Here is a 144,179-nt window from a genome sequence, read left to right as displayed (position 1 = left end):
CACGTACCCATTCCAATCTACCTCGTCTAGGGTGTGGGCTGCTACATTATCCAGCACTGGCACACTAATTCGATGCATTAAGGAATTGTAACGCTGGCTAGAGAAGAGCACATGCACCAACTTGGCCTGCAGCCTGGCTTCTGTTCAGGGATGTCCTGGATGCTTATGCCGTCATTCGTGAGCACCTCTTCCTTCTTCATTTTCAGCATGGCATAAACATCCCTTTTTTGTCTCCTTTCTGTCTTTAGTACCAATCCCAAAGCCTTCTCCACCAAGGCTAGATCCAACTGGACTTGTACCTGCTTTGCACCCTCTCCTCGGCCCACTGTTACAATGCCACCTTCTTGGTCTGGGTTGTATGTTCTGAGGAATTCTACGCACTTTAGGTGATCCGGCTCCTACGAGAATTTTTCAATATACTTTGTGAGGTTGCACTATTCCACTACCCTCCTGGCTGCTTCCTCCTTGGCCACCATGACTTCTATGTTGTGGATGGTTCGGAACTTGAGCTGGCCGAAGCGCGGTTCTCTAGATGGATGTGATACTGCTCCCTTTCCTTATCTGTGAAGCAAGTCTCCCAAGAGCAAGGCATATTGCTCACTTCTGTTGCAAAGGGTTCCGCTAATAGACCCAAGTCCAAGCGGTCATAGCTGAGGGGTAGCGACACAAAGGTGGCATCGAGCCGTTTGATGCAGTCCACCACATCATCTCCGGTGTCCTCCGCAATGTCAGTGGGGCTAGCGCTAGACATGACTTCCGTTTATAGGAGGGCGTAAGGCCGACGAGTGGTTGAGGTTTGCTAGAACTAGAGGCTTTGACAGTACATAGTTGCGGTTGGGAGTTTGTACGGTGGGTGGGTTAGGGTCAGCCGCAACAGCTGGGCTGCTGTAGGCAGCTTTGCTGCGGAGAGTTAGGTTGACTTGGTTGGATGATGCCACCTATGACGGTGGCTGTTGCTTGGGTTGATAGGTTTGCGCGACTCTGTTGGGCCAAAGCGTAGATGAGTCGGATGGCTAGGGCTCTGGAGAGCACTGCAGCCTATGGTCTTGAGGTGTTGGGGGGCATGGGTTGATCAAGCTTGAGGGTGGCGTATGACTAGTGCCTTTGGCCGCGGGGGCCTTAGGGATCCACAGTGAGGCATTTCCGTCATAGTAGCCTTGCGCATGCAAGAGGGCTTTACGGACCCATCTTTGCTTAATCACGCGGCTCTTCCTGTGATTGCATCTTGCCCTTCTAGGTTTAGAGTTGTGGGTCTTATGCGGACAGGCGCGTCTAGTCCTAGGTGGTTCTCGAGGCTGTTTAGGCACCCATTGAAAGCGAGGCTGTTGGGCCCTTGCTTTGGTTACTGCAGTCTACCGTTTATGGAAATCGGGGAGTGGCAGACGCGCACTACCCCCTCCTAAATCTTGCCTACGAATGTTTCTATCGGTGGCCCTGCGGACGGTGATGGTGTTACGCAGCCCTTGCTGAAGGCTGTGACAATGCGCACATTGCCGATTGCTGGGTGGATGCGCTGTGACTCATAATCAACATTGCAGTGAGTCTGCTTTTTAAAGGTTCGCCTGAGCAGTGACTCCATGCATGCGTCCGTAGCACTCGGCAACATGTAAAACAGTTTTGGAACAGTCTCAGACTCGATAGAAACGGCGACCCTGCACTTGCCGAGAAGTGCGTAAGATTGAGCCCCATATGGGCTTAATTTGGCCGTTGTAGGTTGAAGTAGTGGTTTGCCAAGTTGGATCCAATGCTTGTGCTTTAAGACATTGAAGTCTGCTCCCTCATCGATCAAGGCGTTGAAAGCGCATGTTTGCTTGGCAGTGACCGTGATACGGAGGTAAGCGGGTTCTACAGCTTCCTTATCACCATCGTTGATTTCAGTGATTGTGGCTGCTCGTATTTTGACTGGCGGTTCTAGCATTGATGGCTCATCCAAAGGATGAGTGGGAGGGAAGTACTTCTTGACACGACTGCCATTGAAGAAGCCTATTCCTTCACCGTCTAGGGTCTCGAGCTCGACATTGCCAGTTCGGCTGATTTCCCGAACCTTGAAGGGTCCGAGACCTCTGAATTTCATCTTTTGCTTATGTCCTTTAACTAAGTAGAGGAGCACTAAGTCACCCTACTCAAACTCGCGCTGCTTGACATGCTTGTCAAACCAGCTTTTGCGTCGGGCTTTCTCGCAGATAAGCACGTGGGTGGCTAGAAGACGAGTCTCTGATAGGCGTTCCAGCTCAACCAGGCATTGCGTCCATGCTTCCTTCCCTTCCCATCGTTCTTGGAGTGCTATTCTCAGGCTAGGGATAAAGAATTCTAATGGTAGAATTGCTTCAGTCCCATAGGTCAGCCTAAAGGGGGTTTGGCCACCGTTTTATAAGCTGTGCGGTAGGCCCACAAGGCTGCCATCAACTTGTTGTCCCAGTCACTTCGTGAGGCTGAGACTACTTTAGTCAAGACATTGATAAGAATTTTGTTAGTTGATTTTGCCTGGCCATTAGCCTGAGGGTAGTATGGTGAGGATTTGCGATGGATGATAAGAAAGGTGGATAGAAGATGTGCTATCACTTCGTTGATGAAGTGTGTGCCTTGGTCGCTAACCAGTTCGATGGGACAATAGAAGCACGAGATCACTTGCTCCCATAAGAACTTGGCAGTCGTCCTAGCATCGTTTTTTCGTGTGGCTCTTGCCTTTGCCCATTTCCTGAGGTAATCCGTGGCCACCACGATGTACTTGGCTTGTGACTACTGCGCAGCAGGGCTGATGGGTCCTATGAAGTCAATTCCCCACTTTTCGAAGGGTTGGCGAGCAATAATTGGGGTTAACTTCATTTGATCCTTACGAATCGGGACTTTTGTCCATTGGCACTCGTCACAATGCTTGATGAATCGCTTAGCGTTGCGGAAAAGTGTGGGCCACCATAGTTGGGACTGCAGCACCTTCCGTGCTGTCGTGTCTCCGCTAAAGTGTCCTCCTGTAATGCCGTTGTGCGCCTCTGAGAGCACATCGTGCATCTCATGCTCACACACGCACCTACGCAGCAATCCATCTTGCCCCAGCCTATAGAGTTGGCCTGCAATCAACTGGTAGGGTTGGATCTTCAGAATCAAGCGCCTAAGTCATGCCTTTTCTATTGGTCACTCAGGTAGTCCGTGCTCGAGCACTTGGACTATGTCGTCTGCTCAGTATGGCGTTAGATCAGCCTTAAATAGATCTCTCTCACTGGACAGGTGGAATAAGTGGGCATCAGGTAACTCGTCAATGATGCCTTGTCCAACGGCTTCACCTGTGGGTATACGAGACATGTGATCAGCCATGTAATGCTATTTTCCCTTTCGTACCACCACGGAGAAATCGAACTCTAGGAGCAGGAGGAGCCATCGAGCAATGCGTCCTGTAGCACAAGGTTTGTTCACTAAATAGAGCAGGGCTTGGTGGTCCACGAAGAAGATGAAAGGTGTGACCAATAGATAATGCCGAAATTTCTTCACGGCGAACACCATGGCTAATCCCTCCCTTTCTGTTGTCGAATAATTCATCTCCATCTCAGTGAGTTGTCTGCTAGCAAAGCTCACTGGGTAATCTGAGTTATGCTCACCAGGTTGGCACAACACTGTCCCCACGGCAAACTTAGAAGCATCGATGTGTACGTGGAAGGTAGTGGTCCAATCTGGGGCTCGTAGAATTAGTGCTATTGTCAGAGCCTTTTTCAATTCTTCGTATGCCCATTGGCATGCCTTGGTCCATTCGAAGACAATCAGCAGCTTGTACAATGGCCTGGCGATCAGCGCATAATTTAGCACAAACCGCCGATAGTATCCTGTGTGACCTAAGAAGCATTGAACTCCCTTGTAATTAATTGGGGGTGGAAGGTCAACAATAACCCTGACCTTCGAGAAGTTAGTGGCGATGCCGTTCTTCGACACCACGTGTCCTAAAATGCATCTGTGCTTCACCCAAAACTTACACTTCAAGGGGTTCAAGGAGAGATGATATAAGTGGCACCATTCAAAGAGTGTGCGGAGTCTGTCTAAGTGTTCAATCCAAGTCGAATGGACACACGGATCATCAACAAAGACCTCTAACTCCTTGCGAAGCATGTCCTTAAAGATGGTGCACATGAGATGTTGAAAGGTGGCGGGGGCATTGATCAACCCGAAGGGCATGACTATGTATGCAAAGACACCCCACTCAGTGGCAAAGGCAGTCTTGTGCCTGTCTGCAGGATGCACTTGCACCTGGTTGTACCCTGAGAAGCCATCCAAAAAACTGTAGGCTTCCTTGCCTGCCAACCTCTCAAGCATGTACGGCAAGGGATAGTTGTCTCTCTTCGTAGCAGCGTTCACCTTCTTGTAATTGACGCACACTCGAATTTTGCCGTTCTTCTTCATCACAATGACTATGGGTGATACCCAGTCTGTGTGCTCAATTTCGTAAATGAATCCAGCTCTCATCAGCTTGTCAATTTCCTCTTTGACAGCATGAGCATGTTTTGGATTCATGGGGTACGGTCCCTGCTTGACCGACGTTGCATCCAACGTCATGGGTATGTTGTGAGTCACAACACTCGGATCTACCCCCCGTAGCTCTTCTAAGGACCAGGCAAATACGTCTATGTGCTCCCGCAAGAGAGCGACAAGACTCGACTCTTCTTTACCAGTCAAGTCATTGGCAATGAACATTGGTCGGGGTGTCTCCCTTTCCAGGGCTAGGTTTACCTCCTTGACCTTGGCTGGTCCTTCAATTGGTTCGCTCATCTGCCTTGACGATTGCCACCTAACAGAACCACTACCCTATCCCCTTTTTTGAATTTAGTGAAGCATTTAGGGAGGTCTTGCGGCTTTCGTTGTTCTTCTTATCGTGTATCCCTCGGGTGCTTTGCCTTATCTTGCCTTAATTGTCTGTGCCTTAGGTGGACGGGTAAATCCCCCTTGGTAGGTCTGGTCATGGGCGGCCTAGGGATCTCTGGGTCGCTATCCAAAGTAACTTCCGATTCACAATCAAAACCTCCACCTTCGCTAGAAGAGGTGGTCTCCCCTGGTGGCCGCAGTTCGAATGGCGTTTCGATTCTAAGTATTGATGTCGTTCCTGGTTGGGCTAGGCCTGCTTGCTCAAGGTCTATGGCTCCTATGCATTCCAACCACGCACGATCACATTTCATGTGCATGACTCCTTGCTCCAGTCTAAGGGCCTGCCTTTTCTGCGGCTTGGCGTCTGCTCGTATCTGCTTAATTTCTCGTCCGTCAGTGTCGCATTCTATGGTATCTACTTTACTCTCGCTCTCATCACTGAAGGATTGGCAGTCTTCGTATTCATCGCAGGAATCCTTGTCATTCGACTGCTCGTCGTCTCCTAGGGCTTGGTATGCCTCGTGTCATTGGTCAAGAACTAGGGCCCAGTTATACATGAGGTTCAACTCGTACACCTTGGTCCATTGCCACTTGGAATCCTCCAAGAGATCCCGGAGTGGTTTGAAGTTGGCAGCTGGGTTGCCAGCTAGCTGGTCCGTTAGGTATTCCAGTACCCCCTGGAGTTCCCTTTTGTTGGATGGCACTTGGAAGGGGACAGGCTTAGGCTTTCCACGGAGGCTTGCTGCCATCATGTAGACTGGTGTAGAGAGTGCTTCGTTGGTCTTGCCGATCATTTTGATGGCCTGCTCATACGCCTCATGGTCTGAGAATGGCAGGTCAATTGCAGTGAGGACGTGCATCCAATCCCGCTCATCCTCTGGGCATGGGATATACTTGGTCAAGGACCCATAGGGATTCTTGACCTGAGTGTTCCCCTTGAGCATAGCAGAGATGGCGTCTAGGTTGACTGGTGAGGTCTTCCAGGTGTCCATCTCTATTTTTACGGCGTCCGTTCTATTGCCAAGGAAGATCAAGCCATTACCCCAATCTTCGATGACCCTAGCATTACGCATCTAGGGTCGGCCTAATAGGACATCATAGTCCACTCCCTTCATGACTATAAAGTCGACAGAGAACTAAACACTTGCAATCTTCACTGGCCAATTCTTCAGTACCCCAAATGGCTTCACTCTCATACCGTTTGCTAGCGTGACGTTAAACCTAGCAGCTTCGACAGGCGGGTTTCCCCAAGTCTGCAGCACTACGTGGCTAAGCACACTAACCCCGGCTCCCGTGTCTACGATTCCCTTCCTTGTTGTGTCACCCAGGGCTAGGACCGACAGGACTGCGTGCATCTCAGAGCCTTCCCAAAAGGCGTTGACGTGCAAAGATTCAGGCACGAAGTGCAGCGTTAAACTTGGCAATTGTGTTTCTGCATCCTAGTCTCGAGGGTCTGTCGTGACCTGCTCTTGTGATCCCTCGATCCACTGCTTAAGGTCTTGCCATAGGGCAAGGTGCTACTTAAGCAAATCTCCCAGGCTAAGTGTTACCGGGGTGGTCACTAGCGTGGTCAGGAGATCGTTAGGTACTCGTCCTTCCTTTAGCCTAGACTGTACGGGCCAATGGTCGCAGCTGATCTGCGGCTCTGTTGCGCCTAGGCTTGGTCTCAGCAGCACTGCTTGTGGCACAGTTGCTTTGGCCGACTTAGGTTGAGGCGGTGACATTGGCGTGCTTCTGCTGGAGAGATCATCGATCTCATCCTCTATGATGGGTTCAGCATCTTTGAGATGTTGTTGAGCCTCCCTCACCCATTCCTTCACCTTTTCTATGGCCTCTAATTGTCGCTTCGAATGCGGGTATTCCCCTATCTTAGAGCTTCCCTTTTCAGCTGTCTTAGGGGCTGAAGTCTCTGCCTCCGCATATGAGACTTTCTTCCCTGTGGGTAGAGTCGTAGCACTCTCGATCTTTAATGCAACCTTAGCTTCCGATCTCTTCTTTTTCCGCTTGCGGCTTTTCTTTCCTATCGAGGCTGCGTCAATATTGCTAGGTCCTGGCAGAGAGGTGCCGGCCTGCTTCATTTGGGCTCGGGTCATAACTCGCAAGGGAATGGGTGTGGCCTCCCCATCGGGGTTTTCGACACCAAACAGCCCCGATGGGACGGATGGCAAATTGGCTGAGCTAGAGGACGGCTTCCTCTTTGGGCAGTCTATGAAAAGATGGGTGATACCGCACTTTGCGCACCTTTGGTCAGTCTTGTCCCTGTTTTTCTGCTCTCTTTCAGGGCAGCGTGATGAGATATGACCGGGGTGTCCACAAGTCCAACAAGTGACTAGATCCTGCGGCTGCCCTCCTAGGCCTCTACCTCGCCCTCGTCCTAACGCCATCACTGGCACGGGTTGATAATCCATGAGGACCGTGTTGCCCTCGTCGTCATGCGAGACGTAAGGGTATATGTAGGTCTCTTCATCATTCGGCTCCTCCACGTAGTGTACTGGAGCGTCGCTCGGTGGGTGGGTCACATAAGGACCATCCGGTCTAGGAATGCCTGTAGGATTTATGTCCATTCTAGGGACGGCTAGTTTTATATCGTTAGGCGCGGGTAGAGCCAATGGGGCTCCCCTTCTGAAGAATGGTTGCGACCTGTTAGCTAGATAAGGCTGGTCGTAGGGTTGAGAGTATGGAAGTCTTCTTGGTAGTCTGCAATGTGCAATATCGTGGCCGAACCTACTGCAATTAGCGCAAGGTCTTGACCTAGGGTCTTGACACTCGACCGGCAAGTGATTTCCGCCACAGTACACGCATTGGATGTGCGGGCGTGTTGGTCATCTCAACATGTCTTGTATCTTGGCTAATTCCATCTTAACCTCAACCAAGCCTTGGTCTGTCTCGGTGGCCTTCCCTTTATCTTGGGATGATGGGGTTGACCGCTCACTAGAGGTGACATTCTCTCTGAGCTTTGCGGGTTGGTCTCTTCTAGATTTGAGCTCCTAGAGCTCTGCTCTTTCAACTGGTCATCGACTCTGATGGCCTCCTCAAAAACTCTAGCCACCACATCCCGCTGCAAGCTTGAGTTACCTACCAATGCCTTACATAACTCCTCGTCTCGAATTTCGCTGATGAATACAGTTGAAAATGCTCTGTCAATCGGTCGCTCACCTAGAGGGATTCTCTTAAAGAGACTTCTCACATGGGTCACGTAGTCGCGGATGTCCTCCTTCTCTTTCTGCTTGACATTCATCAAGCATACTAGTAGGTTATCGAAGTATTCGGGCTCGGCGAACCTCTTGACAAAGAGATCCTTGAGATTATTGAAGTTGGCTCGTTCCGCGGCATCCAGGCTTGTATACCATGTCCTACCCTTGTCACCTAAGCAAAGCTCGAATGCTTGCGAACATTGAGTCTGGTCGTTGAGGCTGTTGGCTTCGTATACTTGCTCAAACTGCTCAACAAAGTTGTATGGATCGTCGTGCGGTTGGTACTTATCGAGTTGCTTGGCAACAATGGGTATTTTGGTCTGGCTCTTTGAGCCTTGGTTTGCCCCTAATCCTGCAAGCAGAGATATCGCTAATGCGGTGGCACTCTACTCCACTACGGTGTTATCGAGCAGCCGTTTCATGAGGAGCTTGCTCAATGTCAGGTCTCCTTCTAGCGCTCTCTCACGGTCTGTTCGGTTTCGGCCGGCCAAGTTCAGCACTCGCTGCACCTCATGTAGCTCCATGCTTTGCCTTTGGTTCCTAGCCTGTTGATCCCTATTATAATCAGTGATGCCCTGCAATGCCTTGCAGGCTAGCCTTCTCTCCTCCTCGAGGTCTGCAATGATTGTGTCCGTTGTCCTGCCGCGGTGCTCGTACCGGGCGTGCGCGTCTTAACTGCTCATCATCTGCTCATAAGCATTTGGGAATACACTCAAATCGAGCTCCTCATTAGACCGATGGTCTGAGCTTTCTTCCGTCATGGTTGAATTCTTGCGCCCCGCTGCGCTGTCGATCAAGCTGAATAGTCTTGACAGATCCTCGCCGTTGGTGCTCCTTGCTTGGTCCTACCCTGCACTTTAATTGTTTGTCTATGTCTTGGGTCCTCTCCTATTGGTGGGTTCCTTGAGTGATTTATCTGAGTGAGTTCCTTTGATTATTGAATACAAACCTCAATTTATGGTCACTCGATGAGTGTGTCGTTTCTCGTGCACTTGTGCCCAATCAGGCTTTTAGCTTTCTTAAGTGTGCTTCAAGTGCGGAAATTCAATGTGAGTGCCGCAAGCAATTCCTCGGCGTCTTACTCACTCTCGCTCGTTTCGGGCCTGATAGGCTTGTAGGTCCATTTTTCGGCCATTTAGTCAGGGTTTAGGGTTTCCTTGTATGTTGCCTTGTTCACTTCCGATCGATCAGGTTTTATGGTCCAACGGCTCGCGTCCAAGTCCTTGGGTCCCTCAACTGTCCAACTGCTAGCCGCTAAGCAGTTGTGTGCTACAATTTCTCTTATCACGTGTGCCAGAATCAAGTTCTGAGCACCCGAAGGGTTTCGACAAGTTGTGCTAATGCATATTTGCTGGGTCGGCGGGTCAAATTTCTGACAAATTTGACAAAAAGTTACACTCAGACCAACTGGGCCGAATTGCAGGGTCCGAGTAGGTCACTCGAACGGGCCGAGGCACGGGGTCGAGGGCCGAATTTTCAGATTTGACTCGGACGATTTTTATTCAGACGGGCCAAACGGTGCTTGGCCGAGGGCCGAATCCAGGGTGTGGCGGAGGGCCGAATTTGAGACTCAGACGGGTTGCTCGAACGGGCTGAGGCCGGATGTGCCACGTGGCAAAGGACTTTGACTCGGACGGCCGAGTGGGTTGTCTCGGACAGTTGCCTTGGACGGTTCGAGGGCCGGTCCGAGGGCATACTAGGGTTTGGCCAAGTGGGCCGAGGACCGATTCTGGGACTCGGCCCAGGAGAGGCCACTCGGATGGGCCGAACGCGGCGCACGTAACCTGCGCGAATGCAATTTCGATCGTTTCACCCAATGTAGGCCGGCGCCATGGTCATGCACTTTCAGATCCTATCTAGGAAAGTAGAGGGAGAGGTTTGTATACCTGAACAGGCTGGTAAGTGCGTCGATGATGCGATCGAATCAACACGGGCTGGAGCTCTCTCTCTCTCTCTCTCTCTCTCTCTCTCTCTCTCTCTCTCTCTCTCTCTCTCTCTCTCTCTCTCTCTCTCTCTCTCTCTCTCTCTCTCTCTCTCTCTCTCTCTCTCTCTCTCTCTCTCTCACTGAAATGGCACAAATGAGCTCTCTTTTGGCCTCCTGGCTCTTATATGCCTTCCCAAATGTGGCGTTGACGCCCCCAATCACTCACTTGCCGATCTTAGGCCTTATTAGCGAGCATTTTGCACATTTTGCACGATTTTTTCCCTGTTTTGAAATAGTAACCCCTACCCTTTTCCGGTTCGATTTCCTAACTCTAACCCACGCTAAATGCAACGAAGATCGAAGGCAAAAAACTGAAATAGATCCTCCATGCTTTCCAATCATCAAACAACCAAAATATCCCAAAATACTTACTTGTTTTGAAGATTAAAAACACCCAACTTCCTACCTATCCCAAGCTCCATTTCGGGGATGAGTACCCTACTTCGATGCTCGATATGAGGCGCGCAAGTGCTCAAGCTTGAATCCATTGGTCCCGGCAACGGAACCAAAATGTGAGAGCTTTTGCTCGACTGCCAAGACCCATGGACCGCTTATTGTTTCAAGCGTTCCAAGCGAGCTCTAATGGCTATCTCTCACCTAGTCGACGCGCCGTCGATCCTACGAGTGTAGTGAGCTTAAATTGATGCTCGATCGAGTACCCTCCCCTCTCTTGCACTCCTGTAGCTCCACGATTCTTGATGCTAGCTCAAGCATCCTCAAGCCTCCTCCATCTCCAAGCTCCATCCTCCATAGCCGCGCGCGCAAGAGAAGAGAAGGGAAGAGAAGAGAAGAAGAGAAGAGGAGATGGTGAAGAGCTTCACCCTCTTGATCCCTCACTCTCACACACACTCACTCCCTCACACTCTCACTCTCCCTCTCTCAAGAGCACACACAAGCAAGAAGGAGAGAAGAAGAGAGGAAGAAGAAGACTCTTTTTACCACACACCAAAGAATGAGCTTCTCATTCACTTTTCAACTTTATATACAAAGCCTTAAATCCTTTTTGGGCGGTCATCCCCTTTTCCCTCTTTTACATGGCCGGCCGTAGCCTAGGCCCTTTTTCCCATTTCCCACCATTCTAATTTATCCTATTCCCAACTAATACGTACACTTTGCATAGGAGCGAGCATGGCACTCTTTTATAAAGATTCGGGGGCGCTCCCGCATTTTAATGGTGCACCCATTTTCTTTTTTGTTGTCTCGGGCTGACACCGAAGCTTTCTGAGGGTCGTTCCCGAACATTTAAATTTTTCAGGGAGGACTGGTTATCGGTCAAGGCGCCTTTTTTTGCTTTTATCCTACGCCTTTTTTGCTATTTCCATTCTTTCCATTTTCCGCTCCTCTGTGCTGCGGAAACATGGTAACAGAGTTGGATGAGAGGTAGCATGTATAGCCATCCTAATTTTGACAAAATGATTGGTTTGTTGAATATTATAATTAAGTTTTTTTAAGGAAGAAAGTTTTAAGGAAGAACATCAATAAGCAACAATGTTAATTATCTCATAAAAATCAATCAATAGAGAGATTAACCACTCAAACTAGTATTGATTAATAGAAAGAGATTAACCTCTCAAATTAGCACCAGTTAGGAAAACAATAACCCTTTTTGCTAAGCAATTTTCTAGCAAGGTACCTTGATGGAATTGAAACAAAAAAAAGGAACTTTTGTTATAGTTAAATCTTTGGGCCTTCTAAAATAGATGTCCTCAATGCTCAAAATAGAGGCATTGTCTTGTTACCTAGATTAGGAATAACGTAGCTCAATGAAAAGAATCTCATCATTAAAATCTAAGTCCCAATCAAATCATGACTTAAATCAAGCAAAACCTATGCTTGTAAGCTTAAGTCTTAAGATGAGAACTCATACACAAATCTATTTTATCATACAACTTGTCACATTGAAATAAATGTTTGTATTGTTTGTGAATTATAAGAAATAATTTACCAAACACGTGTGAATTCTTGGATGCACACACGAGACCTCCCCAAGGTTAGTTCTGCTATATCTTCACCAAGGGAGTTGGATTACCACTCTGAATGCTAGGACTAACACCATACATGAGAGATCTCTCTCTAGGGACTTCTCATATACTAGGAGGTACCAACAAGCTGGGGGCTTTGGCCATAATTGCTTGGGCATGGTATGACTAGCTTACCCTCTATGAGCCCAAAGTGGTTCTCCCAAAAGGCCTTGATGGTAGTTGAGGATGGATTTGGTGGGTTTATTCTGACGTGTGGGAGGAGAAGCCTTGATATGGACTAAATAGTTATTTGAATAAAAATAAAGACAACAAATTTGAATAGGTATTCTTTTTTCAAAATGATTTTTTTCCTTGTATTCATATCTATGCTTACCTTATGTAACGAAACACTATCTAGTAGATTAACTAATGAGCTTGTTTTTACATATGGAACTAAATTGTATTAGAAAACTAAAAGTACTCCTTGAGAAAAGTGGGTGATTACATCCTTAACATGATGGATTTTTCCTATATGGCTGGCTAGTCTTGGTTAGCTGAGAAGCTTCCACAAAAATTCCAATGCTAAAAAGCTACCTAAGTAATAGAATACTTTAGTGCACATGATCAAGTGATCCTAAATGTGCACCTACATAAGTGAGTGGACTTGATTCTTTATGCACTGATGATTAGTCTACATATGGTTGATTGAATTTTGATGGACAAGAAGAGATGAATGGTAGGTGGTCAATGGACAAGAGGATAAGTGGATGAGTGGCAATTAGTGGACAAGGTGATAAGGAGTAGACAAGTGATGATAGGTGGATAAAACAATCAATGGATGAGAGAATAAGTATACAAGTGGTGGTCAGGGGAAGAGAGGATAAGTAGAAGAGTGCCAATCAACAGACTTGGTGATAGATGTGTTGTGCATGAGTGGGAGGCATTGTGGACAATCTCAGCCCACTACATGCACAAGTGCACTTTGGCTACTATGTGCACAAATGGATTGTAATCAAATTGCAAAATGTAGACAAGGCGGAACAAGTGGAAATCTCTCAGTTCACAACTGCCTATCCTTTGACATGCATTAATGCTGCCTATAAGGTACATGCACAACTATCTCATTCTTGAAGCACATGAGCACAATGATGATGTATATGACTATCTACTGGGTGGTGTATGAGTGTAGCTTAAGATCTATGCAAATGAGATGATGTGAGGTGGTGCACAAGTGGAACTACTAATAATCTACTCATTGAAAACACAAAACATATTAATTCCCCACCTATCCACCCGATACAATGTGACAAATGCTCTACACATACACCTACAACAAGTCAATAGACATCTTAAGAGCTAGGGACTAAAGAACAACTACCTTCAATTTATTTAAAATAAAACAAACAAATAGCATTAATGCACATGCAAGTGCTACCTCATGTGGTAAATTTGCTCTAAACCGATAAGCAAAAACCAAAAATATGAAACCCCAACATATAAAAACAAAAGGCAATCAATCTAGGATGCCTCATATGGAAAATCTGCACATCCAATAAAAATAAGGAACTATAAATTTTTCAAATACTACCCTCATGCAAAAAATCTATGTTTGACCTAGAACTTAACACGATTGTGATGTGAAAGTGTGCAACAAAAGAGGAAATGCACACATGCAAAGAGAAGTGAAGAGAAAGACTACAATCAAAGAGGAAAATGGAAAGAGAAAATTTGCACTCAATCAAATTAAAATTGAATATAAAATAGGGCTCATCAGGCTATGCATGCAGTGCAAGGTGTCAATGAGGCCACATAATTAGTCCGATGATGAATGGCAACATCGAAAGATGAAAAAGAGTCCGTGTACATTGGATTGTGCTAAAACTTGCAAAGAATGAATCTCTACATGACCAACCAACTCTAGGGGAGGGCTATAAATAGCCAATTCTGGCTAACCTACTCCAGCATGCTACACCTAAATCCAACTAAAAAAGAAATTCATGCTCTAGAATGAGATGCATCCTCTATCAAAACACATGACAGACTGAATGCTAGATCTCCTAATGTCCCCACCTAACTCAAACTAAGGCTATCAAGTAAGAGATGATTGTGCCAAACACTCACAATTACTAACACCCCCTCCTAGATCCTAGATGTGGCTAAAGGACAAAGAAAATGGAATGGATCCAAGCTGGCAAAAGAAGTACCAACACTAATTAAGAAGTCCACCAATGAAAAAGCTCCTCATAAGCATGTAAACCCCCCTCTCTAACATAAAGGGCCAAGGTTTCCACAACCACATCACCAATATTGTCCTCCTCTAAAAGGGATGGAAGATATGAGGGAACCATCAAATGAGATGGTGGGGGATGGGATGGAACCTATGGCATAAATGGTGCACAATCGGGAATGGGTGTGGCTATGGAAGACCACCTTGGAGGACCCTCTACAATGAAAGGGGAATGGAGCTTACAAAGCCCTCTCTCCTACCAACATATCGCTAAAAGGGCTCTTGAAGAAGAATCCTCAACAAAGATAACATTCTTGGTTAATATAACCACAAGTACCAAACCTAATAAGGCCATGAACTAAGAGGAGATGAAGGCCCTAGATCAACCTTTGTAATCGAGCTCAATGGATAGTTAGATAATAGAGGCAAAATGCCAATACCATTGATAGGCACCAATGAGATGTCACCAATATTGATTGTACGCTAAAATGGATGAAGATCACATAGAAAATCTCCTCAGGGACTCATATGACTTGAAGCACTGTTTTCAATGAGCCAAGGCCTTTCTAGAGCTGATGATGAAGGCCCTCCATCACATGGATGTGAAGGAACGTGGCCTCATGTGTAACAACTAGTGTAGAAGCAGAGGAGGGACCAAATGGTTTAGCTCCATCCTTCACTCCTAAACAAAGGTGAGGGTATTTTTTCCAACACTTCTCCTTGGATGAGAACCCTTCCCACAATGTGGGTATTTAGGCTTCTTTGAATCTATGTCAAAGCTTGGGAAAAGGCTTTGAATCAACCTACTTCTTTTTCTTGTTTTTGGCATTCTTGTCCTTCTTGTTGCCCTCTCCTAAATCTACAATAAAAGCCTTAGTAAGGTTGGATCCACTATTATCAATCTTTTTTAGTCTCTCTTTATGCTCCAAAACAAGTAGAGCTAGCTCTTCCCATAAAAGAACCTCCCAAACCCTTGAGGGAACCAAACCGGTATAGAAGGCATCATTCTTGGGAGATGGCAACTAAGTAATGAGAATTGTCACCATGTTCTCCAATGAGATTGTCCTGCCAAGGGATGCAAGCTCCTCCCACATGTCCTCCATCTTGTTGCTATGGTCATACTTAGAAAGGGAATCATCAACAAAAATCATTTGGAGTTTCTTATCTATGGTGATATAGTGAGCAAAGCTCTTTTGATGGTAGAGAGAAGAGAGCTTCATCCCCACATCTCCTATGGTCTGAAGTTTGCACACATACACAGGGATAGAACCATGGAGCCTCATAAAGAGAAAAGATCGTGCTCTAGAATTGAGTCATTCTGCTACTTGGTCCATCATATAACCAATACAAGAATTCTCCATTGGACAAAGCATCACGGTAGTAACAAACTCCCACAAGTCAAAGGTGTCAAGGATACACTCCAATTTGCAAGACCAAAGGAAGTAGTTCACACCATCAATTTAATCTTCTTTAGGGAGAGAATAAAGAAAAGGCACATGAATAAAAGGGGGATTTTATTCTTGTGAGCTTCCTTTTCATTCTTTTGTAATCAATCTTTTTTTTTCAGGCTTTTTCGTGGAATGTAGCCATTCTATATATATATATATATATATATATATCTACGCAGCATACCCCCATATGGAAATATCCTAGGTCATGCATGAATTTCATGCATAGATTCATAGCACGATAAAACAAAATAGAAAAGATCCTAGTTCACAATATTCATGTATACAAAAAGACATTAACAATTCTTCACTATTATTAAACAAGTATGTCACTTTGCATTTAGATCAAAGCTATTATTAAACATGGTATACTCTCAACATAACCAACCAAGTCACATGCCATAGTCATTAGAAAAAACTATTCTCACACAATGAAGTACATAATAAACATATAAGAGTAGCAACAAAATGAAATGTCTCAAGCCCAGGGTGGTCATCTTAACCACAGGAGAAAAGACTTCATCAAAGTCTACACCATGCTCCTGCTTAAAACCCTTTGCTACCAGTCTAGCCTTGTATGCCGGCTTGGGGTATCCAAGGGTACTTTTCAGCTTGTACACCCACTTGCATGGCAAAGCCTTCTTGCCCTTAGGCAAGGCAACCAAATCCCAAGTCTCATTCTTATGCAAGGAGTTGATCTCAGACTGCATAGCCCTCTCCCAGGAGTGACTGTCACCCCTGTGCATAGCCTCATCATAAGTGAAAGGCTCTCCTGCATCTGTAACCAAAACATAATGCATAGAGGGCTGAAATCTATCAGGTGGACGTCTGTCTCTAGCAGACCGTCTCACTGCAGGCTCTGTTGCCTGCCCAGCTGCCTGTCCAACACCCTGACCATGAGCATCTGCTGCAGTTGTAGACTGTCCAACTGGCTGTGAGGAGCTCTAGGCTCCTCCTGAAAGATCACTCTGCGGATCTCAACCACCTTCTCAGGCTGCCTGTGCATCTTGTCTTCATGGAAGACTACATCATGGCTGTGTACTATTTTTCACGCCTGCAGATCCCATAGGCGATAGCCCATCTCTCCTGAATCACCATAACCAAGAAAGATGCATTTAATGCTCTTTGGATCCAACTTACTCCTCTTGTCCTTGGGCACATGGCAGAATGCCTCACATCCAAAAACACGGAGATGCGCATAAGAGGGTGGCTTACCAGCCCAAACTTTCTCTACAACCTGGAAATCCAATCCACTAGAAGGCGATCGGTTTATGACATGCACTGCCGTACTAATTGCCTCAGCCCAAAAGCTCTGTGGTAGGCCTACATGGCTAAGCATAGAGCGGACACACTCCTGAATAGTCCTGTTCATGCGCTCAGCCAAACCATTCTGGGGTGGGGTGTAAGGGGCGGTCAACTAACGCTTAATACCCCTGTCATCACAAAACTGCTCAAAAGCATGTGAGACATATTCTCCCCCATTGTCAATCCTAAGGCATTTCAGCCTATACCCAGTCTGGTTCTCAACAAGAGCAAGCCAACGCTGAAAGACTGCCAAGACATCGAACTTTTGCTTTATGGGATAAGCCCACACTTTTCTAGAAAAATCATCAATGAAGGTAACAAAGTACTTCGCGCCGCCCATAAACATACACGGCATGGGCCCACAAACATCTAAATGCACCAAAGCCAAGGGCTCACTCATGCATGGTCTACCCGATTTCTTATGCGTAGACCTATTCTGCTTACCATAAAGACAATGATCACATGAGTCAAAACGTGCATAGTCCAAAGGCGGAAGATACTGCAAACCAGATAACATTTTCATTCCCTTCAAAGACATATGCCCCAAACGGGCATGCCAAAGTGATACATGTGGGATAGAACCCACTGCCAAAACATGGTCTACAGAAAACCCAGATACAACAAGAGGATAGAGGCTGCCAGCCTTGGCACCTCTAGCAAGCACAAGTCTGCCTCTGGTAATCTTCCAGGCAGAATCCCCAAAACAGACATGAAACCCTGCATCATCCAACTGTCCTGCAGACATAAGATTGCGCGTAAGCGCAGGTACATGACATACATCCTTGACCAAAAAGGAACTGCCAGTGGAAAACTGCAACTGAATATCTCCACATCCCACAATATCAAGAGACCTGTCATCTCCAAGTTTGACTGATCCAGATACAGTACGGTAAGAGTGAAACCACTCACGGTAAGGTGTCACATGGAAGGACGCACCTGAATCCAATAACCAGCACTGTGCATACATACTAGGTGTCTCAGTCAAGTGTGAGGCATCAGAAGAACTAGCTGCAAGTATGAACTCATCACCACCATCGAAATCCTCGGTCTGCGTGACATTAATTTCCTCAATCTTGACGCTGGACTTCGCAGGTACTATGCTGCGATCAGAGGACTTCTCCTTCACTTTCTTTTTCCCCTTATCCTTACGCTTCTCATTGCGCAACTCATGACACTGTGGTCTGATATGGCCTTTTTTCCCACAATGATGACAAGTGACATTAGTGTTGCGCCCAAGCGACTTTCCGCGAGATTTAGACCGACCCTTCTGCGAGTCACGGCCACGGCCATGACCACGATCATTCCTATCATTCCTGCCTCTAACTGTCAAAGCATGTGAAACAAGAGAGGCATCCAAGTTTTTGCGATTAACCTCTTCCTTCAGAAGAGCACTCTCAACATCATTCAGTTTCAGAGTAGCACTAGAGGCACATAGGGCAGTGCGGAATACATCCCATGACTCATTCAGAGTCCCAAGCAAGAAAAGAGGAGTTACTTCCTCTCCAAAGGTGATATCCTGTGAAGTCAGGTTCTTCAGTATAGCATGGAACTGGCTCAAGTGAGCAGACATAGTCGCATTATCCTTCATGCACAGATCCATAAGCTGCTTCAACCAGTACATCTGACTCGCCGGACTTTTCTTATCATAAAGAATCTTAATCTTATTCCATAGATCCCATGCACTCTGTGCTTCCTCAAATACATTATAATGTACGTGTTCAGTGAGAGACAATACAATCGTGGACTTGCATAGCTCATCAAGTTCAAGCCAGTTGTCATTGTCCATAGTTTCAGGCTGCTCCCCGCTCAACCGAAATGCACAGACAATGTAAAACTGATGGCTGTTTTACTACAAAAAATGCCCAAAATCCACTGAAATGAGCTCCAAATGGCGAGAAAAGTGTGCCAAAAGATGTTGCCCACTTAGTACTAGTGCGGTACACCAAATCAGGATATTTCAGCATAAAAAATATTGCTCAATCCACCAATAAATGCTTGCTATAATAAATTTCAGAATTGTAATAATGAGAGCAAACTGTCCCAAAACTGGATCTAATGTCAACTAAACAATGCTAGGTCCAAAGCTGGCATAGAGAGGACAAAGCAAAGCCAAATGACAGTGAAAATACATGAGCATAACACCGAGAGATGTCAAATAGCATCTGCCAGTAAGAGGCACACCCCCAGACAATCTAGGCAAAATGTACTTGCAACTACTAAAACCTGACACAAATAGGTGTCTGCTCAAAAGAAAGCGGATCCAAAACTGAGACTCAGCTCATAAGCATCCTGTGAACCAAGACATATACTCAATGCAACATCCAATTGTCGGAGTATAATCCCAAAGTCTCAATACATCTGTAATAACTGTTCAAGGTCAAGTAAGCATGCAAGATGCTCTCACTGGCACAAAAGGCGTACAAACGAGCTCAAGGGCTCAAGCAACCCAAGACAAAGTACCGGTGACAAGTGACCAAGTCAATACGTCATACGCATCCCAAGAGCATGACATACATGAAGTAACTGATGGAAGCAACCAACGAGCAATACATAATCCCAAAATAAGATCTTTGTCAACTCAATGACATCCGACAGCAACCAAGTAAATGATCAAACTAAGTCGGAAATGCTCAAATACCTCCAAGGCAAAGCTCCCAATGTCGGTAAAGCATAGACGAACCAAGCGGCATATATCACGAACCAAAGCATGTAATGTATGAAGCCTAACTGTCAAGCATAGACATGAGGCATAAGCGGTCCAAGAGCATGCCAAGTCGGTCCAAATGCTAGTGAATACCAACCAAGACGGAGCTTATGCGTAGCTCAAATACATCCCATAGACTCAAACATGAGCTCAAAGTCGTCCCCAAATGTCAGATACATGATGGCAAATCCCAAGGCATACATCCGGTACCAATAGGTAAGTGACAAAGCATCCAAAGTACCTTCAGCCCACTGTTATTACAGCCAAGTTTGACTATCAAAACTGAGAAATTTCAGCCAATATTTTAGGCCAAAATCATGGCATAATCATGTGCATACATTCCCAAGGCACTAGGCATCATGTAGGCCGCATACAGGCATCAAACAAGGTAACCGGAGTAGAGTATAAGCATCAAATGCCAATGCCAAGTGTGGCTGCCCTATTTCCAGCACTGTATAACAATAAATGACAGTCCCAAATCAGCCAATATTTCAGGCCAAAATCATGGCATAATCATGTGCATACATTCCCAAGGCACTAGGCATCATGTAGGCCACATACGGGCATCAAACAAGGTAACCGGAGTAGAGTATAAGCATCAAATGCCAATGCCAAGTGTGGCTGCCCTGTTTCCAGCACTGTATAACAGTAAATGACAGTCCCAAATTAGAGAATGTCAGCCCCAAAGCTTCAATGCCAAGCACAAGGCCTAAAGAGGCTTTCAAAGTAGCTCAAATGCCTTTTAGAAACCATTGTTTAAGTGCTCATTTAGGAGCCAAGGCATATAGGCTGAAAACTTGATGAGTAGGCAAACAGAAATCTGGCGCAAATTCAGCGCAGGCTATCCTAGGAAGTGGCTGCTCCATGTGGCAATGTTGGTGTGGATGGGAGGCTCAAAGAGGCCCCAAAGAGGGCATACAACAAATCCATGAATGCCCAAAGCAAAGGGCAAGGGAGATATGGAGCTTTGAAGCTTCAAATGATGGCTACCCCTCTTCTTCCACCTGTTTAAAACTGAGAACTAAAGTAAAACCCTTCAAACTCTAACGCAATACCTCAAGGGCAAGGCCCTGAAGAAGCCCAACAATGCCGGGAGGGAGCTCAGGAAGCCGGGGAGTGTCGGAAGCTCGGGAGATCAGCTATGGCTGCCGGGATGGAGACCCAATGCATGAAGGGAGTCGATGCGAAGGTAGAGAAGCACCGAGTCGAGCTCGAGCAAGCCAAGCTCTGATACCAATTGAAAGGTGAGAAGGATCGAAGCTTGCACGCGAGCTATGGCGGGAGAGCAAGAGCAAGAAAGAGAGAGACAAGAAATGGGAACTCCAACAGTCACAATGTGTGACCGGGCCTTCCTTTATTTACTAGTCACTAAAATGAATGTAAAGAATAAAGTGACGTGATGGGTGCCCGCCACCTATAGTGTGCAGTGGCGGGTACTGTCAGTGTAGTAATACACGGGGCGGCATGGCAGAGGCGCCTTTATCCCAACACACATTGGTAAGGGGTAAACAAAACAATTACCATATCATCTACTTGTACATTCTTCCCATGTTATGCCTCTCCTACTAGGGGCATTGTATACCACCCTATTCAAGAGTGGACTAAACACATCAAGCATGGACCATCACAACCCCATCAACTTCTAATAATTTTGTGCATGTTGTTATATCACATGATAAAGAACAATTTATTACTCTGATACCAAGAGACTAAACCCCACACATCTTCAACTTGTACATATTACACAACAAAGGTCATACAAGCATCAAGAGACACTACCAACCTTCACTATACCTTAACAATTGATCAACCACAAAATGAGAAATCATAAGAGAAAAAAGATATTAAGAGAGGCAAGAATACACAACAAGAGAATGGATACAATATCCCCCATGTATGAGTGAGCACTACCTAGCACATATTAAATGATTAGCGTCCTTTTAGGCTTTTTGCTTCTCTTGCTTAAAGAAACTACTTTTACTAATAATTTCTAAGACCTATCTAATTATTGATCAAGTTTAAAACATATTTATAATCTAGCAAAGATAATTATCTCACTATAAGACCATAACATAAGAATGATAATAATACTAAATTATCTTGCACATAGACATACAAATAAATACCTCCAACAATGGTGTCCAAAAATAATATTCTTGTGTATCAAAGGTGATTCACTAGTAAATTAAAAAATCATTGTATCTATATTATCCTAACTACTAATAATCTACTCATTAAAAACACAAAACATATTAATTCCCTACCTATTTGCCTGATACAATGTGACAAATGCTCTACAGATACACCTACAACAAGTCAACAGACATCTTAAGAGCTAGGGACTAAAGAACAACTACCTTCAATTTATTTAAAACAAAACAAACAAATAGCATTAATGCACATGCTAGTCTACCTCATGTGGTAAATCTGCTCTTAACCGATAAGCACAAACCAAAAATATGAAACCCCAACATATAAAAACAAAAGGCAATCAATATAGGATGCCTCATATGGAAAATTTGTGCATCCACTATAAAAATAAGGAACTATAAAGTTTTCAAAGACTACCCTCATGCAAAAAATCTATGTTTGACCTAGAACTTAACACGATTCAATTTGAATATAAAAGAGGACTGATCAGGCCATGCATGCAACGCAAGATGTCAATGAGGCCACCAAATTAGTCTGATGAAGAATGGCAACATCCAAAGATGAAAAAGAGTCCTTGTACATTGGACTGTGCTAAAACTTGCAAAGAACGAATCTCTACATGACTAGTCAAGTGTGGGGAAGGGCTATAAATAGCCAAATCTTGCTAACTTGCTCTAGCAAGCTACATCTAACTCCAACTAAACAAGAAATGCATGCTCTAGAATGAAATGCATCCTCTATCAAAACACATGACAGACTGAATGCTAGATCTCCTAATGTCCCCACCTAACTCAAACTAAGGCTATCAAGTAAGAGATGATTGTGCCAAACACTCACAATTACTAACACCCCCTCCTAGATCCTAGATGTGACTAAAGGCCAAAGAACATGAAATGGATCCAAGGCTAGAAAAAGAAGTACCAACACTAATCAAGAAGTCCACCAATGAAAAAGCTCCTCATAATCATGGGAACCCCCCTCTCAAACACAAGGGGCCAAGGAGTCCACAACCACATCACCAATATTGTCCCCCTCTAAAAGGGATGGAAGGTATGAGGGAACCACCAAATGAGATGGTGGGGATGGGATAGAACCTATGGGATAGATGGTGCACAATCGAGAATGGGTGTGGCTATGGAAGACTACCTTGGAGGAACCTATACAATGAAAGGGGAATGGAGCTTACAAAGCCCTCTCTCCTACCAACATATCGCTAAAAGGGCTCCTGAAGAAGAATCCCCAACAAAGAGAGCATGCTTGGTTAATATAACCCCCAGTACCAAACCTAGTAAGGCCATGAACTAAGAGGAGATGAAGGCCCTAGACCGACCTTTGTAACTGAGCTCGACGGATAGTTAGATAATAGAGGCAAAGTGCCAATACCACTGATAGGCACTAATGAGATGTCACCAACATTTATTGTATGCTAAAATGGATGAAGACCATATAGAAAATCTCCTCAAGGAGTCATATGACTCAAAGCACCATTTTCAACGAGCCAAGGCCTTTCTAGACCGGATGATGAAGGCCCTCCATCACATGGATGTGAAGGAACATGGACTTGTGTGCAACAACTAGTGTAGAAGCAAAGGAGGGATCAAATGGCTTAGTTCCATCCTTCACTCCTGAACAAAGGTGAGGGTATTTTTTCCAACACTTCTCCTTGGATGAGCACACTTCCCACAATGTTAGCATTTATGCTTATTTTAATCTATGTCAAAGCTTGAGAAAGGCTTTGAATCAACCTACTTCCTCTTCTTGTTCTTCGTATTCTTGTTCTTTATGTTGCCCTCTCCTAAATCTCCAATAAAAGCCTTAGTAAGGTTGGATCCACTATTACCAATCTTTTTGAGCCTCCCATACCCTCCTTGAGGGAGCCAAACTGGTATAGAAGGTATCATACTTGGGAGATAACAACTAAGTAATGAGAATCACCACCATGTTCTCCAATGAGATTGTCCTACCAAGGGATGCAAGATCTTCCCACTTGTCCTCCATCCTGTTGATATGGTCATACTTAGAAACGGAATCATCAACAAAAAGCATTCGGAGTTTCTTCTCTATGGTGATATAGTGAGCAAATCTCTTTTGATGGTAGAGAGAAGAGAGCTTCATCCACACATCCCCTATGGTCTGAAGTTTGCACACATGCACAAGGATAGAACCATGGAGACTCATCAAGAGAAAAGGTCGTGCTCTAGAATTGAGTCATTCCCAAAGGGCTACTTGGTCCATCATAGAACCAATACGAGGATCCTCCAGTGGACAAAACATCACAGTAGTAACAACCTCCCACAAGTCAAAGGTGCCAAGGATACACTCCAATTTGCAAGACCAAAGGGAGTAGTTCACACCATCAATTTAATCTGCTTTAGGGAGAGAACAAAGCAGAGGCACATGAATAAAAGGGGGATTTTATTCTTATGAGCTTTCCTTTTCATTCATTTGCAATCAATCATTTTTTTCGAGTTTTTTTGTGGAATGTAGCCATTCTATATATATATGCACCATACCCCCATATGGAAATATCCTAGGTCATGCATGAATTTCATGCATAGATTCATAGCACGATCAACCAAAATAGAAAAGATCCTAGCTCACGATATTCATGCATACAAAAAGAGATTAACAATTCTTCACTATTATTAAATGAGTATGACACTTTTCATTTAGATCGAAGCTATCCAAAAAACACTAAAACAAAACCATGGTATACTCTCAACATAACCAACCAATTTAGGGTAAAAGTATTTCTTGCTTGTGGCCAATACATGAAAACACATCAAGAAAACAAAACCGACATGGCATTTTTTCAATATAGCTACATAGTCACATGGCATAGTCACTAAAAAAAAACTATACTCACACAATGAAGTACATAATAAACATATAAGAGTAGCAACAAAATGAAATGTCTAAACAAGAAAAACACTCTCCTTCTCAGCATAGTACCGGTCCATGCACTATGGTGGACAAACACTCCCTATAGAGGGCATCATCTAGCTCTAGATACATGTAATGTCTCATCTCCTCTACATTGGCCCATGCCAAACCACCACACCCCATAAACAATAACAATCACCTATTAAAAAATAACAATCTCTCTGCATCAACCTCGGTAGGAATCCCATGCACCTCCGTAGGATAGACAAAGCCATCTAGAACATAGTTGCGCAATGAGCTAGAAAGTGAACTACATCAACGGCCTCACTAGCCTCCCAATTATAAAACAATACTCACTTACCCACCTTATACCACAAGAAAATGGTGAGGTCTAGCACTTGTTTAGCATTATGAAAAGTGCATGTGCATATATGCACCATAAAGAAACTCACAAAACCAAATAATACAAGTAAAGAAGTGCTCCATTAATGTTTTTGTGAAACTATCACAACTAGTCTTGTCTATTCAAAAGCACTTGATTTTCCATTCAAAAATTATATGTCAATAGAGTGTTTTAGTTCAAAGTACTAATAGTTGACCCTAAGATAGCATTGAGAAATTTTGTCATTTGTGCATTGCCTAGAACCTTCCAAGGGTAGCTATGTAAGACAAGACCTTAAACACAAACTCAATTAAGCATACAAGACTAAATACAGCCAAAGTCAAGAGAGACAATTAGAATGATCCCTGTAGCATAGTGACCCTTAGATACACTAGCCAAGAAGGGCAAGACAAAAAAGAAACACTAAGAGCCTGTAGGACCACAAGCAAACTCTCACAGAGCTAGAGGAAAAAATGACTCATCCCAAGTTGATGCACAAGAAAATAGGCAATACACATTAGGACTTCGAGTATTGAAGATCCCATAGTCTTCACTCAAGGTAACATATGTCTTCTTTGAGAGAGTAAATTTCCACTTCACTCCATGTAACAAATGTATTCCTTGAGAGAGTATAAACATGAGTAGAAGGGTAAGTGAAAATGGTTTTCATCAATGCTTGGTCAAAGTGGGGTCCTTAGATTCCAGTGTGTAAATAGGACAACAGGATGACAAATGTCTTCCTTGAGAGAGTATAAACATGAGTAGAAGGGTAAGTGAAAATTGTTTTCATCAATGCTTTGTCAAAGTGGGGTCCTCAGATTCCAGTGTGTGAATAGGACAAAAGGACTTGATTAACATCTACCCTAAGGTAGGGATGTGATGGAGGTAGCGGAGGGTCGCTACATGATGAGAAAGCTTTGGAAACTATGTGGTGAGGATGGAGTGATAGGGCAATAACATCAGCGATGGATGGGGGAGCCAATGAGGAGAAGAGAAAGAGGGGGTAGGTGGAAATATTGGAGATTAGGGAGTGTACAAAATATGCAACATAGATATGACAGAATGATAGAGATGAGTGACCACTACATAGAAGAATGGTGTTTTATTTTATTATCATTTTTCTTATTACAATGACAGAGTCATCACGATCAATGTTTCATTATATTTTCCTTACATGAATACAATTTTATATATTTAAATATATGCTATTCATTCTTGATATCAATAACAGGGACATGCCCTCTTAATCTAGGAAGCCAAATCTTCATTTTGCAACCATCCTAAAGCTCATAGTTTGATAGCTAAAGATTTAAGGATTGGAATTCATCATGACAATAAGATTTGCAAGTTTGAATGCCATGTTGCTTAATAATGTAAAAACTTAATCGAAAACCAATATATTTTATTAGCAACAAGAGCCTCTATCCCACATTGCATGAGCCCATACAAGTGGGGGCATGGAAGCTTGCTTAAGCCATACCAATAAAAATATCTAGCTCTAATGTGGCAATGAAGGACTATGTAGGGGATGTGAGTTCATGAAGAATACTTAGCACTACGATGTAGTAGAAGGCATTGAAGGCTCCGATAAAGCTAGCAAGGAGGATGATGAGCCTCACTCAACACACAAGACGACGTCAAACTATACTTGAAGGCAAATGCCCAAGTAGTTTCAAAAATCCTTCCAGTACAAAAATAGGGATAAGAGAATGGATGGCATAACCAAGTGAGTCACCTTGAATGAAAATAGGGTGAAACACAATGTATTGCACTTTATCATAAGAGTGTTAGTGGTTTTCTTTACTAGGAAAGCTTTGAAAGATCTTGACTTGGCTAGCTTATTGTCTCTTGGAATGCATTAATCACAAGGCATTCTCAACATGAGTAGTGTGGAAGAGCATTGGACTATTTTGATCAGACGCTATTAAAAAGAATATTTCCATATTCTTGCACATTTATTTGCAGTTTAGGGACATGTACCACAATGGAAGCCATAGCTAAGGGCCAAGAAATTCACATGCAGATAATTAAAGAAGGGTTTGATTTGGATCCTTTGGTTGTCAAAATGTAGTCACAAGATTTTGTATCTTAAAAGCTTGTGGCAGTGCTAGAGCATTAGGCAGAGGTTAAGATTTGCATGTTGATATTGTTAAGGATGTGTTTGAACAGCAAGAGTTGGTTGAAAATGCTTTGGTAAGTATGTATGCCAAATGTGGCTCACTCAGTTGATGCACACTTAATTTTTGATGATCTGTTAGTGTGAGATGTGGTATCATGGACTGTAGTTATCTCAGGATATGCTTGTCAAGGAGAGGCTATAGTAGTCTTGAAGTTGTTTGAAAGCATGAAACATGAAGGCATAAAACCTGATGGAATCATGTTTCTTAATGTGCTCTCAGTATATGTAGCCATGCTAGCCTTATAAAGCAAGGTTGGACATGCTTTGAGACTCTTTGTCAAAGCTATGGCTTTGCAAAATCTATTGAGCATTACAATTGTATGCTTCATCTCATGCGTCGAGTGGGCCAACTTAATGAAGCTTTTGCAACGCTGAAAAGTCTACACAAGTAACTTTTGAATCTGTTGCATGGAATATAATTTTAGGAGCTTGTCAAAAGTGGGGTGATGTGGATCTTGGTAAGCGAATTTTAATTTTGTAATGTTAGATATAGATGAGATTGATCCCATAGCTGCATATGTTTTTATCTCCAATGTTTATGCAAACTCAATCTTTTGGGAAGGTCATGTCCACATAGATTCATCAAAATAGTAATACAACACCAAAATTGTGCTTAGTAAATATTTGAAATATCAGTATGCCTACTGAGCACAAGACCAATGAGGACTTTGGTGCACGCCATGTGTTTGGGCTTAAAGTACAGCAATTAAGTATATCATACCACTAGCAAGTCTATAGTTAAAAGGTTTCAGTACACACATATGAGTATAAATGCACATGATCACTGCTAGAAGATTGCATCAACCTGGAAGAGTACTCCATTCCTTGTATATGTGATTGAGAATTGTGATCTAGTTGCTACAGGTCTGACTGTTAACAACTTTAAATTTTTCTAGTTTACAAGGATCCCATGCTATGTAAAGTACGCAAATAGCATGTAGTATTTTTGAGTACTCATAGAGAGTTCATCTTATGTTCACATTAAAGAGGATCCTAGTTGCACCTATCTTGATTTTCAGAAAAGAGAGAGTACATAAAAATACTTCATTGGTTGCAAACATATGTATTGTGTGTATGTGCACATTCTTGGTCTCAAACCAAAGGAGAATATGATCATACATTAGCCAATACTCACATCCACAAACATTGCCTTTGTGCTTGGACAACCACAAAAGATCCACCCAATTATGTGAGAATGTCAAATCTCCTTTTTTATGTTGGCACAGTAGCTATGTGTCAATTCTATGAAGTTACCATGGGAACTACTTATCTCTAGGAATAGATTTGTATTGGACCAACTTGGGTTCACATTTACTTTTTTGCACCCTTTGTATAGGAAAATTTTTGAAGCGCGATGGTTTTTGAGAGGTCATCCTAGATTTAGTACTGGTTTTCTTTTGTACTGATTATTTAGTAGCATTTATTTCTCTATTTTGAATATTGTATGTTTCATTGGGAGCTCCCAAACAGTGATACATGCATGATATATCATATATCTTCATGTTAAAAAAGAGTAGTAGTGTGATATGACCTTTATGTAGTGAACTATAATGTCAATGTCATTTGTAGAAAAAATCCAAGGTTGTTTCAAAAAGCTTGAAAAATCGGTTTCAATTACAAAAGCATGAAATCAAAAGCACACAAAAATAACACACTCGAACAAAAGGAGCCATCACAACTATATGAAGACTTGTAGCATTGTCCTTGTGAGAAATATTTGGGGCGGGCGGGGGCGGGGGGTGAGGGGGCGGTGGCAGTGGTGGTTTTTGATCTTCTCAACCTATCAAAGTGAGAATGAGGCTTTGAATATCAATCTTCGTGTCACTCTTCATGATGGTTTGATTGACGGAATTTCCTATTGGCAAAAGATTGAATGTCTCTATAATTGAATCAACAAACTTGTCAAAAAAGTAGTCCATAGCTCTTCAAAAGAACTTGCAAGCACACTAGGAAATTTATATTTTGGTGTCAACATGCCCAAACGAAGGGTAAATTGGCTACACCCTGCAAAAGGAAGTTGTAATTGCCCTATACACTTTATAGAAGGCTTGAATAAGGCAAAAAATCTATGTTTTGCAATAGATGTGCTCTAAATAGTAAGCTAATGTGGTCTTCTCTTCATAGAACATGTGACTTCTCACACAGGTAATGATACCATGTGAGACTTTACAATGGAAGAGAAAACATGAAAATGGAGAGAGAAGGGAAGAAAATGACGACAATGAAACAAGAGAATAGAAGGAAAAATGCTACACTAAACCAAATAAAAGCTAAACACAAAAGAGGATTGATCAATCCTTGCACGCAACCTAAGGTATCGATGGGGCACTAGATTAGGTAGGTAATGGACAGCAACACCTAAAGATAGAGAAGAGTCTCTCTACATTGGAGTGTATTGGAACCTTCAAAGAATGAACCTGTGAATGACCAACCAAGTGGGGGAGGGCTATAAATAGCCATAAACAGACAAATCTAGTCGACCTACTCTAGGAGGTCCAAAATACGCTAGCTGACTAGCATAAAAGCAATAAAATAATATTGGCAAAAATAAACAACATGATGCCCATAATAAATGCCAACTATCCACCCCATTGGCCATTGAAAAGAAATGCAAGATTGAAAATAAACCTCAACCTATATGAACACACCTAAATCCAACTTTTAAAAAATGCATACTCTAGAGAGAGTTGCCACCTCCATTAAAAGACAACAAATTAAACGTCAAAGCTCCAATGTCTCTATCTAACTTAGATTGAGGCTAACAAGCAAGAGATGACTGTGCCAAACACCCATGATTGCTAACATGCGAGTGGTATGTAGATATCAAATAATCTTAAGTTGGAGTAAGTGATGACTTTTGAATACACCAGGATTACTCAATAGAATGATATTTTGGATCAACCAAATAATTATAATACTTGTGCATACGCACATAGTAGTCTTGTCATGGTCAAGGATAACTTCATGTACTGAGATATTGATATTATCCTCAAGAAATGGAGAATCGTCTACGACTTGAATGACAAGTTGTGTTTCCTTGAAGGATTTTAATAACCTAATATGGAATGAATTATTTTCCAATAAAGCTAGATATCCAAGCGAAACGCATTATCATTAATCTTTTGTAGAATGTGAAACGATCCATAATATATGAGAGCGAATTTGATATTTGGATATCCTTCAATGGATTTTAATCTTCTCCTTTCAATAAGAAGCCATACTAAATCATTTTCTTTGAGTATCATAGACTTGTGTTTCTTGTCGGCTTGAGTATAGTGACCTCTTCTAGCATCTTAATACAAAATGTTACAAGAGCATCAAATTGCTAGACATTGGTAGTTATGGTCATCATGGGGTTTGAAATTTTCTTTTCATAGAATATCTCAAAAGGTGCCCTACCAATAATAAGATATGTTACTATAACTAGATTGTGGGATTTGTAAATGTTGGTACAAATTGGTTGGTTGGAATATAGTGCAGGATTTTAGGAGATCAAGGATAGCACTATTGGTTGCTTCAATCTAGCCATTGCTTTTTGGGTGAAAAGAAAAAGTGAAATCCATCTTAGATCATAGATTCTTAAATGGTTAAGTAGGCTTCTTTACTAAATCTATCTACTATAGATCATATCATTATAAGAGGGCATAGTAGATTTAAAAATAATGCAATCCATAGATATATATTCCCAAGGTCCATTAAGACCTTCACTATAACAATTAATCAACCACAAATTGAGAAATGACAAGAGAGCAAAGAAATAAGATATAAGAATGCACGTGTATACAATTTTTTTCCATGCATGAGTGAGCACATCCCTCATGCACATATTTAATTATTTGTATTTATTTGCTTTTTGTGCTCAAAAATCATAAAAAACATCATTTTGGACTTTTACTTTCCTTCCTCGAATAACTTGCTCTTGGTACCATAATGTCATAATATCAAGATTACAACTATAATCAATAATCCAATGCGTAAGCACACAAACAAATCTATGCATCAACAGCAAACGCAAAATGCATTGATTTCCCACTTGCCTATCTAGCATAATGTGACCAATGCTACACGTATACATGTGCAATAAGTCTGTAGTATTATACAATAAATAGAAATAATAATAATAATCCACAAAAGAAATAGACATCTTATTTTTATAGAAGTAAATATCATAACAAGAGAAACAAATACGTCGAGCATACCTTCGAATCATAAAGCCTAGATAGACTCACCCCTAAACCTAAGACTAAGAGCATGTCAAGCCAAGCCTCAATATAAGGATTAGTATCTAAAAGCATCGACCCACACTATCCTAGTATAAATGAGCAATCTATGGTCTTGAGATTAAGGGGAGTTATACACCAGGAGGAAACTTGCGCCCAACCGAAAAATTGAAGGGACTATAGGCATCGGTTTCACAAATCGCAGATACATTAGAACATGCAATACTCCCCATCCAACTTGCATCATGCATGCCCAACCCAATAAAGGCAAACATTCCATTCATTAAAAAGATTACTACATTCAATGGCAATTGAACTCCCATCACTTCAATGAAAGGTTATTTGCCATACCCCACTTTGTGAAAAACGACAAGCATTTCAATGTGTAAACATGGTCCACCAATTTTTGGGATTTTTAGCTTGTCTGGATGGGGAATTGGAAATGTGCAACCACCATAAGGTTATCTCACAAGAAATACAGCATGGATGAGCTATGAGTCCTATTTGTAGAATTCAACTATCCTAGCAAGCTAGGCTATGTTCACACTACAAGACTAATTAACCATCCTAACTTTTAAGACATGGTCACCCCTAACGACCAAATCCTCTACAATGAATAGCCAATCTTGTCAATACTCATCCAAGATATCCAAGGATATAATAGACATCTTCACTTTAAAACCACTCACAATATTAATTTCCAATGTCATCCATCACCAATAAAGGAAATGGGGAGAGGGTATTGAGGTGCATCAACCATGTGGGTTAATTAATGCTTATGTAATGGCACCATGGTAAGGCAATAGAAAATTGTGTGCATTTGATGCCACAACCCCATTGGCCTAATTACTAACTTTTGAATGAGGAGTGGCTCCATACAGCCAAACTTACAATGTAGTTCAAAAGCTGGCCAAATCATTAAATTCCACTTTTGGACAACTAAAACGACCATGTAAACCATTTTAAATGCAAGACTTTTGGCCAATACTGAATTCAGTCTAGGAAAAACATTGAGAAGATTTTTGACTCAGTTAGTTGCTTGAAATTGTCTATTTTGTTCAGGAAAATGCTACCACATCACAAGTGCACAACACCAACAAATATTCTAACTACATTAATATCCTGTATCTCCAGCCAGCCAGTACACGAGTAATTGGCCCAACCTATTGGTCCTATTTTATGCTTGTCACAGTGTACCACTTATTTTCGTAGACGACTTGCAATTGCACTAGCACTGGACAAACTAGGTTGCAGTTGTATCACAAGCCTTCGTTATTGAAGCATTCCCATGAAGTGTAATTCCTGTAGCATAGTCTGCAGATTAGCCACTACAAACATTTGGTAGCAGAGAGCAACAGAGAGAAAAGTAAAGCAAATGGTGAATCTACAGTCCCTTTAGTAATATGTTCCGTTAGTAGAGGGCAGTTCTGTAGCAAATGCAGCACCTCTGACTGGTAAAGTCTCTAGGAATAGCCACCACACCTGAATCCCTGACGAAGGCTAGTGGCAAGCGTTACCTTCCCAGACACCAGCTTAAAAGAGTTCAAAAGCACTGAAAGTATCTCAGAGTGCATTGTACAATAGCACCATTGCTCATCCTAATTGTCAGATGGAACTTCTACACCCACATGAAAATTCCAGCCAGCTGTGACGCTCAATTCACCTCTGACTGGTAAAGCTTCTAGGAATAGCCACTACACCTGAATCCCTGACGAAGGCTACTGCCAAGAGTTACCTTCCCAGACACCAGCTTAAAAGAGTTCAAAAAGATGAAAGTATCTAAGAGTGCATTGTACAATAGCATCATCACTCATCCTAATTATCAGATGGAACTTCTACACCCACATGAAAATTCCAGCCAGCTATGAGACTCTTTGGTTGATTTGTTGAGAATGATACATGTGGACAGATCTACAAAAGTGTCAGCAGTCATATCTTTCTCCATGTCCATCTCCTCATTGTGAGCCTCGTTCTCAGTCAGACAAGGACGTTTGGAGCTCTGGCACTGCTGGCTGTGGCCTGTTTGTACTGCCCAATTCTGTCCTCATCTGCTTAGCAGCAGGGAGCAGGCAGCTGCCCCACCCAATCAGCCAGCATTGCAGTACTCCATCTGCCCGTCAGGCCAACAATTTTTCAGGCAGCAATCAACCATTTACAGCTGACTGGTCCAACCTGCAGACCAGCCCCTTGGTTTGTGTCTATTTAGGCTTTTCTCTTTGCTTGGCTGTGCATTAGTTCATCCTGCTCAGCCAGTCTGCATTTTCTCTCTCCTCCCTCCTCATCTCAGCATTCTCTTTCCTGCTGCTCTAGTCTGGCACCCTCACTCACCTGCCCTTCTGGTATTTGTTCAAGGGCCAATTCTATCATTACTTGTTTATCAGTTCCATCATCTCTTTCAAAGCTTTCCAGTTCCCACACACACCTACACAAAATCCACCATTTTGCCCACCCCTGTCAGATGCTTGACTTCCTGTTCATAAACAAAACCCTCACATTCCCCTTAAGAAGGGCAAGTCCCCCAGTCAGACGCTTGTCTTCCTGTTCATAAACAAAACCATCACCATTCTCCGTAACAAGGGCCAGTAGAAATATGGACCTGCAGTAATGCCTTCTGTTCCGATGTATTAACACCACGTCCAATGAAGAAATAATCAACCCATGAGCTGCCACTTTTTTCAGAGGCATGTGTAGCACCAAACCAGTAAATCACTTCCACTGATTTGGTTTCATATGTTTGTAAATCAGTAAATCACCAGCTTTATGTGTTTGCAAACTGTCCAAGGCACCACAAGCTCTAGAGATCCCTTCCCACCAGCTTTATGTGTTTGCAAACTGTCCAAGGCACCAAAATCTCTAGAGGTCCCTTCCCACCAATTCCACTGAAACAGCTATGCCACCTGTAAGCTACCCACAAGCATAAGGTTGATTGAAAATTCACAAACTTCAAGGCCCCTTCCAACCAATTCCATTGAATCAGCTACACCACCTATAAACTACCACTTTCCATCAATTCCACTGAACCAGCTATGCTACCTGTAAGCTAACCACAAACATAACATTTATTGAAGATTCACAAACTTCATGATCACTTAGTCTGATGCTTGTGGGGGGACCTCTGTGTGTAAGCTACCCACAAGCATAAGGTTGTTTGAAAATTCACAAACTTCAAGGCCCCTTCCAACTAATTCCATTGAACCAGCTATGCCTCCTAAAAACTACCCCTTCCCATCAATTCTACTTAACCAGCTATGCTACCTCTAAGCTAACCACAAAAGCATAGCACTGATTGAAGATTCACGAACTTCACGATGTCCTAGTCTGATGATCATGGGAAACTCTGTGACAATGCTTTGCTCCAAAAGTTAATTCAAAGCGCTTCATGGTCTCTTCATCCAGACTAAATTTGAGAACTTCTAGTAATCATACTTATCTTGTGGTCTTCAATATTTGAGTGGCAATGCATGCATAAAGTTCAATAAAAATTCACTGTTTTCTAAACATGAAATATACTTTGTATTTCCTTATCTACTTGCTCCAATTCTGGATCTAAAGCAAATCAGCTTGGCCTTCCCTAGAATTCACATGTAATGCCAAGTCGGCAAGCAGTCACAAGACCCACCCTGCTATCAACAACAGCCCACTAAGCATAGGAACCACCTCACACTCCCTCCACCATATACATTGCCAATGTTGGCATAGGAAACACCTCACACTCCCTCCACCATATACATTGCCAAAGTTGGATATTTTTGAGAGTAGATTAGAACCACATCCAAAAGAATGTTGAACCACTCGTTGCATTGATTTCAACTTTGTTTTCAGAGTTATAGTTGCCTTTACCGTGGAGAATTTCCTGGGATGCACAAAGCTATTCTATTGGTCTCATAAGTCCATTCGGCCTCTAGTGTGTACAACAATACAACTATCACTTTAATTGCTTATTTCTGTGCTTAATTCTCTTTAAGTTATAACTCAGCAGCATTAATTTCGGCTTTTATTTGGGAGTTATAGTTGCCTTTACCATGAAGAATTCCATGGAATCCTTCTAAACTAGTTTCTTGGTATTGTAAGCCCATCCTGCCTCTAGTATGTACAGTACTTAACTATCACTTTAGTTGCTTACTAATGTACTTATTTCTTTCTAGTTCATGACTCAGAAGCTCGCATTAGAGCCAGCTTTCTGCACATGGTCAGGTCTAGTAAGCCTGCTATAAGATTGTCTATGAAACCCTGGAGGAATATAAGTGTCAGCTAAACCCTTTGAAGCAGGGAAACCTCCTTATGACACAGGTTTATCACAGGGTTAGCTAATATGTGTAGGCGACTTGAAGGTTGAGATAAAGCAAGAGACCTCTATTTGTATAGAATCCATCGCTGTGCATATTGCCGCACAGAACACACTGACCCCAAGTCACCTTGACACCATGAGACTTTTGTGCCCTAATTTAGTCCAAGGTCAAGTTAATTCTATGGGTACCAGCTTCCTGCATCTAAGTGCATGACAATGTCTTCAAGGATGTCTCCTGGTTAGGCTACCACTTCTAGTCATGTCTACCTAAAGTTCTTACCACCAAAACTTGGTAACCAGATAACATCCCTCCCTCCAGCCTTTTCCCTAAGGACCACGCAACATGTGCATGGCTAATGTCTGTGGCTGATATCATCATTAATGGCAGACTCTCTGCTCTTGGACCTTAATTTAGGTGACTTGTCACTTCTATAATGCACCCACTGTTGTCCGTATAATTTCAGTAATCTCAGACTTTTATCATCGAGTGTAACTGATTAAAACATGCAAGGGTTCAACACCAGAGCTTGATTTGGTTTTGGCATAGTCCAAATGCCTTGACTTTGACACAATAAATAAAAGGAAACGTTTAAAAATGACTCCAATATTACAGTGTTGAAGTCCATAAGATTGATGATTTCAGAGATTTATCAATCATGTCATTCGACTACACTAAAAGTTCGACCAACTGACTCGATCACATGCACGCTTAACAATCACTCTACAAGAAATTATACCACTCATAATTTTGAAGCATGTGGTTTCAGGTCCTTTAACCAGGTAGAAGAGAAGTCTCATGGCAACTGCAATCCATCGTTCGTGTAAGATGAAATCCTCTGATTCGGAGTGGTTCACTAAATGTTTCAAAAGCTTGAAAACCAAGAAAAATGTCTGTTCTTTGCTTTTCATGTGTTCCTCTTGATTTGACAAAGCCCTTGGTGAAAAGGATTGTCTCTTGTATGAGTGTCCCTTTCACATGTTATAGACAACTTATGTGTCATATGGGATTTGCATGTAAGACGCATCAGACAAAAATGGCACATCTGCATACATGCCATTCAATGCACATCTGATGCACTCCAAAACAATGAAAAAGAAGGCAAATGCCACAGCTAACCAATAATGTGCCCCAATCTTCCCCCAGTATACTGATGGAGGCACCCAATCATTCACTGTTCCTGCAACTTGAACTATAATTTCCAGCAGCATTCCTGTGACTACATGGAACCTGAAAAAGTGAGGCCAACGGTTGTTGCGAACTATGCCCAAGTATGCTCCAAAGAAGTAAGCCAGTAAAAACCACGAAGGAAGCTTTCCAATAAAGGTTAAAAATGGATAAGTGAAGAACTCGTAGTCCTCAAGAAATGCGTGCAAGCTGTAAGCGGTTTCTGCATACATCCAAGTCTCACTGAGTGGCATCAAGTATGGTATGCAAGCCAACACTCTCCACCACCACCGTGGTTTTTTTGTCATTGGAGGATAACCTTTGTAAGAAGGAACATCTTCTGTAGCCGCTCGTGAACCAGAAACCTTCTCGTTCGATCGACAACTTAAAGGCACAACTTGGCTATATAGTTCCCCCAACTCGCCCTCAAAAAATGATGAGGAAACCGTACTGAGCTTGAACCCTGGAAAAATGAACACCAAGGGATTTTCGGAATGAGCAGGGATTCAATAATCTTGGTGTGAGTATGTAAAGTTCCCAGGAGAAGCATATCAATCTCCATTAATTGACCAAAAAAAAAAACACATGAATCTCGATGAATAGACAAAAAGAGCACATCAATCTCCATTAATTGACCAAAAAAAAAAACACATGAATCTCGATGAATAGACAAAAAGAGCACATCAATCTCTAATTGCCTATCAATCTCCAGTAACGGACCAAAGGAAAAGAAACATATCGGTCTCTACATTTTCTGCATCTAGGACCAAAAAAGCATGAATTGGAAGAAGGAAGCACATCAATCTCTGCATTGCATATCAATATACATAATGGACGAAAAAAGCATATCTATCTCAACATTTTCTGCATCTACAGACAAGAAAGGCATATCAATCTCTACATTTTTCTGCGTCTACGCCAATCCAAGTAAAGAAGTTTAACCGAATGGAAAACAATCATATCAAAAATTCGAGAGCATAAGCACGGCTACCAGTCGAACCAAAGGGAATGCAGGCAGGGCAAGAGAAGAACGAAAAGGCACAAAAATTTAACAAATTTGGAAACCAGAACTCTCTCTGAGGCAGAAGAACAGCAGCAGCCAACGTACAAAAGCTAACCTGGTGCATCCATGGAGTTTCTACTGGATAAAGGAATGGTGAAGCGCCTTCTGGACGAAGCGATAGGAAGGAGGCCTCCGACAGGGCCATCTCTCACTGACAAAGCTTGCCTCTTAGAACACAGCGAGATCGAAGGACAGGCTGCCAAGGCAGCCATTAGAGCTCCGCTCTTCTTCCTCTGATAGCTTTGGGATGAGCTTAGGATTCTACAAGCGTGAGTTCACATACACGTTGGCTCTACAAGGGCCAGTTCACATACGCACATTGCTTCTTGGCTTCTTGTTTTTTAGCCCTAGGCCGGACAGGCATTTCCCTTCACCAGTCCTAGCAACCATAAGAGCACGACGATGCTACTTTCTAGCAGTTTATTAGATACTACCACAGTGCCCCATACGGTTAGAGCTAGTTTGTCCCAAGGAATTGAACCTAGCTTTTGACTCTACACACAGAGGCATGTCAGCGACAAGCAACTCGCTTAGATTGCGCAGCAAGTGTATGAGAACCTATTCCCACTAGCTTCTCAATTCACAACCAATGTCCACACTACTTCATGCTCAAGAAAAAGTTATTCTTATAACTGGAAATCAATTTTCATGTGTGCTAAATATTGAAATTACATGTCACATCATGGAGAATTTTCTCAAAGTTAATAAAAGAAGCAACATAGATGCTTTTAATAATTTTTTAGTGGTGAGGTGGCCTACAATTGCTCTGGACTGTGCCCTCACCCATGGCCCATTGTGGTTACAAGCTCAAAACTAGTTGTGAAACCAAAGACCATAAAAACTTGATAATTGGATCACCAGCTCCCATAAGAGTTGTATGAACCACACCATGGTAGGAATAGGTTCTTAGTAGCTCACACTTGCATAGGCAAATCCTTACACTTGATTGGCTCCAAGACTTATTATCCTCTCAAGGACATTTATAATGTGATAGGGTGCATTGCGAGCTTGATTCGTGTAGTAGTGAAAAATAACCTTGTTAAGAAATAAAGCCATGACACAAGCAACCTCCTCTTTAGCTAAAGCATTTATCAATAATCATGCATAGAATATGAATGCTTGCAATAGCAGTACTTGAGTGGTTATGAGGTAATTATAGAAAAGTATAGTCATGACTATGCCAAGATAGTTGTCCTCATGATAAGTAATCAACTTCATTGGAAAGATGAAAACTTTCATCAAGGAAAGAGGCATTGAGGACATCAACAATGCAATTCTATGAAAAACAACAATTCTTGCTACAACCCTATCTTGCAAAGTGTGGTTCCCAATTAACCTTTTGTGGTTGAGGTTGATGCTAGTGATAAGGCAATAGGTGCTATCTTGATAAAAAGAGAGCAATACAGTAGAGTGCGAGCATAACAAAAATTATTGCACGTGAAGAGTTTGTATGTAACTATTTATACCATGAAGAAGTGCCATCACTACATGCACGGTGCCAAGTAAGTTCAATTGGAGAGTGCTCAAATGTTGTCTAACTAATTAAATGTGAAAGGTAGATGAGCTTGTTGGACTCAAATTAAGCAAGAGGATGGTTAAGGTGGAGGAAGAGATGGTTTTTCCCTAACAAAATGCTTCTTATGTTCAAATAATGGAAGTCGTTCAAACTAACCTTCCTCCTTAGAGAGGGTGGTAATAACCTGATTAATCAATCATTACAACAAGCAATTAAAGCACATAAATTGAAATGCGCAATTTATCACTTAATCTTGAACAATGGACAGCATGTTGGCCCCAAAACTAGCGACCCTCACAATATTTCTTTATCTTGTTTTGCAAATGGGTGGCATACACTAAGATTATCTAATCTTGTCCACTAATCCAATTGCCCCTTACTGTCATAAATGGCCAGCAAGCCTTCAAACCAATCTACCCCTTGGTTTACTCAAGGATTGGCCTTCAATTATACTCCTTGGGTGGTTAATTTAGCACCAAATATTTGCTAGTTGAATGGCCACTTGAATCTCCTAAATTGCCCCAAATTTAGTGACTCAAGTTAAAGTCTCTATGCCTTCAATTTTTTAGCACACTTCCTAAGGTGGCTATAACACTTCCACCTATAATGACTAAATCTACTAGAAATTGCTGAGAAAGGATGAGAAAAGGCTAGGGGATGAGAGAGAATGCTATAGAGAGAGAAATTTTAGAGTTTCATCATGATAATCTCTTCAAAACAATTGATGTCGTATTTTCAAAGGGGCTTTTGCTAATGTAACCTCCTCCCTAGAGCCTAGAATATTGTCACCAATTGCTAAATATCCTTCTTCCTAGGTTGTCGCCTATTATTGTAGCCTCTTTTGGGCAGGTGCAAGCTCCTAGAGGGTCTCCTATTGGCTCGAAATGGCATGTCAATCGTTGTAGTAGCAATGGCAGCCTCCTCTGGCATGTCAACCATTGTAGTAGCAATGGTAGCCTCCTCTCTCTCTCTCTCTCTCTCTCTCTCTCTCTCTCTCTCTCTCTCTCTCTCTCTCTCTCTCTCTCTCTCTCTCTCTCTCTCTCTCTCTCTCTCTCTCTCTCTCTCTCTCTCTCTCTCTCTCTCTCTCTCTCTCTCTCTCTCTCTCTCTGTGCAAAAGGGTGAAATGACCCTCTCTCATCCTCCCACGGCCTTCTTCCCACTTGCATGGGCAAGTTTTGCCAGGTGGCAACCTTTCCAATCCAATTTTTGGCATTTCTTGCATTATTAAAAAAAATTGAATATTGATTCTAGAAATTAAAATAATAATTATTTATGATCCAAAAAATAATCTAATTGGCCAATAATTAAATTGGTTAGGCCAATTTATCAACCAAGTAACCTTGAGCACAGCACCTCAAGGCATTAACATAATATTCAAGCATAAGAATGGCATCCTAGAGACATCATATAAATAATAAACTCAATGTATATTGTCCCATAGGGTATATAGCAGACTTGTTTGTTTCCGTAGTCAATGGCTGAGTAAGATCTCTCCAACATGCCCAAGGGCAAGCCAAGCAATGCTAGGATGAATACCAAGTAGTTTTCCAAGTGCCAAGAGTAAGATAAGATCCACTCGACAACTAGAATAGGTGTTTCTAGCTAGGATAGGGTGCTATCCTAGCACCATGAATTGCATCAACAACCTTCTAGGCTTATGCATTAGCTATAAACCACAATAGGGCCTCAACCAATCTTTGTGAAGCCCTGGAACAAGCTTTGACAAGCCTGGCGCAAGAAGAGGCCTAGTGCATACCTCGGAAGGATGAAGGGTGGGCTGCCATGAAAGCTTGAAGCAAGCACTCTTCTCAAGCTGAAAAACAAAGACCAATGAAGATCCTTGAATGCCTACTCTAATACTAGTTGAAAGGTAGAGCAAAAGTGGAAGCACAAGCAGAAACAAGAAGAGATGCAAGAGTTATGAAGGTCAAGTAACAAGAGAGATAACAATATGTGGGAACTCCAGCAGTCTCACAATGTGTGACTTGCCTAAAAGAATAAAGAATAAAGTGATAGTGATGGACACCCACCACCTAAAGTATACAAGCATGCAGATACAATGTACAAGTAAATGTAGGTGTCTTGGTATATGCAGCTTTAACCCCCAATAGAAAATCTAAGAAAAAGCATCTAAGCTAATCAAAACATATGTTCACGTCCTCACAATTGCATTGAAGAAATGCTTGAGAAATGATAGTGTACTTTTCCCAAGCATGCTTTCTTTTGGTCCATTTTGTGCATTGAGCCAGTATCGACCAGCTGAGGTGGCAACTCAAACATGAGTAAGCCATTGTATGTAATCGGTAGTTCATCCACCATCTATGTTTCTTTGATAGACTAGTATGCAACATGAAGAGAAGGGACATGCTTAACTTGGAGATTATAAATACTCCTTTGTCTAACATCTAGCTTGAATCCTTTGCTACCATCTACTAGTCTCATTAATGGCATGGCCATGAAAACACATGGCTGGCCTATTGCTTGCTGCACCTCCAGATCAATATCATCATCAATTTTAAAGTGACTCTTAAGCTCTTCCAATGCCAATTCATAGAAGCACAAGTCATACCTTATTGATAAGGTTCTAAAACTACCATACCTAATTTTACATAGTGTTTGACATTGTTGCGAAAATGATAATAGTATTATCTACATGAACTACTTCCAAAGAAGCCATGAGTCACAATTAAAACTTCAATAAAGTTAAATAACAATTTCAACAAAGGGAATAAGAGAAGGTATGGTCTTTGAATGATTGTAATGAGATTTTATTTTAAAATTAGATCTTGTATTTCATTGCAACTTAGAGAGAGAGAGAGAGAGAGAGAGAGAGAGAGAGAGTTGTCCTCCTCCTTTCACCATATCCAAGCTCTTGGATGCTTTCTCCCTCTCATCCTCTTAAATTGTTTCCTATCTTTGTAGGTCTCTCTTTGTTACCTCATTTTAAAGTTTCCATGTTACTTAAGAGACAAAGATACAAGGATATTTCTACGTGTGCATTTCAAAACACATTCAAGATTTCGAGTACTGTAACAAAGTAAATGCAAATAAGAGACAATTAGATGGAGGTGAGAAAGTTCTAAAATACCCACTAGTAGCATGTGTTTCCTCTTAGATTGTTTCCCATCTTTGTAGGTCTCTCTTTGTTACTTCATTTTAAAGTTTGCATGTTACTTAAGAGACAAAGATACAAGGATATTTCTACGTGTGCATTTCAAAACACATTCAAGATTTTGAGTACTGTAACAAAGTAACTGTAAACAAGAAACTATTAGATGGAGGTGAGAAAGTTCTAAAATACCCACTAGTAGCATGAGTTTTAGAGGCCATGCAGTTTTCAAAGAGAGAGATGGAAAAATAGGTGTACATTCAAGAGCAAAGGGTTTGGGCCGTCTTCCTTTAGGTTCAATGGACGTTAAAATTCTATCATCAAGTCATGAGGGCTACCAAATGGTGCCTTATTGCTAGTTCCACAAGCAACTCATCTCTGAGATGTCGATTGGCTATCTTTTCTTAAAAGGAATCACACTACAGGTTTTATGTGTAGCATAGATGATTCCTATTATGTGCATTGGTTGTCCTTTTTGGTGATCTTCTATTTACTTTAAGCTTGATTCCTATGGTGAAACATAGATGATTTGTTCAACACCTTCACTTCTTAATTTAGTTTCATATTGTATGCTTTACAAATGTTCCATTTGCTATGCATTGATTATAAGTTTCTGTATGCCAAGCTACTAAGTGAAATGGTTCTATATAACAATCAATTAGACCTTAATTGTCTATTAGTCACATGAGATTCAGCCTTTTAAAATGCCAAACAATATGTCAATTGGTCAAACATCTTGATATACTTTCTGGTTAATAGAGTATATCTATATTTTGAGTTGTTAGCTTGGCAAATAACTCATTCAAAAATCTCAAACTTAATGCAAAGCCTTTGAAACTCAACCAGTATCTATGAAACATTATAATATGTGTGTTTTGAAATGCTTCAGTTGAGAGGAGAGAGAGGTGCTACTGCTCCACACTCTCATGTGCATTTTGAAATGATGGTGTTCTCACAAGTTTTGCTCCTCTCTCAAGTACATTTTGCAACTATTATGAATAGTTTTGTTTGTTTACAAGAAGTCACTTGCTACTCTTTGCATTTCATATGATGGCATTTCAACTCCTTTCATATAATGGCATTTCAAAGAGCTGCATTTCAAAATAAATTTATTGAAACTTACAAGATTGCTTGTGTTTCAAAATGCTATCAGAGCTCTAATCAAAGAGATGCATTGTAAAATTCATATGTTTCAAGCCTTGCATTTCAAAATGCATGTGTTTCAAGTCATGTTTCAAAATGCTACTGGATCTCTAATCTTATATCTCAAAGAGACGCATTTCAAAATGCATGTGCAAAGGCTCACAAGGTTACTTGTGTTTCAAAATGGTGCATTTCGAAACACTATTAATAGCTCGCCTTAAATTATTGCTATCAAGAGCATATTCATTATCATGAAAAATTAGGCCATTGCGAAATCCAATCAATAGCAATGTTGGCATAATTCCTAGGGCAAAAAGTAACATGTTTGGTAACTCATCTATGTAGCTTGGTATGTTTGGGACTCCTGGTGAAACCAGCCTTCTTCCTCATATAGGGTGGTAAATAACCTGATTTAGAGGACAATTTTGTGTCTCATGGGTAATCATGTAGTAAGTCCCCTGGTCATGTCCTATTTGATATATCATTATTATGGGCAGTTGGATCATATTAGGCTACAATGTCATAAAATGCACAATGAGAAAGGCAAGGAAAAAGTGTAGAAAAATGCAATGTCCACTGAGGTTATGCCTAAGTCCAGTGTGGAGATAGAGGACATAAATGCCTTGGAGTATAGTTCCAATGATTATATACTTGATGCTACTCAATTCTGTCTTCTTACTCTCAGTATTAGCTTCTTGGTTTGGGGGCTTCATTCCATATTACCTTGCATCATCATTGGTTTCATAGCTATTGTACTATTATGGATTTTGTTAGATTGGGATATGACATTGCATTGGATATCATTGACATGGGTGATGTTAGACAATAGTTTTGCACTAGTGCTTCTTTTGTACTTCATGATGTATGTCGTGTCCTAGCTTTCACTAAAAGCCTTATCTCAACTAACTAGTTGGATAATGACAAGAACCATGTATATTTTGGTGATTCTACATGGAAGACCACTCATGGTAGCCTTGTTTTTGCTAGAGGTGCCAAGGTTGGTAGCCTCTTTCCCTTACTTGTCTCTAGGTGAGTTGACCATTTTTTGGTTGCGACCAATCTTCCACATGTACCTTTATGGCATCGTTCCCTTGGCACATGTATTGTTCATTTTCTAGTATCTTCTACCTCTTGATTGCTCATGTTTTGATTCATGTGATCATTGTCTTTATGGAAAACATACACATAAATTTCATAAAAAGTTTGGCCCTATGCATGTGGGTGGGCCTTTGGCTCTAGTGCATTCAAATGTTTATGGTCCTATGCCCTATCAATCATTGGGTGGTGAAAAATACTTCGTTACATTCATAGATGATTATTCACATAAGGTTTGGACCTATCCTATTAAGTAGAAATCGCATGTTTTGCCTATGTTTTAGTGCTTTCTTACTATGGTTGCTAGGCATAGGCTGAAATACCTACGATCTAGCAATGGGAGTGAATATGTAATGAATATGTCTCAAATGCATTTGAGCAGCTTTGTGATGATGAGAGGGATATTAAGTGTCAGTTGACCGCCCCACACATCCCATCCCAAAATGTGATGATGCAGAGCACATGAATACAACTATTCATGAAAGAGTTTGCACTATGCTTAGTTAGGTAGGCTTATCACATCATTTTTGGGTTGAAGTAGTCACTACTAGTGTTCATCTCATTAATAGATCCCCATGCATTGCTCTTGTTAGTAGAGTTGAGGAGGAGGTATGATCTCGTAAACCTCCCTCATATGCACACTTGCAAGTCTTTAGATGCGAGGCTTCCTATCATATTCCTAAGACAAGCACAATAAGTTGGATGGAAAGTCTATTAAATGCATATTTCTTGGATATGGTGATGTAGGTGAGATGGGCTATTGCTTTTGAGATCCATAGGCTCAAAATGTTATCCATAGCCATGATATTATATTCCATGAGGAAAATATGCATATGAGACCAAAGCATGTGATTGTGGTATACATGGTGATCTTTTGGGAGGAGCCCCCTATTACAATACAACCAGCCCTAGTGTGATAGCGTGCTATAGGCTGTTGATGTTATAGTGGCCCAAGATTTGCCTATTGTATTGGATCATATTGTTGGATAGAGAGGACTTGCCATATACTGCCCCACATCTCATCTTGAGATGCTCCACTAGAGCTTCATATCCTCCTAATTGAGCCATCTATGGACTATGTCATGGTGATAGACTATGTTGAACCACTTACCTGTGAGGAGGCTATGCACGGAGGTGATTCTCATTCTTGGGAGAGGGCCATGTAGCCTAAGTTTGATTTGCTACAAAAAAATCATACATCGAACTTAGTTTCCTTGCCTAAAGAAAAGTGTGCATTGCCATGCAAGTGGCTGTACAAGTTGAAGAGTACCCCTAGTCACCCTAAGCTAGCATATAAGGCCAGATTGGTTACTAAGAATTTTAAGCAAGATAAGGGAGTTGACTTTAATGAGATTTTCTCCCCTATGGCCAAGATGACTACCCTATGCTTGGTATTGGCTTGGGTTTCTTGGTTGGATTTGGAACTTTATTAGATGGATCTTAATATAGCTTTTTTACACGAGGAGCTACATGGGGATATTTATATGCAATAGCCTAAGGGGGGCTAGATTTTTGAGAAAAGGTAAGGAATACCTAGTGAGCAATTTGAAGAAGAGTTTTTATGGGTTTAAGTAGCCACTTAGGGAATGGTACCATAAGTTTGATACTTTTATGCATTCACAAGGATATTTCCATAGTGATATGAATATGTGTCTATATAGAAAGAAGGCCCGTGATGATCACCTTATTATCTTGGTGCTCTATGTTGATGGTATGCCTATCACTAGGAGTGCTCATGTTGAGCTGGATGGTTTAAAGACTCAACTCAAGAAGAACTTTGAGATGAAGGACACGGGTTAGGCCTCACACATACTTCATATACATGTCACATGCAATCACTCTAATCTTCAAGCATATGTGTGCACAAACTATGTTCTCCATCATGAACCCATAGTATTATGAGCACTATAATGCCCATATATGTAGGTTTCAACTTCCTACTAGTGTTACATGGAATCATGGAGTCTTGGCATCGTCATCACGTAGAGCATGACTTTAGCACCTGTCTCAATCATCAATATTGGCTTACTGTGTAGTATGAGTCCCTAATCATACCAAAGTAGATTAATTATTGCATGAACTCAAAGCATAAGTCATTAAATGACTCTAATACGAATTAGAATTGGCAATACATCATGTCTACCTTCTATACCAATGGAGATAAATCAGATGTGTGTATGATTTGTATGTTTATGTGGATGTGGGTTGCATGTCTCAAATCATACATGGTGTGGCCATTGTCAAAAACATGCCTCAGTGTTTGTGAGGGCATGGTAGAATTAGTGCAAAGGATTTTCACCATTAGTACTACATTCAATAATACAATGAGAAAATGTACTAGTAATCAAAGCTGGCAATATAGATGCGATAGAGAGAGCACAACATTTTCATAGTGATCAATGGTACTATAAGAATTTTGCACAATTAATATCACACAATTCTTCACAAATGTAGTAACAAGGAGTCAATGGGAATGTGATTAATGGCAATGTCAACAAGTAGTTTGTGTTGTAGTTGGAACTATTCACCAACAATTTTGCAAAGGGGATGCATGTTCAACTCCACAAGGTGAGCCAATAGAAAGGCTATGATGAACATTGAACAAATCATTGTATTGGTTTAGGTAGCTTCATCTATAAGTACACAAAGCACATAGGATGCTTAGATAGGCCAATGGACCCACATCGGGAGAATCCCTCAATTTTGTGGCAGCAAGGGAGGGTGCGCCGCCACTCGAGATAAGGGCTTCATCTATTTACAAAGAGTGCAACTTGTACAAACACAAGAAAAATTTCATTGGAGCACACAATCTTAGCATTAAAGGTGTTGAAGTGCAAACTACTAGGCCCTAGCCTGTGCTTTACCTCAATGTAATTATCTTAAAAGCCAAACTTAGAGACACATTGAATTTGTGCTTCTAGACACAACGATCTCATAGGATAGCTAATACTAGTAGTCACCAAAAATCTTGAATGGGCTTGCACCCTACCAGTAGAATATAATTCCTATATTGCATATGTCTAAGGCTAAGGACCATAGTAATCATAAGATTACTACAGTATCCTTTCATATGTCACCCTATCTAGACGACTAAAGACTTGTAATTCCTTTTCCAAGTATTATGTGAGCTAACCTAGTATGTGTGAAAGATGACTAAGCATATGTTCAATGAATGACACTAAACCATACATGTTTGAAAGAGTCAAGAGAGTGAGTGCTAGTAGTGTATGTCCATGTAAGGGGCGTGTGCGTGTGTGCGTGTGTGCATGTGTGCGTGTGCATGTGTGTACATGTGACTATGTGAAAAATCTATCATTAGCTTATTGTCAACCCAAAAATATTGGCTCCTATGCCCAAAAGCAATGAGGTCTAGCATTAAATAATCTAAATCAATTCTAAATATATCACAATATTATCACCCCTATAGAGAATTAGTATGCCCACCAATATTGAGAGTCAAGGGTCCAAGATCTCATCATAGTCATGAATCTTGGCTCAAATGGAAACTCATATCATGGATGCCCAAACTTTTTAGGGTTATAAGGACCAAAACGTATGGGTGCATGTGTGTGTGTGTGTTTCGTTTTGTGCATTAAGGTTGTAAGAATCAAGAAAATGATATAAGTGTTGAGAGGGATGTTAAAGCTAGAAAGCAAGGCATCAAAAGACTAGCTCAACGAGTTACACATAGAGCCTTACACCTAATGACATCATAAACTAAGTCATAATGGTGTGTGTGTGTGTGTGTGTGTGTGTGTGTGTGTGTGTGTGTGTGTGTGTGTGTGTGTGTGTGTGTGTGTGTGTGTGTGTGTGTGTGTGTGTGTGTGTGTGTGTGTGTGTGTGTGTGTGTGTGTGTGTGTGTGTGTGTGTGTGTGTGTGTGTGTGTGTGTGTGTGTGTGTGTGTGTGTGTGTGTGTGTGTGTGTGTGTGTGTGTGTGTGTGTGTGTGTGTGTGCACGCGCGTGCGCACGAGGTGGTCTGTGAGTGAGAGAGAGTGTTTGGTTTTGTGCATTAAGGATGTAAGAATCGGGAAAATGATACAAGTGTTGAGAGGGATGTTAACGCTAGAAGACACTGCATCAAAAGACCAATTCAAGGAGTTACATGTAGACCCTTAAACCTAATCACATCATAAATCTTTCTTAATTACTAGAGGTCTTTTTAGTTAAAATATAGATAATAGTTGGTATTCAAACAATGTAATGGATAGTTTGTGTTTAGCGTCCAACTTTTGGAAAGGCTAGTTCTTAAATATTTGTAGAATCTCTAACTAATACACAAATTTATAAAAATTGAGGGCTACCTACATGTGCAACATGCATTTACAACATTGTTGTACATGCAATTGCATAAATGCAAAGTGTGCCTTTGTAGATCTGCATTTCTGTTTATCTTGCCATTGTCCATTCTATACTAAGGGAGGTCTTTTACATGGTACCATATTTAAACGAGGCTAAAATTTGTTCTTATGGTCATAATATATTGATCTAGATCTCTACTATAGTTAGACATCTAAATCTCCCAAAAACCATGTGTTATTTTTATGCTAGCATTTGAAATGTTACATCTTGGCTATGCATTGGAAGTTAGAAAGGTACTTAAAATAGATTGTGTAGCCATTAGTAGAGACATCCAAGGATTGCACTTTCAACATTCCTTTTTTAGTATATCATGTGCACATGGCTAGGTTGTTAACTTATAAGTTTTACTTTTTAGAGCTATTATGGTGGATAATATAAAGCATGTGCAAAGACTATGTACACGAGAGAGAGAGAGAGAGAGAGAGAGAGAGAGTGTGTGTGTGTGTGTGCGTGTGTGCGTGTGGCATGCATGCATGCGTATGTGAAGAAGCATTATTAGGTTATACCGAAGCACATGTGCATATAGAAGTTCTCCACAAGGTGTAAATTCTAGCGTATAAAGTATCTTTAAGTGCATGGGCCATAACAATAAATTATTATGTCTATTTTTGTAATGCCATGCTTTGCGCATCCTAAGCATAATGCCTACTCATCTTTATTAGAAAATCAACTTGATAACACCATGCATATAGTCATCTACAATGCAATTAAGCAGTTTTCAAGTACCAAAGCATTGGTTTGAACTTTAAAATTTATTAAGTCTATGAGGTGCAAAACACAAAACTATTTAATTTCACTGCATTCTCAATTCAATGTTTTCCTTTGCATAATAAAAGTATGACTCATGAAAGTAAGAGTACAACTAGTTTAATTAACAAGTTGATTTAGCACTAGTTAAATGTTGTTCAATCCAAAATCAATCTCTCTCACCTCATATTCTATGGCAAATCCAAATTGTAAATGAAAAAAGTGTGTTTAGAGTAAGCATGCACTCATCTACACTACAATTAAGATATTTTCAATTACTGAAGCATTGGCTTGAACTTTAAAAAATTTTAAGCTCGTTAAGTGCAAAACACAAAACTATTTGCTTTCACTACGTACTCAATTCAATGTTTTCCTTTGCATAACATAAGTATGTCTCATGAAATACAGTTCCAACTAGTTTGATTAACAAGTTGAGTTAGTGCTAGTTAAATGTTGTTTAATCCAAAATCAATCTCTCCCGCCTCATATTCTATGGGAAATCCAAATTGTAGATAGAAAAGTGTGTTTTGAGCACATCTTACAAAAGACATATCACTAATTCCCCGCATATGCTAGGTAATACAATAATATATGCATGCTAACATAATTATATGTGTGTGCCATGTATAGAATTATATATTCTTTGAGCAAAAAACAACAACCATCCTAAGCTAACAAGCCAAATGATATTCATTGGTGATATTTGAACACTTGGGAGTGCCATTAGCAAGTAAATCATTCAAATAAAAAACAAGAGCTCTATCTAACCTTGCTAAAATCTGTTGCAACTTTGATCTTTCTTGATCATTCTATATATAACTACATTTAATGATAGTGTCAAACATGAGAGGGCTATGCATGTATTTGAACACTTGGACATGCCATTAGCAAGTAAAACATTTTAATAAAAAACAAGAGCTCTATTTAATCTTACTAGAACTTGTTGCAACTTTGCTCTTTCTTAATCATTCTATTCTATATGCTAATGGAGTTTCCACTGGATAGCTTATGTCACTATACAAATGAATGTCTTTTGATAAATCTAAGGTAACATACTAAAACATATGAAGGGGCCATATAAGCTAATTTCTTATCTCACTACTATTGTAAAGGTCATATCAGAGCTCGATTAAAATAGCTGAGAGAGAGAGAGGATAATAAAGAGGCACACATAAAGAAAGAAAGAATATAATTAATGTGGCCTATAATATCATACTAGGCACTCCATGTTTTGATTCTCTTGGTACTTTACGCTAGTGTCATGGCGATGCATGTCCACATGCATAAACCATGGGAGACTTACCCCCTCATCGTATTTCAGTTTATTAGAGTGTGTCTTCGTGTTTTTATGTGTGCATGTGAGAATTTCTATGTCAACGGTGCATAAGAAAATAAACCGAGATCTTGAATATCAAAATTTTTCATGTGAGAGTATGTGGCATGGAGCCTAGGACATAATCTAAATTGTAAAATTGTGATGCCAGGAGGCATATTCCACGATGGATTCTTCATCAAGAGATTCTCTGAGGCAAGATACTCTAACAACCTCATCGTTAGGTTGATGAATGTTAGTTAAAAGGACAATAAAGATATCTAAGACTATGTCACCCATGTGTGGAGTCTCTTTAATAGAATCCCAGCCCCGCATAGAGCGACCTAGTGAACGAGCGGTCTCCATCGTGTTCTTAAGCAAAATTAGAAGTGAAGAGCTTTACAAGGCCTCGATGAGCAACTCAACCCTGCAAAGGGATGTGCTAGCTTGGGTCTTTGAAGAAGCAAAACGAGTGGATGGCCTACTTGAGGAGAGAAGCTCAAGACCCACATATTGAGATAGCATTGCCCCTAGAACCTCAGAAAGAGCTATGACCAATAGAGAAAGATGTAGCCAAAGCACCCAAGACAAGGGAAAGAGTATTGACCAAAGCCAAGAGTTGGTGGACGTGAAGCTAAGGCTGGCTAGGCTTCAAGAGATGATGAGAAGGCCCACATGATCTCATGTGCAATGCATGCATTACATAGAAAATCACCTTCACATAGAGTCAACGATTCAAAGCTAGATGTCCCTAGGATGGATATCAACCCCATATAGCTACCTAAACTAGTTGGATCCATCATGACCCATCCACCAAGCGATGCTCCAATACATTACGTATAGGAGTTGAACAAGGACGAAGCATATATGAACCATTACATCTCATACAACAAAGAGAGTAATCCCATCTTGATGGATTTTAGATAAGTGCCAGTGATGGTGTCAAGCAGGGGAGGAGGTAGAGGTCTAGGAGGATAGAACTAAGAACCCACACACGCATGTTGGACTTGTAGTCACCCAAGACACATCTCATCTTGATTCCCCGAAAGGCAGCAAGCCAATCAAGACAAGGTCGACCTAAGATGCCTTGAGTGCAAGATCACACACTTGTACGCCAATGCCCTAGGCAGAAAATTTCAACCAGTTCGGCCATCATACCATCCATACCATCGGGGCTATTCGGAGTTGAGATGCTTGATGGCAAAGCCACACCAATTCCACTGAATGTCATGACCCAAGCACATGAAAAGCGCAGGCCGTTATTTCATTACTAGGACTTAGCAACCTCAACGCAACTTCAATAGGGAATAAAAGCCGTAGAAGAAGGAAAAAGAGGGTTGAGACGAAGATTATACTTAAGATGGATAGTGCCACCACGTTAGCAAAGGGGAAGCAAGTCATGGATGTAGAAGCAAATACATCTGCTCCTAAGACAGTAGAAAAGGAAAGTGCCAAGATTGGAGAATATTTCAATCTAAGGTACCAATTAAAAGATCAAGGAGTGGGTGAGAAAAGGCCAAGGACACTGAAAGGATGTAGAACCCATTATCAAAGAGGAGAACTCAATTAAAATCAAGAGACACATCCTCACCCCACATAGCACCACATAGACAGAGCCTAGATACCACAGGTAGGCAGATTGGCCAAGATCATTGGCAAAAGAGCATAGAGCGTAACAAAAAGTAGGTAATTGGTGTCTTGCTCATGACATTGATATCGGCCCCTATGACTCTGCCTTTGGCAAAACTACTCAAGCAGAGTCCAACCTTATGGCAAGTGGTGAAGTGGTGGGTAGAAAGACCAAATGAGCTTGGAGCGACCATGACACATCCAAATAGATACCTGGCTTGACCCTAAACTTGGTGCCTAAGTTCTTTCACATGAATGCTTTTTGGGAAGGCACAAAAATACACACAGTCCTACCTATCATAGCATTAGGGGACATCACAAGAAAGGGGATCGTGGACACAGAAGCAGGAGTTAGTGTACTCAGCCCACGGAGTCTTGTAGGCTTGAGGTAACCCATCAATGGAGACTGCAAGGTTTAATGTCACATTGGCAATGGAATGAAAGTTAGGCCATTTGGGGTATTGAAAGATTGGACCCTGAAGATAGTGGGAGTCCAATTCTCAATGAACTTCATAGTCATGGAGGGAGTGGACTATGACATCTTGCTAGGCCGACCTTGGATGTGAAACACATGAGTGATAGAATATTGGGGCAATAGTCTCATATTCATGGGCAACAGATCAACGGTTGTAAGAGTCAAGATGGATACCTAGAATACCACATTGGTCAACCTAGATGGCATCTCTGCTATCTTAAAAGGAGACTCATAGGTTCTTACAGGCCATTAACAAAGTATATCCATTGCCCTAAGGATGAGTGGGATTGGACGTATGTGCTAGCCACCATCGACCTACCGTTCTCAGATGTTGAAGAGGATTATAAGCAGATTGCAAGGACAGCCAATGAGTCCCATGAAGCCACAACCTCTCAATTCCCAAGGGTAAGACTTTGCCATTAGTACCACTTTGCACGATGACTAGGAGCTCTGGTAGACAACCAACACCTATTCCTTTCCACATTCCATCTAACAAACTCAAGCTCCATGTGATCCTTGAATACTTGACAAGAGAGCTAACATGCAACCTAGCTGCCAATCTCAAACCCCTCTAGGATCTCATGGGCAAGCCGAAGTGGCGATGAACCAAAGTGCACAACTTGAACCTAATGTACAATTGGGCATTGATCACAGATGAGAAGAGGGTTGAGGACAAAAACCTAGGGGATGATGAGCAATGAAAAGGTAACAATTCAAATGACGAGTATGAAGATTGCTGCTCTCCAGATGAGGAAAGTGAGGAAGAGATCGAGACAATAGATTGTGGCATGGACAGCGGCTGAGTGATTGAATAGATACAAGTAGAATCCAAGCCACATGAAGCCAATGTCTTTAGGATTGAAGGAGGAGTTTCCAGGACAAGATACGACCATACTTGGTTGGAACACCTAGGAGTGATAGAAGCTGGATTAGTTCAACCAAGTACCACACCACTTCTCAAAATAGAATCAGCTTCAAAGTTACAACCATCGGGGGAAACTCATCCTTCTAGCGAAGGTTATGAGTTTGACTCTAAGTCAGAAGTGAGCTCTGAGAGTGACCCCAAAATACCCTGACCACCTAAGACCACATGCACCAAAGGGGGCCTGCTAGTCCACCTAAGGCGCAGGCGGTTGAAGAAGAAAAAGAGAAAGTAGCCAAAGGGAACAGAAGCCAAAGAACAACGGAAGCCCCAAGACCTACCTAAGCACTTCACGAAGTTCAAAAAGGGTGATAGGATAGTGATCTTGTTAGGAGCTACGAGGTAAGGACAGGAAAATGAACCAATAGAAGGGCCTATTAAGGTCAAGGAAGCCAACTTGGCAGGGGGAGGGGAAAAGCTTCAACTCATGTTCATAGTTGACAACCTAATTGAGCAAGAAGGTTGATCTTGTCACTCTCCTACAACAGTACATTGATGCATTCACTTGGTTCTTAGATGAACTCAAAGGAGTCGATCTGAGGGTCATGACCCATAACATCCTGATGACTCTTGATACAACACCAGTTAAATAGAGGCCATACCCAATGAATCCAAAGCACGCACACACACACACACACACACACACAGAGTCAAGGAGGAGATAAATAAGTTGTTGAAGGTTGGATTTATCTATGAAATCTAGCACACGGTTTGGGTATCACCCATAAGGATTGTCCTAAAGAAGAGCGAAAAAATTCAAGTGTATGTAAACTAATGCTGCAACAAAGAGAGATAACTATCCACTACCCTACACGGAGCACACGATCAAGAGAGAAGAAAGAAAAGAAACCTACAATTTCCTAGATAGCTTCTCAAGTTAGAATAGGTGCAGTTACACCCCGACGATAGGCATAAGATAGCATTTGCAATGAAATGGAGTGTGTTTTCCTACATAGTTATGTCATTTGGGTTGACAAATGCACCAGATACCTTTCAATGCCTCATGTGTGACATTTTCAAATACATGCTTACGTGAGAATCAGAGGTGTTTATTGATGATCTATGTGTTCACTCCACTTGGAGGGAACACCTAGATAAACTTCGCGCAATCTTTGAGCAGTGTAGGCTTTATAATCTCTCCTTGAACCCCTTGAAGTGCTAGTTCTGGGTAAGACACGGATATATCATAGGGCACGTGGTGTCTAAAAATGGCATTGCCATCGACTTTTCCTAAGTTAGAGTCATTGTCGATTTACCACGACCCACGAATTATAAGGGAGTTCCGTGCTTCCTAGGACACATAAGGTACTATTGGCGATTCGTGTTGAACTATGCATTGATCACTAGATCCCTTTACAAATTGCTAATCATATTCGAGTGGATCGAGAAATGACAATGCGCCTACGAGGAACTAAAAAAGTCTCTCATGATTGCACCAATTCTATGAGTCCTAGATTGGAACATAACATTCCATGTGCACATTGATGCCTTGAAGTTCGCCATGGGAGCTATTTTGTGCCGATCTGGTGAACATAATCTCAATTATCTTGTGGGCTTTGCTAGCAAACAATTCACGAATATGGAGATGAATTCCTCCACAATGGAGAGGAAAGGTCTAGCCATGGTATTCACTGTAAAGAAGTTTCGTCATTACCTTTTGGCTACGCCCTTTACCTTCTTTGTTGACTATCAAGCCTTGCTTTATCTAGTAAACAAACCTTGCGCTATTGGATACATAGCTAGATGGTTACTTCTACTTCTAGAATTTGACTTCTTTGTGGTGGTACACAAGGGTAAGCAACATTACATGGCAAAACTATATGTCCTACGTACCCAGAGAAGAAGAAGAAGCTACTAGATAGGGCATCATAGATGTCTTGCCTAATGCACACATGTTTAGCATGTCCAGTGAGAGAGACCTATTCAAGGCAGATTTAACATTGTATTGGGCAAATGACATAGTCCAAGTCCTAGAGCATGGATTGGCTGAGAGGCCTATAGAGAAGGCTAGGCTAAAGCACCTTATTCTGCCCAAAAGACACACCCCTTTGACACACTTATTAATGAGGGAGATGACTTTAATATCCTTATGCACGATCATTCAACCATCATTTGTCAACCCCAACAACTATATACTAATACTAAACTCCACCCATTTGGGGGACAGTCCTACTCATTGTTGGGAAAGTGCAAAATAGCAATCATAGAGACAATCTCTATCGAGACTAAAAGCCTACCTATGATCTTTCTATGTGTTGCCTAACACTAAGGCCATCGAAAAGGAATCACTACTATGACACGCATTTAAGAAACAAGCACATTGCAATGTTGACTATGACTCGTAGTGAATTCACCTCGCCATCGACAATGTTCAAATAGTGATGACTTTAAGGAAGGGCAGTGTGGCTCTATCAAAGCTTGTAGTGCCATTGATAAAAGAACCTAGTAGTGCAAGTTCTAAAGAGGGGGGGGGGGGGGGGGGTCATGACTTGTCCCACACCTGTAGGCAAACCTGTCGCAATAACCTAAAGGAGACACATCCAATACCATTAAGCAACAGCTCAAATGGGTACCCAGACAACAACCGCAACCCCCTAGCAGCCAAATTGCATGAACTCATAACCCCATAGAACCGCACAGCCTAGGCCTATGAGACAAAGCAGGTGCTACATAACCAAACAAACGGTCAAGCTGCAATGGGTGCCCAAATACCTATTGCATGCTCAAGGCTACTACGAAGGCAACAACAAGATTTGGTTGCCCATGTGTACAAGCAGCACGCACGCGTCTTCATCCAAGCCCTCCAGCCCATCTCCACAAAATGGTAAGCTAGCAAGGAATGAGAAACCAATTCACTCAAAAATCACCAAACCCATAAGAACCTCAATGAGTCTATGGACCAAAACTGTGACCAATTGCCCGTAGACCAACTCAACATGATGCTCCAAGTGTCCCAACTACTCCACAAGCAGAAAGTAATGCATCACTTGAGCCCTAAGACCAATCCATCGCACAAGTGGTCGGTAAACACCCCACTGACCAATCCACAAAGTAGGCATCAGTAGGCATCAGTTCCTAAGTTATCTAGTCTAACCTCCCACCAACACGCCTCAGACCCTCCTATGAGCATAGATCTATCCTTACCTTGGCCTTGGACCTAGCCACAAATACGAGAGATGACTTAGTCACATGCATTAGATGATTAGATGCCATCTTCACCACGCTAGCTAGGCACTATGAATGGTTGGACTTAGGCCTCCTAGACGAGCTATTAGCAATAGATATACACTCCTTGCAATGCACCTAGGAAGAATCTGAATTCATGTTTGTCAAGATTCCCATGGTAGCCGAGGAATTGATTGCCAGTGAGATCTCTCAAGAGCAAGCTCACAAACAATTATTGACCACATCCTAGCAGGAGCAAAGTCCCTACAACAAGCTAGGAGCTAGAAGAGCTAAAAAAGCTAGTCGGCTTTGACTCTTCTTTTATGTGTAAGTGGTACACTCTTCGTTTGCCAAATTATGACCAATACTGAGTAGAGACGGGTGATCAAAACCTTTGAGTACACTCCAACCTATGTGGCTCCTACCTTGTTTAGAGTGTTGGCCATCCGTCTCGCAATCGACAATTAGAGGATCACCTCATGGCTCACCCCTATTTCGATTAAATCCTAACCGAGGAAGAATTGCACATCGCTAGTAGGATGAACTTTGGTGATTTCCTCACTAATGTCTTGACCTACCTTACACATGTAAGCATTAGACCTCATGACATGGGCTATCATGCCCACTTGGAGTATAACCCAAACCTCTACGATTGACTCATGATAAAGTAAAGCACAACAAGCATGCGCTTAATGCCCTTAACCATTCATCCTCCAATACTAGGAAGGAATTTCATTACTCCCATGGGGGAGGGGGTAAGGTGGAAAAGAACACACGACTTGAACCTTAAACTAAAATTTAAAAAGCAAAAATGATAGATACAAGTCAATTTATACTTAAGGAAAATTTTCATGAAATTCTTGGTTGGACTATGTGGACTGCTTAAAGTAAGAATTTGCATTCTGTACTTGAGCACTTCATCTTTCCATAGCATATATTCATGATCCCCTCATCTTTTTGTAAAAAGTCATTTCAAGTGAACTAATAGTGAACTGTTGCATCATGGCAGGAACCTGACATGATCGGGCATGACTGGTGCACAGATCGGTCGCCGTATGCACGTGTAGTGAGCGTCAGAAGGTCCCCAAGAACAAACGAACTCTACTTTTTGCACACAAATCAATGTAGAAAGCTTGCACGACATGAAAAGAGACTAATTGGGTGCAATCTCTCCCCATGCCTTGTGTGAGCGCTCCACAAATCATGTATTTCATATATTATTCATCTTCAAGCTCAAATAATAGCCCAAATTACAAAATAGCATGCTTTAGCTTTTGAGTTTGCTTTTGTGCCAATAAAGAATTAAAGCTAATGGGCGCCCAAGAAGTCAGGCGTACCCAAATACAATGTCCAATACAAATATCTAAGTCATGCGCCCATGCGCATACAAAAATAATAAATAAATATCAAGTGCCTTGATAAATAAGCACAACAAATATAGGCGCCATGCTTAAGATACGCACCCATCAAAATATTGACGATAACTTGAATACACGCTATCCTCCAATGCTTCCCACTGCCACCGCTACTTGCTCTATACATCAACTGAAGCATTCACAATTGTTAGTAAAATAATACAATTAAACCGACAAAAGTGAATACCTAGTAGTCTTCAGCTACATAAATAAATTGGTTAGAAATCAATCCTAACCTTAATTTATCACGAGTACGCACTCTAAACTCACATTTATTAATTTAAATATGTATTTTGTGTAATCACCCGCTATGGAATCGCCCATGTACACACTAAATTAACAAAACGCCCGAAAAGGATAGGCGTCCCCATTAGCTTCTCACACAAAGAATCCACTTTGTGTATGATCCCCGGTAATAAAATCTTACGGAATCCACAGTAAAACCTCACGGAATCCACCGTGGAATATACCTCTTGGCATCATATCCCCAGGGTGGGATAGCAATTGTTCTCAATTGCTATTAGCTCAATGTGGAGCTAACAGAGTGGGGAAAGCATTTAAGTCTCTAGCGTGCATCCATTGGGCCTCTTCAATAGGATGGTTTTTAAACTTAACCAAATATCTAGAATATCTACGACCAGTTCTAGTGGTCATAAAGTCAATATCTATAATAGTTTCAGGCTCAAGGATTTCAGTCTCATCATCTAACAAAGGAGGATTTTCATAGACAGGGTGTACAAGTAATTGGCCTCTAAAAGGTCGTAATAAACTGATATGGAAGGTGTTGTGGATTTTCCAATGTTGTGGTAGTTCTAGTTTAAATGCATTGTCATTGATTTTGTGTATGATCTTAAATGGTCCATAGAATCTTAGTGCTAATTTCACAACTGGGTGTTAATCTACACTTTGTAATCTACGTTTTTCTATTCGTAACCAAACATAATCATCAACTTTAAAATTCATAGCATGTCTTTTCTTATTTGCTTGTTTTGTATATGATTGCTGGGCTTTGGCAATCATATCTTTAACTTCATAAAAAATAGTGGCATGCATGTTAGCAATATCATCAGCAGTTTGAATTTTGTTTGATAATGATGCAACAGGTGTAGACAATCTATATCCGTAAATAGCTTCAAATTGTACTTTCTTTGTAGCTGTATGTGGTGTATTATTATATACAAACTGAAGTAAATGTAGATGTGTATCCCATGTGTGTGGTTTTGAAATAGTGTAAGCACGTAAAAGATCTAAAATAGTACTGTTAGTAGCTTCTGTTTGACCATTTGCTTCAGGATGAAATGCAAATGAAAAATCAATCTTTGTTCCTAAGTTATCAAACAAAATAATCCAAAAATTATTATAGAATCTAGAATCATGATCAGAAATAATAACTTTTGGTAAACCATGATTAGTGAAAACAGTTTTAAAAAACAATTGAGCAGCTTGAGATGTAGTTAAAGTCTTCTTGCATGGAATAAAATATGCTTGTTTGCTAAACATGTCGACAACAGTCCAAATCATATCATGGTTAGCTTTAGTGTTAGGTAAACCAATGATAAAATCCATTGAAATATGTTCCCATGGTCGTGATAGAATAGATAGTGGCATTAGTAAACCATATTGTTTACCATGGTGTCTTTTAACGCGTTGACAAACTAAACATTCAAATACAAAGTTAGATACATCAGTGTCCATATGTGGCCAATAAAAATCTTCAGTCAATGTACGCAAAGTAGATATAATTCCTCTATGACCTTGATATGGAGGACAATGAATCTCATGCAAAACAAATGATCGAAATGGAACTGTCACACATAATCTCTTTTCATAAAACATGAATCCATATTGTAAGACAGTGAATCAATAGGAATCCAATTATTTGCAACTAATTTATTCCAATCAGCTTGAAAAGTAATATCCTGATGATAAGTATATTTCATAGGGATAAGGGAATCAAATGATATCACATAAATATTATGAATTGTCGGTCTTCTACTCAAAGCGTCAGCTACAACATTCTCTTTTCTTGGTTGATATTGTATAAGGGGATGAAAACTTTGAATAAAAGCTCCCCATTTAATGTGTTTGTCAGATATTTGTGGTTGACTAAGGAGATGTCTAATGCTTTGCTGGTCAGTTTTGATCATAAATTCAGATCCCATTAAATAATGTTTTCATTGACGTAAGGCTTGTACTATAGCTAGTAATTCCTTATCATATGTAGAATATTTAAGTTCAGATGGTTTAAGTTTACAGCTAGAGTAGGCTATGGGATGATTATCTTGCATAAGGACGGCTCCTATTCCAGATCCACTAGCGTCAGTAACTACTAAAAAAAATGGTCTATTGAAATTAGGTAGTTGTAATACATGAGCATGGGTTAATGCATGTTTCAATAAATCAAAATATTTTTGTTGATTGTCAGTTCAGTTATACACAATACCCTTCTTTAAAAGTTTAGTCAAAGGTAATGCAAGTAATGAGAAATTCCGCACAAACTTTCTGTAAAAACTAGTAAGACCTAAAAAAGAACGTAACTCATGCACATTTTTGGGTATGGACCATTTTAAAATTGATTCTATCTTTTTAGGGTCAACTTTAATACCTTCTGATGAAACAATATGTCCTAGATATTCAATTTCTGTTTGGAAGAATTCACTCTTTTTCGGATTAGCATACAATTGATTGCCTTTCAACAACTTAAAAACTAAAGACAAATGTTCATAATGCTCATTCTCATTTTTACTGAATACCAATATATCATCAAAGAATACTATGACACAATGCTAATGTTTCAAAAATATGCGATTCATCATATGACTAAATGTAGCTAGTGCATTAGTTAGACCAAAAGGCATAACTAGAAATTCATAGCGTCCAAATTGTGTTCTAAATGCAGTTTTGAATATATCAGATTTATCCAATCTTACTTGATGATAATCAGATTTAAGATCTATCTTACTGAATATGGCAGATCCTTGTAGCTTATCCATAAGATCATCTACCCTAGGAATCGGATATCTATTCTTAACAGTAATTTTATTTAGGGCACGATAATCAATGCACATGTGATAAGTATTATTTTTCTTCTTTACTAATAAAACATGTGCACCAAATGGAGAACTACTAGGTCTAATTAATCCTCTATTAAGCAATTCCTCTATTTGATTTTGAATTTCTTTCTATTCAATTTGGTTATGTATATATGGTGCTTTACATGGTGGTTGTGTTCCAAGAATTAAATCTATTTTGTGATCTTCAAGACGTGAAGGTGGTAGTCCAGGTGTAAATCAGTAGCAAAACAATCTTGAAATTGAGCAAGAAATTGTGTATGCCTAGGATGCATTTGTGTTTCTTTAGCTTGAAGTTCATTCACCCATATTAAATAAGATTTGCTACTTTTACGTAATGCACGTTTAGCCTGAGTATGAGTAAGCAGTGGAAAATTATTAGAAGCGTGCATACCATGCAATGTGATTTGTTTTCCTTGAAAATAAATTTTAATTGAATGCGTAGAATAATCTATGTCAGGATTATATTGATGACGCCAAGGCATTTCTAAGATAATGTCACTAGACTGCAAAGATACAACTAGAAAATTTATTCGTTCATTATATTCACCAATTTTAATTTATAAATTATGCACCTCTTGTGTTCCATTATATCTTGTACCTAGGAATGCAGCTTTAATGCGATAATGTGTAGAAATAGTTTGTAATTTCAATTCTTTCACTAACTTTGCAGAAATAAAATCATGTGTGCTCCCATCATCATATAAAATAGCCTTTTCTTTACCATGCACAAAACATTTCATTGTCAACAAAGAATGGGGAGTTAGCATACCTTGTAAAGTATCCGAAGTAGTACCAATGTCGTCATCATCTTTTGTAAAGTCAAGCATTTCCTCACGTTCTTCTTCTTCGATTGCTCCAAGATAATTGATATGGACAGTAGCTTTTTGGTTTGGCAATTGGCTACTAGATGTCCAGGTTGATGGCATTTGTAACAAACTATGGGTTTGGCTTTAGATACATTATTGGTAATGGCAGGAAGTTTAGGAATGTTGGGATTTGACCGTGAGGATGGTTTAGGGTTTGGATTGGTATTTGATGGCAAAGCAGGTGGTCGTGTCCAAGACTTACAGAATAAAGATGGAAGAAAATGACTTTGATTGAATCTTCGAAAATTTGAATTGAATTGTTTGGAACCATAGTTACCATTAGTTGAAAATTGTTGTGGTCGCTTGTCTCTTCCGCGAATCTTGTCTTCAGTGTCATGAGCCAAGGAAATTGCATCTTCAAGGGTTGTTGGCTTGAACATATTGACTTCAGCATAGTAATGTCCAAGTAGACCAGACATAAACTTGCGTTTGTGAGTCGCTTCAGGTACATCTTCGAGCATACGTCATTGTAGTAGGGCATTCCAGAAACGTTAAGTGTATTGGGAAATAGGTTCGTGATCTCTCTTTGTTTCTTTGCGGATGGATTGGGCTTCGAGTGTCGCATCGATGGTACGTCATATAAGATCTTTGGGTTGCGATCCATCTTGGTCGGTGGTAGATCGTTGCAAATTGGCCAATTGAACTTGCAAAGCTTATCGGGCTCTTCGTTCTTCTTTGAGCTCCATCATAATCAAATCCAACTTTTGCTTCATCGTTGGTTCGGGTAAATCACCTTCAGCCATAAAATCTTCCACGTGTTGTTCAGTCATCCTGTAAAATCCAAAAGATCTCACACTCTCAAAATCTTATTAGCGGGATGAGCGTAGCTCAAAGGCGGGTATACAAGGCTTATAAATTTTGTTTGGCTTTTATGGTTTTTGTCCTTTGCGATTGTGGTTTTCATTGTCACAACCGTCTTTGTAGAAACGGCGTATAATCTTTCGTATGACCTTCTGCGTTTGCTGAAACTGGTTCAACAAGTCTGCACGTGTGAACAGAGTCTACAGATAGCAATAGACTAGTTTGTAAGCTTCTGCGTGTGAACTGCCTTTATGGGAGTTGTTGAATAAGTCTTTTATGAACCTCTGTGACATAGGTGACTTGCAGGAATAAGGAGGCTTATTGGACTTGGGGGACTTAAGAGCTTAAGGCTCTTTGTGATCAAGCGTGGATTTTTAGGACATGAATATGTCCTCGACCGTTTTGACGCCGCCTAGATGATGTCGTTGCTGCCGTTCGTCAGATTCGTTGATTGAAGCTTTTATAAGCTTCTTATAAAGCTTACTATTAAGCTTAATAAGCTTTAAGCTAAAGCTTTAAAACTTTGAGTTATGGAGGTTACTGTTAACTCATGACTTGATAAAGGAGATGTCCACGTGGTCCTCCGCCTCCACAGGCTGGTCCTTCGCGATTAGAGAGTGTAGAAGGGGCTTCTTGACCGCCATGAACACACTGGTATCGATCGTTCGCGATGAAACTGACTGTAGAGCTCGATCATTCCAGGAGCTCCGCCTTCGCCCAAGATGGTAAGCGATTGGAAGCTCTCGATCTCAGCTTCGCTTTGATACCACTGGTGCACAGATCAGTCGATATATGCACGCGTAGTGAGCGTCAGAAGGTCCCCAAGAACAAACGACCTCTACTTTTGCACACAAATCAATGTAGAAAGCTTGCATGACATGAACAAGAGACCAATTGGGTGCAATCTCCCCCCATGCCTTGTGTGAGCGCTCCACAAATCATGTATTTCATATATTATTCATCTTCAAGCTCAAATAATAGCCCAAATTACAAAATAGCATGCTTTAGCTTTTGAGTTTGCTTTTGTGCCAATAAAGAATTAAAGCTAATGGGTGCCTAAAAAGTCAGGCATACCCAAATATAATGTCCAATACAAATATCTAAATCGTGCGCCCATGCGCATACAAAAATAATAAATAAATATCAAGCACCTTGATAAATAAGCGTGACAAAATATAGGCGCCATGCCTAAGATACGCGCCCATCAAAATATTGACGATAACTTGAATACACACTATCCTCCAATGCTTCCCAATGCCACCACTGCTTGCTCTACATATCAACTGAAGCATTCACAATTGTTAGTAAAATAATACAATTAAACCGACAAAAGTGAATACCTAGCAGTCTTCAGCTACATAAATAAATTGGTTAGAAATCAATCCTAACCTTAATTTATCACGAGTGCGCACTCTAAACTCATAAACGTTAATTAATTTAAATATGTATTTTGCGGAGTCACCCACTATGGAATCACCCATGTACATACTAAATTAACAAAACGCCCAAAAAGGATAGGCGTCCCTATAGACTTCTCGCATAAAGAATCCACTTTGTGTATGAGCCCCGGTAATAAAATCTTACGGAATCCACCGTAAAACCTCACGGAATCCACCGTGGAATATGCCTCCTGGCATCAATGACAAAGGCAACAAGCTTCCATAAAGGCAACAGAAGAAGAGTAGGCCATTTATAGCCTAATGATAGAAACAAGGGCTTTTAATCAGCTTAAGTTCAAAAGCATCCAAAACTTAGAAGACATAGCAATGAAAGAGCAAGTGGTAAAACATATTTTTAATAAGGGTAATCTTGGTACATATATGAAGAAGGTCGACCATTGACTACAACAAGTGGGTGGAGTTCCTACTAATTTTTTATGCGATCAGGAAAACCACGGCACTGTGACATTGAGATAAGGAGGAGAGACTCATAGAGTAGAAGTGGAGTTGAGCCTTGAAATGGTGGAAAGAGATGTTTACAATATGTTAGGGATGGACAAGGCCCCAAGCATACATGAATGATGGAGTTAGCTTAGCTGACATCCTCGACCCTGACATCAAGCTACAGGCAAAGACAATCCATGCTCTATTCTCTAGTCAAAGGTACAATGCATTGGTGAGTAGTATCGGAGTGCCACTGCTCGAGAGCCTCGCGGTTAAATCTCTAGATGGAATCAATTGGAATGACTATGTGTGTAAGACTATTGAATCTTTAGTGAAAGCACTAGCCATAGGAGCTAGAGCAGCAGGTAGGGAAGAAGCTAGCAACTAAGACCTCCAACATAGGTTTTAGAGGTGTGCTCACCGGCATCATCCATGAGGCTGTTGGAGACTTAGAAAGACAAGAAGTGGTGGAAGAAACCCCAGAGTGCTCACCATCCCATAGATCACCTGTGCAATCACCCAAAAAGAAGAAAGCTCTACTCCAAGTCTAGCAGCAACAAGAAGCTTCGAGTGAGAGAATAGTTAGTGGGGAAGGGAAGGAGGGCTTAGCCCCATCGAGCCACCAAGGCAAAAAAAGAAAAATCAAGTTGAACATCCCAGGGAAAAACAAGAAAACCATAGTAGAAGGAGACAAGGAATTAGAAGCTGCACAAAAGGAATCGAGGGAATTAGAAGATGAATGGAAAAAGAACCAGGAAGAAGAAGAGAAATGACTAAGAAGGGTGGAAGAGGAGTCTAGAAGGGTGAAAGAGGAACAAAAAAGGAATCAAATAAAGGATAAGGAAAGGTTGAAAAGAGAAGAAGATGAGCAAATGGCCCTAGCCTTGGGGAAAGAGGAACAAAAAAGGAAGCAAATAGAGGATAAGGAAATAGAGGATAAGGAAAGGTTGAAAAGAGAAGAACATGAGAAAATGGCCCTGGCCTTGGGGTTGTTGGTAGAGCAAGCCTCCCGCCTTGAAGAGCTCACAAGGAGAAGCCTAGGTGATGAACCAAGCTCCAGTGCTACAGTAGAAGAAAGAGCTCAAGGGCCTATTGTGCCAAGCAAGGGAAAGGCTCCCATGCACCTACCACCACTAGTCCTGATTGCCACGCCAACCACCACCCAAGAGACCTCAAATGAAGCACCTACCTGCTAAACTTGATGAAGCAGCTTGGTCTAGTGCCAAATGGGGCAGAGCCCTAGTAATAAGGACCAAGAGGCCTGCTGCCGTGGGACGCAAAATCTAGAAAGTACCCAAAGAAGTCCATGATCAAAGCATCAAAAATGTCCATGACATTGGCCATACTAGGAGCAACAACCAACTACGAGGAGTATGTGTAGGATCTCCTAGGCCAACTTGAAAATATGAAGGAGGACAAGAAGGCCACTACAACAGAGTTAGAGATTGAGAAGGACTTATAGCTAGAGAAGACAAAGCAAATAACCATCTATTAGAGGTAGGTGAATGACTTAAATAAGGAACTAGAAGCAAGGAAGAAAATGGAGGTGGAGAAGGAAGAAGATAGTGCAAAGGAGCTACGAGTGGAGAAGGTAGAGAGATAAATGGGGCTGGAAATGGACTTCTCAAGCCTCATACAGGGGCAAAAGGACATGGAAGAGCAATTTGAACAACTAAAGAGCCTTGGAGAGGAGCTTAGTGAGAGGAGCTGAAAAGGGTGAAGACATAGGCCCATGTGAAGTTCCATAAGGAGAGACAACAAAAGGAATGGTTGCTAAAGGAATTGCAAGAGATTAGAGCCTAGAAAGATAGGGAGTCAACTAAAAAGCTGCTAGAGATGGAAAACTGACTCCTTGGACTCTCCAAGAGTAGGAATGATTGAAAGAATAGTTGAATCATCATAACCAAGAAAAGGAAAAGATGTTGGCGATTTGGAAAGAATAAGAGGAGGTGATGACAATGCTATCACATGAGCGGAATCACTAGAGTTGGGGAAAGCTGAAGGAGAAGGCTAAGGCCTAGAAGGAGAGGAATCTTGGAAGGGTTAGAGACCTAGTTGAATGCCTTGCCCTAGTAGAAAGTGGGAGAATCATGGTGGAAGCAAAGGCCGAAGCAATGGAATTAGAACTAGAAGTCCAACAACACACTTTCCTGAGCACAGTGCTTCATGTAACTTAGGCTGGAGATGACAACTCCGTGGATGGGCTAAAGAGAAAGCTAGAGATCTCAAGGAGAGCCATAAGGTATGGGCTCTAGGAGCATATCCGCACTGGAATTGAACCATTGGGAGTAGTGGGAGAATGGGTGTAGACCATTTGAATTTGAATTATTTTACCATTCTACCCTCAATTGAGTGCTACCCCCATAAGTCGTTGAAGGAGTCATTTAGGTCTCGAAGAGGCTAGGGAAGTGGTGGCTAGATAAGAGGGTTAAAAACCCCACGTTATGGAGAAGAGAGCCTGCAAAGTACTGGGAGGATAAGGTCATGGAAAAGCTGAGAAAGGTCAAAGGCTATGAAGCCCAACCTAAATGGCACCAAAATATCAAGGATACCAATTTTGAGGCATGGATGGCTTTTTGCAACATGTTATCATATGAAAGGGATGACCCCACCTACATGGCTTACCCAAGGTGCCACTTTGTCGATTTTGACCAGGGGAAGCATGGCAGGTATGACTTCCCTTTGATCTACAACATTAATGTTGCCACTCCTAAAGAATGCTTGACCTTTGGGGCACAAGACCTCCGACATTCCATCACTCACTTCTTGGACAAGTTCATGGCATGCCCCGACCTCGCTTTCCTTACTACTTGTAATTACCTTCGCCTCTTGTGAATCCTACTAAAACAAATACCTATAGCCCAAGAAGAGTGCATGCCACCCCTCTATTTTGATATCAATGTAGGGATAAATAGTTGTGCAATGACCTGCCTAAAATTAAGGGCTACTCTCTTGCCAGCTTTTTGCATAAGCCTTTTGAAAGATATGAGTGATGGTAGATACTCAAAATGTAATCATCATTTCCTCTCTACTACCTCTCTCAATGTAAGAATTAACCAAAAGGGCTACATGCAAAGCCATGCATTTCTTAGCAAATCTCTTAGACCCCTCAAAATGTAGCTAGAGCATTAGGACGAGGTCTAATGTGCTCTCTCTAAATGTATCTATTAAAAAAAAAGAGAGAAACAAAGAAAAGACCCACATGAAGGAAAAAAAAGGGAACGAAGAGCTTCTGTATGTAACATAAGAGTGCCACCAACACTGCACTTAGGGGTTCTCAAGCTAGGTGCGTCTAGTGGCCTCGGTTAGCTGGCTCCATGCCTAATCCCCTAGATCTCCTTGTTTCCTCACTTCACACTTAGGGTACATCAAGGGCAAGACATACCTAGGGAGTTTTTGCACTTGAGACCTATCTCCCTAAGTCACACCCACATCACCTTCCCTTGTACACAAACCTGGTCCTCAAGTGTGGGACAATACCATAGGCTTCCCTAAGGCTCGACCCAACTCCCAGTTTCACTAGCATGGACACCCCGCAGAGCACAATGAGGTAGGCACATCCCCCAGGTAGTGCATTTCCTTTTCCTTTTCAGATATATTTGATAATTTGCAAACCGACCACCAACTTTGGAGGCCTCTGTCACCCACTCAATCTACTCTCAACCTCCACAACCTCACATCCATTAGGTGACGTTTCTTATCCACGTCCGATCTCCACGAAGCCCCATCATTGATCCACATAGCAACCCTTCAACCACTCAAGCCCTCCTCAATAATTACCAACAAGTGCCACGGGATTGGCACTCAGCTAGGAGGGGGGTAATGTTAACCTTGGTGCAAAGAAAGTGAAAAGAAAGCAAAAGAAAATAAAAAAGATGCATGACGAAGTGGAAAAAGGTGGGCCAATGGAAAAACAATAAAAAAAGGGCCAAAAGCGCAAGATTTCAATTTAAAAGTCCAAGGCAAGTGCAAAAGGGAAAAGGCGCATCTTAAATATAAAAGTGCACCCTAGATCCAGAACCTATGCTAAAATGGCTAGTCATGTAAAAAAGGGATGGGTGCCCAAGAGGATTAAGACATGTATAAAAGGTAAAAAGTGAATGAAGAAGCTCATTCTTATGTGTGGCCAAAACTAGCTCTCTTATTCTTCTTGTTCTTGCTTGTGCTTGTACTTAAGAGAGGGAGTGTGAGGGAGCGAGTGTGTGAGCATGAGGGACCACGGTGGAAAAGCTCTCTATATTCTCCTCTTTTCTTCCTCTCTTCTTTTCTCTTCTCTTGTTTCGTGTGTGGCAATGGAGCTTGGAGCTTGAAGCTTGAGGATTGAGCTTGCACCTTAGAGTGTGGAGCTACTGGAGAGCTTGTGGGAGGAGGCAACTCAATTAAGCATGAAGGTGAGCTCGCTACACTTGTAGGTGTGAGGGTGCGCATGGTTATGTGAGAGGTAGCCATTGCACTTGGCTTGAAACACTTGAAACACTTGAAACAATAAGCAATTCATGGGTCTTGCAGCAGTCGAGCAAGAGCTCTCACATCCTCAATCCCAAATCCTACTCAATCACACAAGGTACCTTCATATTAAGATAAATAACATACAAAGTAAGGGATGTAACTCAATCATATATTCATTTGGAAATATTCATTATTTAGCATATGGGCTCGGAATTCATGGCTTAATTATCAAAAACTTGTACTAGGAACGGGTCCTGGAGAAAATGAGCATGCACTTATAATAACAAATTGAATTATGCATTTTCTAGGAAAGAAATAATAAGTTATTGTAGATTATATATTCTATGAAGTATTCAAGGATATTGTTTGGTTTATTGGATTGATCTTTTTAAGATAAGGCTTATTGTCTTGGGGAAGGGATGGCTTCCCTAACCAAGATAAGTTAGTCGATTTATATAGAAGATTCAAAGCGATTTTATGGATTGATGTTATGAAAAATGAATAATTTTCCAATTGATGATGATAGGTTGATTTCTTGGTTGTGTATTTTCACAAAAGTTATTTTGCCCTCATGGGCGGATTTCTAGTAATGTATTAAATCTCCCCTAAGGTTAGTGGTGGAAGTCCTTTACCATGTTGCTATTTAACTACATTGGAGGCTAGGATTGGCCCCAAATGTGAGAGGTCTCTTTGTAGGGAGGATATTCAGCTAAGAGGTGACAAGGGTGCCAATGGGGGCTTTGGTTGTAAATCTCTTGGGTTTATCAAGACTAGTCAAACCCACACAAGCCCTAGATGGACTTCTTGGAAGGCCTTAATGCTAGATAAAGGTGGATTGGTGTATCAAGTGCCATGAGATTTGGACATTGTGTCAGATTAAAGGACAAATTGCCAAGGTGGCATTTTTGTTTATAGTAATAATTTACGTTAATGAACTAGTGTTTAATGGTTAATTAAGAAAACTATATTTGCATGTCAAACAAAATTGTTAGGATAATCAAATAACTAAAACACACCCTCAAGGAAAGGAGGAGGGAAAAATCCTTGATAGATCAGTCCTATGGATGGGTGGTCTCGATGAACTAGGAGTTTTCCTTCAAGAAACTAAAATTAGAAATAGGCCGAATATGTGACTACATAGTGTGTCATCTTAGACCCCGTTCAATGTTGTTTTAGGGCACTAGAGTTGAGACTATACCCTATGAGTAGAGGTTCTCACTCACTATGAACCAACCATGGCATTGATATGCTTCAAATTGAGTTGATTTGTGAATGTAGTGGCTCAAGGACCAACGCTAGTTATAAAGCTGTTAGGAGATTTTAGCATCAAATTAGGAACTCAGATGATCCTTATAGATTACGATTAGAGCCTTCCATTGCAGAGTGGACTTGAGAGTGCATGGGTGACAAATCCCATGTTATTCTAGGGAGTATCGAGTATCGTCGCGTAGGATTATCTCTTGATAGGCTACTAAATCATGTCATTGAGGGGTCCTCAGTTGGGCATATTACAAATCTCTACCCATTTTGGGCCCTCTTCTTAAGTGAAAAATTTAGCACCTTGATAGGTTTCTAAGGCATGTCATACACAATCTCGAGACCCTAAAAGTAGACTCCCTATTATAGAACTTTTTTGTTGCTTCACTCTTGTTAAAGGTAACGAACCCTTGCTCCCATAGTATATGTGATCAATCGCACCTTTTGTTTTAAGAATTGTGCTGAACTAGTATGTTGTGTCCATTGCCTTTGAGGGCTTGATTATGAAGAAGACAAGGTCAACTTTCTTGTTGTAATAGCTTCAATCAACTATGTTTGTGAGTTAGACTTGCCACCTTTAGAAGATGTTTCCTTCCACTTCCTCTATTGTGTGTTATTTGTATTTCTATCTACCTTTGTACTTCTATCTACCTTCAAACCTTCATCAACGGCCAAGCCCACAATCATGCTCGAGCTTTCTATAGCCATGTGATCCTCCTCCTCAAAGCTTCCTCCTTGGGCTATTTCAAGGTCCCATGCATTGCATTACATGTGAGCTTGCTACTTATGTGAGGTGTGACACATGCCCCTTGTCCTAAGGATGATTAAAAACCCCCTAATTATGGTTAGGACATCTCACTACTTTTGGAGTCCTTGCTTGCTAATCTCTAGCACACTTGTAGAGAATTCTTTGCATCAAATCGATAGCCTTTTCTCTTTTTGTTGCCAAAAAGACGAAATGTGCTCCTTGCTGGCGATCCAAGCGATTTTTCACCCGAGAGAGAGAGAGAGAGAGAGAGAGAGAGAGAGAGAGAGAGAGGCCTAGATGAAATTTCATCGGATCCATGGCTTCTATCTCTGCTGACGAAGGGGAGGAGCCGCAGCAGCATTTGGACAGGCCTTTGAAAGACGGAGAGCGTTTGCTGGCCCCGACTCGTCGCCCCGATGGCACCCTGCGCAAAGCCATACGCATCCGTGCCGGCTACACCCCTCAAGATGAGGTTGCCATCTACCAGTCTAAAGGCGCTCTGGTAATGGCTCTCTCTTCTGTCTCGCTCTTTCCACTTATTCTAGAGTTTTTGCTTTCTTTCTTCAGCATTCCAAGGTAGATCAAAGTCGTCAGGTGTTATTTTTGACAGAGAGCTGTCCAATCCTCTCTGTCCAATGGAAGGATTGTACAGTGGTCATTAGATGAAGCGAGAACTCCTTTAGGGACCGCACTTAGAACACAGATTGCTGTAGTGAGCATGGCAACTTCAAACTCTTGGATGGAGGATTATCCTTAAGACTTCTTTTGTGCGTCAGAGACGTGCTTGTTGGTATGTCAAGTAAGCACTTGTAGTTGGCACTGGTTAAAGGACAGATTTGTGAAGACAGTTGGGGAACCAAGGCATGTTACCTCAGAGACTGGACAGGCCCTTCAAAGCTTTGTTGTAGAAAGGAAATTTCAACAACAAGGGTCTTCCACCAGTTACTTCATTACAAGAAGGAGCTAGTGGTTAGTAGCTCCAAGCATTCCATGTTGTTGAAGTGCAACGCACTTAATTATAATGCAGCATTAGAAGAACATCAGAGTTGTGAGATGAGTGAGGATCCTTAAAGGTTTCACCCAATTGGCTTTGTTATAGTCACATTTTTAAAGAAATCATGCTACCTTTGTCATGTAGATGAACTTCTTGTCAATATATCTTGCTGATGGTTTTGCATTCAATAATGTCAACTTGGTGGTTTTCTATAACAAATCCTACCACACAATGTAAGGACATAGTCCTACAGAGTATCCTTGTTGAAGACCTGTCTATCCTTGAGTTTTAAGCCCATGTTTAGTCGCCCAACTACCAAGCTCCTAGACCAAATATATTGGCCAATGAGGGGCCAATTGTTATGGTCTTGTAATTACTTGGATCCATTGGTCTTTTGCCTTTACGACATGTATAATGGTGTTGGTTATCCAAGTAATTTGAAAGCCTTCCCATATAGCTCTGTCAAACATGCATGGCAATGCATGAGAAAGTTGCTTCGCTATCAAACCATCAAATGATTATGTGCTCTCTCATTCTAGAAATTATCTATGGTGTGTTGTAGCATCTTCTCCACCTTCAAATAGAGGTAGCTTCAAAAGTGTAGGCTTATAAGCAAGCGCGACTTATCTCTAGTGTCTACTATGACATTAGAAACATGCATAAATGGAGTAAGAGCTATACCAATATTATTGGAACAGGACTAAGGTGTCAGGGAGGTTTTTCCAAGATTCTTAGCTTAATCTCTATTATCTCTGGGACTTATGTACCATTCGTCTATCATGCCCTATACAACCCTCCTTCCTCTCTCTTAAGCCAAGTCCATGTATAGGGACTAGGATCTTGGAATAGCCTCTAGAGTCCATGCATACTAATAGTCTTTTTCCAAGAGTAATCGACACAATTTTTGCTCGATGTTTCATAGATACTTGTTTCTTTTATTGTACTAGATGTTGGTAATGAGTCAAGCTTGGTTATGATGTGTGCTCTTGACGCTACCTTTTTTGAAGGTGAGCTTGCATCTCGTGACACTCATCATTGTACCATACTCTATCGGTGGTTTGCTAGTAGCTTTGGTGTGTATAAAAGCAGTTGTATGAAGGGATGTGGCTAGTTATGTTATGAGGTCCCACAAGGATGGATGGATCGAAACTAGAAAGAGTGTGATAAACTTGGCTAGAATATGTAGTAGATACCTTTTGGATGAAGTGATAATGTGGTGCTCAAGATAGTGATTGTGGTGGAGTTTGGATGTTGTAGTGAAATTTAACATGAAATGGAAAAGAGTATATATGTGTAATTCGATGAGATGTTGATGCAACTTTACAGGAAAAAATCTTCCATGTCATGTATCAAGGAGAGGGAGCGAAACTGATCTTTAGTCAACCAGAAAATGGAAGTTTAATTACACAAATTTAGTACTTAAAATAGAAAAATAATTAAAGAATAGGTGGAGCTTGCTCTTACAAAGTTGCTCAAATCTTCACCTAGACATGAACATAGATTGACCCAAATCTTAGCACCTCTCATAGTATTTCTTTACTTCTTTGTCCATGAACATAATAATACAACTTTGATTATATGCACTTAATCCACACACGAGCAGACTTAGATTCAACTTAATAATCTGTCACTTGATCTTAGATGTTCCAATTGATATCTTATTTGAATCAATTCAGTCCGTTATGAGCACTTTGGATCTCTTGCCTCATGATTCTCACTGACACACATGTAGCCAACTAACAACTCAACTTTCAAGCAATTCTAGAATAGTAATAGATTGAAACTTGAGATCAAACAAGCCGTTTCTACTGCCAAATCAAACTCCATGGCTGCCAAATAGCTATTTGGCAGCAACAACACGAGATTAGCAAAGTAGGTTTGTTGTGACCAATCTTTTGTATATAAACTATTATGAAGATGTATTGCAAGGTAGGTTCAGTATGTACGTACAGATCGTTACCGTACAGTACGTACTGATCGTACGCTTTGTGTACATATGGAACATAAAAAACGTGATCATTTTTTTCATGTAAAATTTGGGGCTCAAAACGTGATATGCCTAACAATTTCTGCATCTCTTGGTTATTTGTGGATTTTCCTGGGTAAATTGAGACAAAAGCCCGAAACGTGTTCACTGTTTCAGTGTTTGCAGGTTATGTGAGCTACAGGAGGCGCCAGCGTGCATAGACCAGGTACATCTTGTCTCTCTCTCTCTGCGCTCTCTCTCTCTCTCTGTGGGCTCACTTTCATGCATGCTGGAGCCTCTCTCTCTCTCTCTCTCTCTCGTAATGGACTCTCTTCTCTCTCTCTCTCTCGCGCACGCACACGCACACACTCGCTCGCGTTGATTCTTGTGCACGCGCGCGCACATATTTACTGATGTTTTTCTCTTTTATCTTGCTCCAGGAGCCATCATGCCGAAACCAGTCAATCCCTATTGGAAGGAGTATACCAATATACTCCATATCGTCAACACTCCCGGGCAAGCTGGTTCAGGTAGTCACAGGTGGTCATGCAAATTCTGCAATTTCACATTGACCAGTACAATTATGCGTGTGGTGAAGCATTTGACGGGCATCAATTACTCAAACAACTATAGCGCGTGCAAGAAGGTGCCAAAAGCTGTCCGAGAGAAGTTGATTGCTGAGAACTTCCCAGCAATGGGGGCAGTAGCAAAAGGCCAAGGATCCCAGAAAACACAAGACGCCTTTCATGATGCTCTTATTGGGGAGTTTGGTGATCCTCCTACATAGGTAGAGGAGAGTTTTGTGTCTCAGCCCGTTGCCTCAGAGCAGCCATCTGCTAGTAGGAAGAGGGCTCGTGTCATGCAGGAGGAGGAGGAGGAGGAGGAGGAGGAGGAGGAAGAGGAAGAAGAAGGTTCTAATGATATGCATGTGCCTAGGCAAACCACCTTGCCTTCATGTGTGCATTCTCAGTCTTGGGTGAGAGAGTGTCAGAAGGTAGCTGAGATGGAGATTGCTCGCACTCTCATTGAGTGTAACATCAGTTTCAATGTCTTAAGGACTGAGCAGTGGAAGAGGATGGTTAGGGCCATTGCCCAAGTGGGTGCTAGTGCTACAGATTCATGGTGTGGGCTGGATTACAAAAAAATGCGCACCATTGCACTTGACGAGCAAAAGGCCTTAATAGATAAGGCATTGGTCCCAGTGAAAGCTGGTTGGCAGCAGTTTGGATGCCCCATTATCTCTGATGGATGGAGTGATATACGCAGGTGGCACATCATAAATATACTTGTCTCCTCTTGTCTTGGTACTTACTTCTTGCGCGCTGTAGATGTACAGAAGGCAAGAGAGAAGATCACAGGTGAGTTTATCTATGGGCATATTCATACAGCCATCATGGAGATTGGTAAAGAGAATGTGGTCCAAGTTGTTACAGATAATGCATCCAACTGCAAGGCAATGGGAAAAATGGTGAAGACGGAGTTCCCACACATTGTGTGGACTCCATGTGCAGCCCATTGTCTAGACTTGCTTATGGAGGACATAGGCAAACTACCTTGGGTGCAGCCCATAGTTTCAGATGCTACTAGGATGACCACATTCTTTCAAAAGAAGCATCAGGCTTTAGCCATCTTTCATAGCCACAGTAATCTAGATATGGTGCTGCCCTCCAAGACCAGATTTGCATACATGTTTTTGGTGTTGCAAAGGCTCTTCAAGCTTAGGGATCCACTTTTGCAGACAGTTGTGGACCCAAAGTGGAGGGACATGTCTCATGCACAAAAAGAGGTGACCAAAGCCATTCAAAGGCGTATCCTAGATGTGTCTTTTTGGACAAAGGTTCAGGATTTGACAGTGGCTTTGCAGCCCATATATGTGATGCTTCGAGTCATGGACATGGAGGGCTCCACATTGGGTCTGGTTTATCACCTCTTCATGCAGATGAAGAGCCATATCACAGCATGCCAAGCCTTGTCCCAGCAGTGGTAAGTACTAGATTTTTGTTCTTGTACTTCTTTATGGCTGCTTGCATATGCTATTTACTTATTATTAAATTTTAATGCATAGGCTATATAGTACAGCACATGCATTGGCCTTGTAATGTGTCTAAACTTTGATGTTACTGATTTTTGCAGTCGAGATGATATCTTGACTCTTGTGGAGAGTCGGTGGAAGTTTATGAGTCGTCCCATTCATGGGATGGCTGCTTTACTCCATTCTTTCTACAAGATCCCAGGCTTGTTCCATGAGCAGCATCTCATGCAACTGAAAGACAAGTTCATCGCACGTATCTTTGACGAGGAGCAGCAGCTTCAAATAGATGTAGAGATGTGCAGCTTCATGAATAACTTGGGACCATCATTTTCACGGGCAGCGGCATTGCGTTCGGAGGCTACTAGTCTTCCTCTCATATGGTGGCAGAGTTATGGCCGGCAAGGTCTTCCACGTCTGACTTATTTGGCTCTACGTATCTTGTCACAGGTAACTCACTCTCTGTGCTCTCTCTCTCTCTCTCTCTCTCTTTTACATCTCTCAAGTGTAGCAATGGCAATTATCAAGCCAATGACACCTGCAAATGCAAGATTGCTCAGCGGCTGCTTGTGAGCGCAATTGGAGTGCTTATTCTTTGATTCATACAAAGATCCGGAATCGCCTTAGCACTTCTCAATTGGAGAAGTTAGTGTATTGCAGGGCCAATATGAGGCTTGTGCGCGCCTACCATGCCTTGGAGACACCCAAGCAGGTTCGGACTAGTAGCTATTTACATGTTTAAAATATTATATCTCTATATTAGTATTTAATTTAAAATTTACATTATTGTTCAATGTTAACAAATGTATGCTATGTTGCCATCTTGAACAGGCTGATCCCTCACATATAAAGCTGGTGGCTGATCCGAATCATCCGATCACAGATGAGGACCAGCATATTAGGGATGAGTAGGAGATTTTGCGTATGCTTCATAGAGAGATGGAGGAGATGGATAGGCGTGTGATGAGGTTACGTGCACGTGCTTATAGCATTCCACTACGTGAGCAAGCTGCAAATCCAGAGTATGCTCGACGGAAAGGCATTCGCAAAGGAAAGCTACCCATTCGGACTCCTCGGCGATGTGCGAATGAGGTAGTTTGTCTCATTCACACTGAGGAGGAGCAGGATCTAGGTGATGCAGTCCAGGCTACAGGCCCTGTGATGGTAGAGCCAGAGTTTGACGATGATGGCAATGTCGTGGCGGATGGAGACATGCTCTCTTCAGCCTCATCATTGTCCTCTTCTGATCATGAGTTTTGCTAGAGCCTAGGTAGTGGACTGTGGGCACTAGTGACTACAGTCAGATCTAAAAATTTTGAATTTTCATATATTTCAGTTGGGTGTTTTTATTTATGACATATGTATGCTCTATTAGGAGCCATCTTGACTTGACATTTGTCACCTTGGTGGATTGTTCCTAACTTCCTTGTTAGCAATTGTACGTTGTTTGATGCAGTGTACTGTGTTATGTTTTGGCTCTTTATCATGTAGACTTCCTCAATGTTAGTTTGATAGTCTCAAATTTCAATTTTCACTATTTAGTGTTATGCACGTGTTAAATGTTTAATGCTTAAAGGTTTCAATTGTGATGTGACATAGTCATAAGTGCTAAGTAGGGAATGTATATATCTTTATGCTTAATGTACAGTGGAAAACACCCTAAAATATCCTCTTGTTTATTATTTTTTTACAAAGGTACGTATTTTTATGTACATAAAAAATTTATCCATACAGAACGATGTATAGTACGTATCTATACATGCCGTACATTACGTATGGAACCACCTTGATGTATTGGCTCAGTGATTCAAATAATTCGATGCTCATAGATCTTGAAAGGTGATCTGTACTATTCGAGTATTTTAAAATATGATTAAATGCTTGTCTTTTTATTCAAGGGTGGTCAATTGCTAGAACACATTGCAATTATATTTGTGGTGTTATTGACGAGATACCCAAGAGAAATTAAAAGTTTAGTGGGGTGATTAGATTGACTAAAAAGCAAAGATGGCTAAGACTTTTTCACTCAGGTAGTCACATTGACTGAAAGCTCATATAAGGGACGGTTTCGAAAATTGAAATGAGTTGCTTACGATTAAAGAAGCAAAGAATTAACTAATAAATCTATTCAATTAAGCTCTCTAGACTTCAAATTTGGAGACTCTTAAAATTTAGGAGGTTACTATTTCTTAAAGTTATTCAAAGGAATTTTTTGTTTACATTAAATGCTCTAGAACTTAGTAAGGAACAATTTAGTCTTTAGCAGCTATCTCATATTCTTAACCATGTTTAGAGATTTTTAAACTTTTCATTTGTGGTCTCTACTTTCCACTTGTGAGCACCCAAGCCCCACACTTATGTATTGGAGATCTCTCTTTTCATTTTCAACAAGCTCTAATGTTGAAATTTCGGCGACATGCTTCGTACACACTTAGCTATTAGTCATTTAAGAAGTTCTTTTTACTCATCTTAAATACATTAAATCATAAGAGAAGAAAGTTAGGCTTGTTGTTTGATATATGTAGAAATTAGGATTTTTAAAATCCTTATTCTTGGGTTTGCACAAGTTAGCCTCATTGTATATGGTTTAGGCACTTTGTGCACGTGGCTTGTTTCAATGAAATCCTTTAAAGAAGGAGGGATTAGTCTTTTTCTCATGGCGGTGTCATCTCTCTTTTCCTTTTTTTATACTTCTCTCTCTCTCTCTCTCTCTCTCTTGCAACCTAATCTTTTAATAATCATGGTGATAATTGATCAAGTTGGTAAATTTCAAAGTATTGTCATTTCTTACTTTCTTTCGTGCACTTGCATTGGTAATAGAGCAACGACTTTGTTCTTGTAAGCACTTTTCTGGGGTGGCAAGAACTTTTGGCTCAATATTCTCACCCTATGAAGCTTTGTATGCTTCTTAGATTATGAGAAGATACAAAGATACAAGGAGCTGGAAACTAATCTAAAAATTCAAGCTTTGATGAAAAAAAGAGTAAAAACGCATCTCAGTATGAAAGATATCAATGTTATTGATGCAACAAAGTGTATAAAGGGAAACACATTACCTATCATTTGAGAATCCACCCAAGCTGACTTCTAAGTACTATCATACGCAACGTGCCTCCTCGTCTCAAAAGTTCCTCCATGGAGAAGAGCAAGGAGAAAGTCAAAGAATTGGTTGTTTTCATGGTAACTAAATCTCCAAAGATGCTTTTAGCAAAGGAAGATGATAAGGGCTCTATCACAATCGGTGTAGCTGCTAGTTGAACTTTGATGATCTCATGTAGAATTGAGACCTCGCATCTAATCATCCTAGATATCATGGACACCACGGGTCTCTTCATCGGATGTGACCAATGTATCAAAGAGCCACAACTTGGTGCAGGATTCTTGGAATTGTACGTGTGAGCACATCCTCTCCAAATCACCTAGTGTTGTGTATCTGCGAGTCAATCTAGTATCTTTTGCCTCTCGTATAGAAAAAGTGAGCCTTGTGAGTAAGACTCCTAGGTATGTATAAGAATCCACATACTAACTCTTATTCATATGTGAGTTTAGGTGTTGATCTCCTAACCCATTGTGGTGTAGTATTAAATAACATCACCTTGGTTTTACCGAGGTTCACGGAAAGCCCACTGTCCAATGCATAGGAGTGTAACGCATCCAAGTGTCTTTGTAGTTCCTTTGGAGAGTAGGCTATCAATAGAATATCATTTGCATATAGTAGGAGAGGTATCCAAGTGCCAACTAGTGGAGCTCCTTTGTCTCCTCCTTGTGAGATATAATCAGCAATCCCATCAATGTATAAGCCAAATAATGTTGGTGATAGGGGGCATTCCTGCTTCACCCCAATGATGGAGTGAATAGGTGTTGAAAGGCCCTCAGGTGTTTGAACTTTGTCCACAACTCTCTCACACAATGCCAATATACCCCAATTGAGCTCTTTCGGTACTTCTATGGCATGCAATCTGAGTATATAAAGTTGTCTCTCGGCATTGTGAAAGCAACAATAAGTTCATCGCCCATGGGCCCTTCCCTTCTCAATGATTGCTCTAAGTGTGAGGATGTGATCCAATATGGAGAAGCCTCAAGACTGCAATGAAGAAGAGAATGGAAGGAGAGAATTTGCATTGAACTTTGAAAGAAAATTGAACATAATGAGGACTGATCAGTCGTGATGAAAGCTTGACTTTTTTTTCTCTTTAGCATTCTGTCTCATCCTCAAGCCTATTCTCATCCTCTCTCAACAATTTCTAGTAAAATCAGCCATTGGAGTTAGAGGTTTTGACTGATCTCAGCTGTAAATCCTAATTTACAGTAGAAATTAGGGTTCGATAGTCACCTCATGAAGCTTGCTCAGAAATTGAAGGCCTAGATACTTGAATTTCAATCATTGAAATTGGGGCGATTTCAAGAGATTCAAGTGACCATTTAGCTAGCAACATTTGGGGCTGAATTTGTCACCTAAGAAGCACAATTGAAGGCCAATCCTTGAGCAAAGCAAGGGGCAAATTGGTTTGAAGGTTTGTTGGTCATTTATGACGGTAAAAGCCAATCCTTTTGTATGGGGTTTCTGAAAATAGCCTTGATGGCACTATCTTTCCATTTGTGTAAGTGCAGCATACCCTCATAGACGTTTGTCATGGGCTGCTTGTCTTATGGAAAAACGGGTCCTTGTACTTGTGAAGGTGATACCCCAAGTGTACATACGAGTTTTGTGTTTGTCACATCCACATGGTTGCCTTTGTAAGTGATGTCTAGATTTTTGAAAGACCAAGACCTTGGTCTTTCAAGATTCAATGAGAGTCCCGAGAGAGAGAGAGAGAGAGAGAGAGAGAGAGAGAGAGTAGCTTCGTTGGTAGGTCAAACGCATGGTGACTAGAAGGTCCTACACCCCTATGGTGGTCTTGTAATAGGAGTCAGAAGCAAGATTTGAACCCATGTTTGCAGCTTGATAAAACAAGTGTTTTAACACTTGTGTAGCCACTTGATTACGAGGGTATTAGATTCCAAAGGACCTGCATCTGCTTCTGAAAGTTCACTGTTAACCAGTTTCACCTCTCTCCTTACTTTTCACTAGTTGGCATAACTTCCTCTATACTTTCTTTATTCTGTTTGTTTACAAAAAGTCTCAGTCCGATTGCATTATCAGTAGTTGGTATGACTGTCTTATGAATTTTCAGTTACTCCTTATATTTTGTTAGCAATACACATACAAATGCAGGCAGTTCTATTTGTGTCTTTTCTGTTTATATTTTGATGCAAATTACATAATGAACCATGGGAAGATCAATGCAAGTTTTGATAATGTTTGGCTTTTACTATGCAGTATAGAAGAGGTTTACCACAGGTGCCACCAGGCTATGATCCAGTAGAAGATGCACCTCAACGTCCCAAAACAAAATCAGCAAGGAAAAATCAGAAAAGAAAAGAAAAGAAACATCAGGTATATCTTGAATTGGCTGATGTTTTATTTCAATATTTATTGAATCATAAGTCTTTCCACTTTCATCATAAGTGACCACAGAAACCACTGATCTTCAGTATGAAAAGCATCAGAAAGAAAGTGTCAAAGAATCTTAATGAATCCTTATAGTTCTTGAAACTACACCTGTAAATTCATACTGCACTCATGAGTTGTGACTTTGCATAACAGAACCAATATAAAGATTGAGTGGATACCTAAGTTCTTATAGTTGTCCATCCAAAAACTGCTGGACTGCTGACAATTGTGCATGAGGCTGCCTGCATTGGTATCACAAGACTGTGACAACTAGTACATTTTTGTTGATTTCTTTATTACATATTTTATTTGGTTTTTCTTTTTGGAATCCCTCTTGAAATGTAAATGGCTGAGTTGCATGGCCAGTATGTGAAACAGACAGGAATGTCTAGTGAGTCAAGACTGGACAGTTAAGTCCAGTAAAGTTTGGAAGAGACTGATGGCACTGTAGATTGACAAGCCTGGAATAGACTTGTTAAAGTGTATATGGACAAGTGTGTTGAAGAAGTAGCCTGGAAGAGACTAGTTCAAAGTGAAGATGGACAAATCTTCAAGAGATTAGTCCATGTGGTGTCATCAGTGGAAATTCACTTTCAGTTGAGCTACATTACAGATTTGGATGTAGCCATAGTCTGCAAAGATGGTTAGAAGACTAGTGGGATGCAATGGAAGCAACTCCTAAAATTTAGGGAGTTACTATTTTTGGACGTCAGAATCTGTTCGCGTCATTACCTTCTTTTTTGCACGAGGATTAATCCTTTGGTCTGTGCCGAGGTAAAATTTTGAATCGAGGATGGAGAATTTTAAACCGAAAGGTTTAAATAGGAAAATTGTTACATGTATGCCATGTGTCACAATTTGGGCATAAATTCCCAAAAGAGAGAGAGAGGGCAGCACAAAAACGAGTGTCAATGCATGGAGGGCTCATTTTTGTGAAAGGGAGATGGATTGTTGCGGATGGAGAGCTCTTGAGAGTTGGTCTACCTTGTCTACCAAATGTTGGCTTAAATGGACATGGAAGTAGTTTTCAGGCTTTACCACAGGTTTTCCCACCGACCTTTGTACATCTTGGGTACTTTGGAGGTGGATTTGTATTTCAAAGTATGGCTGGTTATACACCTGGAAATCAGATTTATGTACCAGGAACAGTGTTTGGGGGTGCACAGGGTTTTATGCCAAACCCCATGTATGGCAATATAGGCATGCAGCCTGGATTTCAAAGAGTTTAGGGCAGTTTTGGCATGCCATAGGGCACTTTTGGTATGGTTGGTTATCAAAATCAGCAAGCAAGTATTGTGTCTACAAGCCCTGTAGTCAGTGGTCCGGCAACTTTCATGCCATTTGTTAGTGTTCCTATGTTGCAGGCATATCCTATGGACCCTTTGATGGCTCATGAGAAGCCAAAGCCATACAAGGAAGGTGGTGCAGGTGTACAGTTTGACATCTTTCGAGGATTTGAAGATAGGACTAAGGCTCTCTCTTTCTTACAGCAATTTGATGCCGCATTTGCAGGAGGGAACTTTACAGAGCCTTCTAAGGTTCCAAAAGCTGCACTTTTCTTAAGGACAATGCTAGACAGTGGTGGAGTACACTGTTGATGCAAGGACAGACTCCTACCACTTGGACTTACTTTAAGCAAGTATTTGCTTCTGCTTGGTTGACCAATGAATTTGAGATCGATGTTATGTCAGCTTGGCACAATTTGGATGCATCTAAATGCAAGGATCTGGAAGACTATAACAAGAAGTTTTGGGAGGCTTTACTTCCAGTCACTTCTTACAGGGTTGTGCCATTGACCGAGCAGATAGAGAAATATTGCTGTGGGCTGCCCAAGGAACTCCGGAATTATTGTACAAAGAGGTCATCACTTTGACTCAGTTAATTGAGAATGCTACCACAGGAAATGCATTATTGTTGGGACAGTCAAGTGGTTTTGGGGGCAGCATTAAACATGACAAATCTGAAAAATTTTCAGTAAAGAAGCCATTTGGTAAACAGGTTTCTCAGATTTCTCAAAGCACAGGTAAATCTTGGCAGTTCAAGAAGAAGCCAGCTAAGTTCTTTGGACAGCAGTCAAAGGACCAGAAGAAACCTTTTGTGCGCAAGTCTCTTGAAGAGAGAAAGGCTTTAATGGCTGAGAGAAAGTGCTTTATCTGTGAGTAGACTGGTCATATTGCGTCTAATTGTCCGGACAAGAATAAGAGACCAGTTGATGATGATAAAGAGGACAGGAAAGGAAAGAAGCCCAAACCTTTAGCAGGTTTAGTGCCAGATATGCTGGGAGACAAGCCACACTCGGATGCTAATGAGCTTTGCAGAGCTTGGGGTAAAGTTAGGGATCAACATGTACTTATTTTCTTTGATCCTGGAGCTAAGGCAAACTTTATTTCACCAGAGTTGGCTTCTACTTTGGGCATTAGAGCAGATGAGATGGGCTACACAGTAGAGACAGGGTTGGCATGTCGTGGTCACTCAGAGTCTGTGACACCCATTCTTGGAAAGCTGCGTCTTCATATACAATCTTATGTTGATGCAGAAGAATTTTATATCATGCCACTTGAAGGCTGTGATGTCTTGTTGGGAATGCCATGGATGTTCAGAAAGCATGGTGTGTTGGATGCCTTTAACAAGACACTGACTTTGGAACATAGGGGAAAGACTCATGTGCTTGATGTGAAGCTTAAAGGAGAGTCTATACCTGTTGTATCGGCTTCTGCTATTACATCTGTAATAAAGAATCATCTTTTTGCGTACTTGATTTTTGCACGTGATGTCAAGGATAATGATGAGTCAAATTTTTCTATGTTAGATAGAGACAGGTCTGCTTTCTTGTCTCAGTTCAGTGATTGTTTTTTTGACTCATTACCATCATAGTTACCACCAGAGAGGCTTGAGGATCATGCAATAGATTTGGTGCCAGGCAGTAGCCCACCAAATAGACCTCCGTATAGGGAAATTGCAGCCCAATAGAAAGAGATATTGAGCCAGGTGAATGAGCTGTTAGAAAAGGGGCTGATTCAGCCCAGTTCATCTCCCTTTTGCTCACTAGTGCTCTTAGTGTAGAAGAAGGATGACTCTTGGCGCATGTGTATAGATTATCGTTGAACAAGAGTACCATCAAGAACAGGTTCCCCATTCCAAGAATTGACGACATCCTTGACCGTTTGGAAGGAGCGTCAATTTTCAGCAGGATAGATTTGAAGAGTGGATACCATCAGATCAGGATTAAGCAAGAGGATGTGCATAAGACTGCATTTAGGACCACGTTTGGTCTCTATGAGTTCTTGGTAATGCCATTTGGACTTACTAATGCTCCTGCTACGTTTAATCGAATGATGGACAGGATTTTTCGTCCATACAGGCAGTTTGTTGGTACATTCTTTGATGACATGACTGTCTTTTCAAAGAATGAACAGGAGCATAGAGAACACTTGAAAGCAGTCTTTGATGAGCTTTGCAGTAATAGGTTGCTTATCAATGGCAAGAAGAGTGAGTTCTTCTTGGAAGAAATCTAGTTCCTGGGGCACATAGTGTCAAAGGATGGTGTCCGAATGGATCCTGCTAAGGTTGAAGCAATTAGAATATGGCCAGATTTGAAGACTGTCCATGATGTTAGAAGCTTCTTGGGTTTGTGTTCTTACTACAGGAGGTTCATTCGCAATTTTGCAAAGATTGCTTCACCTTTACATGCTTTACAGAAGAAAGAAGTTTCTTTCCAGTGGACACAGAAAGAGATTTCAGCTTTCAATCTTCTTAAAGGAAAGATGACTTCTAGTCCAGTGATCATTTTGCAAGATCTTAGAAAAAATTTGTTGTCCAATGTGATGCCTGTGGCAATAGCATTGGTGCAGTGTTAATGCAAGATGGCCGGGTAGTGGCTTATGAAAGCAGAATCTTGCGAGGGCCAGAGAAGACTATGCAGGTCTATGAGAAAGAACTGCTGGCTGTGATTCATGCGCTTTCTTGTTGGAAACACTACCTACTTGGGGCAGATTTTGTTGTCCAGACAGATCATCAGACATTGCGTTATTTCTTAACTCAGACTAAGCTGTCAGAAAAGCATATGCGTTGGGCAAACTTTTTGTCAATGTTCCATTTTCAGATTGTGCATGTGGAAGGCAAAAAGAATGTTGTGGCTAATGCTTTGTCAAGGAAGCCACAAATTTCAGTTGTGCCAATTCCTTATCATCATGAGCTTGATGATATGAAGGAACAGTATGTTGATGATGAAGATTTTGCAAGGATCTTTGATCAGCTTGTTAATGGACAACATCATGAGCATTATCTTCTCAAGGATGGTTTCATGTTGATGCATGGTAGACTATGTGTGACTATGCCATTGAGACGGAAAGTTATGATAGAGAGTCATTCTCCATCGTATGCAGGGCATCATGGTATTGATGCAACAGTCAAAGCAGTAGAGACATTCTTTTATTGGCCTACTTTGAGAAGAGACGTGGATGCTTTTGTGCGGCAGTGTTTGATTTGCTAGAAGGTCAAGTTTGACAGGCAAAAAGCACCAGGGCTTTTACAGCCATTGCCTATTCCGGATAAACCATGGGAAAGCATAGCTATGGATTTTATCTTTGATCTTCCAAGGACACAGACAGGAAATGATGGGATATGGACTATTATTTGCAGGTTTAGCAAACAGGCTCATTTCATTCCTGTCATCAGGAAGAAGATAAAACCAGATTAGATGGCACGTTTGTTTATGTGCAATGTCTTCAAGTATCATGGTATGCCACAGTCTATTGTCAGTGACCATGATCCACGGATGCCAAGTCTATTCTGGAGAGGCATATTTGAGAACATGGGCACAACGCTTAAGTTCTCATCATCATTTCATCCATAGACTGATGGACAGTCAGAAGAGGCAAATATTACTGTCTTGGATCTGCTTAAGTTCTATGTGTCAGAACACAAGTCAAAGTGGGAGCAGTATTTGCCTTTGGTCGAGTATGCATACAATAATACTATGCATTCGTCAACAGGCAAAGCCCCTTTTGAAATTGTTGAAGGTGGTAAAAAGGTTCCTCCCATTTTGCATACAAAGGATAAGATCTTTCAGGCAGATCAGTATGTGCAGAGTATGGGTGAAATGTATCAGAAAGTTAAGCATGCCCTTGAAAGGACTCAGGCAAAGCAAAAGAAATCTGTTGATCATCACCGTCTTGAATTGTTGTTTTCACTTGGTGATTGGGTATTGTTGCGGTTTGAAAAGGCACGCTTAGAGAAGCGAAAAGGCAAGGAAAGTCTTTTCACCAAGCTTAGTATGCGATACTATGGGCCTTTTCAAGTAACAGAGAAGATTAGTGATGTCAGCTATAGGCTGAAATTGCTTGACAATTGGAAGATTCATAATGGTTTCCATGTAAGTCTTCTTAGACCTTATGTGGGTGATGTGCCAGAAGATATGCCAGCTGAGGAACAGCCCGAAGTTGAGGAACTTGATGAAATTCTTGTTCCAGAACAGATATTGGCACACAAAGAAAGGAAAGTGAAAGGCAAGGTTGCTAGAAGGTATTTGGTTAAGTTCAAGAACTATCCAGCCATAGATGCTAAGTGGATGGACGAAGGTGAACTTGCAGAGTCACCTAATGTGTTGGAACTTTACCTTGAAGCATTTTGCTTGCAACCTACCTTGACCCCTTGTATCTCTAAGCTGAAATAGATTGTCAAAGTGACAATTGCTTAAGAAAGAAATTGTGTATAGAAACAGATTTTGTACAGGTTAACACTTATTGTGTCCATATGGTTTTCTCAGTGCTAAAGAAGTAAGTATTGCTTGCAAGAATACAGTTTTTACTTCTATTGAATTGAATACATGTTGTAACAATGATTACTCGATCGGGCATGTATTTTGTGAATTGACTCAGTGGGGATATCATTTTGATGTACCGGCCACTAGATCTCTAGTCAAGGTGATGTGGAGTCATCAAATGAGAATCTGCCACTATGGGGATATCATTGTGGTGTACCGGCCACTATATCTGGAAACAGTGATGTGGAGTCACATGATGATAGTCTGCCATGTTTCACAATTAGAACATACATGTGTTAACAGTGTGTTCAACTCACTATGTTGACTGATAGCATGTATGTGTTGTACATGTGCTGCCAAGTGTAAGTTCACTGGGTTAGCTGGAAGCATGTATGACATTCATGCAAACGAGGACGTTTGCGATTTCGAGAGGGAGGTATGTCACAAGACTGTGACAACTAGTACCTTTTTGTTGATTTCTTTATTACATATTTTATTTGGTTTTTCTTTTTGGAAGGATCCCTCTTGAAATCTAAACGCCTTAGTTGCATGGCCAGTATGTGAAACAGATAGGAATGTCTAGTGAGTCAAGACTGGACAGTTAAGGTCTAGTATAAGTCTGGAAGAGACTGATGGCACTGTAGATTGACAAGCTTGGAAGAGACTTGTGAAAGTGTATATGGACAAGTGTGTTGAAGAACTAGCCTGGAAGAGACTAGTTCAAAGTGAAGATGGACAAATCTTCAAGAGATTAGTCCATGTGGGGTCATCAGTGGAAATTTACTTTCAGTTGAGCTACATTACAGATTTGGATGTAGCCATAGTCTGCAAAGATGGTTAGAAGACTAGTGGGATGCAATGGAAGCAACTCCTAAAATTTAGAGAGTTACTATTTTTGGACCTCAGAATCTGTTCGCGTCGTTACCTTCGTTTTTGCACGAGGATCAATCCTCTGGTCTGTGCCAAGGTCAAATTTTGAACCGAGGATGGAGAATTTTAGACCGAAAGGTTTAAACAGGAAAATTGTTACATGTATGCCATGTGTCACAATTTGGGCATAAATTCCCAAAAGAGAGAGAGAGGGCAGCACAAAAACGAGTTTCAATGCATGGGGGGCTCATTTTTGTGAAAGGGAGATGGATTGTTGCGGATGGAGAGCTCTTGAGAGCTGGTCTACCTTGTCTATGATGCACAGAGGCTTGAGCTTTCTTCCTACTCTCTCTCTTTCTTTCCCTGACAATATGGTTATGCTGCAGAATCAAGGGCCTTTCTTCTGATTCAGGTACAGCTGTGTGGAATTTGCTGTTTTTGCATGAGGCAAGAGCCTCCTTTCTCCAGGAACAGGAGCAGTTGTTTGCAGTTCCCAGCAGGGACAGGTGAGGGTGGTAACCTCACCAAGCAAGTGTTTGAAACAACACTAAACCAGAACTGATTCTGGACTGTTCAGAGGGTATTTAAGAGCCCAATTGATGTTAGAATCAAGGGGCACTTGGCCCAGATGATGCAGGACAGTGCAGGGAACAAAATGAGCTGAGAACAGGTGTCAGAACAGGTCTGAACCAGTAATTGCAGTGGGCTGAATAGTGCAGGGAACAGTATGAACTGAAAACAGGTTTCAGAACAGGTCTGAACCAGTAATTACAGCAGGCTGAAATGGTCAGTTCTGCACTCCAACGAGAAGTTTCAGACTTGGGCAGAGTTTCCCCTCCTGGTCAACTTGGTTTGGGTCAGTAATTGTACTGTTATGCTGTCAAATTTCACCCATAATAGATGAAAGACAACCCATTGTACCTTCTCTTTTTAAAAATAAAGAAATACCGCAAGGGGCGCCTAACTTAGGGGCCAACAGGGTGTCTATGTCACAACAGGAGCACTCTAGCTTCCTGTATATCTTCTTGATTCTATGTCTTTAAGTTCAGGTAAAGTGGGCGACTGTTAAATTGGGTGAAAGCATTTATTTATTTTGGTTGTACACTACCGCCCTTCCCATTGAACAGGCCGGTTACAATTGGTGCATGGCCTGCACACACACACACACACACACACACACACACACACACACACACACACACAAAATTTCATGAGTAAAAGGTAAAGAGCTAATGAGATCACATGTCCTTGTGTCTTTGGGCCTTCCTCTCCATTGTTAGCCTCTTCTTCTGCTGCCACCATCCCCTAATGGCTGTGTTTTCACTAGGCACTACCACTCAGCTAGTCCTCATCCTTGTTTAGGGATTTTTCCTTAGCTATTGTTTGCCTCTGCATCCTCATCCTGCCCTGGAACTGCTGTGCTTGCTGTCCATTCTTGCTGCTGCCTTGGCATTTCCATGATATTTCAGCTTTGAGCATTGGGGATTGGTCAGAGTTACGTCACAATCCTTTGTCCGTCAGCCTGCTTCTGCAAGAGATTGGCTGTTGGACAGCCCTTTGCTCCTTGAGCATCCATTGTATCTGTGAGAGTGCGCTCATCACACCACTGTCAAAGAGCCAAGGCTGGTCAAAAGACGAGATAGGCGAAGAAGGCTCCTCCATCTAATAAATGTGTAGAAACACGGACTCGGTGTGGTAATAGCAAGTGACGAAGGCTTCGATGTAGATCCACCCTTCGCTCTCGGATTAAGGTGAGGGTATATCCTCTAGCACTTCTCCTCGGGCTGCGAAGTCTTCCCACAATGATTTCATGTGGGATATCCTTTACGGTTCCCCACAAAAGCTGTATTAGAGTTGAAAGATGCCTCCAATTTCTTCCTCTTCTTTTTCTTCTGCTTGGCTTGTCTTGTACTGGTAGATAAAACCACATAAGCACGGCCATGTGCACGGGCTCTGCAAGAATTTGTCTCATTGTGACGTGGATCTTGCTCAAGCACCAATGGAACTCGTTTTTCCCAAGTGAGTCTCTCGGCTATGAGAAGTGAAAAGATTGGTGTAGAACACATCATACGTCGTTGATGGAAGATGTGAGAGAAGTGTCACAACTAGGTCCTTTGAAGAAATGTCCATACCAAGGAATGAAAGCTCATTCATAATCTCCTCCATCCTATGGATGTGATCCCTCATTGTAGGGGAACTCAAGAGATAAGCGATGCCTAAATGTTTGTATCGGGAAGCGAGATGCCGATCTCCTCCAAATCTTTGCATCAGTGCAGAGATGTCTAACATGCACGAGCACAAATTCTATACTACTCAAAAGAAGAGAAGAGCGGGCTTTGGCATTCAAGCTATCCCATAAAGCCGTTGAATTTGTGGTCACATCATCATGAGGATTCACGGTAGATTAGGGTATAAGGATTATAACAAAATCCCAACGGTCACAATCATCGAGGAGGCACTCCATGGGGCATGACCATAGAGGGTAGTTTGTCCCATCCAACTGTCAGATGTGGAGAGAGACAGTAGGAGTGACACATGCATAGGAGATGCCGTTAATCCAATCGGGGACTAGAAGTCCTAGAAGAATATAATGGAAAAGAGTAATAAGATGGTGGTTGGTCTAAATTGTCTCAAACCACACGATCACCCATAGCATACACGTCAGTCATAGATGTCATTCAATAAAGTACTTGGAAAAAAACAAAAGAAGATGTTGCCACTGGAATAAAGGTGACCAATAAGAGGTATCCTTGAGATAATTGGGGTCCATCGGGCCACATACAAAAGAAGAGTGATTGGGGGAAGGTAGATGGGGAGTATCTGATGCCAAAGGGAACACACAATGCTGAGTAGAGATAGGAAGGAGTGAATGCAAAGGAAAACAGGTTTTCAACTTGTCAACACAACCAATCTAGGGGCTGGTTAAGGAATAGGAGTGCTCGAAAAGCGAGTCCCTACAATAAATGCAAATCTGCCCTAATGTTGGCATGCTATGGAGGTTGCCCAGATGAAATATGATGTCACCCAGGTTAAGAGAACTTGTCTAGTGTGAAACACAACAAAATTGCCCACTTGGCCAGCCAAGAAGATGCTGTCTAGGTTTGAATAATGGCTGTCCAGCACAGAAAACAAGCCGTCTAACTGATTTGTAGCCTCTCCTGGTCAAAATGCAGCAGAACAAGGGTTTGTTTACATACTCGAATCAAAGCGCAGGTAGAAGATGTCAACGGAATGCACGAGGATTGAGACACGCGATGTTGGGGTTCGCACAGAGAGAGAGAGAGAGAGAGAGAGAGAGAGAGAGAGAGAGAGAGAGAGAGAGAGAGAGAGAGAGAGAGAGAGAGAGAGAGAAACTCTTAGGGAGATCGCGATGCTGCTCCTGCTCCGTGCCGCCCTGCCATCGTTAGGTCAGGCGTGCCCTGCAGTTGCTTTCATTAGCGCCGTCGCCGCCTGAAGCCCTCCCTGGCGCCACCCCCTGTTCACCTCAGCCTCGTTCGTCGGGCGTTTGAGTGCCGTCATCATCGTCGAGGGAAAGCGTGACCCTGTTACCTGTTCGCCATCGCTGTCGCCTGCGCCCCGTCACCCTCGCCTGCACGCCCTGCCGCCCTCGCCCGCAGGCCCCGCCGCCGTCGCCTGCAGGCCCCGCTGAAATACTCCTCGCCCGAGTACCCTCCCTGCCCCAGTCCCGCCCGCACATCCTGCAGAGGTGCGCCTTGCCAGATTCACCTGTTTCTGCCGCCCTGTCGCCCTGCCGCCCTGTTTCTGCCGTCATACCCACGCCGCCCTGTCAACTTAACCTCTGCCGCGGTTCGAGGCGCCGCCTGCGTGTGCCCCTCCTTTCGTGCAGAGGCGCCCAGCTCCTGTGAAACCCTAAACCTGACCTCCGTCAGAGAGGCAGCGTCCGGGATCGCGTGCCCTCTGCTCTGTACACAGAAAGAGAGAGAGAGAGAGAGAGTGTGTCGGTCAGTCCTTCTGTGAGATCAGTTCGTCACACACGATGGCTGGTTTGGATCTGGATTTCCTAGACCAAACGGTGGCCGCACTTGGCCCGGACTCTGATGCTGAGGAACCCGAGGATATGGTTCCGTGCACTGAAGAATTGCCCCCGGGTCCTGACATCCAGCCTGCGGGCAAACGTACCAAGCACACCCCGGAAGAGATAGGCGTTACTCCAGATCGTTCCTATGCGCAGGTTGCTTCGGATCCGGTGGACTGGGAGCATCTGTTGGAATTTGCCAACACTCTGCTTGGTGAATATGTTCAACACAACCAGGAAGCCTTCTCTGCCTCTGCTCCAGATGATGTTCTGGAAGCTACCGTTGAGCCAAAAACTGTCCTACGCTCCTTTTCGGTATTTTATGATCGCGCGGTGATACTCTTCTTCACTAGTCGCATCCCGCTGATTTCCCGTATTCGCCAATGGCTGCAGAGTCTGCTACAAGGGGAATGTGTTGAAGAGATTTTTGTTGGACCCCGGGGTTTTTTTGAGGTCCTTTTGAAAACGGAGACGCACCGTGCTGCTATTCTGTCTAAACTGCCTTTGTTTTTTGATCGTCGGTTGGTTCATGTGGTTCCATGGCGCCCGATGGCAGATTTCCAGCGCCTCCTGCAACGTGAATGCCCTGTGTGGGTAGAAGTGGAAAATTGTCCGGCTGTTTATTGGCCGCTATTAAAGGATGCTATGGCCGCTGTGGGCATGGTCTTGGTCCCTCCCAGTCTCAGGGCTGTGAATCGCAACCGCTTGTGCATGTTATGGGATACTGCACGGAAACGGCCTGCATGGTTCCGCCTCAACTGCGCCGGCATGCATCCGTTACATTTTCGTTTGAAATGGGGCAATTTTGCTGGCCATTGTTTTTCCTGTGGACAGTTGGGGCACTTTATGGCTGAATGCCCCGAGCAACAACACGTTTCAGATACAGCTCATGTTGCTCCGCCCATGGAAGATATGGTGTGTGATGCTCCGTCGCTGGATCCTACCCATCCGCCCCAAGTTCTGGCTAAAGGTAAACAACAGATTTCGGGTATGGATTCCCGTGCTACTGATTGGGTTGAAGTACGCGCCAAAAAAGGCAACAGGATTGGCGTAGGCATGGAGAGTACTGGGCCGTCTACCTCACATGATTCCATGCGAACATATATGTGCAGGAAGGAAATGCTGTCGTCAGAGCGCTCTGCTCCTGCTATGGTTTCTTCAGCCCCCCGCCATCAGCCCGCCAGGAAAATGTATTCGGATCGTCTCAAGGGTCCACCTGCACAGCTGGCCTTTGATACCAGAGGCAACGTCATTACTCCGTGGGACCGTCGTTACCCACGTTCCAACCTCAAGCAAGCCGATATGCCGTCAACTTCCAAATCTGGTCCTCAGAACTCGTTTGCGGTGTTGGCAGATTTCTTGGATGAGGGAGTCCTGGACATTCTCACCGACAAAGTCAAATCGAGGCAAGCTGTGCCTCGTACCTGATTGTGTTTTGTATACACATGAAAATTGCCACGTGGAATGTGCGAGGAATTTGTTCTCGTCACAAGCAACATGCCATGTGGACGGCATTGTATGAGAATCAGTGGGATGTCCTGTGCGCTCTTGAGCACAAGAGTCACAGTGACGCCGGTAAAGTTGTGGATTGCCATGGCTTTCGTTTGTTCTATGCAGGAACACAGGCCAAGCGTTATTCGGGTGTGCTCATGATTGTACATGCCAAATATGAGCCGGTTCTTATTAAAAATGATGTTCATGGCCGCTTTTTGGTGGTTGAAATCTTATTCGAAGTGGAAATCCTATGGTTACTTGGCCTCTATGCTCCGAATGATTCGTTATCTCGCCGGGAGCTTTGGCAGACTTTACAGACTTCCTTGTCACTTGGCAGAGGCGGCTTCTTCATGGGGGATTTCAATATGTGTGTTGACTCTTCCCAGTCTACATCGGAGCACTCGGTCATGGATGCGCCGGAAAGTCGTATGTGGCACGACTTGGCTCTTGCTGTTCTTAAGCAAGATCTTTGGTCCTGGCTACACTCGTCTTCTCCAGGCTTTACTTTCCATTCGGCTCAGTATGCCACAACATGGTCGCGGTTGGACCGCATATATATCATGCAGAATGATGATTTTCTGCCTGAGATGCTCGAAATAAAAGTGTTGCAGCAATATGTCTTGTCGGACCATTTCCCTCTGCAGTTCGAGTTGCTTGCACAACCCATTGCCCCATTCAAGCACTTTCTGGAGAGACTCCCTTTGCGTTTCAACTCCTCCTACTTAAAGCATACAATTTTTCAGGGCTATATGCAGCAAATCCTTGATAGATTCTCCTTGGACTTTTCCTCTCAGGGCACTGCGTCATTTGACCGATTGCTCTCTAATGTGCAGCGGGTTGCTCGGCAATATGGGATCTATCATGCCTCTCTTTGTCGGCGCCGTCGACAGGCAGCGGAGGACTTGCTGCTTTTGGTTCGCTCCCTGTTGATGGACACTCCGGATGATGCATTTCTACTTGCACTGGCCCTGCGGGTGGCCGATCTTATTAAAGAATTCCAGTTAAAATCGTATCAGCAGGCCAAATTGCAACATCTAACAGAGACCTTGCAAGATAGTGCATGTCAGACCCATAAGTTCTTTCGAGCTCTCCATGCCTCTCCTGCTCGTGAGAATTTGACCAGACTCGAGGATGCACAAGGCCACCTTATCCTGGATCCACAGACTATTGTGCATATGTGCAGGAATTATTTCCGTGACCTTCTCGGTTCTGCTTCTCCTCCGTCAGCCCAAACTACTCAGGCCCGTTCGGTCTTTTATGACCTGGTCCGCAATCAGTTATCGCAGGACATGCAAGCTACTCTGGAGTCAGATATTGGTGAAGCAGAGGTTATGGATGTCTTGTTACACTTGCCCAAAGATAAAAGTCCGGGTTGGGATGGTCTCACCAATGAGTTCTTTGAAGCTTTCGCTACCCAACTGGCAAAACCATTGCAGGCTCTGTTTCAGCAGGTGTGGGAAACGGGGATCATGCCTCCCTCATGGAAACAAGGTCTTATTAAACTGCTTCCGAAAGTTCCTTCGCCATCTAAGTTGACACATTGGCGCCCCATTTCTTTGATGGGTTCCATGTACAAATTTTTTTCCAAAGTAATGGCGAATCGGCTCCATAAGCATCTCCCTGCCCTTGTGCACCCTCTCCAGTACGGTTTCATTAAGGGCCGAAATATTCTACACAATGTCTTGAATGCCCAATTGGCCATTGATTATGCCCGGCATTCTAATCAGGAGGTGGTGTTGGTTCAACTGGACCTGGAAAAGGCTTTTGACTATCTGGACTGGTCTTTTGTTGCTGACCTTATGTCCGCTATGGGCTTTGGTGCTCGGATGTCTCGTCTGATCTACACCATTAGTGCTGCGGCATCTTCGCGAGTCATGCTGAACGGAGGTGTTACTGAGCCTTTTGTCCTTGCCCGTTCTGTCAGACAGGGGTGCCCTTTGAGCCCTTTATTCTTTGCCCTTGCGACACATCCAGTTCTTTCCATGTTATTACATATGGCCGCCTCTTCCCAGCTGGCCGGATTGTCGCTTCCTACAGGGCAACATTTCATTAGCCAATCCCTGGCGGATGATACTTTTATGATTTTGCATGCGGACAAGGATAACCTTCGAAAAGCATTGGATGTTTGGGGTCTCTTTGGCCAGGCGTCAGGCCTTCGTATCAATCCGCTCAAATCAGCCATTCTAAGCTGCACGGAGTCGGATTTGCAGTCCTTGGACTGGCAAGGTCTGGTTGTTCCTCGAGGTTCTATTGTCAGGCATCTTGATACCCATTGGGGGTTGATGTTCCCCCAAAGCAATTCCTGCAGTGGATTTCTCAGAAGATGATGGCCTAGTTTATGTACTGGAAGTCTTAGGCCTGGCCTTTTCATGTTCGCCTCAAAGTAGCCCAGATAATTATGTTGCCAATGATCACATATTTCTTGCCATTGTTGCCCTGGACTCCTACGACTCTGAATGCTCTCAGTCAGTCTATTCGCTTCATGCTCTGGAAGAAGGACTCATTGAATGCAGGTATTTCCTGGATCTCGTGGTCGCATGTGTGCACCCCCAAAAGCATGGGTGGCGGAGCTATATTAGATGCCCAAACCCACATGTAGGCACTCCGTTGGTCCCTTTTCCGCGCCATGTGGTCGGATGATCATCATCCGTGGGTCACTATCGCCCGTTCTTTCCTTGAGGGTCATGGGCTTCGGCATGGCAATACCCGACTCCGGAGTTCTTGGTGGCACGTTCTTAATGCGGATTCGCGGTTTTCCAGTTCTTCTTCATCGTTGCTTACTCATTTGGTGTGTTCCTGGAAACACGTCCTTCGAAAGGCTCAGTGGCACCCAACGGAGGATCGCCTGGCTACTAACTCTTTTCAATTGGAATTACTGGCAGTCTCGCGTCTACTTTCGTGGGAAGGTAAACATGAGCTTAGACCACAATTCAACCGGATGGCACGGTTGGGCTTGTCTTTAGTTGCGGATGCCACCCTTGCCAGTCGCAATGTGCTTATCTCGTTTCGTACTGCTAGGAGGATTTTCCGGATCCCCCGTGGATATAGGCCTTTATGGGAACAGCTCGCGACGGTGCTCCAGAACAGACAACCCTTCCCTGCTCTTGCTTTGGATCATCCCTGGCAGGATTGGGACCTACAAGGCCGGCTGCCTTTCAGCAAAGCTTCTGCTAATCAAGTGTATCATCTCATGATTAAAGACAATCAATGGCTAGTTACTAAAGCAAATGCTTTATGGGGATTGCGTAAATCCCGCTTGTGGTGGAGGGTCGCTGTGATGGAGGGCTGGGTTAATAAGACACCCTTTAAATACAAAGTCTTTATTTGGAGAGTGATAATTGGGGGTCTTCCGCTTGCTTCGGCTCTTTCCAAGCGACGAATCTCCAATGGCACTTGTTTCTTTTGCACCACTACTATGGAATCCGCCCGCCACCGATTTATATCCTACCCCGTCGCTAAGAAGGTCTGGTTATTTTTGTCGGCCATTTGGCGAGGGGTGGTTGGTATCACACTGCGCCCCTTTGATTGGGTTTTGGGCCAGCCCAAATACCCTTCTCCCGCACAGCCACATATGAAGCTCATGTATCACTTTCTTCGTTACTGGGGCTGTTGGCATAACTGGACCATTTGGAATGCTTTTCTGTTTGGCTCCGCCCATAATGTTCAGCGACATATTGTGAGGCTTAAGGGCCTCTTGTATTGGCAGTTAGCTCTTCTCCATCGTTCTGATTTGCTCTCTACGGAGGACTTCCGTCCTTGGCATATGGCAATTTCCTCCGCATCCTTGCCATGAAATTGTAACTTGTAGTACTTAGCACCTCTTCGCATGATGACTTGTATTGTCGTCATGTATCTTGTAATCAAGTAATCTTGTATTTTTTTTCGTAATTAATACAATTACCTTTTACGAAAAAAAAAAGAGAGAGAGAGAGAGTCCATATGGATACAATCCAAGTACCACTTTAGGTTTTTGATTATATATATATGTGTGTGTGTGTGTACATACATACATACATATATGTATGTATGTATGTATACATACATACATACATACATACATACATATATATGTATACATACATACATACATACATACATATACATATGTATATATACATACATACATACATACATACATACATACGTACGTACGTACGTACGTACGTACGTACGTACGTATATATATATATATATGTAGGTGAGTACCGGGTTATCATGACATAAAGTTATGAGGATTATTATCTTGCTTAACATTTCATATGTCACGAAGGTTTGGACTGCCATGAGCGTTTAGAGATGAGTAGAGAGAGTTCGCCTATAATCCCTTTAACCCTTCCCCTTATCCTTATTCCTTTCGTTTACTTCTCCTCTATCTTGCTACTTAAAACAATACTTAAATGTCTTAATACTATTTTTTGAGCGAATTATCAACGTATGTACCTGGCGTCTTTACAACCGAACGTCTTCTCGGTAGACTGCGGACTAGGACCTCGCGGCGCGTTCCTCCTTCCAAATACACTTGGTCGATAATCACCACAGCTCTAGATTGATTTCTTTACACCAGAGCGTACACAGTATTAAGGTATCAAGGATTGCTCTCCATAGATAAGATGAAATAGATACAGAGATAATAAAGGACCTAAGGGATAAGTTTCTGGGTTATAGGATTATGGCCTCTCTCTAAGGCTTGTTTAGTTCATCTCAAGCTCCCCAGAGAGATGGTATGTCTCTCCTTTGTTCTTGAGCGAACAAGGCGGAAGTTTTCCTCAGGACTTGAGCTCCCAGAAAGATTGGTGTATTCTTTCTTCGTTCTCAAGAATGAGTTCCTTTCTCCTCTCCTCCAAATGAGAGTCTTCAATCTTCTTATATAGGTTTTGAGTCAGTGGATGACTCATTACTTTTTTAAAGTTGATTTGGACGTTCCGATAGGAGGTAGCGTCTACTTTTTGGTAGTGCGGTATGCGGTGTATATGGGCACATCCGACTTTTACAAAAGTAGTTGTGGATCCTGGGACCCGTGGTGTTTACATCTCAAAGGATGAGATGCGTTGTATACAATCTTTACAATCTTTTTTGTGATTGTCTTTACAAAAGATCTCTCTGCATTTGTCAGAGGATTCTTTATTTTCCATAATTTCTTTTAGTATGTCATTGATTATTTGACTGTCCCTTTCGGTCATAGATGAATGGTCTTGTATCAGGATAGTGACGTCTGCTTGGTTGTAGACCTTGCTTATCACTTTTCCTTTTTTATTGTCCAATATCTTTTTCATTTGTCTATGGATTACTTTTAATCCTTGAGCCCTTTTGTAGGGTAGATTATATATTTCAAGTTTATTCTTGCTGTATTGAATTTCAGCAGGATTAACTGAAATAGTTTCTACTTTGTTGACTTCTCTGAGAATTACAAAATGATTTCCTCTTTGCCACTGTTTGTCTGGCGTAGCATTGAAGAATTTGAAATTTAATTTGGCGGTAAGGTTTTTCTCTATCAGGTGGTTTGCGCTGTAGAGAAAGATTTCTGGTAGTTGTTGAAGCTCTTGTAGGGTATCATTGGTATAGATTTGGTCTAGGTAGCCGAAGTAGAATAATCTCCTTATCCATAGAGGATCAGAGTTGGGTAAACAGATTATTCTGGGATACATTGCTTGGGATATCTTGAGGCTATTGTTTTGTCGTGGTGATAGATCAATTACTTCTTTGGTTATACTTTGATACTCCTGCTGGAAGTCTTCAAACTTGATTGCTTCGTATTTTGCTGCTGCATTTACAACATCAAAGTTAGTAGTAATTGCCACTCGTTTGGTCGGCAATTGTTTATCCACTATAAGTGGGATTGATTTGGTCGTTAGTACAGACCCAGCTGTACTATATCCAGAGGTCTTCTGGATGGTTATCTCTCCCTTAGGGAGTTGGTTATAGTCTGGACCTTTTGAAGGTCGAGGCTCATTATCTCTTGGACTTTTTTCAAGTCGAGGAACTTTTATACTTTCCTCTTTTTGGATTGGAAAGTTATGTTGCGTACCGAGGAGCACCGGTATCATTTTCTCCTGCTCCTTGTCCTTCGTTAGTTTATGAAAATCTATTAATATATCCTCTAATGAGGTTTTTAGTTTATTAACTTCTTCTAGAAGTTTATAGAGTCTTGATTCCATGTTCTCCATGTCTTCTTTATCTGCAATCTGGAAATTATATTAGTATCGCCGCTTCTCTAGTCAAAAGATCAGCCAATACATTAGTAGTACCTTTAATATGAGTTATCTCAAAGTCATAAAACGAAAAGAATAATTGCCATCGTTTTAGTCTTGCAAACTGTGGAAGGTTTTTAAGATTATTTGTTATCAATCCTCTTACCTGAGTATTGTCTGTTCTAATTATAAATTTTCTTGGTAATAAAAAGAATTTGAACTTCTCGATTGTTCTTTTTATAGCTAGTACTTCTAGCTCATTTATATGGTAGTTCTTTTCCGTTTTGGTGAACGTACCACTCGTATATCTGCATATATTTTCTTTATTATTGTCTTCTATTTCTTTAAGTACTCCCCCCCAGAAATTTTCTGAGGCATCGGTTTCGATTGCTAATAAGGTATTATCAGCAGGTAACCGCAGCCGAGGAAGATTTATGGAATGCTTTTTTATGGTTTTGACTGCTGACGTATGTTCGTCAGTCCATTTCCATGGAGCATCTTTCTTTAATAATTTTTGTAAAGGATTTCGGTGTTTTGCGAGATTTATTATAAATATTTCTGCGTAGTTAGCACAACCAAGAAACCTTTGTAACTGCTTGGCATCCGATAGTTCATCGGGAAATGTTGCTAACTTAGCTGCTATATGTGGTTGTAATTCCACTCCTTGATTGTCTATTATTAATCCGAGGTATTCTATTTTTTCTTTAAAGAGTTCCATTTTCTTTAAAGAAAGATTGATACCATTAGTTTGAGAAATTTCTAAGAATTTCTGCAAATGTTGTTCATGCTGTTTTTCATTTTTACTCATTATCAAAATATCGTCTACATAAATTATACAAAATTCATGTATCTCATGATAAGTTTTGTCCAACCATTGTTGGAATTCTTGTGGTGAATTTTTTAAGCCAAAGGCTAGTATCATCCATTCGTAATGCCCCTGGGGCGTACTGAAGGCAGTATAAGGGATACTATTGGGTTCCAATTTGATTTGCCAGAAACCACTCTTACAATCAAATGTGGAAAATATATTCTTATATCGAACTTTATCAAGCAATTGTGATTTATTGGGTAAGAAATATCCGTTAAATTTTATATATATTTGTTTAATGTTTTGTAATTGACCACCATCCTAGCTTTTCCTCTTTTTTATTCAGAATGATTCCGAACCATAAAAGCTGGTGATGAATGTGGACTTTTGCTATGTTGTATAATTCCTTGTTCAAGTAACTCTTTGAGTTGTTTTTCAAACTCGATTCTATCCTCTTCGGAATATATCATGGGTTTACATCTTATTATCCTGTCTTCGGTTAATTCTATTTTTGCCATAGTTTTATGTTTTTCCCAAAAATGCAAAGGGTTTTCATGGCATAGTTTCTCAAATTTACTCATATATATTTTTGTCAGATCTTTATATTTTTCTTGTAATTGCTCTAGTTTTTCATTATGAAATATTCTATTAATTCCATAATTTAGTCGTTTTGTTTGTATTAGTTCTGTTCCTAATACAAAGGTTATTACTTGTGAGTTTTGTCGATATTCATCGAAGGAATTGATGAAATTATTTCCTAAGATAATATCTACTCCTGTTTGATTATTTTCAAATATTTCATCGATGGTTAATTGTTTACCTTCGATTTCGATTTTGACATTTATAGCTTTGTTTTTATATTGTGTTTTATGTCCTCCCATGTCGAGACCTATTACTTTATCTTCTTCTGGTAACCATTCATCGTAGTGTAAGACCTCTCGTTTACATACTGAGATGAATGAACCATTATCTAGAAATGCGTCAAATTCTCTTTTTATATCTTTTATATATACCATTATTTTGATATATATATTGTTATTTAATTCTCCTAAAGTTTTACCAAACTTTAGCATTTCTTTGTTATGACTTCTTGATTGTTAATTTGTATTGTTAGTAAGTTATTTTCTATTTTATATTTTTGACAATCTTTTTCAAGGAATTTCATTCCAAGTATAATAGGATACTGTTCGTCTGTTATCCCTTCGTCTATTAACAAAGGTATTTTAAATATTAGATTTTCTAGTTTTATCTCGACTTCAACGGCCTGAGAAGTCTCGTAGGTTTTACTTGTCCAAAGATGAGCATATCTTTGTTTTGCTAATAACTCTGTTGGATATAAATATCCTATATTACTTTTTCTGATATAGTTATCGGCACATCCTGTGTCAATAAGTATTTTTATAATTTTCCAATGTTGACCATTAAAATATTCTCCTTTTATTTTAAAGTGTTCGTTATTATATTGATTATATGAGGAGTTTATAATTTCTTTATTCTTTGATTCCTCTCCCCGTGTGAAAGATGGGGCTCTCAAAATTCCGTCATGATCAATGACATGTTTGGATTTTTGAGGAATTAGTTGGAGGTTTTGCTTGGGTTTAAGATCAAGATCCCAGTCTTGATCGTCTTGTAGTAAGGGTCTATTTATATTTGGTAATTCTATCTCTTCAAATGAAGAGTAGAGGTCATCTATGTGGATAATATCCTGATCTTTATAGCGAACCGAATGGACGCTATTGGTTAGTGGATAACTTATTCCGTAATGTATATTAAACACTTTAGTTCCTTTTAGGAAATTGTTAAAGCGTTCAAATTTATAAGCTAGTGTAAGCGTTGAGTCTATATTTTTATCATTGAGGTTTATTGTATATTTTGGGAATAAATAGAAACCGAGCTGTTGATAAGCCAGATTTCCTTTCATGATTCCTAGCAAGGAATCTGCTCTGTCAACTATTCTATTATCTAGAATAGCTAATTTGATAGGCGTGTCTATGCCTTCTCTAAAGTGTGCTTTTATAAGTATATGTACTCCTCCTAAATGGAGAAATTGTATTTTGTGTCGATCAGTTGTTTTAATATGATTTATTTTCTCTATTATATCTTTTTTGAGAAGTAGTGGTAAGTTGACATTACCAGTAGCGTTCTCAATATCTATAGATTGTTCTTTTATTTTGAGACCAAAATATATAATGTTTTCGCATTTGAACAATGTCATCCATTGTTTATAGAGAGATTTATTAAATGCTTGATCTGTTGTGTCTTGTATTTTATCCTTTGATATTTGTCTGAAAATATTTTTATCAAACAATAGTTGTCGAGAAAACTCATGAGAGTTTTCCGTTTCTTCTTTATATAATGGATTTTCCATTATTCACTATCGGATTCTATTGAAGACTCAGATTCTATGATATAGTATTCGTCTTCTGAAGAAGATTGTCCTTCTTTATATTCTTCTAGATGATAAGAATATAATTGGTTATATTTTGTAGATTTTTTTCTTTTAGGACATTCATTTGCATAGTGTCCTTCTTCCTGGCAAAGCCAGCATTTACATTTTCTTGGTTCTCTAGGCTTTTTATTTCTTCTCATAATTTTCTTTTTGAATTTATATTTAGGTATAAATTTTTTACCTATTCTTTTCGGAAAATATTTTCTTTTAGGTGTGTATTTTCCTTTTCTTTTCTTGTAGCTTTTATTGTATGTTCGGACTTCTCCAAACACCAATTTTTCGCTGTTTTGTGGACAGCAAAGTCCATAATTAACATGCTTTCTTATAATATATTCTTGTTGGGCGTTTATACACCATTTGTTTATACTATTCCTAGTATATCTTATTCGTGCTCCTAGTGTGTCAGTTTTATCTTTTAACCAAGTCTTGTATCCGAGACTCAGTCTTTGATTGTATGGATATGGTAATTTAGCGAAATACAATTCTTTTGCATTTGCTAATCTATCATCTCCAAGTCCTTCATAATAGAATTTGGAGAAAGCACATGTGTAAGCTTCAAAGCCACACATTGTTACTAATTTAAGTCTTTGTATGCTATTATACGCATTATCACGTTGTATCTTTTGTTCTTCTTCTTTATGTGTAGTCCATTCTTCTCCTTGGAATTCTTTACGTACCGCATTTTCGAATCGTGTGAGGATTCTTTTCGCAGTATCATTGGCTGTAACAGTATCTGTTGCAGCATTTCCGGTTTTTATTTCATTTTTGTTTTCATCAGTCTGCTCTTCCCACCAGTTGGCTACATTGCCCTGGAAGGATGTGACTATGAAAGATCGTATATCTTCCAGTTCTATTTTCTTTGTTAATAGAGCATGGTTCATACTTTTGACCCATGTTTCTATTGCTTTATCTATATCTTTTTTACAGTCTAGATTTAGCCACGTGCCTCCACTTGGCATTTCTGTCATGTTCTCATAACTGTATTTCTAGGCTTCTGCTGGATCTTTATATGGTTTATAGTTTGAAGACATTTGTCTTTTGTATCCTGGTGCTAACCTTCTATACAAGTAAGGTGGTGCACTAGGTGCATATGTTGATTCCAAGATATTAGGATACCTTGTTGTTAGTTGCTCTATAGCACTTATTGCTTCTTCTAGACCCATTTGTTCTGTGAGAACTTTAATTGGATCATTTGAAGCTTTTGACGAACTAGGCCTTCCTGAGTTCATCATAGTATTTTGTACTTCTTGATCTTCATTTTCTGTATTGTTTATATCCATCTCCCCCAATTGAGAAGAGATGTCATCTTCATAATCACTGGAAAGATAATTCATTAATTATCTCCAGGTAGTTCGAGATATAGATCTCGATATGTTATCATATTTCTAGTTCTTCTATTTTCATATGTTAGCTTATACAAGATATAATCTTGTCGTAGCTCGCTTTTGATATTTCTTAATGTTCTAGGGTCTATATAATCACGTATGGATTTATTCATATACCCTGCAAATGTAGATAAATTCGCAAGATACCAAATAAGGTTGTTTATATTATGAAAAGATGGTTGAAACCGACCATCTTGATGACACGATGCATATTTATGTGAAATACGCGTCTGTAGACGCTGTACATTATGCTGTTGATAGGCCTCAAATAAATTGGGCTCGGCCATTTACAATTCTAAGAGTAAGACTCTTATTTATAGTTTGTATCTCTTGAAAGGTAAATACATTTTTAAGTATGAATTCGGATTGTACTATCGCTCGCCAAAACATTCGGATGAGCGTAGTTCGAACATTTATTTCCCTTGACACTTCTATATCGATGTCTTGGAATATCTCTACATTTCCTCCTGATCGAAGGCAGTAGAAAGTGTTTTTGACAAGTCGTTTTATAGCCACTATGTGCTCTGCGATCTCATCAATCTTCATCCTGTATTCTGTTTCGTTCTCCATCTGATTTATGTTAAAGAACGACTTATCTCAGATACAGTTTTTGAAGTGAGGTCTGTTGGATTTTGTCTTTTGTTTATGTTTTCTATAGATCTTTCGATTCGAGAAAGTCTTTTTTCTATAGTGTTTTCTTTTTCAATTATTTGAAGTAATTGTTCATTATTGTCAATTTTTTCTACTTGTTTTATTTTTTCTTTTAACTCTTGCATTTGTTCATTTAAATCATTTAATACTTGTTCTTTAGTTTGTTGATTTGGGTTATTAATACCAAATGTTTTTAATAAATATAATGCTATCCAATTTAATTGGTTATTACCCCAAACATCAGAGTCATTTATCAGATCAAATGGTTGAAATCTACCATATTGAGCTGCTCTGAATCTGTAGCTATTTGTAGGTAATCTTAATGGCTCTATATTTTGTGATTGAATGCTTATATCAGGTAAATTATCCATCGGTAGAACCTATAGATCCTTCTGATCTTATTCTTTCCGATTTTATTTCTATTATATTGTTATCTTTATCTGTAAATGTTATAGGGATTATTTGTCTAATTATCATTTGAGCTATCCTATCGTTTTCTTCGATAGTTATTTCTGTTTTAATTGATTTAATTATTATTTTTAATTCTCCAGTGTAATCCAGATCTATAATTCCGGGCTGTATTAAGAATCCTTTAGTTATATTACTTGATCTATTATGTATTTCTACATAATAATTTTTAGGTATCTCTAATCGTATTCCTGTATTAATGATTTTGATTTCATTATTTGATACTTTTATTGTTTTATTAGTTTTAATATTATATCCAACACTTGATTGTGTTTCCTTGGTTATAAATTCTTTTCCTGAAATTATCTTAATCATTTTTTATAGCTATCTGCTCTGATACCAGGTGAGTACCGGGTTATCATGACATAAAGTTATGAGGATTATTATCTTGCTTAACATTTCATATGTCACGAAGGTTTGGACTGCCATGAGCGTTTAGAGATGAGTAGAGAGAGTTTGCCTATAATCCGTTTAACCCTTCCCCTTATCCTTATTCCTTTTGTTTACTTCTCCTCTATCTTGCTACTTAAAACAATACTTAGATGCCTTAATACTGTGTACGCTCTGGTGTAAAGAAATCAATCTAGAGCTGTGGTGATTATCGACTAAGTGTATTTGGAAGGAGGAACGCGCCGCGAGGTTCTAGTCCGCAGTCTACCGAGAAGACGTTCGGTTGTAAAGACGCCAGGTACATACGTTGATAATTCGCTCAAAAAATAGTTATATATATATATATATATATATATATATATATATATATATACATATCTACATATATACATATATGTATATATGTATATATATATATACATATATATATACATACATATATATATACATATATACATACATATATATATATATATATATATATATATGTATGTATGTATGTATGTATGTATATATATATATATATATATATATATATATATATATATATAGATATATATATATATATATATATATATAGTACATGTGTAAGGGTGTGTGCACACCCAAACACCGTAAAAGGCATGGTGACCCTTTATTCCCAACAACCTCCCACCTAAAGGCAATGTGCTTGAAGATAGAGGAAAGAATCAACTAAGTCTATGTATGTACAAAGCTGAAATACATATATACTGTCCAACCCCCATCATTTGGTGGCAATGAGCAAACCGCTCTGCTGGAAGACCTTTCATGAGAAGGTCTGTAGGGTTATCATTGGTATGTACCTTGACAAGCTCAATGCTCTTGTTGTCAAGTACATCCTTGATAGAATGATACTTCACTTGTATGTGCTTTGTCTTTGCATGTAAGACAGGATTCCATGTTAGCATGATAGCACTTTGACTATTACAGTGGAGGATAGGAACCTTTGTAATACCAAGATCTCTTACCAGACGTGAAAGCCATAAAGCCTCCTTGCATGCCTTAGTAGCAGCCGCATACTCTACCTCTGTAGTAGACAATACAAGACACTTCTGTAGCTTGGATATCCAAGAGATTGCTCCCCCTGTGAACGTGAACACATATCTTGAAGTGGACTTCTTGCAATTAGGATGATCAGCATAGTTTGCATCCGTGAATCCAACAACAGATGACTTTTGCTTCCCAAAGCAGATGCACAACTCCTTTGTGTCCTTAAGGTATCTCATGATACCCTTCATTGCTTCCCAATACTTTTTGCTAGGATATGCCATGCACTTGCTAACCACTCCCACCGCAAATGCGATGTTAGGGTGTGTAGCAACCATAGTATATATCAAGCTACCAATAGCAAGCATAAGGAATCTTGGCGATCTTAGTCTTTCCATCGTCAGATGTAGGGATGTCATGTATACTAAGTTTTACATATGGAGGCAATGGTACACCAATGGCTTTCCCCCCTCCATATTGAAACATTGCAAAACCTTAGTAACATATTCTTGTTGTGATAGATAGAGAAGACCCTATGATCTGTCCTTGAGTATATACTTGCCAAAAATATGATTGGTCTCACTAAGATCCTTTATATCAAAGCATTGTGTAGGCTTTGTTTCAAGGAGTCCAAAGCATGAACATCCCTGCTTGCAATCAACATGTCATCCACATGCAAAACCAAGAGAATAAGGCTACCATCTGCTACCTTCTTAGTGTGTAAGTTGTGATCAACTTGAGATCTATGGAATCCTTGAGATTGCATAAATTGATCAAATTTATGATACTATTCTCATGGTGCCTATTTCAGGCCATACAAGCTCTTGTTGAGTTTACATACCATGTGCTCTTTCCTCTTTGCAACAAAACCCTCAGGCTGCTGCATATAGATCTCCTCATGTAGATCACTATATAAGAAAGTTGTTTTTACATCCATTTGTATGAGTTCCATATTTTCAGGTGTAACAAAGCCCAAAATGGTTCGCAAAGTAGTCATTTTGACTATAGGAAATTTTTTTAAAATCAAACTCAATTCCATGCTCCTGCTTGTACCCTGTAGCAACCACTCATGCTTTGTACCTTGGTAAAAAATAAAAAATGACTTTCATTTTGTAAACCCATTTGCATGGTAGTAATTTATGTCCTTTAGGCAAATGCACTAAATCCCAAGTGTTATTTTTCACGAGAGATTCTGTCAAACGGCTCTGAAGAAGATGATGAAAGCCAGAGGAAAAGCAGTAAGATAAATGAGCACGAGCGATCGTTTCACCTCCCAGCCTTGCCTAGTTCATTGCTGGCCAGACCCATCGTGATCCGATTGCTAGCCGTCAAACCTGGGTGAGTCCTACTATTCTTGGACTCTCTTTGGTTCTAAGCTCCCCTAAACCCCGTTCGGGCGCCCAAGACCCCGGACGGTCATCCTCGTGCATGTTTCCCTTGATTTACCTTAATGTCACATTTAATGTCACATTAATGTTACATTAATGTCACATTTCCTTCCCCTTAAGAATCGGTTTTGTCCTCGAAAACGATACTTGGAAGGTCTAACTGTAAATTGGGAAACCTTTTCTTTAAAGTATTTACTCGCTTCCATGTTGAGCTTTCTTCTGAACAATCTTTCCACTTAACCAAACATTCTTGATAAATAGTATTCCTTGTTCGTCTATTACGAACATTTAATATTCTTTCTGGTTCATGTGGATTAGATTGGTCATTTAATAGCTCCTCAATGTCATCATTTAAGATTAGATTATCCAAATCACCCAGCTTCTTCCTTAATTTACTTACATGAAAAACTGGATGTATTTTACTACCAGTAGGTAGTTGGAGCTTGTAAGCCAATTCTCCCACCTTTTTAAGTATTATGAATGGACCACAATACCTCGGTGAAAGCTTTGGACATTGTCCCTTTTTCATAGTTTTAGTTTGTTCAGGCACTTTAAGATAGACCAATTCTCCTTCTTTAAAGGAGATGTCCCTTCGGTGAGGATCTGCATATGCTCTAGCTCGATTTTGAGCTTTTTTAATATTTTCTTGAGCAAATTTTAACATACTATTCATATCCTCCAAAAAGTCTTTAGCTGCCTGAACCTTTTCCTTATGCAGTCCTACTGCAAAAGGAGCTCTGGGCTGAAACCCATACATTAACATAAATGGACTATATCCAGTGGAAGAGTGCTTGGCACTATTATATGCAAACTCTGCTATCAGTAAATACTCTTCCCAATTAGTTTGTCTTTTACTTACATATGCCCTAAGCATATCTTCAAGGATTTGGTTAACCCTTTCAGTTTGCCCATCTGTTTGCGGGTGATCCACGGTACTTATGCTAAGTTTAGTATCCAATTTCCTAAATACCGCACGCCAAAATTGACTATCAAATTTTCTATCCCGATCAGAAACTATATTTGCCGGAAGGCCATACAATCGGTATATGTTCTCTACGAACAATCTAGCCAACTCTGGTGTTTTAACATCAGTTGAAGGTGGAATGAACCTAGCCATTTTGGTTAACCTATCCACAATCACCCACACAGAGTCGTGCCCCCTCTATGTTCTGGGTAAAGCAATAATAAAGTCCATGGAGATACTCTCCCATTTTCCCGAAGAAATCTCTAGTGGATGGAGAAGTCCTCCCATTTTCAATCTTTCAACTTTATTAACATGGCATTTATTATATTTGACCACATAGGCAAGGACGTCCTTATTCATTCCAGGCCAATAGAACTGTCTTATTAACTCCTGGATGTCCCGCGCTAGGGGTATCATGACACTCAAAGAGTATCTGACGTTTTATTTCTGTATCTTTCGGGACACATACCCTACCCTTGTAGAGTAAACAACCATTATCAATGGTAAAATTCTTCCACTTGAATCCGGTTTGAGCAACCCCTAATGCTCCATTTCCTTGTTGAACATCCTCAAATATTTCTTCCTCAGTAGAAGCACTTTCATTTGGATCCCCATTTTTTATTGCTTCCCATATGTTGGAATATGCCGGATCAACCTGGCATTTTCCTTTTAAAGATTCAAGCAAGTCAGAAGTGAACTGAGTAAAACTCAATTCATTTATGATGGGCATTCTGCTGAGTGCATCAACTACTATATTATACTTTCCTTTTCTATATCTTATCTCATAGTCGAACTCTTGGAGGAGTTCGGCCCATCTGGCTTTACGCCCGTGTAAATCCGGTTGATCATTAAGCCACTTAATGCTTTTATGATCCGATAAAATCAAAAGTTTGGCACCGTACAGATAGTGCCTCCATTTCTTCATTGCGTGTATTATTGCATACAGCTCCCTCTCATAAATAGAATAATTCTGTTTTGCACGGTCTAATTTCTTGCTTTCAAAAGCAACTGGTCGACCTTCTTGTAATAAGACCGCGTCTATCGCCTTATCACTGGCATCGGCTTCAACCACAAATGGTTTATTGGGATCCACAATTAATAATATTGGAGCTGTAGCAATAGCTACCTTAAGTTTTTGAAAACTTTCATTTTGGTCTATTCCCCAATTAAAGCTCTTTCCTTTCCCTTTAAGTTGGTCTGTCATTGGAACAGCTATTTTGGCATAATCTCAAATGAATCTACGATAAAATCCAGATAAACCTAGGAAGATCTGCAGCTCTTCCAGGTTCCTTGGAGATGGTCATTCAATAATTGCCCTTACTTTTTCTGAATCCATGTTGATTCCCTCTTTCGAGATAATATGCCCCAAATATTTGACCTCTTGTGCAAAGAATTCACATTTAGTTTTCTTTGCATAAAGGGAATGTGTTCTTAACAGCTGGAATACTAATTGTAAGTGTTCCAAATGTTCTTCTTTTGATTTACTAAAGATCAAGATATCATCCAAGAAGACTACGACAAAATGTCCTAGATAGGGCCGTAAAACACTATTCATTAGCTTCATAAAGGTAGTTGGTGCATTAGTGAGGCCAAAAGGCATCACCAAAAAATCATAATGCCCGTATCTAGTGCGAAATGCTGTCTTGGGAACATCTTGTGCTTTAATTCTTACTTGGTGATAGCCTGATCTTAAATCTATCTTTGTGAAGAATTTTGCCCCTTGCAATTGATCAAAAAGATCTTCCATTCTGGGCATAGGAAATTTATTCTTCAACGTTATTTTATTAAGTGCTCTATAGTCAACACAAAGTCGCATAGAACCATCTTTTTTCTTTACTAATAAAATTGGTGAAGCCCAAGGTGAATTACTGGGTTGTATAAACCCTTTATCAAGGTAATCCTTAATTTGTCTTTCAAGTTCTTGGTGCTGTGTTTCACTTAACCTATACGATGGTTTAGAAATAGGGTGTGTATCCTTATTTGTGTCAATTGGGTGATTTATATCACCCGTATCTGGTGGAAGGCCACTTGGTAAATCAGAAGGAAACACATCTTTAAAATCATCTAACAAACTACTTAATTCATTATTTACATTCAACTCACAAACATAAGAAAATTGTTGCTTTATATTACAAAAAGTAAAAGTGTTTTGTATAGGAAGAGACCATAACATGTATACCTCACAAACTTCCTTCTTTATCAGCTTTTGAACTTCAGTAGAACATAGCAAAGGATTATCAGATACTTCATGTTCACCTTGAATGACAAAAGTCTTACCATCCCTTTCAAATTCCAGTGTATTATGATGGTAACTACGTTTTCAGGATGGTTCCAATCCCCATAGACACTCCCTCCCTAGAGCAATATCAGCTCTTTCCATGTTCATAATTTGGAAATCAAGTTTATCTTTATACCTTGAATCTCAATTTCCAAATTGGATACCATTGTATCCCATATTTTATTGTCTTGGCCTTGCATCATACGAACAACATATTGATGCCCACTCTTTTGTTGGGGAAGTTTCAATTTTTTGACAAGTGCATAATTTATAAAATTATGTGTAGCAGAGTCATCAATCATGACTCTAACCCTTTTTCCAGCTATCAATCCATGTACTCTAACTAAATCATGTGGCCCAAAAGTAGGCTGCCACATAGAAGTTGACATACAACACTTGTGTTGTACATCCATGTGCAAGACCTCTAAAGATTTATACCTTTCATGCCCCTTTAATTCTAAGGTCTGCACTACATGGATTTGTTTTTCTTTTCCCTTGCCCTTGTCCTTATCCTTTCCTTTGTCTTCCCCCTTTTTCTTTTGAGGGCAATTCCAAGCAGCATGGTTAGGGGATAGGCAATTGAAACACAACTTTTCTTTTTTAGCCTTATCAAAGTCGTCAGGACTTAACTTTGGCCTCACATATTGTTTCTTTTCAAAAGGTTGTTTTTTACCCTTAAAAAATGGCATTTTTCTTTTAAATTTGCCCACAAATTTTGAGATTTCCAATTCCTTAGACTTGGGCTTCGTATCAGTGAGACCAGTGAGTGTACCTGAACGCATACTATCTTCATTAATTAATGCAAATTTAATTGCCTCTTCCAGTATCTTAGGTGAACTCCTTTTTACTTCCTTTTTACAGGCTTTATCTAGTCTCCTAATGAATCCTTTTGTTTTTTGAAATTCATCTATTCCTTCCAATTTGAGGATTATCTCACGATATTCCTCCAGATATGTTAGCAGGGGTCTTCCCTTTTGTTTGACATAATCCCAATCTTCCCAATTTCTTTCCATTTCATTTTCAGGAAGGAATTCTTTCAAAAAGACGGATTCAAATTGAGCCCAAGTTTTAGGTATTTTATTTGCCTCCTTTAAAGTTCGCCACCATTTATATGCTTTGGGCCCCAAAGTTAAACTAGCCTCCAGTGCTTGGAGATGTGGTGGGGTATTTTTAAGTTTATGTAAATCTTCCCATTTTTGGAGAAAATTAAAGATTGTATCTTTATTTCTATCTTTTTTCTCCCCGTGAAACTGAGGGGGTTTCATATCTTTTAGAACTGGATTATCCCTCAACTTGTGGTGGGGTTCCTTAGGATCTTGCATAGTCACATCTAAATCTTTCGATGAAGATGGAACATCCGAGGTTTCTATCTTATTTTGATCTCTTTCTAACAATAAAGTTAATTGAGATTTTATTTCAGTGAGTGTTTGAGTTAAAAATTCCATTTGAACCCCCTTAGCCTATACACGAGCAGTAAGATCATCAAATTGTTCTCGTGTAGCAAAAAATTATTCCCATTGTTCTTCTTGCATCTCTGGTTCATGGGGATCTACCATAGGGTGGTCCCCAGAACTAGAACCTTCCATTACTCTCTCTTTCTCTTTTTTTGCCATTAATACACTGGAATTGGAAAGCAAAGATAAGAAATTTGCATACAAAATAAAGTACTTCCCTGGTTTTAATGGCAGGCAGCTGTTGCTGGTTTGTAAATAAACCCGAAGAGTAAGGAACAAATTTTATCTTCCGAACCAAGCCGGTCACGCAGAAAATGGAGCTTCTTTGCAGAAACGACTAGTATTTAGCCCCCTTCTTAATGATCACGCAGGCCATCAATGCACCTTTCCTGAACTTGTTCTCTACTCAGCCTGTACTTGTTATACAAGTGCAGTCGGAGTTGGCGAGAGAAATTCCAGACAATAAAAGCTAGCGTGCAGTCGGCTGGTCACAGGGAGACCAAATAGTGGCGTGTTTGCGTCTCACGGAATCCACGTAATCCAGGACATGGCGTTAGACAAAAAGGACAGTCTCTTTTTCGCCAGATGATTCGTGACGTGGCGAAGATAAACCTTACGTCAAATTTGTATGATGTGTTACCAAGGCGCCTAAGACAAACGGCTTCACGGGTCGATGAGGCGAGACCCGTCGGCTTGTTACCAGGGCGCCGAAAACGAACGGCTTCACGGGTCAACTGAGCAAAACCCGTCCGCTCTTGAAGACAGTATGATTCGACTACTTCTCAAAAAGAATCCAACGCCTGCGCCCGCTCTGATACCAATGTCAAACGGCTTTGAAGAAGACGATGAAAGCCAGAGGAAAAGCAGTAAGATAAATGAGCACGAGCGATCGTTTCACCTCCCAGCCTTGCCTAGTTCATTGCTGGCCAGACCCATCGTGATCCGATTGCCAGCCGTCAAACCTTGGTGAGTCCTACTATTCTTGGACTCTCTTTGGTTATAGGCTCCCCTAAAACCCATTCGGGCGCCCAAGACCCTGGACAGTCATCCTTGTGCATGTTTCCCTTGATTTACCTTAATGTCACATTTAATGTCACAGATTCCATCTCTGACAAGATAGCCTTATGCCATTTCTTGCTGTCTTTTCTGTCCATTGCTTCCTTGAAGCATGAATGCTCACCACAATTTGTCAACATGACATAATCAACCACATAATTGACACAAGGAACAAACCTATCTCATTGTCTTTGCATTTCGGTTGACCTACAGATCCAATGATCAAGATTTGCTGGTTGTTCAGTCTGCAAATCTGCATTAACAGCTTGTTGTTTTGCAGGTTTAGCATGTTGTACAGCCGGTTCTGGTTGTTCCAAAGGCATTTGTTCTTGCTGAAATTGTGGTACATCATGGGCAATATTTTGTTGGTCATTTTTAGCATCATTTCTTGCATTTTCAGGGCCATTTACAATAGGTATTTGCTGCTGTCCAGCGGGCATTCTTTGCTGTCCTATTGGTACATCTTCCCAGAATACAACCTTCTTGACTTCCTTGGTCTTTTCAGGTTGTTTGTGCCGCGATTTTCCCAGAAGATAACATATTGCTGCATATAATTTTCCTTTTTTCGGAATCCCATAACCTATATCCCATTTCACCCTCATCACCATATTCTAGGAAAATACATTTGTAAGACTTTGGCTTAAGTTTGTTGCGTTCTTCCTTGCGAATGTGCACAAATGCCTCGTAGCCAAACACTCTCAAGCGAGCATACGAAGGTAGCTTGCTTGGCCACATTTCTTATGGAACTCTCCCGCCCTCCCAAAGACTTGTTTGGTGACTGATTAATTAAGTGTACAGCTGTCATAACAGCCTCTGCACAAAATTCATGAGGTAAAGTCAATATGTGACAACATTGTACCGACCTTGTCTTGAATGGTCATGTTCATACGCTTTGCAACACCATTTTGGGGTGGATTGTAAGGGGCGGTGAGCTCCCCTTTAATCCCTTTGCTGTTACAAAAGTCCTGAAAGGCTTTTGTTATATATTTCCCACCATTATCAAAGCGAATACACTTTAATGTCTTGTTGGCTTGATTTTCAAGAAGTGCCAGGAATATTTTAAATTTATCCAAGGCCTCGTCTCTATGACAGATTGGATAAATCTATACTTTGTGTATGGTATTATCAACAAAAGTAATGAATTACTCCTTTCCTCCTAGAGATAACCATGCCATCTCACATACATCTGAATGTACCAACTCTAAGGGTAAAGACCTTAGAGAAAGAGATTTTCTATGTGACGTTTGAGTATGCTTACTATAAATACAATGATCAAATTGTTTAAAATCAACATACCTCAAATACGGCAAATAACCCAAACAAGAAAGCACTTTCATTCGAGTTTGACTTATGGTCCCAACTGGCTATGCCACAAAGAAACCCTTGGCTGCTCAGTTATAGCAACTGCATGGTCATACACGCTAGATACATACAACGGATACAAAGTATCACTTTTAGACCCCTTGAGAACAATGTGAGAGCCCTTACAAATTTTCCATTTGCTCTCCCCAAAGGTGGTATGATAGCCTTCGTCATTTAGCTGCCTTGTGCTTATCAAGCTCTTTTTGAGCTGAGATACATGCTTCACGTTATGCAAAACAAACATGGAGCCATGATGAATTTTGAATTTCACACTGCCAATACTTGCAATTTGACATGCATAGTTATCCCCCAAGTAGACAACACCACGCGCACCACCATTGAAGTCAGAAAACCACTCATGAGTGGTGTGACATGAAATGATGCACCTAAGTCAAGTATCCAAGTGTGCATGTCATTTGTTAGCAGTCATGTTTATCATGCCTTGTCATCTCTTGCTTGTGAGTCTCAGTCTGAGTCAGACGAGGACTTTAGGAGCTCTGACGTGTCTATCACTTGTTTTAATGGAGGAGGTAGCTCATTCTAGAGCACTCAGTTTATTGCATTTTAGTGCATTTTCTCCTCCATGCCTCATTGTGGGACATTGTTCACCTTTTTGGAAAATTTTTTGAGCCTTTTTGGCATTTTTACTAGCATTAAATGTTCGTCGGCCACATTTTTTGCCCCAAATTTTAGGTCGGACAGTTTTTGGGATTTTTGGCTATTTATAGTCATTTCCCACTTGGTAGTCCGTTAGATTATTATCTTCCCTCGTTCCTTGGTAGGTGGCACTTTGACTTTGTTATGTTCCTCCGTCTTCGGTGCTTCCATCATCATCAATCAGATTTGGTGTCCTCACCAACACTATGGGCTGCGTGCAAGGACTGATCAATCCTTCTGTATTCAACATTTGTTCCTCGTTCAGTGCAGGTTTCTTTTCTTCTTCTCTTACAGATTGTCTCTCTTTTCTGTTGGGATAAAGGCCCGTTTCACCTCCGTGTATAGTACACACATTATTCAGTTGTACATGTGAATGCACCCTTATATGCCCTAAGTATAAAATTTTATTCTTTGTGTACCAACACATTGTTGGTACACTCAAATCTAATCATACTTTCACTCTCTCTTTGACTCTCTGTCACTGTCACTCCTCGAATTGCGGCTCACCCCTCCAACTGAGCTCCCACAATTGGTATTAGAGCACAAATTGTGCGCGTTTCCCGAGACCATAGGTTGTAGTTGTCAGTTGCAAGACTAACAGGTGACAACCATCAGCTTGCGAACACCTCGAGGCAAAAGAAGGTCAGTCAACGGGGCGCCCAACAGGCAACCGGTTGGCAACTGCTGAGCGTATGACGTGCAGTCGATAGGGGTCCAGTAGGTGTGGTGACGGGTCCAACGCAAGAGCGACGGGGCAGCAAATAGCGACGACTAGGGATTGATAGTCCGTGAGCAGTGGTGGTAGTCAGTGTAAGTGTGGGATAGGTGCCATGTCCAGCGGTGGTGAATTGCTACTACCAGGTGGGGGACTAGCATGGAGGTGCTAGCATGTGGTGACAGGTCCAGCTGGGCCGCCGTTGGATAGATCATGTCGCGTGATTGGCGCGGGTAAACGTCCCTCCCCGCTTGTCGTTTTTTTTCAGCCAAAAAGTTTCCTTAATTTCTCTCATTCCCTTCCCTTGATGGAGTTCACGCGTGAAAGCATAGTCATCAATTTTGTGTAAATTTGAGCCCAAAAATTTGGGTCTTTTCCCAACTTTAATCCCATCTATGCATGGCAGTGACATTCAGGCTAGAAATTGCAGACATTGCGCATGGTAACCTCAATCAAATTGGGAATTTTGCCAAATTTGTAAGAATTTTGCTATTTTGAGTAAAATTTCCTGACATTGGACCCCGGATCATTGGGGCTTTTCATGCATTGGTAAAATTTTGCTCAATTGGGTTAGATTGGCTGACATTTATGCACTATTGGACCTGAAATTTTGGGGCTTTGTGCAGAATTTGGTAAATTTCTGCAGTTTTTGCTCGTGTGCTGGCCAGTTCATGTACAAACAGCAAAGATTTATTACTGTTTGAGGAAGAGCAACAGTGCATTTGCTGGTTCAGCTTGTGCTTCTGCAGTCCAGGGCATTTACACTTGTGTTCGTGATAAAATGGTTGCAACTTCTTCCAGTTCAAACATCAAGAGTTTGATGGAAATCAAACGGTTTGATGGTCATGGCTTTGACCTTTGGAAAGATCGTATGCAGGGCATATTGTTCCTAAAGGATTGTTAGGATGCTTTGCAGGAAGATAAACCCACACAAATGTCTAATCTAGATTGGCCAAAGTCAACAAAAAGGCTGTGGCTTACATTAAGATGGGTGTCACTGATGACATTTTGACAGACATTAAGGGTTTAGATACATGTTATGCAATATGGGAGAACTTGAAAATTACCTATGAGATCATCACACTTGTTAATCAGGTGCATTTAATGCGCAAGTTGGTGAATGTGTGACTGGATGAGTCAAAGCCTGCCGTTGAGCACTTGAGTGCATTTACTGGCATTTTAAATCAGCTCAAGGATGAAAATTTGGATTTTGATGATAAGTTGAGGGCGATCTTTTTGATCATGACACTGCTTGATTCTTGGGAGACCTTGGTGGTTTCTCCTAGTAATAATCCCAATCTCTCATATGATGGGGCAAGGGGTTCAATCTTGAATGATGAAATTAGATGTATGTCTAGTGGAGAAGGCAACAACTAAGCTTATAATGTAAGGGAGGTAGGGCTGAAAAGAAAAATTCAAATGCTGGACAGAGAAATCAAAGCAAGAGCAAAGGAAAGAAAAAGAGTGACATTACTTGCTATCACTATGGTCGGAAGGGCCACAAGAAGCTTGATTGCAGGTATTACAAGAAGGAATAAGAGAGAAAGAAGAATGTAGGAGACAAAAAGAAGAAAGAGGATAGGACAGATGTATCTCAGGCAACCGAAGGTAAGGAAAAGGCCAATGTGGCCTCTAGTGTAGTCATAGAGGAGCTTAGGAGCTTTCGACATAGTTGTCAGGTATGAAAGGTACGATACGGTACGGTACTAATTGGTACCTTATGATTTTATAAGGTACGGTACGATATTAGTACGAAAAAAAATTAAGATGATTTTTTAAATAACAAAAACCATAAATCATTAAATGACAGATCATAGAATACATGTTTAAATTGGAAATAGCCATTTCATTACAGAATAAGATGAATACATGAGGGTGACCATTGCGGTCGCGACTCGCATGGGCTATGCAAAACATGTGATACATCATACAACTACAGTCTAGTATATCTGATACAAAAAAAAAAGAGAGATCTATGCCATATGAATGATGAATCTATGATGAGGCATCACTATCATCATCATCATCAGAACCATCTGAGTGCTCATCAAGAGAGTCTGAAGATGACTCCCCGGCATTCGATGATGAGACAGACTCATACTCATCCTCACTGATGAGGTTACCATCATCATCAAATGATGGCTCCCTAGATGGCGGCTGTGTAGGCAAGGGGGGGATATCATCATAAGGCACAGGATGTGAGCTACTAGAGTCTCGCCTTACATATGTTTGCAAGCAACTCGAACCACCTCTCCTTGATGATGGAGGGCGTCGAATGACCATACCCCTACTACCACCTACTCGAACTTCTCGCCCACGAGTACGCTGACTGCGAGTGTCACAAGTATCTGTTGCTATAAGCTCTCTATAGAGCTCTGCAAAAATCATCTCCTTGTCCACCTCCTTATGTACACTCGGAAGAGTGTCGCCCGTTAACTTGAATGTATCAACATTCATCTACACAATCATGAATGCAGTGATGCACGTAAGATTGATCATGATTTATTGTAAATACTAAATGCTAAAGTCTAAATTGTAAAGTATAAAGTTTAAACTTCAAAGTTCAAATTTTAAAAGTTAAAATAAAAAATTTTAAATGTTATGGTTAAGTGTTTAAACTTTATCTGCTTCGGACTACCTATGCTCATCATAGCCCTCATCATGCGTAACTTAGTGCGGCAATAGACTAGCCGTTCTAACTGTCATGTGCTAAGCCGATTGCGAATCTTTGTGTGAATAAGAGAATAGACACTCTAGTTTCTCTCACATGTACCCGAAGAGCAATCCTGGGCAAGGAGCCTCATGGCCGAGGGTTGAAGGGTCTTCAGTGCGTATCCAAAGTTTTGCCATCAAAATAAAGGCTTCACAAGTGACTCTCTCCTCCAACAAGTGGGAGAAGCAAAAGCCACATCCCTCTCTGATCTACATAGCATCCTAGCTCCTCTAGCACTGCATTGTGATCATCAACAGGGACCACACAAGTCAAATAAGCAAGCCGGTTTGAACGGAACTCTCTATTATCCATGACCGCTAGTGACTTGTAGATTGGATGTATCAATGCGGCAAAACCATGGATGGGCTTATGCATCCACGCCCATCTCCTCTCTGCTATCTCTAAAACATGTGTACGCTGTGTCTCTGTGATCATTGTATAAGCACGTGCCTCCGCCAATGCCGCTCTAAAGAAGTGAACGAGAAGGCCCATGGTGGACCCCTCGCAATTACTCATACGTAACACCCTATAAAAGGGAGTCACGACAATGACAACGGCACGGACTTTTTGCCAAAATTGCTCATTAAGGCACAAGCGTTGCATGGCTTTGGCCTCCTCTGTCTCATGCTCATCCCACTCATTCCATAGAGTGGACACCACTGTCTAGCGCAAGGCAGACTGCACCTCATAAAGGCACTCCAACAATAACCACATGTAAGCAAAGCGAGTTAAAGAAGGCTTCTTCAACTCAAGTGTGCTATGCTCACGATACATTGCAAGGACCTTTACCTTTACCGTGAAGAATGTGATAATTGATGTAGCTTTGCGGACCACCCTCTTCACCCACTTGAGCTTCCCAATGTCCTCCATGAGCAAGTCGAAACAATGACTTGCACATGGAGTCCACACAATGGTAGGGAACTCGGTCTCAAGCAAAGGGCCCATGCACCGACAATTCGATGCATTGTCGGTAACAACTTGCACTACATTTGAGGGGCCCACCTCAACCACAATTTACAAATTACAAGTTATGTATAAATCAAATTTCAATTATGAATCATGATATTATCATAATGAAAGAAAGTGAAATAAATCTAAAACGCAAATTGCAATGTATACCTCAATGATAGCTTGTCGAATGTGGCGGTAGATGAATGCGCCCGTCGTTTTTCTCCCCCTCTTGCCGGTATCTACGGCCCGCAAAAAGTAAGTGCTGAGTGGACATGAGGCGAGTATGTTGATGATGGCCCCGTTTCTTACGATCACTCCATCCGTAAGTGAGAGTGGAGCAACCATATTTTATCCATGCAGCTCGAATAGGATCAAGGGCTCTATCAATCCTCTCCTCTTTATCAATCTTTCTCGTCCTCATGTCGTTGTATGTGACACTGGTCCATCCTTCACATGGACCCACATTGGCAATGGCTTTTACCATCTTTTTCTATTGCTCTTGCTTTAGGATATTGAATGCAAGATTGCACTCAATCACTGTGCGCGCAATTTCAATGTCCGCAAGTTGTTGCCTTTCTCTAAGAAAGGCAAATGATCAACGCACATGACCGGGTGCTTGAGAGAGAGACGATTGTCTCTTCGGCACCACATGAGCCTCCACTCTTTGTCTTTTACTGGAGCCGGATGCGGATGCGGAGCCTCCACCACCAATGGTAGAGGCCTCTTCCGCATCGGTTGAAGATACGCCCACATTGGATGTTTCCTCGTTAGTAGGTATAGGAGTTGGTGCCGATAAGCCACTTCCTCCTCCTCTCGTGGATCCCCCTCTCATCTTGGCGAGAATCTCCTCCACGATGTTTGGAGGGATCTCCTTGTCTAAAGCAACTTGCCCCCCCGTCTTGGAAAGATGTTGGAGAAACTGAGTTGCACCACTTGTATAGCGCTGCCCACAATACTTGCATGTCCAATTGTGGGAGTTGGACTTCTTTGTGTCCCTCTCCACATGGATCGCATGCAAATTGAAGGCCTCGTGCTTCTCACGAGTCATGGTGTCGATGACGAATAAAGAGGCCCGAGAGAGAGAGAGAGAGAGAGAGAGAGAGAGAGAGAGAGAGAGAGAGAGAGATGCTTGAGTCTTGACTCTTGACTCTTGAAACTTGAGTCTTGAAAGTTGAAAGAGAGGGAGACTCGAGAGGCCCGAGGGTTGGGGTAAAGTTGTGGGGTAAAGTTGAAAGAGCAAGAGTGAGAGAGAGGGAATAGGAGATGAGAATGGCAAATGCTTTGATAGGGTGCGGGATAGAGGGGATGGGAGATGAGATTTGACTCTTTGAGAATGGCAAATGCTTCGATAGTGTGCGGAAAAGAGGAAGATGAGAATGGTAACTTGTAAGTGCTTGCTGAATTGGTGTGGAAGCATGGAGGAGAGGAGCACCTTTTGTAGATGAGAGAAGGGTCAAAGTTTAAAGTTCAAACAGTCAAAGTCTAAAGAGAAAAGGAATCCAAAGAGAGGGTTTAAGCTGAAGCTTGGAAGGAATCCAAAGAGGAGCATTAAGTTTTGCATGGATGATGGCTGGAATTTGAAAAAGGGAGGTGGGATGAGGTATCCAAGGCTTCCCACCCCCCCAAAAAGTGCAACAGTGTAGGAAAAGTGCGAAACGCGGAAAGAGCACGCGCAAGCCAGGTGGCTGAAAGAGGCTAGTTTTATCGTACAAAAGCGTACTGTACAGATCGTACCATACGGACCGTTTCGTACCACGTACGGAGGCAACTATGGCTTTCGGATACAGAGGTTGATGTATTATGTGTAGTTGATTATGATGCCCTTGTATGTCACATGCAGGACATGCAAATTACCAAGGCTCATGTGTTTGATGCACTTTTGTTAGTTGATGATGGTGTCACTCAGACTTGGATTGTAGACTTTGGTGCCTCTTTCCATGTAACTCCTTGCTTGGAGTGTTTTGCTATATTCAATGCAGGCAGTTATGGAAAGGTGTATCTTGGAAATAACCATGCTTACAGCATTGATGGGATTGGCACTATACACTTGTCGTTAGATAATGGGCAAGAGCTTGTGTTGAAAGATGTCAGATATGTGCCTGACATTGAAAAGAGTTTACTATCTGTTGGTCAGCTTGACTTGCATGGTTACACTAGATTGTTTGGTGGTTGTTTGTGGAAAGTGAAAAAGGGTTCCTTGTTGATTGCAAAAGTAACAAAGAAGGGCACTTTGTATTGTTTGCACTGTAAAGCTTTGAATGGAAAGTTTCTTGCAGTTGCTGAAATTGATTCTTATTTGGAGTTGTGGCATAAGAGATTAGGCCATATGAGCCAGAAAGGACTTGATGTCCTTACCTCTTTGAGGAGGGTTGATGGAAATGGCTCTAAACTTGACTTTTGTAATGAGTGTCAGTTTGGAAAGCAAATAAAAGATTCCTTTTACTTTGGTGTCTCTCCTAAGTCCAATGTCTTGGACTTAGTGCATTTTGATGTATGTAGTATGCCCGTGAAATCGTTGGGTGGTGGTGCATATTTTGTCTCCTTTATTGATGATTGTTCCAGAAAGATTTGGGTTTACTTGTTGAAAAAGAAAAGCGAAGTGTTTGCTGTTTTAAAAGCTTTTCATGTATTTGTGATCACTCAGACAAGTAGAAAGCTGAAATGCTTGAGAACTAATAATGGGGGTGAGTTCACATCTATTGAATTCAAGTCCTTTTGTAACTTGCATGGAATTAAGAGGGAGCTTGCATGCTGTCCATTGCTAAACTCCCTCATGAATTTTGGGGAGAGGCACTCAAAACCGCGGTTCACATTCGCAACCGCTCTCCAAACAGGTTCTTAAATAATGGCATCCTTGAGGAGGTTTGGTCTGGCAAATCGACCTCATATGACCATTTACATATATTTGGCTGTGATGCTTTTGTGCATGTTCGAGATGAGATGAGGAACCAACTTGACCCAAAATCCACCAAAGGCTTCTTCATGGGTTGTGGTGATGAGGGTGAATTTGGCTATAGAGTGTGGTTACCTCAGTCCAAGAAAATTATTTGCAGTTGTAATGTTGTGTTTAATGAGGCAAAATTGTTGAGGGGTACTTTAGCCTTTAACGAAGATATGAAAAAGGTCAAAATTTCAGAATTTGCAGCCACCTATTACTTTAGATGATGAGTCTCATGGTGCTGTACCACAAGCTGAAACTGATGATTAGCCGGTTATTTTTGAGCCAGATGATGATGGACAGCAACTAGAGTCATGGACAGCAAAATAGACTTGTTGATTATGAAAATGCAAGTGTTGGTAATGAAAATGAAGGGGCTGTACAACATGAACAACATGCTGAAAATGGCTTACAACAGCCAATAAATGCTAAAAATGACATATCTCCAGATGTAGATCCAATTCTTGAAAATGTAGATCATTGGGTACGTAGGTCTACACGTGTAAGAATGCAACCATATAGATATGACCCCTCCTTGCGTTATGTCATACTTACAGATGAGGGTGAGCCTCTTACATACAAAGAGGCCAAGTCATGAAAATTCAACAGTAAGTGGGAGCTAGTGTTGTAGGAAACAATTTTTTTCTTTGCAAATAAAGTGTGGCTAAATATATCACTCAAAAAAACTGATTACAACAGAGTGCTCATGCTTATCAGACTAGGTGGAGCTGATGCAAAGTCACAAATACATCATGTATACAAGCCTCTCAAGGCACTTTGGAGGGGATGGGGGCAAGAAACCATGGAGAGGGGGTGTATCGCCATTTGGGGTTGCGTGCTTGCATCATGAAGAACAGATCTTGGCCTCCCCAGGTTCGCATGAAGTGAAAATAGATCTCTTGACGAGCATGAGACTCGCGTTGCACTTGGTCCCATTGGCCATAGAGAGAGTGGATGATGGATGTCCAGAGCTCTGCCAAAGTCGCATGTATTGAAAGGCTATCCTCGCCAAAAACCTCTTGGTATTGCGCCTTCTAGATGTGCCATCCAGTAGGACTCCCTACGATCTTCCATACCTTAGAGCATTCTGTTGTGGGCTCCAGTAGTTGGAGGTTGGGTAAAGCCTCCAAGCCGACCGTTGTGCAAGACCCAGTCTCAATGATGAAAATCATGTTCTACATCCAGGCCTTATACAATAGGTGATGGCCCTTGCCGACTGCTTGCCAACAGAAAGCTCCCCACGAGATGCATTCAAGGCTGGGAGCCAGACGATGGAGAATGTGGCATGCTCCTCTGCACATGAGTTGTGTCGCTTCGCACGACCAAAAGCAGTGCTTTATAGTTTCCAAAAGCTACTGTGTGCAGCATTTATATGCTCTATCCTGTTGCATCTAGGCTAGCTAACTTCCCACCACTAGACCTCCATGTGCTTTGCCGTAAGAAATACGATATCCTCCTCGGCCTCTAGCTGTCCCATAGGCGGTTGCAAAAAGTCTGACGGAAGGGATCCGTGATGCTGTGCTTCACCCAGTATCTGCTATGCGAATGTGCCTAGTCTATGTCCTCCTGCATCAGTACATGTCTGCCTATCATGGCTGTATACTCCAAGTACCTCGGTGGCTTCTTGGCGATTGTAGTGGTTGGTCATAGCCACTCTTCAGGGTCCCACTCCAACTCATCAAGTGGCCTGCTCTTCCATATCCAAAGGCGCTACTCTCATAACTCCTCCCAAAATACATAAGGGTCCAAACGCCAAGTCTTCCCTTGAAGACTAACCACAGGAATCCTCCTCCATGGAAGGACAAAGGTCTCCTCATCCTACTGTCTTCTTTCAAGGACCAAACGCCCCTCCTCTCCTGCACGGTTAAGAAAGTCTCGGAGGGGGCGCCGCCCACTCTACCTGTCACCTGTAGGGGGATACCTGTTAGTGAAAATCTAGCGGCCTATACCTTGCTAGGCTCTATCGGTTCTTGTATCGGGGGGTCAAGCCACTCTTGAGGTATCGCTTCATCAATCTCCCTTCTCCTTGTAGCTTAACTCCTCCCTTGTTACACGAAGAGATTAAATCTGTGTATTCTAATGATACTTGGGATCTTGTGTTGTTGTCCAAAGGAAGGAAGCCTCTTTCAAACAAATGGGTTTACAAAGTAAAGATAGTTGACGAGAAACCCAAGTACAAGGCAAGATTGGTTGGCAAAGGGTATGCACAGAAGGAAGGGATGGACTTCTAAGAGGTATTCTCACTTGTTGTGAAGATGACCACTCTACGTATGCTTTTTGCTCTCACTGTTGTATTGGACTTAGAGTTGTACTAAATGGATGTGAAAACAAATTTTTTGCATGGTGACATTGATGAGGAGATCTACATGAAACAACCCGAGGGCTTTGTAGTTACTGGAAAAGAGCAGATGGTGTGTAAACTAAAATGTAGCATGTATGGGTTGAAGCAAGCACCACGATAGTGGTACAAAAAATTTGACACTTTTATGCTATCTTATGGGTTTACATGCAGCCATGCAGATCATTGTTTGTACATGAAAAAGGACACAGATGGCAGCCCCATCATACTTGTTTTGTATGTGGATGATATGTTGCTAGCTGGGAGGAGCAAGACTAGTGTGGATGCTCTCAAAGATCAATTGAAATCATCTTTCTCCATGAGAGATTTGGGGAATGTAGAGCATATTTTGGGCATGAGAATTCGCAGGGATAGAATGCAGAAATCATTGTTTTGATCTCAAGAAAAGTACATTGAAAAGGTATTGGACAGATTCAATTATGGTTGAAGCTAAGCCTTTTGGGGTGCCCTTACCTCCATACCTTAAGCTTAGTAAAGCCACCAGACCAAAAGATGACGTGGAAGCAAATGCTATGAAGGGAGTCCCTTATGCCTCAGCTTGTGGCTCTCTTATGTATGCCATGGTTGCTACTCGTCCAGACATTGCTGATGCAATGGGAGTTGTCAGCAAGTTTATGTCAAATCGTGACAAAACACATTAGGAGGCTGTCAAGTATATTCTTCGATACCTAAAGGGTACACAAAGAAAGCGTATTTGCTATGATGGGCAGGGTGCACTTAGTTTGCAGGGTTATTGTGATGTAGACATGGCAGGTGACTTGGACACTCGTAGGTCCACTAGCGGGTATGTCTTTAAAGTTACTGGTGTGGCCGTTTCTTGGTGTTCCAGATTGCAGAACATTGTTGCACTGAGTACTATTGAAGCTGAATACATATTTAGCTAGTGAAGCTTCTAAGGAAGCTATATGGTTGAGTAGACTTGCAGAGGATCTCAGCATGTCTATGGGTACTGCAGTATTGGGATGTGATAGCCATAGTGCTGTGTATGTGGCTAAGAATGCTATGTATTATTCACGCACAAAGCATATAGATGTGTGATATCACTTTATCAGACAGATTTTGGAAGATGGTCTAATCATATTGACCAAGATCAAAACACAAGATAACCCTGCAGATGTTCTCACTAAAAGTCTCAGCAAAGCTCAGCATGAGCATTGTATACGACTAGTGGCAGTTGATTAGAGGTTCACTTCGGACCTTTAAGTGGGAGGTTGTTTGGATAAAGGCCCATTTTCACCTCCGTGTATAGTACATACACATTATTTTGTTGTACATGTGAATGCACCCTTATATGCCCCAAGTATAAATACATTTTATTCTTTGTGTACCAACACATTGTTGGTAAACTCAAATCTAATCGTTCTTTCACACTCACTCTCTCTGACTCTCCGTCATTGTCACTCGAACTGTGGCTCGCCTCTCGAGCTGAGCTCCAACATCTTCCTCTATATTTAAGTTCCTTATTCCGTTGCGCACTCTCACATGGTATCGGAGCATGATATTTGAGAGCGACACAGAGTTTGTGAGGCAATCCACATCTGTGTTTGTTGGAAATGCAATCTCCTAGTAGCTGGCAATTGTATTTGGTGCTCAGGCGTTATCATCTGGAGCCTTTGTTTGGAGGTGGCTGTCTGTTGGTGAGGCGAATATCTTCTGCAATCAAAAGCAACCTTTTCAAGAGGAAGTGACAGTATTCACATCAACATTTTGGCGCTTCTGCATCCTTTGTGAGTAGTCGACAATATTTTCTCCCTCAGGCGGACCTTCTACATCGAGATCTCTGTATCCTGTAACCAATTTTTCCTATCTTGGGGTTGTCTATAGCCAAAACACAACCCTTTTGTGGGTGTTTTGCAGATATATACGAAGATGTTTTACCATCAGTTCTTTGTTGACTCAGAGGATGAGGTCTTTGTTCCTTCCTCTGTGAGACGGAGATGTTTTCTTGCTAGTTTATGTGACGATCAGAGGTCACCCAGCCCGTTTGTACGAGATCTCTCTCCTCCCCTTTCTCTCCATGTTTCACAAAAGGCTCGTTTTGTTGGCCTTCGTATGCCTTCCATGACAACCTCTACACAGGTATCCATACTCCCTTCTTTGCCGAAATAAGACCAGCTTGATGGTTTCAACTACTTGCTTTGGTCATGTATCCTTGATATCTTCGATCTTTGGGAGTTTGTTACCCACCCTATTCCCCGTCCAATGGAGGATCCCACCGTTGGATCATTGATGAATCGTGCGGCCTTATGGGATTAGCTTGACTCAAGAGTTCGATTTTTTCTCTTTATGAGCTTATAAGATTTTGTCCTAGTGCATGTGCACAAGTTGCGGAAAGCAACAGAAGTGTGGACAAAGCTTGCTTCTTTGTACCATCAAAAGACATTTTCCCATCGAATTACTCTCGAGAATAAATTATGGATGCTCGTTGTTGATGATTCTTCTTCCATAAAGGATCATATCAACAAGTTGGAGGACATGAGGGATGAGCTTGCGTCCCTTGGCAAGACGATCTCTTCAGAGGATATGGCCATGATTCTTTTGACTTAGCTACCATCTCCTCGGTTTGATGTCTTCTACACCAACCTTCTTATATCGAGGACCCGTGAGAAGCTTTTATGGGAGGAGCTTGCTCTGCTTGTTTTGGAGCATGACGAGCATGCCAAAGAGGTAGGTAGTGGATCCACCTCCACCAAAGCTTTTGTTGCACGTTTGGGAGGGGGGATGCAGAAGAAAGGGAATTCACAGGCTAAAAGGTAGGAGAGTTCTTGAGATTCTAACTTTGACTCGGAGAAGCCTAAATGCCCATACCTTCGTCCAGGAGCGAAGGATGGAGCTAAAACATTCGAGCCTTCTATCTCTACTGTGGCGGTTACCCATGAGTTAGTATTCCTTCATATTGTTAACTTAGAGGAGTCTTCTTTCATGGTTGCCTCATCTTCTGAGAGGCCTTGGCTGGTTGATAGTGGAGCTTCTAGCAATATGACTCCACAAGGTGATTTGTTGTAGGGTCTATGCCCTTCTCAGGGTTTAGTCACTGTTGGTGATATTGTTTTGGTGCTTGTGTGTGGTATTGGCACTTTGCCTTTATTTCCTGACCACGTGCCGAGCTCCCTTTCACAGACTCTTTCTGTTCCAGACTTGGGCTTTCCGCTCCTCTCAATTTATGGCCTTAAAAGGTTTGGTACTCGGGTTGTCTTCACAGAACAGGCTGTTTGTGTTGAGGATTCTTCTACAGGGGTTGTTATTGCAACAGGTTGGCAAGAGATCGAGCTTTATAGGCTCCATTTCCCTTCTCTTATATAGGGTCCTCCGAGGAAGTTGTCTATTGCTACACCAGTTCCCGCTTGTGCACCCTCTTTTCCACAAGTTCCTTTCCATCCTCCACCCTCTCCTTTGGTGGTTTCCTCCTATCCCCCTTCCTTTTCAGAGGGGGACGATCTCGGTGATGCGGCTGTGGATTTCTTGGCCTCTAGTGCTTTAGAGGGGGTTTTCTTGGATTGTGAGAAGCTTTTTCATCGGCAATCTTCATTGATGGACTTCATCGACATTGGCATTCCTCTTGGCACCCCAGGATCTGTTTCTCCCTTGGCCTTTCGCTACATCTAGGATTTGAGAGGGGGTGTGAGCAATCATGTTTGTCATGCCTTGTCATCTCTTGACTGTGAGCCTTAGTGTGAGACAAACAAGTACTTCAGGAGCTTTGACCTATGTATCACTTGTTTTGACGAAAGAGGTAGCTCATTCTAGAGCACTCAATTTATTACATTTCAGTGTATTTTCTCCTTCAGTCGAGATTTTATGTGCATTTCTTGGGGTGATTTTGGCATTCTTTAGCTTGCCTCATTGCCGGACATTGTCCATCCTTTCCGGGAAATTTCTGAGCCTTTTTGGCATTTTTACTAGTATTAAATGCTGGTCGACCATAATTTTGGCCCTAATTTCAGGTCGGCCAGTTTTTGGGGTTTTTGGCTATTTATAGCCATTTTCCACTTGGCAATCAGTCAGATTATTATCTTCTCTCTTTCCTTGGCAGGTGCACACTCCGACTCCGTCATGTTCCTCCATCTTTGGTTCTCTCATAATCATTAGCCTCATTTGGCATCCTCACTGACGCTGTGGGCTATGTGCAGGGACTGATCGGTCCTCCTTTTGTATTCGACATTTGTTCCTTGTTCAATGCAGGTTTCTTTTCTTCTTCTCTTGTTTCTTTTCCTTAGTGTTTGAGTTCCTTCTTTCGTTGTGTACTCTCACATCATCGTTAGAATTTGCAATCAATGCATATGTACTCAAAGAAGAAGCAAGGAGTATATCACCATCACCGTCATTCTCACGAGTGATTACATTTACCTCCTCTATCTTCACACTGCTTTTCTTTGTAGGTTGGCTGTCCTTTTTCTCAGCCTTGTTGTCTTCAGTGTTTTTGCTTTTGCCTTAGTTGTTTTTCAATTGAAAACAGTTCCGTTTATAGTGCCCTTTTTCATCACAATGATGACACTCCACATTTTTGCCATGAACTTGCTGCGTGCTCTATTTCTAGAATTGCCCTTTTGCTGAAATCCACCCCTAGTGTGCAGTGCATTAGAAGACTTGTTTGTTGAATTATTTTGCCTATTGAGTTCTTCCATCAACAAAGAACTCCCACATCATAATATAACAGTTAAGCATTTGAGTTACTCAAAGCTGTCTTGAAAGTATCCCAACTTTCAGGCAAGGCGCATCGCAAGAAAGTAGCCTTGAACTCATCATCAATGTGGAAATTTGGTTTTCCGCGGAATCTATTGCAGTAGAGCGCTTTAACGCCTGCACTGAATATGGGCCCAAAGCAATCAGTTGACTGAAAATTGAGTTGAACTCATTCAAATGTACAAACATGGTTGTACCTTCCTTCATGCGAAGGTCCACCAACTTTTTCAGCCAATAAACCTTGCTGGCTGCACTTTTATGAGCATACAATTCCTCAAGTCTTTGCCACATTTCATATGCAGAATTCAGCTTCTTAGTGTTAGAGAGCAAGTTGTTTGACATTGAGAGCTCTATGGTAGAGCGTGCAAGCTCATCCAAATCAACCCACTCTTCTTGTTCCATACGTGCTGGTCTTCTTCCCTTCGATTTGATGGGCGTCACTTGTTTCTGCTGCACCAAGACATTGTAGCACCATTTTTGCCATATTGCACAATTTGCACCCTCAAGCTTCCTGATGTGTGAAAGGTTGCTGCTGTCATTGTTTCCAGCCATGATTTGCAGCACTAAATGGACTTCAAACGTTAGCAAATGCAAGCCCAATTTTCACACAAATGACCATGGTACAGTGCAAGCACAAACCAGCAGTGAATATGAAGAAATTGCAGAAATTTCAGATTTGCTAATTGATTTCCAGATTTAGAGAATGTGTGCTACTGCACTCCACAATAAATTATAGCCATGTGAAATCCCCAAAATTCTGCTGCAATTTCTGTTCCAAATGCATTCTTGGGCACAAATTTGATGATTGTGGTCAAAAGCCCCAAATTTTCAAAGGCAAATTTGCCCAAGTTGCACTGATACATGTACCCAAGTGCATATACCAGGCCATTCTTGCACAATTTGATGAAATTCTACAAAATCCCCAATTTTCTCGAGTCCGGTGTGCACAAATTTTAGTAAAATCGATAGAATTTCACTAAAATTGAAAAGTCTCAAATTTCTTGGGCAAATGTGCACCAAATTTGCAATTTCTCAATCAAATTGTCCTATTCTGCATCGAAATCTCCAAATCCGAGAAAAGCCCCAAATTTTCAGCTCAAAATTTCACAATCCTTTCAAATTCTGAAAAATAATGAAAAATCTGTCCCATTACCTTGATTGGAATGCTGCCTGAAGTTTGAGCTGTCTGACAGACTGATGCAGTCTGACGGATTGTCTGATGCAGCCTGACGGATTGACGCAGTTTGACAGATTGTCTGATGCAGTCTAACGGATTGTTGGATGCAGCCTGACAGACTGTCCTGATGCAATCTTGATGCAGCTCTAACGACTCTCTTGATGTAGCTCCAGCAACCTAAGCTTTGATACCGGTTTGTTAGAGGAGTGCGTGAGGATCGAGACACGCGGTGCTGTGGTTTGAACAGTGAGAGAGAGTGAGTGCAGAGTAGAGAGAGAGAGAGAGCACAAGACTTGATGTGGGCAGAATCTCCAAGTACCACCTTAGGTTTTTGATAATATATATATAGTATATATGTAAGGATGCGTGCATATCCGAACACCGTAAAAGGCATGGTGACCCTTTATTCCCAACAGGAAAAGGCCAAGTCTTGCAATAAATGTGCCACCACCTATAAAGAAATGCCCTAACACAGATACATAAACAGAAACCATACAACAAAGCACAGATTGAGAAAAGAACATAGTTAGGGTTAGGTTAACTCAGAGACAATGAACACAATGAATGAATGAAGCGATATGACTATTGAATATATGATGCTCATACAACAAAGTTCAAACAGACTATGCAGTGAATGAATACTGTATCTTGAACTCTTGTATCTCAAGGATCAGGGCAAGGGTAATGAGTTGGAGAGTGTGTTGTACTTTGAATGGATTCTGAATCGCAGCAAGGCAACCTCTGGATGTCGAATACGAGCAAACGCAGCAATGAGAAGTTGGATCTGATGCAAAAATAGTAGGAGAGAGAAATACTAAAAACGAGAGACCAAGTGATCACCCCAAAGAGGATAGGGCATCGGACAAAGGGTGCATGTCGGCTGCCCAGTGGCCTACCAAGCCTTACAAAGGCGGATGGAATTAACTATTGACTTTTTTTTTTTCGAGGGCTTTTTAGGTTTGATAGATGAAGCATTTAAGTGAGGGTTTCAAATCATTTTCATCCTATTGAGTATTTGTGCCCCAAATGGGGGAGTGATAAGGGATGGTTAGACCCAAGACCTTCACAAGATAAGCATACTATTCCTACCATTATTGGGTGTTGATGATGAAGAAAATGGCTAAGGTGTGTGTGTAGCAAATATGTCAAGCAAGCAAGACAAGTAAAGTAAGCAAGCAAGCTGGGACAGACTGCCTTGGAGATTGCCATGTGCAATGCTATGAATATGGTGGATCCTAGAGTTGTCCACTCCAAAAGACTGAAAATGGATAAATGCGCACAGATGCATGTTTACATGAAGAGAATGCTAATGCATGGGGTAATGCAAAGGGAGATGCAATATATCATGCTTATGCAAAATACTATGCAATGGTGCCACTGGAACAGTGCTCTCGCAGGGGAATTGTTCACTTGTCCAAGTGCCCTTTTACAATCATGTTATCCTTACAGTGCGGATGAAGTTACAAATGCCCATAATACAATATAAAAGAATAAATGAATGTAATGTCTAAAAAAAAATGTAAGTATAATCACTGTCACTATCAAGAGTAGAAGCCGTCTCCTCTCAAACTGAAAGGGAAAGCAAGAGGAAAGTACCCTTTGCCCATTAAGTTGAAGAAGTATAGGAGGGTGTAGCCAAGCCGATCCTGGGTAGCAAGTATTGAAGAACCGGCCGGTTGACCGCTTTGGTCAAGATATTTGCAAAATTATTTGATGATGGCATAAAATCTAGGCGAATAGTGTCTAGGTCAACTTGCTCTTTGGAAAAGTGGAAGTGAACTCCCACATGCCGTATCTGTGGTGTGATGATCGGATTTGCCCACAAGGGCAATGACACCTTGGTTGTCGTAGTAGACAACTATGGGAGAGTCACATGGAGAGTGAAGCGTCGCCAGTAAACTCCTCAGATAGATGGCCTCGGTGGTGCCATCGAAGAGAGCTGGTTTCTCAGCCTTGGCCGTTGAAGCCGCTACCGTCTCTTGCTTACAATTGGACCAAGAAATGGGAGCCGTGTCCAAGGTAAAGAGGTAGCCGCCATGGGAATGCCGGGTGTCAAGATCTCCTGCCCAATCATAATTAATGTACGCTTGCAAACATAAACTAGAGCTATATGTCAGGCCATAAGAATAAATACATTGCAAATAACGCAACACACGAAGACATGTAATCCAATGTGACATCCTAAGCGTGAATTAACTAGAGAAGTTTTTCTATAATAGAACAACAGGTATGTTCATCAAAGGGCTGTCCTAGGGTATCCTTCGATAAGTGGATAATAGGATCTAGAGGTGTGGCTACTGGCCGTGTCTGATCGGGAGTGTACTGTTCCACGAGCTGAAGTGCGTACTTCTGCCGTGACACAAAAATATAGCCTCCAAAATGAACTACCTCCATCCCCAAGAAATAAGACAACAAACCAAGGTCTGTCATCTCAAATGTAGCTTTAAGCTTAGTCTTGATTTCCACTATGGCAGTAGAATCTGAGCCTGTGATGAGTAAGTCATCAATGTAGAGCAGGATATAGCTAAACCCCTCTGCAGTAGATCAAACATATAAGTTCGGGTCATAAGGGGTAGAATGGTATGCTTGAGACTACAAGAACTCATCTATCCTATGAAACCAAGACCGTGGCGCTTGCTTCAGCCCATAAAGAGCTCTATGCAAGCGGAATATCTTATCCCTAGGGTTCCTTGAAGAAAAGCGCGGTGGCTGCTCCACATAGATTTTCTCTTCCAAGAAATCGTTCAGAAAGGCACTCTTTAGATCCATTTGATGTATCAGCCAACCATGGTGAGTGGCTAGTGCGAGTAGCAATCGAAAGGAAGTCAACCGCGCAGTAGGAGCGAAGTCTCTTTATAATTAATGCCATGCTTTTGTCGAAACCCTTGCACAACAAGGCAAGTCTTGTACTTGTCTAAAGTCCTATCAACATTTAGCTTGGTCCTTAAAATCCACTTTGTCCCAACGACTTTCTTGTAGCTCGGATGATCCATCAATGTCCAAGTCTCATTTCGGTCAATACTCTCTAGCTTCTTTTCCATGGCCTCTCGCCATTGAGGGTGTTGAAGAGCCTCCTGCCATGTATCCGGCTCAGAATGCACTATATAATCAGCTGTAAATAGTGACGCAAATGATGCTCGAGGAGCAAGCCGGGCAGATCTTCTAGGTCCCTCTGGAGTGGAATCTTGTGGTAGGATCCCCAAATCCCGCAAGGTTTGCTGGTACCAGCGAAGTAACGGGTCTCGAGGAGGGGGGCTTAGGAGAGGAAGAATCTGCAGAAATGTCAGGAGCGGGAAGTAGACCAGGCTCAGTAGGCATGATCTTTGATGATGTGGAAGAAGGAATCAAATTGGAATCCTATGCACCAGAGGATTGCACAATATCCCTCTCGTCAAAGACAACATTTTGTCTAACGATCACCTTGTTTGTCCGAGGATCAAACAGACGATAGGCTTTCGCTTCAGAGGAATATTCCACAAAAATAAGAAGATCAGCTCAGGGAGTGAGCTTGTCTATCTTGTCATCAGGCGTGTGTGTATACGCACGACACCTGAAGGCTCTAAAGTGGGAAATGACAGGCCGAGAGCCAAAAAATGCCTCATACGGAGTCTTTTGAGATAGAGCCTCAGTCGGGCACCGGTTGACGATGTACACTAAAGTGTTAATAGCCTCGACCCAAAGGCGCTCAAGGAGCTCTGCTACAAACAGCATAGAGCGTGCCATTTCCATGAGTGTCCGGTTCCTACGCTCTACGACTCCATTTTGAGAAGGGGAGTTGGTAGAGGCGAGCTAGCGGGAGATGCCATGCTTCTGTAGAAACTCGAAAAACTCGTGGGAGATGAACTCACCACCGGTATCACTCATGTAACCGACACGACGACCAATCTGGTTATGAACCAACAATACCCAAGTAGAAAAATATGTGAAAGCATTTGACTTATGCTTGAGAAAGTATACCCATATGTATCTGGAATGATCATCCACAATAAAAAAGAAGTACAACGCGCTGTTCAAGGCGCCAGTGGATGTCGGCCCACAAAGATCAACATGAATCAATCTAAGAGGCGCCTCAGTACGATGAGAGGTTTGCTGAGGGAATGGGGTACGGTGCTACTTCTCGAGCTGATATGCTTCACAGACATCTCGAGCTAGCTTCAGGCGTGGAAGACCCTTAACGAGCTCACGGCGCGACAACTCATAAAGAGAGTCATAACCAAGATGTCCTAAGTGAAAATGCCAAAGACGCCCATTGTTTGTAGGCTCCTGAGACGTGGCTAAGGCTTGGAAGCTATGGAACACAGAATTCTCAGCTGTCGGCTCAGTCAGAAAATGTGTCATGTGGTATAGGCCATTAGGCTGTGCCTCATCATGAGCAATCACTAAACCAGTCTGAGAGTCAAGGACCTCGACTATGGTTGCTGTAAAGAAGGCTACTCGCCCCAACCGGAAAAGTTGCTGAACAGATAACAAGTTCACCCCAAGGTGAGGGACATGATACACATTGTCTAGTGAAGCCAGATCCGGACCCTTTGTTAGTGGCAAAATCGATGCAACCTTTAGCTTGAATCTTGACCGAGGAGTTATTTCCTATGCGGACCCGTTCGACTGCAGGGGCTTGGGAACGGAAAATGTCCGTTATAGGAGTCATATGATGTGTAGGTCCATTGTTCACAATCCAAACAGAAGCTGAAGTGCTCGGCTTTGACAAGTGGGCCTATGCGGTAACCTCATTAGAAGAAAACTCATAGATGTGGACGAGACTCGCATCTGATGTCTCTATGGAGACGATGTGGGACTCTACAGACCAGTCAGACAAGCCTTCTAGAGTTGAGAATGTTGTCGATTGAGATGGCTGAGTGGTGACAGTACGAGTCTGACCTTTAAATTGCCCCTTGCCATCATCTAGCCTCCCCTGTTGGGGGTTGCCGATTGAGGGGCGGGGGTCTGTGACTTAGGTTTTGGTGCCGTGCCTCTGGCCTTTGATCGACACTCGTCGTCAAAATGGCTAGCCTTTTGACAATGTTGACAATACCTATTCTTTTTAGGTACATTCAACCACCCAGGTTTGAGAGATTGGGATGTTCCTTGTGATTTCCCGAATGGGTTTTGCTTTTGATTTTGATTTTGATTTTAAGTGGAGGTTTGGATTTGTTTTCCCTTCCCTTATTACTCTTTCTGAGAAGGAGCAACAAGAGCCCCCTTTGAAGAGGAATTTATATGAAACTGATTGAACAACTGTGCGTAACACAACAAGTGACACTCAAATTTATAGAATGTAGGCATGGTAGGCTTTGAAACTATACCTTCCACGAAATTGAAATATTTCCTAGGGAGTTTATTTAGAAACAATGTGACCTGATCATCAGAGGACTTGGGAGTTCTCGTAGTGGAGAATTCAACGAGAAGACGCCAATACTCAGCCAACTTGACTTTCAAGTCATTGTGGTCAGTGATTTTGAAAAGCTGGAGCTCATGGTCAAGATTGATACGACGGGACCTATCCTGAGCCGCATAGCGGTCAGTCATGTGTGCCCATTGCTCAAACGCTAAGTTAAAATGTTGAAGCTGAGAATGAAAGTTAGACAATAAACCTTGTATCAGCTCGACAATAGCGGAGGCATTTCTAGCCTTTCATGAGCGGACAACCTCGTATAGGACAACTGCGGGATCAGGTTGGGGTTCCAACCCTTGCACAAGATCCCATAGGTTGTGGGATTCAAGGATATGTTTCATCAAGTTCGACCAAGTGGTAAAGTTTAACCTGTTAAAACGAGTCTTGTCATTAAATGCATGCTTGGCAGAAGATGAGCTAGAACCATGATGCGTCGGGTAGGTGGGGTAAGATGGATGTGGGGGATAAGACGGTGGAGGTGGATATGTCTGATAGGTAGAAGGGGGTAGAGGTGGGTTGGTAGAAGTAGGCTGTGAGTATCCAATGAGTACGGATTGAGGCAGAGGCACTGGAACATAAATGTTTCCATAAGGTGCTGGTATAGGTGGAGGCATTGGGACACGGAAGCCCTGTCCAAAGTTAAGCTGGGGCACAGTAGTATGACCAAAAGGTCCACTAGGTAAACCCATGGAGGCAAACTGTGGAGTCAATTGATCCACACTTGGGAGAGATTGGAGGAGATACCCAGGCTGCAAGGATTCCGAAAATGTGTGTGAAGTAGGTGGAACACCATCTGGTTGAGGGAAGGATGAGGTCCTTTAGGATGTGGCTATGCTTCCATAACCCCCTGGTGTGATGTGCGGTGCGACATGAGGTGTGTAAAATGAAAATGTAAATGGTGTGAATGGAAGTGGAGAAGCAGCGGAAGAATGTGGTGGAATGGATGGGTTTTGAAAATGTGGTGTGTGAGGTGTAGATGCATTTTTTTCATTTTTATCATTTAATGATTGAAAATGAAAATATGAAGATGATGATGTACTATGCAATGAAGAAAAAGGAATACCAAATTCATTCTGATTTTGTGAAGTAGACAGAAAAGAAGAAAGGTTAGAAGAAGAGGTACCTAGCTTTTTCTTATAATCTCCACGACGTGAATTAACATACAAGAATTAGTCCTCAAGAGAACCTTTCATGTAGTCAACAGACTAGACTCTTTCTTCCACATGATCTCTACCAGAATATTGCAAAGCAGAAGAGGTAAAAGAAGAAGGAACAAAAGACGAATCTAAAGTACCTTGCATTGGAGTGGACGGAAGAGGATGAAAGAAAGGAACCTACTTTGGGTCTTGTTCTCCAAGAGGGGGGCCCATCCCTGATGGAGGTCTCGATAGCCTTGCAATATCATTAGATTTACACGCAACATCTAAAGAGAGAAATTCATGCATACCTTCATTTGAAAGCTTTTCTTGAAGGGCAATTCTTCGATCGAGCTTCTCAATCTTCTTTTGTCTATAAGCTGTGATCAATTTGTATTCGTCAGAGGTCAACTTGTGTATCTTTTCTTCCATGTAATCAAAAGTGTCTTCCACCATGTCGGAACTTTGTGGAGCAAGCTAATTGGCCCACTCTTGCTCGATTCTCAGCATAGTTGGTTTTGGAGACTGAATCGGTGTTGTTGTGTTCGAAGTCATTTGAACCTACTGTTGTTCTTGCTTCTTGTGTAGAGCTTTCAGATCAAAGGCCTAGGTTTCTCAGAGAGTACTAGGCTTTGATACCATGTAAAGAAATGCCCTGACACAAAAACATAAATAGAAACCATACGACAAAGCACAGACTGATAAAATAACATAGTTAGGGTTAGGGTAACTCAGAGACAATGAACACAATGAATGAATGAACTGATATGACTATTGAATATACGATGCTCATGCAGCAAACACACTATAAAGTGAATGAATATTGTATCTCGAACTCTTGTATCTCAAGGATTAGGGCAAGGGTAATGAGCTGGAGAGTGTATCGTACTCTGAATGGATCTCGAATTGCAGCAAGGCAGCCTCCGGATGTCAAACACTAGCAAACGCAACAGTGAGAAGCTCGATCTGATGTAGACAGCTGTGAGGAGAGAGAAAGACTAAAAACGCAGGCAGTAGGTGAGAGAAAGACTAAAAACGCAGGTGAGAGAGACTAAAAATGCAAGGACAGTCTGCAGGAGAGAGAAAGACAAAAACGTAGGCAGCAGGTCTGTGATGATGTGGCAGGTTGTATGGCAGCAGGTCTGTACAGGAGCAATAGTCGCTTGGCTGAAGCTAGCTCCAAATTGCATGAAGAGGGCTGGAAATTAGGCATCAACTGATGGAGACAGCAATGGACAGCCTCGGTTGAGATGTCTCTTGTGAATGGGGTGTGGACAGCAAGCTGAAACACCTGAAATCTGCAGAAACGAGATTGTAGAGTGAATGGAGGGCAGCATACGTATTTATAGAAAGTTTTGGCCCTCCCAAGTGGGTTTGTGCTTATGGGACATAGAAACTCTCTAGGATCGTGGTTCTTTTAAATAACAAGGTTTCTTCATTAATTAAGCATGTTTTGGGACTGTTTAAGTAAAGCTAATGCATTTTTAGCTCAACACCACCTAGGTAGTGGATGTTGTCACCATGGCGGCTCTATTTTCTTTATATATAGTAGAAGAAGAAGCTAATTAATTCCCCCAATAGACCTTATTGAAAAGGTTTAGTTTAAGAAGTGTTAAGGCCTAGTTCATACACAGCAAGCTTCAAGCCCACATTAGCACTATGCCGAGTGTCAAGGATGGAATAGATTTTGAAGTGATTGCAAGAGGAAAGCTGGTTCATCAACAATCTTTTGTTGGACTGGGGAGGCATACCCTCAAAGACTCAACTTCGAAACCTAGAATTTCCAAGCAAGTGTAGCATTTCTTTATTTCTAATTCACCACGTTTGATATTTTCTATGTATGCATTGAAACCTGATTGTGCATCCTCTATATTCCACATTATTTTCAGACCTTGTTTGAGATTTTGAAAAAATGAAAAAAAATGCATTAAATTAAGCCCAGTTAGACCTTTGAAAATTTATTACAAAATTCTCTTAATTCGTTAACCATGGATGTTTGGTTGATTGTTCTACTTGTTGATCTGTTTATCTTACATATCCTTTGGTTTGATAGACAGAAACTGCATCATCCCTGGGGGAAGGTGAAGGTGAGCTGTGTCAGCAGCCCCAAAACAGCAATGGGGACACAGAGTGTGGAAAGAGGGAGGATACAGAAAGTGTGACACAGCAAATAGGTTCATTGTCAATTTCCAATACTTCATCTGATAAAACCAATGAGAAAGGGGATAGTGTAGACAAACAGAACATGGAGAAGCGTATACGAGCTTTGAGGAAAAAGGTCTCTTTCTGTCCTTTCAGGCATTGGTGTGTTTCTTTACTCTTGAGTAGCAACTGACTTCGAGTGTTTTGCAATAGATCCGTGCAATAGAATTGCTTCAAACTTCGGCAGAAAGTAAAGGAGGCATGAACTCAGAGCAGGCTGAGAAACTCTCAAGGCTAGAGGCTCTTCGGAAAGAGTTAAATGACTTGGAAGCTCGAAAGGGGTCTTCATAGTAAAGCACAATTGTATTTTGTATGTTTATCTTGATAGTTTGTGCAGTGTCTGCTTCATAGCTTTGATGAGCTTATGGAGCAATCAGACTTACAGAGTTGAAGTGGAGGGCATCTTTAGAATCTGCAGGTTGTTCCATGCTTTTAACAGTTGTGCAATCTCTCTTCACGATCTGATTCTCAAGTTGCTACAAGCTTTGCAGTGTCGTTGCCAGCAATTTGTTGTGCATTGGTTTCTCTGCTCTTATGAACTAGGTTTTACAGTGAAATAGCTGTCATAGTATCATATGGTTCATTTCATTAACTTCATATATTACACTGTATGTAGCATTATAAGAGTTAGTTAGAGAGTTGTAGCTGACTGCAGTATATGATAGGGGGCCCCACTGATGCAAGTTTCAGTGCAGCTTTTTAACTAGTTGAACGATGTCTAGGTTTAAACTAACAGAGGAACTAAATCCAGAGCCAGAGCCTGGTGCCGATAAACTAAAGTTCAGATAGGGGCGAGCTTTGCAATTCAAAGTTTCAACATGAATATGTACATCTTTGAAAAGATGTCAGATAGTGGTTTTGTTGTGTATTCTCTTCCTATCTTGTTCATCCCTTGAGGTTTTGAATTTAGAAGTTTGTGCTTGTCATGTTGTATTATATGCACGATCTAACTATACAATCCTATTAAACGTTTCCTATAGCTCAGTATTTGAAACAACGTAGTCCTGTGACATCATAATCTCTCAACAAGTCTTTGATTTGTGATCTGAAAGTTGCTATCGAGTGTCTACTTCAGGTGTAATCTTTCATTGAGTCTTTGATTTTCTGATCTTAAGTTGCCACTGAGCGTCTACTTAGAAATGAATTATGGCCTTGGCTACTTTCAGGCTTCATTTTTGAATCCAGGTTGATAATCTTGCCAAAAAAAGCTGGCACTGTATTTATGAAAATTTAGTACTGTGATTTTGATTTGCAGTTTATTTACTACTCCCCATATTATTTGAGTTCTATAAAATTTACTGAAGGAATGCTAGACAATTGGCAGGCACTTCCAGAACTTATTTTGGTTCCGTATGGTCAGATTTCAACCTGATCGGGCCAGTGGGTGAGTTTGAAGAGATACCTGGATCAAATCCCTCAGCTGGCATGGCGCACCACCCTTAGTGGTGAAAACAATGGGATTTGACCTTTTGGTCCATGGAGAGATTGGGATGAAGCCCAATTAAAAGCAACGCATTAAAACAAACTTCATTCTCAAATTGCCTATGTCCCTCATTCCCACTTCAAATTACTAGAATGATTGTTTTGTGCACTCGTTGGGCTGGTACACATAGAGGAATGTTGATTGTTTTGTGCACTCGTTGGGCTGGTACACATAGAGGAATGTTGTACTTTTTGAGTATTAGTTTCTATCATGCAATCCACATGTCTGAATGCTACTATCTCAACCACACACAGTCCTCCCAAAACTTGTATTGTCTCTCGTACTTGTGGAGATGCAAGTAAACTGCAGACAAACATGGTTGATGGTAGTGAATCCACTTTGGAAAGACATCTGTGTCTTCTTAATGCAAGTGAACCGTTCAATTTTCTGCATATTGCGCTTTATATGTTTTGTTGACTGAACTGCCATCACCGCCACATGATCAGAAGCCCCATCTCAGCCAGTGTAGTTCCGTTCCTGCTAATCTTCTGTGTCCTACAGTAGGAGGCGCTACCAAAATAGCTTCTTTACGCCATGCCTTTTGTTTCACAGTTTGCACCTGGCCCCTTAATGATTTGCATTGTCTACTCCTGATGACTCCTTGAGACACATCTTCTAGGTTTGAAAATAGCAAAGTTGGCACTGTTAGATGCACGTCTCATAGTTTATTTAGAAGCAACCATGAAAGATTGAGACATGTCTTCTCTCATGTCCATTCTTCTTGAAAAATTTTCGAGTATTGAAGCATACTAGAAAAATTCTCTGGTGTTAAAACGTACTCCAAATGTTAGGTGTGGTTTTGAGGAGTAGCTATCCTAGATTGGAAGGCATTTGCATGCATTCGTCGAGCTTTGTGGGCTCATATCTTAACATTTCAATGGCTGAAACAATAATCCTTGGGATGTCCATATCCTAATGGGGGTGGAAGACATGTTTTCCCGCATAAATAGTTTACAACTAGATGTCCTCAGATGAAAGAAAAGTCATACAAGTTTATGGGCTAATAGGCTATTACTTTTGATGTTGACATGTGTGATCTCATGCTTAGCTAATACTTTTTATGTTGACATGTGTGATCGCATGCTTAGCTAATACTTTTTATGTTGGCGTGTGTTTGAATGCCTAGTTATATCACGTTTGATTTTGGGGTGTGCTATTTTATTCTTGTATGTTAAAAATGATTAAAATGATTTCGAATTATATGTCTATCCTTGTCTTCTGCATTGCTATAATGCTAGCTTGCTTATGTGATGGCTTATTTAGGTTATGCTCCCAAGTTTTATAGTGACTACCTTTTATAGTCTTTGCTGAAA

The 144,179-nt window shown here is 41.3% G+C and overlaps 3 protein-coding genes and 1 pseudogene across 8 annotated transcripts; 3 read left to right on the top strand and 1 right to left on the bottom strand.

Moving 5' to 3' along the window:
* Positions 1–36,347: 36,347 nt before the first annotated feature.
* LOC148022765 (protein TIC 20-I, chloroplastic-like) lies at positions 36,348–38,348 on the bottom strand. The gene is made up of 2 exons (XM_087695693.1): positions 38,055–38,348; positions 36,348–37,399 (listed from the first exon to the last, which is right to left on the bottom strand). The coding sequence occupies exons 1-2, from the start codon at positions 38,209–38,211 to the stop codon at positions 36,762–36,764; spliced, it is 795 nt and encodes a 264-aa protein (XP_087551819.1). The 5' UTR covers positions 38,212–38,348; the 3' UTR covers positions 36,348–36,761.
* A 33,846-nt stretch (positions 38,349–72,194) lies between these two features.
* On the top strand, positions 72,195–142,336 carry PYM (partner of Y14-MAGO). 5 transcript variants are annotated; one of them, XM_087695688.1, is made up of 6 exons: positions 72,208–72,466; positions 75,111–75,150; positions 75,365–75,454; positions 82,274–82,390; positions 141,235–141,459; positions 141,537–142,336. In XM_087695688.1, exons 1-6 carry the CDS (start codon positions 72,381–72,383, stop codon positions 141,672–141,674), a joined length of 696 nt encoding a protein of 231 aa, XP_087551814.1. In that variant the 5' UTR covers positions 72,208–72,380; the 3' UTR covers positions 141,675–142,336. The 5 variants fall into 5 exon arrangements, with proteins under 5 accessions (XP_087551815.1, XP_087551814.1, XP_087551813.1 ...); XM_087695687.1 differs by having other exon boundaries at positions 75,102–75,150; XM_087695690.1 differs by lacking the exon at positions 75,365–75,454 and having other exon boundaries at positions 72,209–72,466; positions 75,102–75,150; positions 141,537–142,332.
* LOC148022764 (uncharacterized) lies at positions 75,847–77,036 on the top strand. The gene has a single exon (XM_087695686.1). The coding sequence runs from the start codon at positions 75,847–75,849 to the stop codon at positions 76,909–76,911; it is 1,065 nt and encodes a 354-aa protein (XP_087551812.1). The 3' UTR covers positions 76,912–77,036.
* Positions 76,791–78,606, top strand: LOC148022763 (uncharacterized; annotated as a pseudogene). The gene is made up of 4 exons (XR_015693538.1): positions 76,791–76,907; positions 77,058–77,403; positions 77,505–77,665; positions 77,785–78,606. The product of XR_015693538.1 is annotated as an uncharacterized LOC148022763 (transcript).
* Positions 142,337–144,179: the final 1,843 nt, after the last annotated feature.

Source organism: Lygodium microphyllum, chromosome 16 (assembly GCF_053477565.2).
Source record: "Lygodium microphyllum isolate KBCC chromosome 16, Lygodium_microphyllum_v1.1.10, whole genome shotgun sequence".
Classification (NCBI taxonomy): Eukaryota; Viridiplantae; Streptophyta; class Polypodiopsida; order Schizaeales; family Lygodiaceae; genus Lygodium; species Lygodium microphyllum.
This window is presented reverse-complemented; position numbering and strand designations above follow the sequence as displayed.

Excerpts from the sequence above, each read along its gene's own strand:
- LOC148022764 (XM_087695686.1), top strand. The coding sequence starts at position 75,847 with ATGCATGTGCCTAGGCAAACCACCTTGCCTTCATGTGTGCATTCTCAG.
- PYM (XM_087695687.1), top strand. The coding sequence starts at position 72,381 with ATGGCACCCTGCGCAAAGCCATACGCATCCGTGCCGGCTACACCCCTC. Across the intron at positions 72,467-75,101 it reads ACCAGTCTAAAGGCGCTCTG|TGTTTGCAGGTTATGTGAGC; the intron begins GTAATGGCTCTC and ends TCACTGTTTCAG. Across the intron at positions 82,391-141,234 it reads GAAAAGAAAAGAAACATCAG|ACAGAAACTGCATCATCCCT; the intron begins GTATATCTTGAA and ends TTGGTTTGATAG.
- LOC148022765 (XM_087695693.1), bottom strand. The coding sequence starts at position 38,211 with ATGGCTGCCTTGGCAGCCTGTCCTTCGATCTCGCTGTGTTCTAAGAGG. Across the intron at positions 37,400-38,054 it reads AAACTCCATGGATGCACCAG|GGTTCAAGCTCAGTACGGTT; the intron begins GTTAGCTTTTGT and ends TCATTTTTCCAG.